This window comes from Mytilus trossulus, chromosome 14 (assembly GCF_036588685.1).
Source record: "Mytilus trossulus isolate FHL-02 chromosome 14, PNRI_Mtr1.1.1.hap1, whole genome shotgun sequence".
In the NCBI taxonomy this organism is placed as follows: Eukaryota; Metazoa; Mollusca; class Bivalvia; order Mytilida; family Mytilidae; genus Mytilus; species Mytilus trossulus.
Genome location: NC_086386.1, coordinates 12,822,950 through 12,946,410, shown reverse-complemented (window position 1 = coordinate 12,946,410; position 123,461 = coordinate 12,822,950). Strand labels below are relative to the sequence as shown.

Below are 123,461 nucleotides of genomic sequence, written 5' to 3'. Positions count from 1 at the left end.
TTAACACCTATAGGTCACCGTACGGCCTTCAACAATGAACAGGCCCATACCGCATAGTCAGCTATAAAAGGCTCAGAAATGACAATGTAAAACAATATAGTTCATTCTTTTCTGTGTTACATTGTCGTTTGGTTTTTTGTTTCACTTTAGTTTTTCTTTTGTTTCGTATTTGTTTGCTCTTATATTTGATGTGTTTCCCACAGTTTTAGTCTGTGACCCGGATTTGGTTTCTCTCAATCGATTTATGACTTTCGAACAGCGGTATACTACTGTTGCCTTTATTTATTCAGCATATCACTAGAAATTGTCCTAAAAAAATGCATCACAGTGTTATCAATTAAATCAACCTGATGTTATTACAAACAATGTTTCATCTTCGAACAATTTTAAAGAAAGAATGATATAAAATAAGAATATTTACGGTGAACATACAATTGCAATCTTAAAAATTTAAATTTTGATAAGTTCATAACTTACACCACTTCAAGCGTCAAACCGCGTACATTTGTGATTTCCTAACTCTAATAACAATTCTAATGTGGACAATTTATAAGCAATTTGTCTAAAATATTCAAAAAATATAATTTAATTTGGTAAAAGTTGGGTTTCTGTTGATCTATTTCCAACATTTTTTTAATAAACCTTCAAGTCAATGATAAATATATAAAAAAATCGAATGTAATTAACCTAAATTTCATAGTTGATTAACCCCAAAATTACTTTAAAGCACATTCCATAATATGAAGCAATACTGACATAATTAGAATGTTCCAATATATTTTCTCATGTCATCTCTATACCTACCTACCTACCTACCTACCTACCTAGTCCTTATTATGCCCGGGGGCACATAGGGCAAGGACTAGTTCTTTCCACTCATCTCTGTTCTGTGCTTTCTTTTCTATTACACCCCAGCTGATTCCATGTTCTTTCATTTTAGCTTCAACTGTTCTTCTCCAAGTTGTTTTGGGACGCCCTTTCTTCCTTTTCCCCTCAGGTGTCCATCTTAGAGCTACTCTGGTCAAGTCCTCTGCTGGTCTTCTAAGAACATGGCCAATCCATCTCCATCTTTTCTCATCTCTATAAATTGTATTTATTAATCGACAGCTGGTATATTGTTAAACAGCAATTAAATCATTTGTCATCTACATTTCGTTTTACTAAAGGATTTCTACTAACAATGAGTGTCGTACAGCCTTCATGATATACATGATATATATACGATATGTTTATAGTATGCTTTCTTAATTTAAGATATCTTCTTTTTTTTCTTTTTTTTTGGTAAAGTTTTCTAGCTCTTTGAAATGAAGACTGATACCAATTATTAAAATTTATAATGCTTTTACTTTAATAATTAAATTGATTTATTGCATTAAAATACATTGAGGCTGTGTTCACATTGACCTAAACTCGGTGTTGTGTTAGTGTAACTCACACATAAACTAAACATAATTACGTTCCCATCGATAAAACTCAATAGTTTAAATCATGTTTTGTCTACATGCAGTCGATAGTCGATGTGGGCCTTGTGTAGGTGCAGTGTACACAAAACTAGACATTTTGAACTGTAACTTTCCATTTATATGTAAAAAAGAAACGATTATATAAAATTGATACAATTTACTGTTCAAGCAACACAGTTGAAAGTCTTATTGATCTATTAATTTAAGTGAAGAATATTTGATTAAAGGACAGTAATCGTACATATACTCTCCGATACGAAATAATGAAACTCATAGTAACTCAAACCGATTGGACCCATAGAGGGGACGTGTAAATATATGAAATATATTAAAGTTGTGTTATCTCAATCCATTTACCAAACGCTAATTTCGCAATGAAATGAATGGAATATTTGCCACTGAACGTTTAACACCAAACAATCAATCAACCAATTGCAAACTAGATGTGTTGCATTTTTTTAATCAAGGACATTATAAAAAAAATCTTTTTGAATTGACAAGGGAGATAAATCGAACGCATATATACGACATGTCAACAAACGGAACTCAACGTAAGAAATCGAAACAGTCAACAACAGAAAATAAATTGGAACACGGATGTTTAATGACAACAATAAAATGCAAGGTTGCAAAAAATGATATTAAGTTGTTAACTGTTGTCTTTCAAACACACTGCAGTATCGGTAGACATTTATTATGGATTTTATTATAACAAAATTACTGCTCCATAATGATACGTTCGTAGAGTTCCGTCCGTTCGTAAGATGTTGAGAAACATCTAGTAGAGGTAACCGGTGAGATCACGAACCGACGAATAATGACGAACGAACGTATTGGGAGCAGTGATTTTCATATTTGGTAAAGCTCAGTATATTCGAATAATCGACTTAAATACCCCTTGACACCTCACAAAGTTTCTTTTATAAGAAAACAATGATAAAATACGAGCTTTCAAGTATAAGGATGGATATAAGACTATGCATTGTTAACTTGTATACCGGAAGTGCCTTAAACGGATTAAAACGAAACAGTACGTATAAATGAATACCTGTGGTTTTAAAGTGACGGGAAATGATAGCATGACTTAATCATGGAGACAATCTTTTAATTACCACGGTGCATGTGTTTGATAGAAAAAACAAAGATATTGAATATACATTAAATTCAAAAATAAACATTTAAACGAGGAGAGACCGACCGATTAACTTTTTTTAAAAGTTTTTTTATCCTGCACGACAATTTTTTTTCAAATTTAACAATATTTTTTGTGGTAATTATCCAAGATAAGATTTGTTCTACCTTATCTGGCCAGGTTAATCGTTTTCTCAAATTTCAGAATCAACTTTATTATTTCTGAAAAAAATACATGCCCCCTCTTCATGTTAAATGGTCAATCCGGGACAAATGATTTTTTTTAATTACTTGTTGCACATTTCTTGCAAGGGACATCAAGGAATTGCCCCTAACAACAAATTTGCAACAAATATTAAAAGAAAAATATCATTTGTTTTGTTTTTTATTTAGATCATTCTAAACAATGATCCGGATGAATTAAAAAAATCAGTCAATTCTTTCTTAAGCTTTGCATGTATACACCCAAGGAGGGGTCACTTCCCATACACAAGTATATTTATAGACGTCCCGCTAGAATTGGTCATTTTTCAACTTGTTAAATACATGACTATCATTTCCGAAAGAAATATGGCCCCTCTTCATGTTAAATGGTTGGTCAGGGACAAATGATTTTTATTTATTATATGTTGCAAATTTCTTGCAAGGGACTGTCAAAAAATCAATTGACCCCCCCCCCCCCCCCCTTCCGCCCTTTCCCATTTTTCACATCCTTTTCCTAAATATTATTTTGATATCTCAGTTATAGCGGGTATCGATCATCTATCTTTGAGAAGGGTATAAGGAGGCAACCATTTCTGAAGGGGCCGGCATGGCAGATTTGGTCATTCAGATTATTTATTTTAGAAAAAAAAACTGTTACACGCAGAAGGCTGTTCCCTACTCTTGGTGCTGGCCCGAATTCTTATTTTACCAAAATCAAAATAAAATTTGTTTTTCTGAAAATGTAAGCCAGCCCCCCTTTCAAAACCCATCAGAAAATGCTGTGTGACTGACGACGATATACAAAATAAAAGAATAAAACAGACAGTAGCGAGATATTCCTGAACACATGCATGAGACATCCTAACTTGAAATTAATGATCCCGCTTCGTGTCATACGGCAAATAAGGCGATACGTTCGTGATTCGTACGTGATTCGTGATCTCACCGGTTACCTCTATTAAGACTCATCCATCATCATTGCCGAACACATAATTCATTAGAAAAGGCCTTCCCTAATCTACTGGACGTACACACTGACAGAAATATTTGCCACTGGTCTTTACTAAAAACAACGATTCACTCATAAATGCATTACTAAAAAAAGGTGAGATTGATTGTTTGTTTGTGTAGTATCTCAGATCCGTTAAAATACAATTAGAAATAAAAAAAATATCACCCTCTCTTTTGCCAAAAAAACTTAACTTGTAGAAACAATACCATTTGAAACAAACAGAAAAGATAGAAATTCTTAACATCGCAATTCTTTTTCTTTGTCTATAAGCATGGTGATGCAGCCTACATTTTTAAGGCGTAGACGAAACATCTTTAAACTACTGCAAATCATCCAAAGTGAATTTCTTAAAGGAGCAACTACTTTATTTAAAAAAAAAGGTGAGGGGGTCTGAGTCCGAATTTTTTTCAGCAACAGTTAATATTCATTCATTTTTTCGATGGCAAATTGTGGAAAAATCCATTCCCCCATTTTTTTAAGTCAACTGGTCGTTCCCTTACTGCTAGAAAAGTTGTTCGAAAATTTGAGTTCGGTTCTACGTAATGAACATTTAAATGACATATAGTTTACAAGTGTGAAAAAATCTTATGTACAGGTAACTAAACAAGGTGTATAGATGTGAACAAATCTTATGTGAAACTAGTGTAGATAACATTAAACCAAATGTAAACATGTTCACTGTACACGGCGTTTGGTGTGAACACGGCCTCAGTTGTGTATTGTGTTTCAAATGTACGTCAGTCAATTATTCACGTTTTGTCATTAAATAATTACAACCATATATTTAAACATACAAAAGAAAATGCTTTGAAGCGCCTGGTTGACTTTGGTCATATATAAACACGTGATCCCGCTAATTTTTTATTCCACGAGTATTTGTCAATAAGATTGCACAACCCACCCTCCCTCCCTTTAAAAAACACAATTGCTGCTGTTTTTAATTCATTTTTCAGATAACATGGTGAACAGATCCAAATGTATTGAATGTTCCAATTAGATTATCATGAATCATCAAAGTGTCAGAGGTTTCAATATTCATCGGCAGATCAAATGAAACCTGGATATTCAAGAAATTTGCTGGGCTAATAAAAAAAAAAGAGTGTCTATCGTCATGCCATTCAGTTTAATATGGAACGTGCGTTGAATGTAATCATCAACATGATTCAACTGGCAGTGATTTATTCAAATATCGTTCATTAAGCTGTAATGGATCTGCCCAGCAGCTATAAATGGTTATGCATTTACTGTTGGTTTCCCTTCATTGACCATTTGTCATCAAGTTTTAACTTGTTGGCCAGTTTGTTGGTGTTGTTTGTTTGTTTGTTTATATTGTTGAATTGTTAAATAAATGCCATGAAAACAAATCTGCAGTTGCATATTCATTAGGCACATTGCATATGCCATAACCACGTGTATATCATTTTGTTTTTTTATAGTTTTCAAAAATGTAGAATACTATTTCAACTAAACGATCACCCGACTGTCTATATCACTCTGCTCAACTCTAAACAAAATTGCTTATCACGACTTTTGACGTCAAATTCGTTGACCCGGTCTTAACAGCGTTAACCCGGAAATATCAGCTACGTCATAATGTTTGAACCGACGTTGATAAGTTTGAAAAGTGGCATCTCGACGCACTAATTCAGCCCTTGGGACTATTCTTGCTGATTGACGTCCGTTTGTCTGTGTATGTGGGATGTATATATATAAATACATAGCCAAGTCTATATTTGTATAGGATGACCACATCAGATACAGAACATTAACCGTAATTTAACGATGTCTGGACTCTTAACAGTCGATGTTCAATTATTCCGCCACGATGCGTTGTCAATGGTTATCTAAAAAGAAAGATATTCAGTAAATATTTTCATATATATAATGTTGTGTCTAAACAAAGCAACACTCAATGTTCAACCTATCTAGACGTGAATCGGTTGGAAGTAAACAGATAGCGTTAGTTACATAGTGTGTAATTGACCTAATATGATATATACAGGGTCAGTAAATTCCATATGGGGCGAGAGCGAAGCTCGAACCCATATGGAATTAACTTACCCTGCATATATTATATTAGGTCACTAGCACACTATGTAACAAATTTATCTTACCGAATATCTTTATTTGTTAAATTTAGACTAAAGTAGTCTTTTTTGCTATCATAACACATATTCTTACTTCTGTATTAAAGTGTTCAAGTGTTCAATTTTAAGAACCTTCTTCAATTGGTCTGCACTATACAACTAATATTTACGATTGATATTTATTATCAACAACCTTGATATCAACAATATTACACAGAACTTTAATACTTTTAAATAATCAAACAGTGTCCAAGTCGTTAATCCACAACTAATTGTGTACTGAAATAAGCCAGCCTCCCTACTAACCTAATTTTGAATATACACGGTCTCCACGAGTTCGCTTTTAACCAATCATGTTCTTAGAAATGTATAGGAGGTAAGATAAAGTTTCTATATTAAATTATGTAAAAAGATATCTGAAGAAAAAATTATATGAGTGCAAATGAGACAACTCTCCATCCAGATCACAGTTTACAAAGGTAAACCATTATAGGTCAATGTAAGCTCTTCGACATGGAGCCTTGGCGCACAACAAACAGCATACAGGCCCCCAAACTAGTGTAAAACCATTCAAATGGGGATACCAACGGTCTAATTTATATAAAAATCGAGAAACGAGAAACACCTATGAACCACATCAACAAACGACAACTATTGAACACAGATTCCTGAATTAAGACATGTGCAAACAAATGCATCCGGTTTGAATGCCAAAGTACGCTGATAATTGTTATACGAATAGTATAATTGTTGTATTTGATATATGAATATAATAATTCGCTGACAAAATTTAATTAGCCCCATCATTATTTTTGCAATTAAGACTGACCCAAATATAACTAAATTTTTTTTTGGTCTTGAGTCAAAAAAATTTACTAGTACAAATGATATTTTAAAAGAAATAAAAGAATTTTATGAAACACTATATAAAAATAGGGATTGTAGTTTAAATGGCTGTAAATTTGAACAGTTAGAAAATGATTTAAAAAATATAAATTTTGAAAAATTGACAGAGGATGAAAAAAATAATTTAGAAGGGAAGATAACTATAGCTGAGGCAGGTTTAACATTACATAAAATGAAAAATAATAAATCTCCTGGATCTGATGGTTTTTCGACTGAGTTTTTTTAAATTTTAAGGGAAAGATTTAAAATATTTTATTGTAGAATCTCTAAATTATGGATTTCACATTGGATCATTATCAATCACTCAAAAGCAAGGTATTATCACATGTTTGCCAAAGGATAACAAGCCACGCCATTTTCTGAAGAACTGGCGCCCCATTTCTTTATAAAATACAGTTTATAAAATTGGGTCAGGGGTGATCGCAAATAGTTCAAAAAAAGTTTTAGATAAACTTATCAATTTAGATCAAACTGGCTTTATCAGTGGGCGTTATGGGAGATAATATCCGACTTATATATGATATTTTGAAGTATAATGAAGAAACAGATATACCTGGTTTATTACTGTTGATAGACTTTGAAAAAGCTTTTGATACAGTATCCTGGGATTTTCTTTTAGCAGTTCTGACTTTTTTCAACTTTGGGAATTCCATAATCAACTGGATAAAAGTACTTTACACTAATATTAGCTCTGCAGTCATTCAAGATGGAAATTTATCAGAGTTCTTTAGTATTGGACGAGGATGTAGACAGGGGGACACATTATCACCATACCTTTTCATATTATGTGCAGAGATTTTGGCAATAAAAGTAAGAGGTAATACGAAAACACAAGGTATAGAAATTTCTCAAGTTGAACATAAACTATCTCAGTTTGCAGATGACACTTCACGGATTTTAGATGGAAGTGAAGAATCTATGGAAGAAGCTTTATTAGAGCTAGATTGGTATGCGAAACTTTCTGGACTAAGGATAATTTTTTCAAAAACTCAAGTAGTATGGATTGGGAGTAAAAAATACAGTAGAGAAATGTTATACCAGAACAGAGATTTATCATGGGGGTCAACTTCTTTTAGGCTGTTAGGGATAAACTTTGATATTGATCTTGATAAAATTTTAAACTGAAATTACACTGATAGGTATCTTCAGATAAAAAAAATTGATAAATACATGGTCTAAAAGAAACTTAACAGTTATTGGTAAAATATCTGGGGTTAAAACTCTTATTCTTCCAATACTTAATCATCTCTTTTTAACATTACCCAACCCAAATGCTGAGATGATTAAGAAAATTAATGATGCTATTTATTATTCACCAGTATATAGAGTTAAAAAAGAAGTGTTACACATGGATTATAAGAATGGTGGTTGAAAGATGATAAATATTCATCTATTTATGATAGCTTTAAAATGTACATGGATAAGAAAATTGTTTAGTAAACGGTTAAATATTTAATTTACAAATATAAATAAAGAAAAATTGTTCAAACTAGGAAATAGTTACACAACAAATACTATTTCAAATGTCAAAAACAAATTTTGGATTGATGTATTTAAAGCATGGCAATATTTTGTAGATAAAGATATAAATTCTACATGGGAATATTTTCTTGCTAGTCCATTATGGATGAATAAGAATATAAATATCAACAATAAACATGTATTTTATAGAAGTTGGTATAATAAAGGTATTGTTTTTGTAAATGATGTGATTAGTAATAGTGGAAAGTTTCTCTCCTATGGGGAAATAAAAGACAAATTCAGCATTAAATAAGACAAAGAAGCTGTATTCAAGGGGAGATAATAAGCTCACAGAACTTTTCATACCCTCTTTTGTACAAACCATTTTAAAAAGAAAAAAGGGAACTAAAGATATATACTAGTCAACAAAAGAAACGATACACGAATTTGATATAAAATTTATCAAAAAGTATTCAATATAAAACAAAATGAGATACACTATCTGAAAAAGCTTTCATTTGCAATGTATGCACATGTGATTATGAAAATCAAAACTTGTCGGAAAGTATCTAAATTCCGTGTAAATGATCAAAGGGGGCAAATTAGTTTTGCGGAAAGTTGAAAAAGAATCGACACATAATTTTCTAAGCACTAAATTGAATTTAGAATTTGTTTTAAAATATTCAATATGATAATCGAGTTATGTGTTTTGTTCATGATGTAAATAATGGGTTGAAATATCGAATTTTCAATTTTTTGGTAAAAAAGTGTTTTTTGAAATCTCAAAAAATGCAAAAAAATATTTTTTTTATTATTGTCTCAAATCAATGCTTTAGATATGAAAACAACACACAGTAAATTTGGAATATTTTGGATCAGTTTTAAAATTGCGACCGCTTTTTCAATATCACTTTACGCATTCTGTCTATGGTAAATCAGTCGATAATGTATACATTTTAACGATTTCTCGTGGGACCGAACTTTGCTCAACGAATAAACGAAGAAACTGTATGATTTTTTAAAAATAAATTGATGGCAAACACTGTCTTTACCTTTAAATGAGAGGTTGGCATCATTAGTTGGAACTTCTGTTTTTAAAATTGTTGTTTTATGTAAATTTTGTAAAAAAAAAAAAATCGCGAAAAAACGTCACAAAAGCAAAAGACTTTTTTTTTAACGGATTTATATTTCCATAATTATTAAGTATTACTACCTTCAATAGTGGTCCAATAAACGGAAAACTTTATCTTAAATTTGAAAAAAAATCTTGTATCGTTTCTTTTGTTGACTAGTACATATTGCATGTTAATACCTAAAGTGGTTCCTAATGGGGAGAAAAAGTGGAATGAAATTTTGGAACTTAATGAATTGGAATGGAGAGAAATTTTCAAACTTCCTTTTGCAGTTACTAATAACACAAAATTACAATGGTTACAGTTTAGAGTAAATCATAGAATATTAGCTACAAACAAATTGTTGTGTAAAACTAATGTCATAAATAGTCAGCTATGTAATTTTTGTAAGGAAGAAATAGAAACTATAGAACATGTTCTACGGAATTGTGAACATGTCCAGAATTTATTAGAAGAAATAGATATATGGTTTTTATCTAATGGTATAAGTATTTCATTCACCAAAAAAAAAAATTTTTTGGTGATGTCTCACATGTATACAAGGGTGAAATTTCAAACCTGATTTTTCTGTGTCTTAAACAATATATTTATAATACAAGATATTTCCAGAAAGTTTCATCATTTCATGCTGTGAAGAAAGTACTAAAAGATCTATATAATTTAGAGAAAAGTATAGCAGTAAGAAACAATAAACTTGAGAGTTTTAAAAAATTGTGGATTCAATTTACTCATTTGTTCGATTGTAATTTAAATCCTATTATAATTCATATGTGAAAAACATGATAGAATGTTAATTTTTGAACTATCAGTAAAGTTACATCAAAAATATTCATCAGACCATTATATTTATATTTATTTTATTTTTTCTTTGTATTAATGTTTTCTTATTTTAAATTTTGATTAATTTAACTTACTTATCCTCAAATTTTCCATTCTTAAAAATAAATATAAAAAACTTTAATATCTGTATGTTTGTTAAAATTATTATTTTAATATGATAAATACATGTATCTGTGGTCCTTATTTTTGAACTTTTATTATGTTATTTTGTTTATTGCAAATGAAAAATGTGGTATTATATTGTAACTACAGCTGATATATTTTTTGAAAAATGAACTAACAAATACTAACACATATATATTTACATGATCTATTGCTAACATTAACGAGGCCGGGATAAGGTACCGGTATTCGATGTTTTCATTACTAACAAATGTACAGATTTCAATAAAAAATGAAAATTAAAAAAAAAAAAAACTGACCCAAATATAGTGTAAATAAATATAACACATGAACATTTCAACCTTTTGCTGATCAATAATCTACATATAAATAAAAGTAGAAAGTGCGTCTTCAAAGTGTTTGACAAATTCAAAATTAATTGATAAATAAGTAATGAGTAATACAAACAAATATCGTTCATCAGTTTGAATGAACTGTCTATAATTGTGGAATGGTGTCTTTTTTCTGTTTTCTGTAAACCAGGAATTATTCCACTTAAACCTATGAATATATTGAACTTAGTGGCAACCATAACAGATTTTCTTTTGATATTCTTGTTTATTGTTTCGTCATAAATCGGTTGGCCTGTTTTCTTGTTTATATTGTTTCACATAGTGTATCGTCTGAGACTTTTTTTTTTAATTTGACTACATGGTATTGGTTCGTTGCTGAATGTCGTTATTTTGTGCGGTTCGAGTTGCTCAGGTTTTTACGTTTTTTTTTGTGTATTGTTATTTGTCTGTTGGTCTTTTTTTTCAGCCATGACGTAGTGCATTTATTTTTGACATATGAGTTTGAATGTCCGTTTGGTATCTTTTGAACATTTGATCAGAAAAAGGAAGAGAGAAATACAAGAGAATTTCTATCAACACTAAGCATTTCATTCAAACCTTGTCTTGTAAAGCTTATGTCTCTTAGTTGAACAGTACAAATTTTAAAGCACTCTAGATCTGTTAAACACTTAAAAGAAAATTGGCAAATGTGGGATTTTGTTTCTAAGAAGACAAACAAGTAACTAATGAGTCACAATTAAGTTGCTTGCATATTTGATGTGAACTTTGAATAATAGAAGTCTCATATTGGTAATCTTGATTTTTTAATTACAATACAAACGTTGTCTAACATTCGGCACAAAACGTCTACCTGCATATTAAAACTATCTCAACCCTAAAACAATAATGATAGAATACATTATCAAATACGAGGATTACTTATGATACTTAGATTTGTAAGTTTTCTGAAATGATATCAGCATTACAAGAATCATCAAATTGTATTACAATATATATCAGCAAATTATTTCAAAATAAAAGAAATAAAATATTTTAAACAAAAATTCAAAGAGCGATGCTCTAGTTTCATCATTTTAATATATATGATACCCATGAATTCCATCGATATACCAACAATAACCGAAGGACATAGTAACGTTTTTGTGTTGACTTTAATGCGACCTTCAATACATATATACTTGAATTGTTGGTATAATGAAGTAATTTTCCGTTTCAATAGTTATTTACAGCTGGGTGATAAATGATTGGTAATGCAAGTGACACAAGTGTCATTGTTAACTGTAATTCCAAATTAAATTATAGTACGAATGTGCTATAGGGAATATGTTGTTCACGTGTAGTGTATTAGCTCTATTCAAAAATAAAGTAAGGATTAAAAACAGGCTTTTTAATTTGTCTTGCTATGATAATCAGTATGGTTTCAAGTTTCTTGTCAAGAAGGCAAGGTTACAGGCGGTGATTTAAAATGTTGCATAATTTGTCTAACTGAAGCCCCGATCGTACAAGGGTTGTATAGCCAGTTAAGGTCGTTAAACATTTTATTTGTTGTTGTACCTGAAGCCTGCATCTTATAAGGGTATTCACATTGTTGTGCGTAAAGGAGGAAGTAAAATGATTATGCTCAACATAACTTAACCTCATTTGGTCGCTCATAGACAATTGTCTAGTTGTTAATCAAACCATAAACCATTTTTTTAAATTTTGTTTTGATCACACAATCGGTCTCCTGTCTTCTTCTTTTTAAACATTTTCTCATAACACAAATTACATCCCAAAAATATCATCATTATATAATTATTTAGTAATATTAAATAATATTCAGATTGATTAATAAATAAAGGCAACAGCAGTATACGGGTTTTCAAAAGTTATTAATCGATTGAGAGAAAACAAATCTGGGTTACAATCTAAAACCGAGGAAAAATCTTCACTATAAGAGGAAAACAAAGGACCAAAAGGAACACTGAAGTGCGACAAAAACAAAGACCAATAAACATATACATGGAAACAGACAATGACATTAATGTTATGGAATGGCAATTTTATAAACTTTTGGACTACAAACGATAAGAAATAACAGATTATTCAGCCGAAACCATAACAGAAACATGATAAATAAATAGATGAATGGTGGATGTGCAGAACAATGAGACACGTCGTATAGCATTGCAAATGCACATTTGATATAACAGTCATAATCGGAGATATGACAATGATGGTACTGAAAGGCATTTTTTTTTATTAGTTAGACAAAAAACACGATAAGACATAAAACATTAATCAACCGAAACGGTAACCGAAACTTGAAATAGAGTCTTTCAAATAGTCAAATAGCAAACATAACGAACTAAAGTAAACTTAAAATGGAAAGTCCTTTATCAAATGGCAAAATCAAGAGCTCAAACACATCAAATAATGGACAATATACATGGTTCAGCGTCGATATTCAGCCATTTCATATTAAAATATGCAACTTGATATTGCACAATGTAATCCTAATCTTAGACAGTTCTTCGCTACTGATATGATAAACCATTTTTTGTAAGATCTCCATTGTTAATTTAACAAATAATAAGAAAATAAGGTTCCAAATCGCTCAGTCATACTTGATCTTGGTTATTTGACTTTGACGTCCCTGTTTTATATTGTTCATAACTTTGCTACATATTTATACAACCATGCGAATATCTGGCTTTCAAATGTTTTGGTTGAAGCGTTTCTAATGAAGATAAACAAGTGGAGGATCGGTCTAACAGTGTTTTTAAATACATAGTATTTTTTTCATTTGATCTTAAATGAAATTGACTGTTCTCTTAGGTCTGTTTTTTTGCTGTCATATAGCTCATAACGTTGCTACGTATATAAATTTATTGATCCCTGGTTTTCAAATGTTTGGGTTTCATTGTTTTCTGATAAGGTAAATTTAAAAAAAAACGAAGTTGATGAATTGATCCTTCCGCACTAATATGATCATTCATTTAAAAGTAATCCATTTTTTAAAGTATATATTAGTATGTATATGGTGTGTCTGCCGGTCACAAATATACAAATTTAACCATGCCTATTCTTATAAGTACGAGAATCAGCGGTCACATCTGTTCAAAACAACAAATCAATTTACATTTTGATGTTTAAAATGGAACTAAGTACGTGACAAAAAAAATGTTTCTGATATTGACTAACAATTATATATCCATTTCAAACAAATCATATATTTGTCCTGTAATCATTTTGTTCTTATGATCTGTATTTAATATCTTAATTTAGTGTTTGATACTTGTTTGTTTTGTGAATGAGCAATTGATTGTTGGTGTTCGAGGGTGTTTTAGTCCGCTATTTCGCAGCGAAAGTTATTTTAAGAAATTGAGTCTTGTATACACTAAGCTCGTCTTTATATAAGTTGTGGGTGTGCGTTGTGTAATCTAATGACACAATCCATTTCCAGCTGATCTAACATTGTGTTATCTCCGGTTAGGGTGACAAGCGCGTTCAGTCCCGTCTCTTTGTTCAGATACCTATCTATAGACAGAAGCCGAAAATTCAGTAACTTTCGTGTTTTGTCTGACCTATTTGCATTTCGCTAAAATGTTTGGTTATAGATAAAGCCGTTCGTTATTAGGTTATATAATACATGTAGTAGATATTTAGAAGAAAATATGAAATAAGTTTGAAGAGGAAAAACGGATACGGTACACATTTAACGTAAAATAATTACAGCTGATAAAAAAGTGAGATGTACTATAATTGCGCATGAGATATCTGCTAGCCCGATACCAAAAACACCATGGCAGGTAGCTTTTGTGCCATTCGAAGAAATCACAGTGATTGCGAGGAAGACCGAAGCGCTGTACATTTGCTTCCTTTGCAAAGGATATATAATAAGTTATATGGTTCGCTATTGACCCCTACGGATCCAAAGAGGGTTATTAAAATCCATAGGAGGTGCTGCCGGAGGCCGAGTCCCCTTTGGATTTTATTCACCCTCTATGGATCCATAGGTTGTCAGTAGTTAACCGTATAACGAATTTATCGAACACTAGACTTTTTCTGCTGCGTTTTGTTAAAAAATAAACAATGAATCACAACAACATAAATAGATGACGTCACCATTATCGCGTCATGAACCTCCTTTGAAATTTACTAACCCCCTACGGTCTCGTAAGGGGTCACCACGTGACGGCGTTAAACCAATCACAACGTGATAATTTACCCGCGGTGCGCTAAAATGTAATAGTGCTGTACATTGTGTTTTCTCCCATTTTTTGTTTGCATCAGGCATAATTTCTAAACGTACAAAAAGATTTTCAATAAGTGGTCGTACAAGATTAACGCTGATGTTGATAATTCACAATGAGTCATAGGGCCATTAAGAAACCTGTCCCTGTAATAGTAGTAGTGTGATTACTCTTTGTAATTTTAAACACTTCATATTGATCGAATGCGTGGGCGATTGTCAAAAGTAAATCACACAACATATCCATGGCATCAAAAACAATAATTGTTTTCAAATTTCATGTCTAAAAAAAAGATTTGTTCAATTATAGAAAATACACCTTAATAATAACATTGTAGTCGATTCATTAATTTCATTCATAGTTATAACCATCACTAGATCTGTATGTCTTATAGCAGTCTATAATCAATCAAAAATTAAAATTACCAAAATAAACAAAACTATAACTAGATTATGTTGAACTGTTTTGTTTCCTTCTGAGCTATGAATTGATATAATTGACTCGTTTAAAAGTGAACGAGGTTTATAAATTGATGTCAATCGCATGAAAAATAAAGGAAGTGTATAACTTTGGTCTAGTAAATTTGATTTGTATTTTCTTTAATTAAATGTTTTATTACAATTACTGCCGTTTTGACAAATCTTGCCGAAGAGTTTGGATCAATTAAGATGAAATTAATTTCTTCATGTTTCTGTTTTAAAAACTGTCAGCTTTATGTTAGTTTATGACCTTTAAACGCCTGGCTTTGAACTGATGTCTGCTCCAGAAACCTGCTTTGAATGCAGTCAATTGAAGATGTTCCTGTTTGATTTACAGAGATGAATAACGGAGCCAAGTGCTTCCTGGGCATTTAAGTCAACTCCCGGTTGTGAACGGAATTACATTTATACCATAGCTAACTTACTTCCGTTCCAGTGTTCTCATTTTAGAACCAAGAACCAATGACACAGAAAGTATAGTACATCGTCTGAATACTAGAAGCTTTGGTCGATAATTCAATGACCTTTCATATCATTTTACTGAGTTTGTAGGTAATAGTACCAAGTCACGTGTAGCATTGGAGTGTATTTGTGTGGATATGAGTTGAATCTTATGATGTTCTCTAGTTGTTTATCAAATATCTTTTTAAAAATAAACTCATCAAAGATACCCGGAATGAAATTTTATAAGACGTTGAAGAGCATTGAGGACAAAAAATTCCTAACATTTGTGAAAATACAGCAAAGGTAATCTAACCCTGATGTCGAAAAGCCTAAGTATTTAAAAATGCAATGTTTTGTTAACAGTAAATTTATAGTTATGGACATATTAAGGATAACACAAGTCAACACAGGAGTGCTGACTAGCGGATAATGGCCCTACAAAATGTACATATTCTCAAAACTATTCAAAAGTTTGTGGTTGCATACATTTTGAAGAAGCATTTAGATTTTATATCATGTGAAGATATAGAAAGATCAAAATAAGTTGTCTTTGCTTGTGATGTTGGTACTATAAAAGATAGTTCTGATAATTGATAATAGCAGTGCAGTAAAATTCTCATAAATAATAAATCTGTAATTATTAAGGGTCATTAGGTACGATATATTAGTTTGAAAAACATATATTATTACTAAGAGTAGAAATAATAAATACTAGTTTTGAGCAGCCAATTTATTTCAAATTTGTCCAATTTACCAAAGAAACATTGCTGATGAATTATTCACTTGCAAGTGAATACTTTTATTCATTAGCTAGAACCTGTTATAGTCGTATTTAGCCATTAAATGGTATCTAATGTCAACGTTGATGGTGAAAGAAAGGCGAACCATTTCGTTTACTGATTCAATCCACAAACATCATTCTTATACATAAAATACTAACATTTTTATTTATCCCGTAGTATGAAATCAAACAGACCAAGAAATTTCCGATTGCACGAGGTCGCTATTTTTTTTTTTATATTATAATTATTTATGACTATTGTATATGTGACCGTCAGCAGTCTTTGGAGGTCGTATTAATTGATTTGATTTGATTTTCAGTGCCCTACCGCAACTTTTAAGCACTGCATTCAAGCTGTTTCGTGACGGCTAGTTTTTATTGTTGTTCGGAGTGCCCGGATAAAACCACCGAACTTCGATAGCAAAACTACAATCCTAGTCATTGAAATCAGTCATACTAACTAGTTAATCAAATACTTATAGTCTAGACAAAAATACACACGAAATTCTGATATTTGTTTTTCGAGTACGTGCATTGCTATCTGCACCGAACCGTTACCAAATAATTTAGGTGTTACAAACTGGAATGGGATCTAAACGTCATTGAGACCACAACAGAGTAACGCTGAAAAACACCAAAAGATTACGCACCATACTAAACAGGAACACGTCTAAACCAGTTTTATAATCAGGCCCTTCATCGCATTGACAGTAGAACAGTTTTGACTCAAAAGAATATATTGAGTGTCTTTCATCAACAACACCATCATTAAAGCCCGAATAAAACACCATATATAACTAAAAACAATTATAGACTAGAATCAAGTTTCAGTAACAGTCAACATATGTTAGGCAGTAAAAATAATATATTGCTATATCAAACTATATTCAATCTAAATATGTGGGCTATCAAGAGAAACAAAAGGAAAGTGCAATACATAATACTTTCAATCTCTCCTCTGTAAAATGTATTCAAACAACAAAAAATCTGTATGAGATCAGAAATGATAAACAACAGTAGCAATTACGACTGGATAAAATACAATATCAACAGTTTCTATAAACTTCCTACAAAATATAAATGATGATAGCATGAAAATCATCATGATTTTAGTCCAAATTTTAATTGCAAAACATATGTTCTTATGAATTTTGCATATAACCAGTTTAAAATAACAATAAAACAAAAAACGTACAAACAATCGACTTAACAGACCGCGGCCGAATGATGGGTTTACTATTATTTTTTCTGAATAAGTGACTTTATACGTATTGCTTTGTTTCTATAATAGATATCGGCTTGCATTATTATATTCATATAAAAACGAGGACAATTTCTTATACTTTTTGTTGACACTCCAGAATAATATATCTTTCTCTTCCCATTGGCACTCACACCATATCTATCTATTAATAACTGATTAACTAATGTGCTATTATTTTAATATTGTAATAAGTAAACAAAGAAGGATAACTTAAATCAAAATCACTGGCGTCACCAGAACTTCAACTAGGTCCTATTGGTCTATTTTAAACCAGACTATCGGTTTGACGGGATTTTATTATTGTGACAAAATAATTGATATAAATTTATGCCTATATCTTCTGGGTATCCAAAGACCAACACATTCTGGTGTAGTATCGAGCTTGCTTTATCTGATGGTAGGTCAAAAGGTCTCATACAGTAATAAATTGGTTATAATTATGATAGTGCTAGTAAGTCTAAATTAGCTGGAGTTGCATGGAGTCGCATGTCCACGAATGGCGACTATTAGATATCTTTATTATCTGTTCAATGTCACTGATAAAAGGGCATACTCAAGAACAACTGTAACATTTTTCCCCTGGTATTTATAACTTTTTTAATGACAAGTTGTCTATGTTATGCCTAAGGTCCATTGGCAATTTATAATGCAGATTTGTGACATGTCCAAGCCAGGGAGTTTTAACTGCCACTGTAACACAACCTACACTTGTAAGTGTAGCCCTTTATAACTTGCTGTTTATTGTGAGCCAAGGCTTACAGGGGAGTCACAATATTCAATCGAAAAAATGGGACCAATTTTCTTTCCAAGGTGTGCTCCAAGCTGTACAAAATCATTATAGTTTACATGAGAGTTGCCACAAAAACGGTTACTAGTAATTCATTTAACACAATCATCAATGTACACATAAATGCGTAACAAATATAGATCATTATACAGAATTCGTACAAATACATTTATTATGTCGGTCAAATAAATAGGAACATCCTAATTGGATATAAACCGTTTTAGCACAATATTCATTTAATTCAGTATAGCATAATTACATTCCTTTGGCTAGTGAACAGAGACTTTTTATATATAGAAGTGGAATCTAAATAAGAAAAATTACTGAGGTCTTAACCATAATTTGAACTAGATTTTAAATAAAATTCTTCTGGTGATGCATGTTCAGAATCTATTCATTGTTGATTCGATGAGAATATGTTGACTGTACGTAGTATATATCAATTAGACATAAACTCAATTAAGATCAGTGTCTAGACCGATTGTATATTTATATTCATACTATGACAGCACAAGTCAATTTCAGAAATCATTTGTTATCCCATCACACATCATTATCGACTTCACATGATTTATTTCTGTGATTACATACACTTCTTTATATAATCAATTAAATGTATAAGTCTGTTATGTCTTGATAACTTGAGTAAGGGTAATGTATGCAAAGTAATATTTCTTGACCCTTGAATTTCTGAATTAAAGGTTTATACAAATTCTATCAAATAACCAATTCATTACAAAACTTTGAATTTTTCGAAAAACTAAGGATTTTCTTATCCCAGGCATAGATTACCTTAGCCGTATTTGGCACAACTTTTTGGGAATTTTGGATCATCAATGCTTTTCAACTTTGTACTTGTTTGGCTTTATAAATAATTTGATATGAGCGTCACTGATGAGTCTTATGTAAACGAAACGTGCATCTGGCGTTCACAATTATAATCCTGGTACCTTTGATAACTATTTATACCACTGGGTCGATGACACTGCTGATGGACGTTTCGTCCTCGAGGGTATCACCAGCCCAGTAGTCAACAATTCGATGTTGACATGAATATCATTAATGTGGTCATTTTAATAAATTTCCTGTTTACAAAACTTTGAAGTTTTCGAAAAACTGAGGATGTTCTTATCCCAGGCATATATTACCTTAGCCGTATTTGGCACAACTTTTTTGGAATTGTAAATCCTCAATGTTCTTCAACTTTGTATTTGTTTGGCTTTATGAATATTTTGACAAGTTTGGATTTAATTTGCCTATGCCTATGCCCTCATGCTTTAAGCATCAACGGGAAGTTCTAACTGACATATCCGCACAGACATTTCCTGATTGAATCATAATCATAAAAAATAAAACAATTTGCATAGGATAAGAAAAGGATTTTTGTTTGGCAATTTCAGAATCCAGAGTTTCCTCCTCCTTAACCATAAAATAACGCATTATTACAGTAAAAGAAAAGTTGATGTTATCCTGGAACCTTTGATAACTATTTATACCACTGGGTCGATGACACTGCTGATGGACGTTTCGTCCCCGAGGGTATCACCAGCCCAGTAGTCAACAATTCGATGATGACATGAATATCAATAATGTGGTCATTTTTATAAATTTCCTGTTTACCAAACTTTGAAGTTTTCGAAAAGCTAAGGATGTTCTTATCCCAGGCATATATTACCTTAGCCGTATTTGGCACAACTTGTTTTGGATTGTAAATCATCAATGTTCTTCAACTTTGTACTTGTTTGGCTTTATGAATATTTTGACAAGTTTGGTTTTAATTTGCCTATGCCAATGCCCTCATGCTTTAAGCATCAACGGGAAGTTCTAACTGACAAATACGCACAGACATTTTCTGATTGAATCATAATCATAAAGAATAACACAATTTGCATAGGATTAGAAAATGGTTTTTGTTTGGCAATTTCAGAATCAAGATATTTCTCCTCCTTAACCATAAAATAACGCATTATTACAGTAAAAGAAAAGTTAATGTAAAGCAAGAAGTTTCTGTTGATTTGAATTTATCTCCCCTTCAATGGATACAGCTACATGAATTATAGTACAATTCATTATATAACCTAAATATTGGCCAAAAAGGCCGATCTGTTTTGTCTCTAATTTTGTCAAGCTCTACATCTAACAGAGTAACACGAAATGTGATTATTAAGATTACCACAATATTAAAAATAACAAAAATTCCGGATTCGGGTTAAAAATTTATTGACTGGTTATTTATTTTCAAAGGGTATACAAAATGCGAGACGAGTAATGTGGTACATGTACTGGCATGCACATTCGGATATTTTTTTTCTATTTATTTGATGTTCGATATATTTGTAGATGTCTGACTGTATTTGCCTCAAGTAAATAGTTATCAAAAGTACCAGGATTATAATTTTAAACGCCAGACGCGCGTTTCGTCTACATAAGACTCATCAGTGACGCTCAGATCAAAATAGTTAAAAAGCCAAACAAATACAAAGTTGAAGAGCATTGAGGACTCAAAATTCCAAAAAGTTGTGCCAAATACGGCTAAGGTAATCTACTCCTGGGGTAAGAAAATCCTTAGTTTTTCGAATAATTCAAAGTTTTGTAAACAGAAAATTTATAAAAATGACCATATAATTGAAATTCATGTCAACACCAAAGTGCTGACTACTGGGCTGGTGATACCCTCGGGGACGAAACGTCCACCAGCAGTGGCATCGACCCAGTGGTGTAAATAGTTATCAAAAGTACCAGGATTATATTTTATACGCCAGACGCGCGTTTCGTCTACATAAGACTCATCAGTGACGCTCAGATCAAAATAGTTAAAAAGCCAAACAAATACAAAGTTGAAGAGCATTGAGGACTCAAAATTCCAAAAAGTTGTGCCAAATACGGCTAAGGTAATCTACTCCTGGGGTAAGAAAATCCTTAGTTTTTCGAATTATTCAAAGTTTTGTAAACAGGAAGTTTATAAAAATGACCATATAATTGATATTCATGTCAACACCAAAGTGCTGACTACTGGGCTGGTGATACCCTCGGGGACGAAACGTCCACCAGCAGTGGCATCGACCCAGTGGTGTAAATAGTTATCAAAAGTACCAGGATTATAATTTTATACGCCAGACGCGCGTTTCGTCTACATAAGACTCATCAGTGACGCTCAGATCAAAATAGTTAAAAAGCCAAACAAATACAAAGTTGAAGAGCATTGAGGACTCAAAATTCAAAAAAGTTGTGCCAAATACGGCTAAGGTAATCTACTCCTGGGGTAAGACAATGCTTAGGTTTTCGAATAATTCAAAGTTTTGTAAACAGAAAATTTATAAAAATGACCATATAATTGATATTCATGTCAACACCGAAGTGCTGACTACTGGGCTGGTGATACCCTCGGGTAAAGCGATTCCTTCTCAGGGTTAAATTTTCTTTCGGTCGTTTTCTGGATTACTTTTGAATTAGTTGTTGGACTAGCAAATATCTCGACATCGAGCATCACTGAAGGTACATATATTGTCAAATGGTCATCTTTTGAGGTAAAGTTGGTACCTTTAGATTCAATCAGTATACATGTATCTGACTTGGTTGTTTTTTTAGCCATCGCCATTATTTTTTAACCGACATATTAAAATATTATAAAGTTTGAATAAACAATTTATCAAGTCTAGATCTTCTTATTTTGTACAGAACAAAGAAAAACGATTCTGTCTTTAATGGAACACACACCAGTACAACCCGATATATCGATTATAAAAAAAAATATTTCTATTAAACTTTAGAATATCAGCTGCTTGACACAACATGGAGTCTATTTAAACCGGACAAAAAATATGATAATGTGACTTCTAACTGATATTTTCTAGTACCAATATGTAGAAAACTCAATAAACAATATACACATGTCATTATTAATTATTCGCTACTAGAATTTAAACCGGCATACATCATACTTACGTTAATATTTTGAGAAATATATAGTGTAAAGGAGATCAGCGGATCTTCCATTTCCGGAAAACCAAAATGTTTAAACTTTGACATTTGAAAGAAATGATTTAAAGACTATAACAGTTACGTTGCTTTCGTTAGAATAAGACCATGCATTCACATCTAATTGATATACAGATAAAGAAATATATATCTAGAAATCAATTTATTGCATTTATCTTCATTCCTGTGTATCAAATAATGTCGTTCAAGTAGTGTTTTGTATATGCATAAAAGGCATATTTATAAATAACGATTGTGGCATTTAGTGGTAATACTTTGCTTGCCTCTTTTGTCATGCGTTACTTGATTGCAGATTGCTGAATAAAGAAAAGCTTCAACAAAAGAATATCAATGGTAAAGTTGAAGTCATCACATTTCTTTTTTAACCATATGAAATCTATATCACACATGACCAAGTACTGTGTTTGATTTGTTGTAACGTTGATTTTGTCTTCTTTTGCCCTAGATACCGTCTATTAAATGTGAATTATTACTGGATGTTAACTTGCTATCAGCAACACAACAGATTCCACTGGGAGAATATTAAATGAATATGGTTTTTTTTGGGAGGACCTGCACCACAACTTTTAATTTGTTTCGTATCGCCCATTTTTGTTTTGTGTGCATTTTCTAAACTATTTTTTGTGTGTTTGTCCCTTGGTCATCACTTTGCCTGATTTACTTCGACTTCTTCTTTCATTTTTGCCCTTTGCGATATTTTCACTAGTTTTCCACTTTTTTCTGATATATAACGGTTAACGAATCAATATACAATAGGTTTATCTAATTATCGGTGTACAGCAATCGCAATGTACATCGAGTTTATATAAGATTGGTTGCTTATATTCATTGCGAGTCTAACCCATTATATATACAATAGATGGTATATTTACACTATCTGAGACACGCTCATATTTTATTAGATTGAAAAACAATATTACGGAATGTTTAACTAGAGAATAGGATTGATGCACATTATAGTATTTACATATCGGGTTTGTATTTATTATTACAAGAGTCAACGACTCCCAATGACCAGTCATTGCCTGATAATATAAATAACACTAATAATCTGTTAATATAGATAACACTCATTGTCTGTTTATCTAGATGATGAGAGTGCCATGAAAAAATCATGCAAGTTTAATTTGGTACATTTCTATCATTTTAAATTATTTTGGCGTTTGTATTTTTGCCCCATGTATGGGCATTATGTTTTCTGGTTTGCGTGTCCGTTTATTTGTTCGTTCGTTTGTCCGGTCGTCCGTTTGTTCGTGACGCTTCAGGTTAAATGTTTGGTCGATGTATTTTTTGATGAAGATGAAGTCCGATCAACTTGAAACATAGTACACATGTTTCTTATGATATGGTCTGTCTAATTTGATTACAAAATCAACAACCCTCATTGTTAATGTCTAGATGTTAGGCAAGATTTGTAGCAAAATGAAGTATATCTGTTGTATCCTTTATTTCAGGTTCGGTGAGATAGATGCGTTCTACGTAGTCATCTAACTTCGAATTGTTTAATGAGAGAACAGCATCTACAATGAAAATATTCATGTACGAGATAATTTGAGAAAGTGTGCATCTGTTATTTCATTGTCAAGGTTGGTGAACATCATTTTAGTACCCGCACTGTCAATTTATTTTATTGTGAGTTTTAACCCATTGTTTCTATATAGTCACAAAGGAAGATTTGTGTGAACTAAGAACTGACTAAACCACTAACGACATGCTGTAGATATACTTGCATCATTTTGTTTACATTCTTTTTTTTTCGGAAGAGTCGAATGTATGTTGCTTTATGGTATATGGCATAAAAGTAAGGATATATTTTGAAAACTGTTTAATCTTCATGATAGTGTCAGATATGACTATAGTTTTCCGAAAATACAATGAATAGCTAACGCGTCATTAATAAACGAAAATAGCGCCCATCTAATCGATTTCCGAAAATCTTCAAATACAAATAATATATATCCGAATAATAGATTAAATTGAACAACTTGGTAAAACTACAGCATTCAAAATCTTTGATATCTTGTTGCCTCTATATTTTTCTAGTAAAGCTACCTGTGACTTCAATGAAAGTTACTAATCATTAACACACATGTTACTTGTACAGATGTGAACTGTACATAGCTAACATAATTTTGTCATATTGCATCTCTGTTTCTCATTAAATTGGTGAAGATAAACAAAAAAGATACCAGTAAACAGACTTTATTTATCAATATACTTGTTACATTCTTTTCAATGAAAAATCTGTTATAAACTGTGTAAAATCCATGGCTGAAAAAAAGTTTATCGTTATATTCAGTGTTGTGAAGAGGTATAATGTGTTTTCCTATCCGTCTGTACACAGTCTCGACTTACTTAAGATGAACCATTACAACTCTGCACCTTATATCAAATGACTAATAAGACTTTAACAACTTTACCGTAAGGCTTTCAACAATGAGCAAAACCATACTGCATAGCAAACTATGAAATGCCCGGAAATAAATAATGTGAAACGATTCAGACATTGTCAAGCAAACAACGGTCTGACTAATGTACACAATTATAATTGAAAATAATATGATATACAGCAACAAACGGAAGTCTCTGATGAATTACGGGCACCTGACATGAACAAGCTCATGGAGAATGTGGCAGCCTTAATCATTTAAGCGGCCAATCATCAAGTTCAATTTCGATTTTTTTCCAGTTTGTCATTCTTATGTTATGGAGTTATGATATCTAATGCAATATTGATAGTTTCGTTTTACTAGGTAGAGATTTACCTATATTACTCTTTTTTTTTCTTTCTAATATCCACAATATAACTTAATTGCAAATTGACTTGATTTAAACTGTGACATATACATACATACTGATTAAAAGATATTGTTCATCGTCTATACAAAAAAAGTCTAATCAATTGAATGCCTTAGGCAATCTGATTTCTCTCCTCCCACGCAGAAAATTACCATACTAGTCAACATTAATGAATTATTCCTTTCACAATTATTGTTTTAAAGTAGCAAAATCTGACAGCGTTTACAAAATAAAAAAATATTAATGAAACCTTTAAATATCGCCGTTCAATTTTAAGAATAATTGTCATGTTACGCTGGATTCGTCACTGTACAGGTATATGTATTTGTAAAGATCTTGTAGTCACAAAAATGTGACGAGCACATGTTGGTATGGTGTAAAGCTATCTTTCACTGTGTTAATTTTACACTTTGGCCATCAATCTTGACTTATTAAGTTCTCATGCTGTATTTTAACAATAAATGTTCGCAATGAGTTTTCAGTTTAATATAATTCGGCCATGTTCCGATATACGACATTTAAGTTTAATTTGCAATATGATATTGGAATTTCAAACGGTAAATGTGCCTGATAGGGTCACACAAAAATGAACAGAAAAGTATAAAAGACATCAAAATCATTCAATTTGCATAGAAGAGATATCTAAAGGTTTTTATCTTTGGATATTCCATAATTTTTTACGCAAGGCAAGAACTATCACGGTATCAGGTGAGATACATTGGTGAAATATGTTTCTCTAATTGTTTTTGAAGAATTCATACATGAAGGCAATTTTTCTTTAAAATTATCAATAAAAAATATTGTTATTTCTGGTAAACAAAATTATACATACTGGAAAGATATACTGAGAAACATAATCATGCCACTTTATTTCGATGAGAAGCTAGATATAATTATTTTTAATTAATACTTGAAGATGCTTTAAGCTTGAGAAAATGCCAGTTGAACAGTGCTATACGATATATAATCTAAGTCAGCTGCTCGTTTCTCTTTATTAAGAATTGGTGTTTTACATTCCATAATTGAATGTGCTATATATAATTTATATAAGAAGCGGACAGAAATTAAAGACGATACCAGTGCTAAAACAATGACAAATAATAACAGCAGCTACTATAACTACAACTTGTTACAAACATTTATTTGGTATTGAGTCTCACACTCATCCGAAATATTAATGATAAAAATATTATGAACTTTTAATATATAAAGTACACAAATCTAACATGTCTATTAAGAATATTTTCTAAGCGAGAATGCAAACAAGATAACATAAACGAACACACGAACTCAAGGAGATACAGACGCATGCACGCCCGGAATCAATTTGATAAATCTCACACATCGCAGTGAGAGGGGGAGAACAAGCTGCAAAAACATGTTATACATACTGGAAAGGTATTACAAGAAAAAATCTGTGGGAAGTCAGAGCAAAAACCTGTCGACCCGCAGTAAGACAAAAATGTCCTTGTGAGGTGACATGTTTTCGTGCGGCCTGTTACCTTGTGAAATAGCACTTTAAAATCATAATCAGCTTTCCGGTCTATAGTAAAAAGCTGGGTTAAAATTCAAATAAGATTAGCATGCTATCGTCCTGATAATACATTTAATTAGCAGCTGGACGACAAACAGTCATCTAGTATCATCATCGCAGATTGTAGTTCATGCATTTTAAAGTTAAAATTAAGACAAACAGCCTTGAATGTCAATTTTATACTTTTCTAAAGAAAACAAGTCAAATATCATATTTACGCATATTAGCACTAGAAAGGCTTAGGTTTACTATTAAACATGTGCACATAAACTTTCGAGCATAAAAGAGAAAAGAGCAGTGTTCTCCTCACTTTCGCGCTTTGCGGTGGGCGAAGTTAAATAAGATAATTGCTGACGGAAAATATTGAATTAGTTATTGTATCGGAAGTCAATAATTTAATATCGGTACGTTTATGAAGTTTTTGACAATATCAAAGATTTTCTTTGAAAAAAAGTTCGCGTTCATTTCTTTTAGAACGAAACTTAGCCATTCAAGTAAATAAAAATGTTCAACATTTTTTAAAATTCGAAGTTTCATATTACTTTGACACTTATTTTGATACGTATTGATTTTTTAAATAATTTCTTTATAATAATTTTAAGAAACTCGTCTTAAATGACTTTAAATATTCTAAAAAAAACCTGAAGTTATGTTAAAAAAAGAAGAACACATCTTCAATTGATAATTAAAAAAACGATTTAATCAAAAGCGTGAAAACGAAAAGAAATAAATACATCCTGGTTTCTTATCCCTGTAGTATTTTGTTATTGGAATGTAATGCGTCTTGTCTAAATACATCTCCTCGCACGTGTCTTGATATTAAGTGATAAATATTAATCTCTACTTTAATAGTGCGTGATCTGTCAGAATCAATCTTCTATTATCATCTGTTGCAGTATATCTTCACATACTATTTATATAACATCTGTTTTAGCATTTCTTTGTTTTTGATTTCTTTTTTTCTTCTTTTTGCCAACAGAAACGATTCAATTAAAGTATCATTGATCAAGATGAATTAGATTAATGCAAACACAATTGGGATTTTGTAAATTGAAAAAAACCCAACAAAGACTTGTATTTATTTAATATTTTGAATAAAGAGAAAAAGTGTTAATATTACGTTGACGTGATCGCTTCTATTTCTCAGAAATATTTAATTCATTGATTTATAAAATAACGAAGAGTTTTTGCTATTTCTAATTTGATGATCTAGATTTGGTGATTGTGGAAATCAAATAACAGTTTATAGAACAATCTTAAGCTGAAAGCATTCAATTTGTATTTTATTTGTACATAGTTAGAAGGTTAACTGATATTTACATGAGAATCACATGGTTTTCATTGATGAGTGACTGTTTTAACTGTAGGCAATCCAAACCAATGATTAGTAAGCCAAAGGATAAACGACAAATGACATTGGAGTACTAATAAACCGCATATAATTTACATAAATACATTTAACAAATATATTTTCTGAATTGTATTGATGCGTTTTATTTAACAAAAATGAGTTTAACAACACAGAACGTGTCGAATTGTTCGAATAGGACTTTTGAAAGGGATTTATTTGATGCCGATGGGAATATTAGGATTCCATTTTATGCGATAATTTTCCTTCTTTCTGTAATGGGAAATTCTTTAGTTATACTAACACTATTCCAAAACCGTAGGATGAGGACAATAACCAACGTGTTCCTGTTAAACCTGTCAATCAGTGACCTGTTGTTAGCAGTATTCTGTATGCCTTTTACTCTCATCCCGTTACTATTGAGGAACTTTATATTTGGAGAATTTATGTGCGTTGCTATCCGATATCTTCAAGGTAAGTCAAATTTAAAAGTAATGAAATGACAATTTGTAAATGTGTTCAGACAGTTTATTTTTAACAAGCTTTTGAAAATAAACTTCGTTGTGTGTCTGTTGCTGCAGAAGCAATATTTATAAGCATTGTGGTAGGATGTTTTGTTCTCTTTTTTAAGTTGGGGTAGTTTCCTGTTGTAGAATTAACTTAGATATTGAATAGTCGTAATCAAAGTTATTGTATCATTCGAAATAAATGTTTCCTTTAAACTAACATTTCAAGTATACAGTGTCACCTGTGTAATCCGACACACTGGGGGACCAGATGTTGGATTAAGCAGGGTGTCGGAATAGTCAGGTTTATTCGACAAGGATAGGCATATTTTGGGACTATGAAAATGTGTCGGTTAAAGCAGGATGTTGTAATACTCAAGTGTCGGATTAGGCAGGTTACTCAATACTTAGTAAATCTCTTAATGCATAAATATGTATAACTCGTTGTATGTGTTTTACAATAACGTTGTCCTCGAACTGCAATTTTTAAATAAATAACTAACAATATACTACTAGTGCTCTGAAAAAGCTGCGTCAACTACCCTCAAACCAGTAGACAATTTTATATCATAGATATACGATGTTTTTTTTTAAATGAATAGATTGTTCACTTGGGGATTGTGTCAAAATCAAATAACATAATACAAAATATGTAAATAGCATTAGCTTGAAAAGTGTTGACTTGTGTTAAAGTACGACAAAGTTAACAACATTTTAATGTAAATGATATTAAATATCTTTAAGAAAATGAAGATAAAAAGAGAAATTATACAACTGTGAAATGATTCACTAAGGTAATAATGTCTCTTTTTCATTTCCGTACCGGGTTCGGGATTTATCATCGATCTATACGTCCTTTAGTTACATTTCGAGATCACAATCATTTCAAAATGCTTTCAAAGTTTACTTATAAATGCAAAATTATGGTAAGTTTTGCATCCCTTCAAAGGATATTTTCGATGTAAGGCCAACAAAGAAACATGTGTAAGATCATCATGTATATATTAATTTGATGAGGTGTTAGATTAATTAAATCTGTACAGATTATATCTGTTTTGGCTGAATTTGTTGGGTTTATATATAATAGCAGGTTGTAATAAAATTACATTTTTATGGAAGCCTTAATACTCAACAATTGAATCATTATACAACAGAAACCGTGCAAAATTTCAATGCACGCATTAAGAAAGTGTTGTTTGCGACGCCGCAATATTTTTAAGTCTTCAGTCAATTTATCTTTCTCTATTTAGTCATACTTGTTGACTTTTTTAATTTAAGGATTCTGTTTTTGTAATGTTTGAAATACAGACTCTGGTTTCCTCTGTCCTGAAATACTGGTGTATTTTGAAATAAATGTTTTGATTATTTTTGCTTTCATTGTTTAAATTCATTGGTATCGTTCGTTTAAATAATTTACAGATTACATTATCATAAGGGTTTCCAGAGGGAATAAACTATTACTTAACACATGCTTTTACCCATTGGTATACCATTCGTTACTTTAAATGTATATAAATGTATATATTTATACATCCTTATTTCTTATAAATTAGGATGTTTTTTATTCGTTTTTGACTTAATGTTAAGGCTACTCATCATTCAAAGAAACATATTTAGTTTAAATTTTATAAACCTAATTGTATTTGTTAATGCATACGTATATGTATGATAACAAAAGCGATGTCTTATTTTGATTCAGTCGGAACTTACGTCTTTATAGATTTTTAAACGAAATCACGAGCCAATGTACTATCCTTTTTAGCCCAAAGTGTTCTATGAATGATTTGTGTTCTTGTCTGTTCATCTGATATTATTAATATTGCTTTATGATATCAATACATATTTATTTGGAATAAATTTGTTATAACTATTGGAACAATATTAGTAACATTGAAATATTTCATATTAGCAAGTTGTATCAGTGCACATTCACTGATATATCAATTTAACAGTTATAGTCTATATAGTTTGGCTGAGCTTGACTCACAAGTTTTGGAAAGCCAAAGAGGTTTAAGGTAGTTCATGGGTATAGAAACAAAAAATGCTTTGCCAAAATTTAGATTTACTATTTTGCTTTTTAGAAAATGATAAAAAGAATTGGTCACCGCGCTTTTTGTCAAGGTACAAGTGGTTCAAAACTGCCTGAAATTGCTTTGTTCATGAAAAACACATTAATGTGCTTAAAAAGTAATTTACAAGACAGCATTTTTAGATAAAATATGAGAAGATAGGTTTTATAAAATATTTTAAGAAAACAAAGGGAAAAGATAGTGTCACCGAGCTTCTTTTCTTGCTTTTTCCCTTTATGTCGAGAATAAATTTTGTACAATATGAATTATCTCCCCTTAAACAGGTTATTTGAAAAATTATTCTAAAACACCAATATTTGGTATTTGTTAAACATTTTCAATAATGCAATTCATCACTTAGTTTTCTTTATAGATATAATAGTGTAACCAATACATTGTAAATTTGTCTCTAGATTTGCAGATTTGGGAAAAAAAAGTAGACCGATTATTTACTGTGATTGTACAATCCAAGATGGCGATCTATTCATGAACTACCTTGATTACACCAAAACGTAAGCTACATAACCAAGAAGGACCTTAACATAATTATCATAATCAACTGAGCTCAACTTTTCTTAAGGGAGTTTGAACCCTAGATTCTAAATTCTTTCGTCATCACTGCACGAGGAATTTTACATATAGATATAGGAAGATGTGATGTGAGTGCAAATGAAACAACTCTCCTTCCAAATAATAATTTAAGAAAAAGTAAACCTTTATAGGTCAATGTACGGCCTATGTTTGTTATAAATCATGTCATTGCCAAAGATCTGACTTAGAAGTAATGGAAGTAATGATAGCGAGTTTTATTTGTTATTCTCCATCTTTTACATTGGTGAAATTACAAAATTTATTCAGCTACACACGGTGTCATTTCTCCTCAAAGAACATGTTTCATTGTGCACATGTTGTAAACTTAAATATATCAAGCATAATTGATCGAATAATCGTGTTTCGTGTTTTATTTATCATCCTCATAATAAGATCTGATTCCGTAACGTAGACGTACAGGCACTATGGAATATGTCGGTCATTCATCACCTGTATTTAGTGCAAGACATTTTTAATAAATAGGTCCTCTTTAATTCACCATTTTCTACATAAAAAAATGCATTCACCAGAAATATGAGAGTTGTTATCTTTTCGTTTGATATTTTTGAGCTTTCGATTTTGCTATTTGATAACGTACTTTCCGTTATGAGTTTTCCTCGGAGTTCAGTATTTTTGTAATTTAAATCTTTGTTTGTAAATATAACAATGGCATTATTGTTGACGTAATGGGTTAATTGATACAAAAATAACAAGGAATTGTTATTTAAATCATCGAGGATATGTTTTGATTGATATCGTTCTATAAGGTGAACACAAACCTTTTCAGCAACAATGCCTTAAAACCCACACGGACCTGGGATAACACATTTAATTATTTTTCATTACGAATGACACTTTTGTTCTATAGTAGCTTTCAACTCTATCACATCCATGACTTGGGGGATTGCATTTTTTTTAATGTAAGTACTCTATTATATAACATTAAAATATAACTGACAAAACAGAGACAAAAGAATACAGAAATTTCAGTAAGATAAATTAAATAGCACATAGCTTTATATATATATATAGGTGAAATACTAAATAAACCGTTAAGTTTAACTACGTTTTTGTCAAACATTCTAATTGATCAGTTGTAATATAAATAGGTAAATTCAAGACCAATAGTTCTAGATCATATAGTAATACATTTGTATCTAAATTCCGTGTTGATAAAACAAAACAAAAAACTGCAATCAACAGGTTTTACCAAATGAGTACGAACAAAGGATACATGACTGGTTACTCAAAATCAGTTAAATTGTTATTACGACGCTGACTAAAAGAGTTAAAATGTAAAATTCCAAAGCACAACTAAAAACAAAAACAATTTAAAAAGGAACAATTATAAAAACAATTAACAAACTGAGAGAATCAGAATCTTTTACTATAAGGACATCTTTTTTAACCTAGATTAACAGATTGTCAATAAATATCCAGACTTCCATTATCAAACCAGAGAGATATAAAACGTTGACAAAATCAGCACTTAGTTGCATGTTTTCAACAATCATACTTTCCTAACGTCTAGTTTATAAAAATGATTCAATAGAGAATGTAAGACAATGTCACTTGTTTTGAATACTCAAGAACTCAAGGGTTAAAAGTATAATATATCTTTCAAATAAATGCATACGTTGTTCATAAAACTTGAGTCTGTCAGATATCCATATTTGTTTTACTTAATATATATTTTTTGTTAAACTTATGGTATTTTGTAAACAGAACATCAAACTTCTTGCTTTTGTAAAACTGCAAAACTATCTATTGAAAGTAGTTTATTTTTTCAAAGCTTGTCAATAAGCTTACCAAAACATATTTTGATAACTTTTGTTTCTTAAACAGTTCATGTGACAATTTTATCACGATAATGACATTAAAGAAAGCCATTTCTGGACTGAAGAATTCTATATCAGTCTGTTCATTTATCAACAAAACAAAATGTGTTTTAAGGCGTGACGAATATAATTATTTTACAAATTTGAGGATCCAAATAAAAAGTCTAGTAATAATACTGTAACTCCTCCGTTCATCAGGGGGCATCTTGGCAATGACGAACATATATTACATCAAAACAGACCGGTAATTACGCGTAACTGTATCAATGATTCATGTCTTTCATACATTTGTCGTTTCAAACTTTTTTATTTACATGGTTCTTATTTCTTAGTATCGGTCCTTTTAATACAAAGATAATATACTCTTTTAAGTTGATGCGGCAAATCGTCCACGAAATTTCCGCTTGGACGTAAGATTACAGCATTTTAAATAAAAACTGTCTAATAGCAGACAGTCTTAATGTACGTAAAAAGAAAATTAATTATAACGATGTTTTAGTTAGATTGTCTAGACTACTTCGTTTAAATTAGTTGTTATTCAAATTTCCATTTTTGCATTTCAACAAAAGACCTAGTCAGGTACATTATTATAATGAATGTGCGTGTGTTTTCATGTTGAGTTACAAAACATCTTTAAGTGTAATTTATTTATCATTCTAATCAAAATGACAAAATTTAATCTATTTAAATATTTTTCCACAAAATACATATTTCACTGAACAGAAGACGATTTTGAATTAATTTGTTTGCTTTGGTATATAGCATTACATTGAATAATTATTTTAAACTAATTCTTTTGCAATAATTGTAGACAAAAAAGATAAAATAGGATTGATATGGCTGTATAAGCAAATAATAGTTTTGCATAATATATATTTGACATGCAATAGTAAAAACGTTAGCTTTGCAACATAACCTTTGTATCTTGAACAAATAAATAAACAAAACGAATTCAAACTAAACATTCAAACTAAGGGAAAATAACTACTATTCCTGATTTTGTGCAGGCATTCCGAATTATTTTTTTGTTGGCAATTAGATGGATATGTTTAGTTCATTTTCTAGAAATATTATCAGAGTATTTACCTAAGAATGAGCAAATGAAATTAGAAGCACCAGTTAACGGATTATCAAATCTTAGAATTCACAAAGATGATCAAAACAAAATACTAAGTTCGTGAACTAGTTCCTAGGTATAAATGTCAATATAAAAATTTGGTTTTACTTTTGTTTTTCATACATAATAACAGACGATTATTAAAAGGAATCCTCATATTAAAAGAGAGGAAAATAATACCAGAGGACATTCAAACCCGGAAATAGACTGACAACGACATGGCTATAAAGGAAAAAGACAAGCAGACAAACAAGAGTAAACACAACACCCCTTAAAAATTAAAAGCAGAGCAAAAAACACGGAAACCACAAAAAAAACTGATGGTAATTGCAAATGCTCTTACCCGAGTATATTAACTCTATATAATAATTGAAGTCTCATATTAAAGATAACATAAAATAATGCTCGCGATCATCAATGAAACATACACCGTCTACAAACAGCTGATCTAGCTTTCGACTGCTAAATGTTCTTCAATGGCGTTGTAAGTTTCTTTTCTACTTATGTGCTTTGAATGTCCCATAGGTATTTACTAACTATTATTTACAATGTTAACTTGCGGATGATAAAAAAGATAACATTAGAATTAGAAGATGTGGGAGTAGCAAGTTAAACTTAATGTCAATTACAGTCATATAAATCATCATACATAACTAACGATCATATCAACCGTAGAAAGAAGCCAAAAAATAACAAAAACAAACGTCTTTTAGAAAAAGTTCCAAAATATAAATAATTCCACAATATATTCCAAAATTATAATGATAAATATGTTTTGAATCACAGTGTATTTAGATCAGAGTGATAATTTGATAAGCTTATACTAGAGCAGACGGATTGTAGACTTGATACTTTTTATCACGAACGATGTATAAATCATTCAATTTTCTACCATATTATATGTATCTTCTAAGATTGAAATGTTTACGTCATGTTGGCATATCAAGTGTTTACGGTCTTTGAAATTGTATTTAATTTAAACATTAGTCAGACTAAGATTGTAAACAATTTTAAAATGCTTATAAGCTGATGTTGAATAACTACATATCTTACTGTGTTGTCAATACTGTTAAAATTTTTCAATCATTTAGTATAAGGTTTAGTGTTCCGCATTGAGTCTTATTTATCGTGGAAGTAGTTAAAATTGATTTAATTTTGAATCCACAGTCAAGAACCTTAGTGTGTAATGTAATGAACATACCTAAATCGCAAGCATGCTTTTATTCACATCCGTTTAATCATATGATAAAACTAATAAAATGTTGGTTTGCTTGCTACACATTTTCAACAAATTTAAGTATTTATTTTATAAAAATTCATCAAACGAAAGGACAACTGTCATATTTCTGACTTGGTACTTGCATTTTCTAATGTAGAAAATGGTGGATTGAACCAGGCTTAATAGCGTTAATGCTCTCACTTGCATGACAGTCGCAACGAATATTCAAAACGGGGAATGTTATGATATTTACAAGAAATGGAGACGTCGATCTTGTGTTTTTGGTTAAGATGGCAAAGGGTAATCTACAACAAATTCAAATCATCAGATCAATTTCCTCTTAAATCTTTTCTTAAGTAATAATCATTAAACGAGTATACCAAAAACAATTGATCATATAGATCTTTTATAAATGAAGTTCTATGTAAAATAATTGAATTTTGTAACTAGGGTTTTCTGTAACCAATAAATTTGAAATCTATAACGTACGGTGGACTGAATTTTTATCCTTATATTTTAATTATTGCGATTTAAATTTAATCATGCTGAACTAAAAAACAAAACAAAAAAAAAACCAAACAAACAAACAACAATATAGCAGTTAGTTTGAAAAATAATGACTTTAAAGAATCACATTTTGACGACTGTTTATTAAAATATCTGTATTACATTCTAACCCAAGAATGTCTGTTAATGTGTTGTATTTACTTTAAACTAATAGTATAACTGAAAGTTCACATATTTAAGATAAATATTTCAGGGTTTTCGATCACACTTGTTGATATAGTTATCAAGGTACAATTGATGTATGCAGCATTCTAACGATATAATTTATTATCTCTACATTTTCCTTATACAATTAGTCAAATATTTCAACACTGATGAGTTGTAGTATCTAAATATATGATTTTAGAAGAAGATAAAACCCCGATTGTTTCAAATTGATTTTGATTTACGTATTTGTTTTATATAAACAAAGTACATTGACTGTTATAGGTTAAGATTTGTCAAAATGTAAATTTAAAGTCGTTAAAACTCCATTTTGTTCAAACGATGTTATAATGATTGTATCATTAGTATTAAAGTCTTCGTGTTATCATTAGTATTAAAGTCTTCGTGTTATCATTAGTATTAAAATCTTCGTGTTATCATTAGTATTAAAGTCTTCGTGTTATCATTAGTATTAAAGTCATCGTGTTATCATAAGTATTAAAGTCTTCGTGTTATCATTAGTATTAAAGTCTTCGTGTTATCATTAGTATTAAAGTCTTGGTGTTATCATCAGTATTAAAGCCCCCGGTTTGTCATTAAAATTGACATTTGCAGATTTCTTTAATGCATAACAATAAATCCTCATGGATTTGAACATGGATGATAATCGTAACTGAAATGCGTTTGTATAATTGTATAATCATAAGTCGTAATAGAGCATCTCCTAAGTGTCTGTTGATCTCAATACAATAGAATAACGAGATAAACCATTAAGATCCTCCAACCATTTTGAAGTTTTTTGTTATTTTTTTCTGTTATTCAAGTAATTTCCGTTCTAAGGTAATTAGCCTACATCATAACATGTCGTAAGAAGACAAATATAGAAACCAACATTTGTTATCACCATTTCTGTACAAGTTAATTTTTGTAACTAGCTAGAATGCTCATTAAACTCTTGTGCAATATATTAACTAACCATGTTACTACTTACTAGAGACGATATAGAACATCCTGAGTCAAACAATCAGAAACATGAAACAAGACTGTATTATTGCCGTTTTCATTTTATAGTCACTAATCAAATGCACATTCACTTTGATTAAACAGTAAGCAATACAGTACAAATTGAATTGAATTGATCCTAAAGTTATTTTAGCGACTGTTATTATGCATTGTAAATTATTAGGATGAACGGGGTGTTGGTGTTTAACATCAATTATTTTACTGATGGGTTATGTCCCTTATTCTAGAAGAATGAATTTGGTTTTTTTTTACTTTCTTATTCATAAGCTCAATTATATGCACCTCGTTATTGTAACTAAAAAACAATATGTATAAGCTAAGCAGCATGTTGAAAAAAATAATAACCACAATTCAAATAAACAACATGCCCAAGGAACAGTTTCTCATCGGCAATTTGTATTCCAATTTGTACTAACAAGGGAACGTAGCAATATGTTGTTATTGTTTTGTTTTTAGTTTGGATTGTAAAACGGAGAAATATATTTAATTCTTACATTATCGATTGTATATCAGACAATTGATTTATTATTAAAAGTTTGACAAATCAACGTGTAAATCTCTTACAATAACATATGCCTTCATAATTACTAGTAAAAATGAAACAATTCAAACAAATACCCTTCTTACACGGCTTTCGATCGCTTACAATTTGGTACTGCGGTTTCAGTACTGTTTGACTCATGTGCTTTGAATGTCCCAATGTATTTACGGAAGTTAACTTGCGTATGATACACGAGTAAACATTAGGATTAGATGTTGGAGTAGCAAGTAAAACTTATGTCGACCAAAGTCATATAAAGCCAACTTAATCTTCTAAGGAATCTTAGAATAAAGGTAAAAGTAACATTAAACCCCATATATTTTATTAATTGATTCAAAATATTTGTTATATACCATGCATACATCTATGAAGCATATATTTCATTCCGATAATGAAAGATATGTTTTGAATCAGTATGAATCTCGACCAGGGTGATAATTCATTTAGCCTGCACCAATTCCATGAAGGAGTGTTTGAAACTTAATACTTTTATCACAAACGATGTTAAAACCAGTCAATTATCTTCTATATCATATATCATATGTATCTTCTTAGATTGAAGTATTTTACGTCATGTTGGCATATTAAGTGTTTACGATCTTTACAAAATTATTCAATTTCAACATTAGTCATATTCAAATTAAAAACATATCGATTTTTGGGTCTTGTTTAACGTGGAGGTACTCCAATTGCGCCATTTTGTTTTGATTTTTTTGTTTTATAGTTTTTGACTTCTTTTATGCAAAGACCAGCTGCAGACAAACGTTTTCATTCTTAGAATATTGCGAAGATGTATGCTAGTTTACTTTATAATTTCATAAATTCTATTAAATAAAATAATCTAAGTTGTGTAATGAGAATATCTAAATTGCAAGCATGCTTTAATGCACATCAGTAAAATCAAAAACAAATGTTTGGTTTTATTTCAGAACAATTTATAAAAGAGTGTCTAAACTTTTTATTCATTTTGTAAGAAATTAAACCTGTGACGTATTCAAATTGATCATTTTGAAAAATAGGATTTTTTAAGGTTTCTGTAAATAAAAAGTATAACAACAATACCGAACTCAAAGCTTCATTCAAAAATATCATGTCACAATGTTTAAAAGGGGCACTAGCAGTCAAATTCATGTTCACTGATTTTAATCAAATACATGTATCTTGTAGCTAGTGTCCCTTTAAATAATAAAATGAATCACATCGATCATCAGATGGCAAAAGGTAAATTTACGGTAAATCATATTTTTTTAATAATGAGAGAAATGAAATCATCGAATTAATCTCTTCCATGGGAAGTAATTATAAATCGTAACTTGAGTTTTCCGCAAGTTAAATTGTCTTTAACAACAGGTTTACAATCCACGATGTACGGTGGCCTGAATTATAAACCCTGAACGAATTGACGAACACCAAACAATTATACGGGGTATATATCTCCCAATTGATACGATATTCCCGTGCTTGCATTTCCTATCATGATTTTCTTGATAGAGGGTTACTGCTCACAAGGAAACTATTAAACCAAGAGTTCCAAATGGTGAAGTTGAAATCATCCCTTCGTAAATTTTACGGACGCCATCACGAGTTGGTTGACCATTATGGAATAACCGTTTCACAAATAATATCGGATATGTTCCTTACGTCGTAACTACAATCTCCTTCCCTTTCATGAATTTGACCTACCGAATTAGACTGTTTACCGGATTTGTAATCACATAAGCAACACGACGGGTGCCGCATGTGGAGCAGGATCTGCTTACCCTTCCGGAGCACCTGAGATCACCCCTAGTTTTTGGTGGGGTTAGTGTTGTTTATTCTTTAGTTTTCTATGTTGTGTCATGTGTACTATTGTTTTTCTGTTTGTCTTTTTCATTTTTAGCCATGGCGTTGTCAGTTTGATTTAGATTTACGAGTTTGACTGTCCCTTTGGTATCTTTCGTCCCTCTTTTATAGCAATTCGTTGAAAAACAATGAATTTATGAAACACAGGTTTGACACCTTCTTATGTTGTTTTCATGGTTGAATATCTGGGTTTCATATGTACCCAAAGTATTCTCTTTAATAAACGAAATATAAGGTAAAGTTAAAATATTTGAGGTATATGACTTGAGTTTTCCGATCACACAAGTTGAAAGGAATATCAGAGTACAAATAACGTTTATGGCATTCTAACAAGCATATATCGGTATCTATAAAATTTCCCTATGAAATTATTCAAAGATTGCAACACTTATGATTTGTGTAGTAGTAAATATATATTTTATTATTCAAAGGCAAATAATTTCAAGTTAATTGTGATTTACGCATCGCATCTACTCTATATTATCTAAATTAAGTTATACGTCGTTAAAAATCTATTTCGTTCAAACGATGTTGTAATGTTTGTACCAGGTGATAAATGATATTATCTGTTTCTACCACCAAATCTTACAATCTTTATCCACTTTGAGAGCCTTTCTCTCACCCTTAATTTTTTTTACTTAGACTGTTTCGAATATCATCTTTGTAAGAAATCGTTGACCTACAATACACTGATCGAAATTGTTCTTTATATTCATTGACTATTATTCGGAATAAACAAAAAACAAATTCAAAAGTAAAATCACAAAAATACTGAACTCAGAGGAAAATCAATTTGGAAAGTCCATAATCACATGGCAAAATCAAAAAACAAAACGCATCAAAAACGAATGGACAAGAACTGTCATATTCCTGACTTGGTACAGGCATTTTCAAATGTAGAAAATGGTGGATTAAACCTGGTTCTATAGCGCTAACCCTCTCACTTTAATAACAGTCTCATCAAATTCCGTTACATTTACATGATGCGTAAAATAAACAGTCACAATCAATAAAATAGTCAAAATATGGGAACAACAACAACGAATAACCCATGCATCCGTATTTATAGACTATAACCCAAGACACCTATCTTTATTTTTCAAAAAATCATATATGGTGTTATAACCCAAAGGAGACGTTAATATTTTTTATATTCATAGTTGACACTAGTAATTTTGGGGCCATTTATAGCTTGTGGTTCGGTTTTATCCAAGGCCCCGTGTTTTATCACAAAACATACCTTGGCCTGGTGCATGCACTGTTATATATTCATGACCATATAACAGAGTCAATTCTTTCTCTTTTGAATCTCGATCGAAATTATTTTTAAACTAAGGTTTCAACTTCCTCAGTCAAAGTTGACCTTAGATGAATTTATCTATTTATTTTAGGTATTTTGACATATAACTCTTCAACGATTTTCGGTACATATCCATCTTAGGATTTCAAATGTTTGGCTTTGAGCGTTACTGATGAAGATAAATCCAGAAAAGCGCTCGGACGCATTGAATTATCAAGCGTGTTGTTTTCTATTTTTTTCATGACTTTCAACAAATAAAAATCAAGGGAAACACTTAAGTCAATAATAACATAAACACTTAGGCTATAATTCTTATATACATTTTTAAAAAGTATTAAGTATTAAGAAAACATACACAAACACTGTCTCAGTTAAAACTACAGTTACTTATATATAATCAATCTTAACGTACTTAGACTTACTTTCAAACGCTTAAGCGTTTCTGATATAAGTAAGCAATATAGTGTTGGACGAACGAAATTTCATTATTTCTATGTTGAATGGTTTCAGTTCTTAACATGTTTTATTTACCTTATTTTCAAAATGATTTGTTCAGTGATATATAATATAATACTAGTTCAAATGATGAATTTTACTACAATAGGCTCTTTCCGAGAAGATCATTTATTCACTTTAATATTAATTTTCTCAGAATTGATGTAGTGAATCTAATAAGATAACAGCGAAGGCCTACGTCAATTTAGGACCTCTCTATTTTAGAATTCGATGTTGAAAATTAAGAATTAAAGTGTTCTTAACTGAGGTTTAACATTAAAACAGTAATACATTTTCTTAAAACATAACTATAAATGAAAAGAAATAGTAATATTTTTTTAAGAATTATTTAACATAAACTGATTCTTTAAATCAATGATAAGCGGCCTTCACATACTAAATTAAAACAAAATATCAGAATTGTGTGACAAATGTCTTAGCACAATTTGTAGTTTACGTATATTTCTAATTCGTTTTTTTGTATCTTAATTACAAAAATGAATGCTATTGGTACTATGAAGTTATTTTTAAGCGCCATATATTACCAAGACAGTGATTACTCAACTTAATTAATTACGGTGTATGTACTTTTGACAGACTGATTCATGTTTGTTGTTGTTACAATATATCATTAAAAATTGAACTAGACAATGACAACAGATGGCACAACGTCCTACAGGGCACGCATGTTTTCATTTGCCTAACATAAAAAAAAATAGTATGAAGTTTTTTTGTTTTTTTTAAACACTCTAGTTGATTCTTTATTGCACATATTGCTGTTAATCAATTAAATTTAGTGTACAGCATTTCATCAAGTTTCCTTGTTAAATTACCACAGAATACCAAGGGATAATAGTCAGTAAAATTAACTAATAAGATATATTGTTTTAATTATCTGAACCCATTAAACTATTATTATAGTTGTAACAAATAGTCTTTACTACTTCTCAAAAAGAAGTTTCGGATATATTCATAAAAATATCTACACAATATTTTTCATACGGAAATTGATCATTCATCCGGAATGTTTTTGGGGTTTCTTGTATTATCTGATCAGAAACGAATTGTGGTCAGTGACCTCCCACGACTTTTCTGATCCCCGAGGTTGGACAATATTTTTTAAGTGTTTTTGGAATTCGGATTATTAATTTCGATGCGGTTCAATTGTATGTGGAGTAGTATGAAGAATATTTTTAACCTGATAAACCACTAGAAAATACCTGATGCATATTAACAACAGAAGAAAATACACAGTTATGTCTTTCTTTTCCGATATATTTTTTGTCAGTGTTTAATTTGAACACTAGTACACATCAGTTTTCAATTTTTCTCATAGCCATTAACGTATTTTTTCCCCTTTATAGACACTTGTCTGTTTATGTATTTCAATGAATTTTAACCTCTGCGACCGATTAGTCATTTTAGGACTGAAAGCCAACACCTCGCATTTACCTCGAAACGATATGTTATATAGAGAAAAGAAGCAACTAAAAAGTTATAGTTGATTTGAGTTACATGTTCTAGCTCAGCTGGCCCAAAGGACCAAGTAAGATTTTCTCATCACTTGGCGTTCGAAGTCGTTAACTTTTACAAAATCTTCTCTATAACTACTAAGCCAAATAAAACCAAACTTGGCCATAAGCATCTCCTCCTCTGAAATTCTGGGACACATTTAACTAAATTTGGTCATAATCATCATTGAAGTATCTAATTTTAAAATTTGTGGGGTGTCACAGCCATCAAAACAAAATGGCAGCCTTTGCTAAAAAAAGGACATAAGGGTAAACTGTAGATTTTGGTTTATTACTCTGAAACCAAAGCATTAAGAGCAAATCTGACTGAGCTAAATTGTTTATCAAGTCAAGATCTATCTGCCCTTAAATTTGAAGTTGAATCAGACAACTGGTTGTTGGATAACTTGCTATTTTTTTTTAGGAAATTGTACCGTTTTTGGTTATCATCTTAAATATTAGTATAGATAGAAAAATATGTAAACAGCAATAGTGTTCAGCAAAGCAAGTTCATCAAATAAGTCAGCATGACCAAAACTGTCAGTTGATCCCTTTAGAAGTTATTATCCTTTAATGTAAATTTTAACAATTTTCATAAATGTTGTAAATTTTTACAAAATTACTTTCTCTGTTACTACTTGGTCAAGTTCCTTATAGATATAATTAATTGTAAGTAGCAAGAACGTTCAGTTAAGTAAGAACTTCAAACACATCATCACCAAAACAGAATTTTGTCAAGAATCCATCTGTGTCCTTTAATGAATATAAGCACATAGACCAAGGTAGGCGACCGAGGGTCTAAAGAACCTCTATTTTTTTCAGTAATTTTTGTTTCATTTTTTGCATTGCTTTTTGTCGTCCAAAGGACTTTAACCGCCAGGTATAGACAAGGTGATTCCAGTACATTTTGTATGTCAAATAGTCTCCGTGTTATCTTAAGTATAAAAGTCTTCTTGTTATCATTAGTATAAAGGCCTCCATTTTATCATTTGCAGATTTGTTTAATGCACAACAATAACTCTTCATGGAATTGAACATGGATGATAATCGAATCTGAAATGCCTTTGTGTAATTTTAAGTCGTAATATCGCATCTTATAAGTGTCTAATGTTCTGAATACAATAGAATACCGGGATAAACAATTAAGGTCCTCCAAACAGTTGAAGCTTTTCTTTTTTATCTTTTTTTCTGTTATTCAAGTAATTTCCGTTCTGAGTTAATTAACCTGACTTAATCATAACTAGTCGTAAGTAGACAAATATAGAAACCAACATTTATTATCACGATTTCTGTGCAGGCTGACTTGTGTAACTTACTCTAATGCTCATTAAACTCTGGTGCAATATTTTAACTTTACATGTTACTCCTAAAATAAGGACATTATCTAACATCCTAAGTCAAAAATCAGAAACAAGAAAAACAAGTACTATAATTGCCGTTTTCATTTAAAAGTCACTTTCCAAAGGCACATTTCCTTTAAATACACGTTACCAATAAAATACAAATGGAATTAAATGAATTCGAAAGCTTTTTCTTCGATTATTATTTTGTATTGTAAATTAATGGGGTTAACCATCAATTAGCTTTGTCCGGTAGTAAACATTAGTTGAAGTTATTTTGGAGTTATTTCTTTTTTTCTAGAAGATCCAATCGATAATGACGATTACAAAAATTATTGTTTTTGCTTTTTGTTATACAAGCACAAGTATTTGCGCCTTACTATTGTTTTTAAAAAAAAAAAAATATTTCTTAACTGGCCTTCATGTAGAAAAGATATTACCAGAATTCAAAGAAACAACACGCCCAAGGAACATGTTCTAGTCTGTGTGCTGTTAGATCAAGTTCAACACACAGTGAAAACATATCTAAGGCAATTAAAATTGACAAATGTTAGATTTATACTAACAAGGCAACGTAAATAAATGTTGTCAATGTTTTGGTTTTTACTTGCATTGGTTAAAGAAGGACGATATTTATTATATTTCCGCGTCCGAAGATAACAGTTTCAGTTGTACATCAACTTCAAGGAAAGTTTAACTAGTACCTGCTAGCACGAAGATAGAATGAGAATGTACCCCCAATCCAAAGACCATTTAACCACGGATTTCAGTATTTTTGTGATTTTTACTTTTTAATACATGTGTATAACCCAAAGCAAACACACTTCAGCTGTAATTTTTAAATGCTATGTTATATGAGAAATAAACGATACTACCAACTAATCGTTTTATAATGAAACATGGATTTATTTTGGTTTTGTTTTTGCAACGCATGTATGGTCCCGTAACACATTAACTGTAAACGGTTAATCTGCAGGATGATTACAGAACATGTTGTATGTCTATACGGAATAAGATTTAAGTCCGCATTATTTTTGAAGTTGTCCTGTTAACATTAGTATCAACGTCTTCAATTCATCATTATAATTAATATTTGCAGATTTGTTTAATGCACAACAATAAGTCTTCATGGAATTGAATATGGATGATAATCGAATCTGAAATGCGTTTGTATAATTCTTTGTAGTAATACAGCATCTTCTAAGTGTCTGGTATACTCAGAAAAGCAATTACAGATCTGAAACATTTTGAACTTTTTTCTGTGAATTCGTTTCCGTTCTTATGAAATTAGCCTTCATCATGAAAACCATAACATGTCGTAAAAAGTAGACCTCAGAAATACTGAACTCCGAGGAAAATTTAAAACGGAAAGTTCCATATTAAATAGCAAAAGTGGACAAATATAGAAATCAACATTTGTTATTGCAATTTTTGTACATTATAGTTTTTGTAACTTGCTCGAATTCTCATTAATCTTTTGTGCAATCATTATCACTAATAATAGAGACGTTATATAACATAATATGTCACAACATCAGAAATCAGAAAGAAATACTTAATATCGGTTTTCATTTAAAAGTCACATTTTAAAGGCATATTTACTTTGATTACACATTACCAATAAGATACAAATGGTATTACATGGATTTAAAAGCTTTTTATGCGATTGTAACATTATATATTGTATTCTGAATAAGTAGAAGCTCCAATCTATAGTAAAGATCGAAATTTTCTGTGATTTGTTCTTATGTTGTACGTTTACACTACTGTCCTATGTTAGGGGAGGGGTTGGATCTCGCTTTAACCCCGCCATATTCTGTTTGTATGAGCCTGTCCCTAGTCAGCCTGTAATTTAGTCGTTTGTTGATGTGTTACATATTTGTGTTTTGTTCATTTTTGTTCATAAATTAAACCTTTATTTTTCTCGATTGAATTGTTTTAAATTTTTCATTTCGATGTCTTTTAAAGCAGACGATGTGGTATGGGTTTTGTTCATTGTTGGAGGCCGTACGATGACCTATAGTTGTTACTTTCAGTGTCATGTAGTTACTTGTAGAAAGTTGTCTCATTAACAATCATACCACATCTCCTCGGCAGTCTGCAGGCCGCAGTCGTCCAAAGCTCTATGAGCAACACATAGCATAAAAGGCATCAAAGTTATTCGAAAAAGGCAACCTAGGAATATGTTGTCAATGTTTGTTTTTTGCTTGGATTATTTAACAAAGGAAGATTTATAAAATACTTCCAAGTCTGACGCTTTCATTTTGAATTGTCTGTAAACTTGAGTAAAGAAAGAAAATGGCTTTTTAATAGCTGACGAATGTTAAAGATTCTTGACATCAACATGTGCTTTCACAAATACTAGTATGCATTCGAGTATGGATGTCAGTTAGCTATGCAGTATAAAAATATAATTCAAGCTTCAGCTTATAGAAAACATTGTATATATGACCGATACCGAAAAATATGTTTTAAATCACAATAAATCTATCAGGGTGATAATCTAATAAGCCTGCACCAATGAAGGCGGGTTTTGGACTTTATACTTTTTATCACGAACGTTTTTTAAATCAGTCAATTATCTACTATATCATACATCATATGTATCTCCTTAGACTGAAGTTTTTTACGTCATGTTGGCATATTAAGTGTTTACGATCTTAGATATTATTCAATTTCAACATTAGTCAGGCTAAACAACTTGTAAACAACTAATGCTTTAAACAGGCGTTGAATTGATATTGTATATCTTACAGTATCGTCAATTATGTTCATTATTTCAAATCAGGTGGTTTAAGATTAAGTGTTTCGCGTTGAGTCTTCTTTAACGCGTAGGTACTTGTTAAAAGGCTAATTTCAATATCATTTATGTAATACAACAGAATTTAATTTGAATCCACAGTATCATAGACTAAGATTTTCCTTGTATGAGAATACATTAATTGCAAGCACGCTTTCATCCACATCCATTTATTCCAATAAAACAATTTTGATTTTATTTCTTCACATTTTAGAGCAACCTAAAACCAGTCTATGCTTATTATGCATTTTCTAATAAATGTACGTGTGTGACAAATTCGAAATATTTATAAATAAAGTCGACTTGTTGAGTCAGACATAGAATGCCTCGTTTGATAAAAAAAAAGTATTTAGAAATACCGAACTTCAAGATGTATTCAAAAAGGCGAAGATTTCAAAGAGTATACTACGGAATTATACCTAAACAATAGATTGAATAATTGCATATCGTAATTAGAGTTTTGTGTAAGAAAAATCTGAATGAATATTAAACCCCTGACTTAACACGATGTAAACCGATCATGCAGGTTTAAACAAAAACAATGATTAACTGTTTGCAATAGCATTAATTGTTCTAAACACAATGAAATAATAAGGATGTTCTTATCCCAAGCATAAACACTTAGCAGTTTTTGACACAACCTTTTTTCAACTTTTGATCTTCAGTGCTGTACAACTCTGTCCTTTTTTTTCACTTTCGATCTTTTATAATGAACTTGGTCCAGTAGTCACTCCTGAGTCTTGTGTGGACGAGGCGCGTTTTTGGCGTATTGAATTTTAAACTTGATGCTTTTTGTTATTTATTAATGATGTGTTTCTTTGTCTAATACGTTCTCCTATTTATTTGTATTGTAGTCCTGTAATATTATGTTGTCATTTTAATGTTATATTTAACATTGCCATTAACGTGCGAGGTTTTGCATGCCACAAAACCAGGTTCAACCCACTATTTTTTCCTTTAAAAATGTCCTGTGCGAAGTTAGAACTATGGCCATTGTTATATTTTTGTTCGTTTCTGTGTGTACATTTCAACGTTGCGTCGTTTGTTTTCTCTTATTTTTGAGTGTAAATTCAAATTGCGATAAGACGTATCACGGTACTTGTCTATCCCAAATTCATGTATTTCGTTTGATGTTATATTTGTTATTCTCGTGGGATTTTGTCTGTTGCTTGATCCGTTTATGTGTGTGTTACATTTCAGTGTTGTGTCGTTGTTCTCCTCTTATATTTAATGCGTTTATCTCGGTTTTAGTTTGTTACCCCGATTTTGTTTTTTGTCCATGGATTTATGAGTTTTGAACAGCGGTATACATTGTACTACTGTTGCCTTTATTTATATAGCAATTCCTTGAAAACATACTGACTTTATGAAACACAGATTTGACACATGTCTTGTTATTCTATTTTCATGATTAGATATCTGGATTACATTCTTATTGTCGGTGTGTTCTTTTTACCATATTGTGCAGAAAAAATATAACGTAAACAATACTTAACAAAAGACTCGATCACACAAGTTCAAATAGTTATTAAAGTTATTACTGTTTGTAGCATCCTTACATACATTGTCTTTATATAATTAGTTAAATATTGAAAACCCTTATGGGACATAGTATCTAAGACATCTGATTTACAAAAAAATAATAGTGTTAAGTTAATTATGGATTTGAGCAACCTCTTTATACTGTTTAAGTCAATTGACAGTTATAGGTTAAGATTTAATTATCAATCGTTAAAAATCCGTTTCGTTCAAACGATGTTGTAAAGATATATGAGTACATATGGTCCGTATAAACTGATAAAACTTCATTGCAAAACATTTCAATTAGAGGTGTTAAATGTCATCTTATATACCTGTTCTACCAGATATAACTGATAACTTATGTGTTATGTGAATGACTATGATAACACAGCAAATATATAACTATGCAGTAACATGAAATCCGCTGAAACAAAATTCCATATGAGTATTGATGAGATAGTGCGAGACAGAGAGGGAAATATATCAGATGATTTTGATTTCGATTCTAGCTGAAAAGACAGAATACGTTGTATATAGATTACAACATGCATTCAAACTAACCAGAGTATTTCTTATATCATTTTGGATCAAAATCACATATTTATTTAAATTTACGCATTATTCGGAATAAACAAAAATAACGTGTATATTTTGTCGTGGACGTATGACCCATTCAAGACATCTATTTGTATTTGTTGACGTATGAACAAACACCAAATATGTTTTTATAACCTAAACGAGACGTTTTTCTTCCAACATGTCACAGTTTTTTTTATATTCACATAAGTCGATTGATGAGTAATTCGAATTGAAAGAAGCAAAGCAGCGTATCTGATGCCTCGTGTAAAAAAAGTGACGCGATTTCTGCACCTTTAATTACCCATGAATCAGCTCCTCCATACACGTTATAGCTTGCTGTTTGATGTGTTCCAACGTTCCGTGTTGAAGGCTGTACTTTGATCTATAGTGGTTTACTTTTTACAAATTGTGACTTGGTAAGTTATCTCATTGACACTCATACCATATTTTCTTATGTCTACCTACATGAAGTTGGTTGGTTGCAAGTTAAAACTATGCATGATATCCGCTTTTCTAAGTGGTAGTCTAATTTCGCCATTCTTCATCCCGATCGAACTACATTTTTAGTGCCTACCTATAAATTTATTGTTATTTAAGAGGGGCCTCATTATGCACGAAAAATATGTTATTGAAATCATTCGACATTAGAAATGTCTTCCATCAATCAAACAACAGTTATGTCAACCAGTCGAAGGACAATATTACCAAATCAAAGATGGGTACTGTACATTAAACGTAAGCTGCATGATATTTGCAATATTATATTAAAAATTGAAACATTAGCTGACGCGCCAAAAAATCAATATGGTATGTTCTCAAATACTTATACTTTTAATTCTACTCCCGTTGGCTATATGATTTCCTATATCAGTAGCTTTGAAACTTTTTATCGATAGAATGAGTACTAATTCAGAGGAGAAAATTTACAAGAAATAATAACTATACCATAAGGAGATGTAATTCTAGCATGAAAGTAGAACATGATAAAACTAGGAACCAGAAATGAGGCAACGTTGTTATTATCAAACTGTAAATACCCACGAGGGTTAGAAATGTTAAACCTGTCGTCATTACTATTAGTTATGTAATGAAAATATTATTCTGTGTCTCAACATATTCTGCGTTTGAATTTTCTAATTATTTGAAAAAAAACTCTAACGGCAGAATTTACATCAACTTGTGTTATGTAATTTCTGTTCAGCAATTGACAAATGCCTTTCCGTTGAAGATAAGAGACACGATAAGTATGATGAATTGAGATATGTTTCTACTTAAGATACATTTGTGAATCTTAATGTGTTTATTTGTTGTATATTAAGTAACATTCCTCTTAAACCACATCGAAAACTTGTTTATAAATAGGAATAAAAGAAAAAAGGAATATCCGTCGAACGACATTTATAATAAAAGACAATCGATCCATTTCGCAAAGGGAGTACATAATTTGAACAGCCTTCCCATTAACACTATATATTTATTAAATTTATTTGATTTTTGACATATGTACCTAGTTCAAAAGAACAGGTTATGTTTTCAAGAAAATCATTCAATCACGTGCACTAAGCTATTAATATTCTCAGAATTGATGTAGTGAATGATTTATTAAGAGAACAGCAAAGGAATACATTTTTCGAAGCGACACTTAATAAACAAAATATATACTGTTGACATCAAGTTCAGGAAAAGAACGTGATGACTAATTTGATAACAAGTCTTTATCAATTACTTATATCAACGTCATTTCAGCTCCTTTTGTAAATCATACCACATCTTCTTGTTTGGATTTTTATAAAATAACTTGACTGTTTTCTATTCATTTAAAGTAATTGAGCTTTTGGTATATCATACTGATCAATGTCTTTCTTTTTGAATTTTTGTTCGGTATTTTTGCTTATTTAGAGTATCAAGCTGTATTGTGATTGCTCATCACAGTAGGCCATAGGGTGACCTATAGTTGTTAACATTATGTGGAGTATTGTCTCATTAAAAACCAAACAACATCTTCTTATTTTTTATTTAGTTTTCTATATTCTGTTTTAATTTGTTGTTTGTCATTGTGTTATTTCCGAATTTAGCCAAGGGGTTGTCTGTTTGTTTTTGACCAAAGGACTAGGTTCAGTAAGACCCCTTTTTGGCCCAAAATATAGCAGTTTTAGAAAATTGTGAAAATGTTATCTTTAAGGTATATTTTGGAAAGCAAAATGCTTCTGCTTCATAAATATGACCTGTTTTTGACAATACAATTCACAAATATCGCGTTCTAGCATCATTGAGTCACGCTTAATTACTGAAATCTTCAAATTTAATAATTTTGGTTAATTTCTAGTCGGTTTTCGTCTAAACCGAAAGTGACCGCATTCGTGTTCATTCATAATATTGAAATGTAAGTTGTATTTGATGATAATTATAGATTATCGTTGGTTATCTCAACGAGATTGATTTTCTCGCTTGAGCCGGCCACGGCGAAAGCGAGAAATGCAATCGAGTTGAGATGACCAATGATAATCTGTTTATCGCTATTTTACCTATGACAACGTTGTCAATTTCATGTCAATTTCTAAGCAACGGACACGTGGCTCCTTAGTTTTTAGCGATAATTTTCCATCTCAAGCGAGTAGCATGATATGAAAATTATCACAAAAAAAGATCAAAGGAAAAATCCACAAAAAAGCGATAATACAAAACATATATAAGAGTTGAGGATGAACACTGATCATGTGGCCACTTTCAATTTTTGACAAAAACCATCTGAAAAGTGACGTTTCAAGGCATATTTGATAGATTGTTCATATTTAAGCTTCAATCAGAGCTTTTTTAATGACTAAATCATTTTAAATTTTTCACATAAAATACTCAAATCCATTTAAAAGACACTTGGGTGTTAAAGAAGGGTCCAATAACTTTCGTTAGATAAACCTGAAATGTGAGGCCAAAATCGGCCTTAATCGGACCAACTCCTTTGACCAAAGAAGTGCATTTATTTCTTTCAACAGCAGATAATTTTGCAAAAATATCCAGCAGGGGAATTTAGAAACAAAGGACAGCATTAGAAATTTGTAACTACACTGTATTCATTTGTGAACATAATAAGTTTAAACAAATTGTATGAAAGTCGTTTAACTTCAAAATTCAAATGAAGTGCTTGTGATAATTGATTTAAAAAAAATAGTATAGCTAACATGGAATTATTTCTTTCAATTCGAACTAGTTGTATGTCCAACATGTTTTACTCTTAAATCGTGAATATCAAGCGCCAAATTTTATCAAGTCAGTGATTACTCAACTAATTTAAAATTACGGTGTATGTACATTGTATGTTTGACAGGGATAGATTCATGTTTGTTGTTGTAACAATATATCATTAAAAATCGAATTAGACATTGACAGCTGGCACCACAATGTTCTACAGGGTACTCGTGATAACATTTATCTAACATAATACAATGTTAATACAAAAACAAATCTCTTTTTGTTTCAATATTTAATTTGAAACCCCTAGTAATCTGGCTAGTTTTCTATCTTTTCCTAGCAAGACGGAAACACTATTTCATTATTAACACAGTTTATATTCCCTTTTTATGAATGAAATGAACCGTTTGACCCGATGTCAATGAACAATCGACTCTGATGCTAATTTTTGTAGTTCAAAATTGCTTTGGCATAGTTGGACCACCTATTATTGACGAGGCTTAGGGTTTTCTTTAATCATTAAAGAAGTCTTTTTGCAAAAACAAAGTTGAATTTATATGCTGCATTTAAGGTTCATTACATTGTAAATGAATATAAAAAAGAAAATGTGGTATGATTGCCCATGAGACAACTATCCACAAAGGACCAAAATGACATAGACATTAACAACTATAGGTCACCGTACGGCCTTCAACAATGAGCGAAGCACATACCGCATAGTCAGCTATAAAAGGCCCCGATAGGACAATGTAAAACAATTCAAACGACAAAACTAACGGCCTTATTTATGTAAAAAAATAAACGAAAAACAAATCTGTAACACATAAACCAGCGACAACCAACGAATCCTTTTTAGTTATGTTCACTTACTTTAAGCTCCTGTTATTACCTGCACGCGTAGGTCGATTGATGAGACTATACCCCCAAACCACGAAATATAAGCCTACTAATACGCATATTTATGATTCAAAGCCAGAACATCTAAGCTGTTTCTCTTAAGTAATGTGCGATATGAGAAAAAGACGTAACTACAAAGTTAAACTTTGGGGAAACTTTTTTTGTGTATCTTTCAGCGATGCTTATTATGGTGACATTATCAGACAGACATAGTCAGGGTGATTCAGTTCATGGTGTATGTCAGTAAGTTATTAGTATAAAAATTTCCATGTAAGCATCAGTAATAAAGTCTCCATTTTATCATTAGAATTTACATTTGCAGATTAGTGTAATGCACAACAATAAGTCAACATTGAATTGAACACGAATGATAATCAGTAATTTCCGTTCTAAGTTAATAAGTCTACAACATAAGATGTCGTAAGTAGACAAATATAGAAACCAACATTTGTTATCACGATTTCTGAACAGAAATCGTTTGTGTAACGAACTTTAATGCTCATTAAATTGCTTAGTCAAACAATCAGAAACAATAAAAACACTAATATAGCCGTTTTCATTTTATGGTCACTTTTAAGATGCACATTCACTTTGATTACATAGTAAGCAATAAAGTACAAATGGTATTTGATGGATCCTAAGCTTTTTTCGTGATTATTATTTTGTAATGCAAATAATAAGGAGAATCCGGGTGTTGGGGTTAAACATCAATTAGTTTATTAATGGGTTGTTTCCCTTATCCTAGAAGATTCAATCGATCATGACGTATGGAATTGATTTTACCTTTTTTATTCATTAGCTCAATTATTTGCCTCAAATAATTGTTACTGAAACAATTTGTATAAGCTAAGCATCATGTACAAAATACATAACCACATTTCAAATAAACAAACACTCAAAGAAAAATGTCATTTGTTATATCCAATTCGTACTAACAAGGCAACGTAGAAATACTTTTTTAAATTTTTGTCGTGCCTGCTACTTTAGTTGCAGAATACTCGACATAGGGATAGTGATCCGGCGGCGGCGGCGTTAACTCACTTTTCAAAAGCTTTATATTTTAGAAAATGGAAGACCTGGATGTTGCATACTTTGTAAACGGATGCTTTATGTTACGAAGTTTCCGTCAGTCACATGTCCAATGCCTTGACCTCATTTTAATGGTTCAGTGACTACCTGAAAAAAAAGTTAATATTTTTGGTAATGTTTTATTCTCTCTTATTATAAGTAATATGATAACTATACTTGGTATGCGCGTATCTTGCCTGTCAGACAGTTTTCACTTGACCTCGACGACCTCATTTCATGGATCAGTGAACAATGTTAAGTTTTTGTTGTCAAGTCCATATCTCAGTTACTATAATCAATATTTCTACTTTATTTGGGGTATGGAATGATTGTAAGGTGAATATGTCTAGCTGGCAAGTGTCATCTGACCTTGACATCATTTTCATAATTCAGTGGTTATAGTTAAAGTTTTTGTGTTTTGGTCTGTTTTTCTATACTGTATGCAATAGTTCTACTATATTTGGTGTATGGAATTATTGTAAGGGGAACATTTCTAGCTGGCAGGTGTCATCTGACCATGACCTCATTTTCATGGTTCAGTGGTCAAAGTTAAGTTCTTGAGTGTTTTGTTTTAAAACTTTATGCAAAAGGTCAACTTCATTTAGTGTATCGAAATATTTTCTGATCTATATGTCAGTCGCGCAGGTTTTATTTGACCATGACATCATTTTCCTGGTTCATTGATCAGTGTAAAGTTTTTGTGTTTTGGTCTTGAACTATAAAAAAAGGTAATCTATATTTGTTGTTTTGAAGAATTCTCAACTTGTACGATTCGCTCGTGTTTGTAACAATATTTAAGATTTAAACGAGAGAAATTTATGTATTACTGAAAAATTATTACACCAGGGTTTTCGATATCACAGACTAGTCAAAATATTTACTAAATTTTATCATCGGTATACATACATCATTCGTAAATATAGCTCAACATGCAGACTTTTTATACGTTCAGGTATTTCACACATCCAATTTTTGATGGAAATATTCTTTATAAAGCACAAAGGTGTCAGTTTTCACCTCAGAGAAACCTTTAAATAGACTGATTAAGAAGGGATATAATTACGATACTGTTGTCAAGTCATTAAAGATTGCATATTTTGGCGTTAATATTGAGTCACTGATAAGGTATTTGCGTCGGAACTAAACACATTTATTCTAAAAACAGTTGTTGGCATGACACGGGTTATGTTTTTCTCATATATGTTATGATGGTATGATACTAAACCCTTAACGGGAAGGATTGTGCCTGATGTTCATATGATGAAATCATAATCTTTCAGTCAGTTTAATTGAAGTCTGGAGCTGGCATGTCAGTTAACTGCTAGTAGTCTGTTGTTATTTATTTATTATTGTCATTTTTTTATTTTCTTTGGTTACATCTTTTGACATCAGACTCGGACTTCTCTTGAACTGAATTTTAATGTGCGTATTGTTATGCGTTTATTTTTCTACATTGGTTAAAGGTATAGGGGGAGGGTTGAGATCTCACAAACATGTTTAACCCCGCCGCATTTTTGGGCCTGTCCCAAGTCAGGAGCCTCTGGCCTTTGTTAGTCTTGTATTATTTTAATTTTAGTTTCTTGTGTACAATTTGGAAATTAGTATGGCGTTCATTATCACTGAACTATTATATATATTTGTTTAGGGGTCAGCTGAAGGACGCCTCCGGGTGCGGGAATTTCTCGCTACATTGAAGACCTGTTGGTGACCTTCCGCTGTTGTTTTTTTTATTTGGTCGGGTTGTTGTCTCTTTGACACATTCCCCATTTCCATTCTCAATTTTATTAGCTGTATATGTCTGCATGCCATGGTTCATCTGACCTTGACCTCATTTTCATGTTTTTTTTTGTGGTCGTTGTAATAAAGCTTTATACTTAGGACTATCAAGTAATTTTGTACGTGGTATCATTGGCTCATAAAGCCATCGTTCTACCAAACTAAAATGACAAAAGAAATTTAATAAAACACTATCAATGATTAGAAAAGAAGGCGAGAAATTTCAATGTGTGCACTCTTGTTAGCTTTTAGATTTTGATTATTTAACGAAGAAAGATATTTGAATCTTAAACCATCGATTTGTTATCAGCATCAGGAAAGAAAAAAATGGTTTATTATAAATAGTTTCACAAATGTACGTGTTAACCCTCAAAACAGCAGGTGCCTTCACAATGAATAGTAAATGTGAAAAAAACTGACCTGATGTTAAATTTATTCGTCATGTCATGAGTATCCTCGTCGTATGTAAATGTGATAACTGTGGCTTTACTTTCGTTTTAAAAACATAATATTCCACATGTGAGTGAATATAGCAAGCCTCAAAATAAACTATGGATGGGTTTTTGAAATCTCATAATATTTATATAAGCCACGATCATCAATGAAAGAAAGACCCTTCTTAAACGGCTTTAGATGGATTACATTTTGCTTTTTCGGTGTCAGTTTAGTTTTTCGACTTATGACTTTTATATGTATCAATCGTACTTATTGATTCTCTTTACATTGCTTACTAACATAAAATAAACAAGAGATAACATATGGATTAAAAGATGTGGTAGCAGTAATGCCATTCAAATCAAGAAACACGATGAGAAAAAGCCATAACATAACAAAAACAACCATCTGTTTGAAATTGTTTTGAAATATTTGTTTTGTAGCAAACATATATCCAACATGATTACAGGAAATATGTTTCCAAACACATTCAATTCCGAGGAGAATTTTAGAGTAAATACTTTTTATCACGAACTTCTTATAAATCAGTCAATTATCTACTTTATCATATATGATATGAATTTTCTAAGATTGGAGTTAACGTCATTTTGGCATATTTAGTGTTTTCGATTTAAGACATGTATTCATTTTCAACATTAGTCAGGCTTAGATTATTGTAACATTAAATGCTTTTAAACGAATGATGTTTTTTTAATTAAATATCTTACAATATTGTCAAAAATGTTCAATATTTCTATTCATGTAGTATGATAGTTAGGGTGTCGCATTGTTTCTTGTTCACGGTGAAGGTACTTAAAAGTTTCGTCAATATAACAGGTTTTCGACTCCTGTGATTTATGGAATAGACAAAAGTGTATAGTCTAAGTTAATGTTGAAGGTGTATACTCATTTACTGTCTTGTTTCATATGAATCCACAAAGTCAAAGACAACCATACATCAAAACAAATTAAGATTGTTACCGTAATTACCATACCTGAATTACAAGCATGCTGTAAAATTAAATAAATATTGTTACGTTATATTTCTACAAATTTACCTATAATTACTATGCATTATATAAGAATTGTTAACCTGTGACTCATTTTCAAAAGTCGACTTTAGACGGATATAGCATTCAAGGTTTCTGTGTAAAGTTTTACAAAATAACGAGTTCCAAGGTTTATTCAAAAAGAAGAAAGTTAAGATATTTATTAATAGTGAGACATATCGATCTTGTTTTTTACTTCTTCATATGGCAAAAAATTAACTTACGGTAAAATATCAGTTTGATCCATTATAGAAATGAAATCATCAGGTCCCTTTAAATCTTTTTATATGTTAAAAAGCTTTAAAGAGTTAACCCAAAACAACAATCGTATACACGTTTTATTTAAACTCAATTTTATGCAAAATAATTGCATATCGCAGCTAACGTTTTCTGTAAACAACAATCTTATAACCAAACAGATATGAAATCAATGATGTAAAGCGGACTGAATTTTAAAGTTTAACATAAACCTATCATATTGAATAAAAAAAAAACGCAATTATAGCAATTCTTTGAAAAAAAAACCAAGGAATTCATGAATCACAGATTGTGACACCTGACAAGTGTTTATTTCCTTATCATGATTAAACATGTTAGATATCTGTATTACATCTTTCCCAAAAGATGTCTGGCAATGTGTTCTCTTCACTTTAAATTAGAAACATAAGGCAAATATCACAATATTAAAGGGAAGAATTGGTGTTTTCGATCACACAAGTTGAAATAGCTATCAAACTACAATTAATGTTTGTAGCAACCCAACAAACATAATTTGAGTGTTATACATTTGTTTAATGGGTTAATTGAATTATTAACAAAAAAACCAAACACGTATGTGTTATAGTATCTGAAAATTAGAGTTGTAAATTGATTGTGGTTAACGCATATTCTGTATAGTATCTAAGTACATAGACAAACAGTGAGAGATTAACGTAAAAAAAAAGGAAGGTCGTTAAAAAGACATTTTGTTCAAACACTGGTGTACATGTAATGGTTGTATCAGTATATACAATACATGGATAGTCACAAAAAAGCATTTCAGTTTGAGGTGTAAAATGTAATAATAAACCTGTTCTATCTCATTAAACTGCTAATTATGTTTAATTTCAATGAATATGATAACATAACGTAAGTAGTAAAATAAATCACATGAAGTCTACTGAAAACTTAAAATTCAATGGAGCTTCTTTATGACAAAAGAGAGATAGAGAATGATAAAGAACGGGGCGGGCTGCATTTGAAACCGATCTAAGTTATAAGACAGACTTTCTTAAATATAGGTTTCCACCAACAAATTGAGCAAGTCATATTAACCTCATATACATTTAAATTAACCATATTATTTCTTGGTTTAAACTCCTTGACCTTCAATCAATTGATTGCATTTATTTTAAATACATTGGCGTATTATACGGAATAAACAACACGTTTATCATTAATCATGAACGAATAACCCTGAATAAATATCATGCAACTTTATTAGCGGACATATCACCCATAAAAGACATCTATCTTATTTGTTGACGTATATTCAAAAACCAAATATGTTTCTTCTAACCCAAACGAGAAGCATTTTTTTCCAAATGTCACAGTTTTTGTATTCACATATCATCATAAGTCGATTGATGAATACTTCGCATCGAAAACCGCAACTCAAAACTTATATTACTATACCATTAACGATCACTTGAAGAATTAATCTTAATAAAGTTTTTTTCGTACGTCATAAATTCCTCCTCCGTTGTGTATTTATTCTAACGAGAAGTATAATCTAGGGTCTTAATGCCAATCAAAATCTATTATTATCAGAATGTCATTATCATAACTATATGATATTTATCATTTGAACGACTAGTTATAACGCTTAATTTATTCGTCTGTAAATTAAAGCTAATTTGCATATACTCACCTGCTGTATAGACTTAAGATTAGAAACAAAAATATTATACTATGTTTATGTAATAATACATTGAGAAAGAGGTATATATGTAAACGAGACTACATCATACCAACCGACCAACGTTTACGAAAAACGAATATGTACATGTAGATAAATACGATCCAACAGTATATGGTCACTGTAGTCGGGTTTCCGTTGGATGTGCAAAAGGTGGACATCCAATTCCGGTTAAATTTGGGAATGTATATTCAACAGTGGAAACAGTACTATTCACTTGGCACGTTCAATTTCCTTTGCAACCACTTATTTGTGTATGTCAAAATTTAGTCTAAATGTCCATATCTTATCCCGATCGAACAACTCAAAAGAGTCTACGTATGAGATTTATTGTTAGTTTGTTTTCCCCCTTGAACATGCATAATATATTTACCACTTAAAGTTAAGCAATTGCTAATAGATTAACCAAACATTCAATCAATCTGAGCTATCAAAAGTACAAATACATTGTTATGAAACCTAGTATGATAATCGTATAATGAATTCATCCGTATAATATCTGCAAACTTAAGAGTCTGGATACTTATTATCCGTTTTTCTTTATGTTATAAGGATATTACTGTCATTTTTTTCCTTTTTAAATCCCAGTGTGCATGCATATTCATGAATTGTTATATAGGCTACAAAATCTGATGAAATTGGCATGTTAGAGGTCAACTATCCGTGACTTGTCACTTGTTTTCGAATCCATGTATTGTATTAATGCACATATTTATTTATCTGTTTCTTAATAAAACAGATAACTATCCGTGATTTAATTTTTTCTCAGTGGTAATCTGAATTCGGCATCCTTCACCCCAAAAGAACAACCTTTACAGAGCCTACATGGATTTAAGTACACGACGACATTAGCTTTAAACGTTTTAACATTCGACATAAGAAGTTTCTTTTATCAATCAATCAGAACAATTTTTTACAAGTCGAAAGATAATATTCTTCAACCACGAATAGTAACTGTCGACTAAAAATAACAGCATTATATCCAAAATATTACACGACAAATAAAAACATTAAATGATCAGATTCTCTGTTAAACAAGTGAAATGTGAAATATGGTTTGTTCTTAGATACTTACATATGTAATTCCTCTACCGTTTTCTATATATTTAGTTATTATAAAACTGATTATCCATGGAAAGGAAATTAATTCTGAGGGGACAATTCACAAGAACTTATTGCTAAACCATAATAAGATGTAATATAAGCATGAAAGTAGAAAATGATAAAACCAGGAAGCAAAAATGAGACGGCATTGTAATTATTAAACTTGAAATACACACGAGGGTTAGAAGTGTTTAACATGTCGTCATCACTATGAATTATGTAATGAAAAAATACTCTGTGTCTCAACATACATGTTCTGCGTTTCTATTTTCTTTTTATTTGAAAATAAACTCTAACGGCAGAAATCAACATGTATTATGTAATTTCTGTTCATCAGTTGACAAATGTCTTTAGTTGAAGAGAAGAGAAACGATAAGTATGATGCACGGAGAAATAACTCCATTAAAGATGCGTTTGTGTAACTTACATGTTTTATTTGTATTGTATCATGTCAAATTAGTTTAAACATATTTATCTATAGTGAATTGGAAAACAAGCTTTGCAACTTACATTAATCCCTTTCAACTTGCTGCCTTGAAGCGGCATTAGCCTGCTCTTTTTTTCAAAATCTACAAGGGTGTCGTTAACATGCAAGAGATATGGCTCTCTTTTAAGATGGGTCAGTCATTTAGCGTCCCCTTCAGCGGGACTATCATCGTTTTCTCAAGACCATACTCGCAAATTGTTTCAAGGGAGACTTGCAAAATTCAGTTCCTGAAATTTTCATCCCAGAATAGGAATCGAACCAGGAACTTTGTGTTAGTTGTCCGATGCACTAACCACTACACCACAGCTCTCATCATGTCACATTAAACTCAAACTAAAACGAAAACATGTTTTTAATTAAATTGGAATAAAAGGGAAAAAAAGGGTATCCGTCGATTGACATTTTCAATAAAGGCAGTCAATCAATTTTTCAAAAGGTTGTAAATGATTTTAACAGAGATTTCCCATCAGAACAAAACTTTACAAAAAATGTGTATGAATGAAAAAGACACACAAAGTATAGCATAAACAAAAATGGTGCGTTTTTAGTTTAGTTTTGTTTGTCATAAATCAGGACGTTGGGTTTCTCGTATCATAAACTCTATTCATTTCATATATAGGACCTTGTATGTTATACAGCTTCTTGTGTTGCTACGTATACATTCCCTGCTTTCGAATGTTGAATGATTTTAGTTTTTGACATGTTTTAAATAAATTCACATATTTTAAAAAATTTAGGTGTTTTTTTATATACGTAGTTCAATATATGAGTTATACTAGAACATACACTTTCCAACTTGGTCATTCAATAACTAAGCTATTAATCTTCTCAGAATTGATGTAGTGAATGATTTGATAAGAGAACAGCAAAGGAATACATTTTGTGAAGCGAAACTTAATAAAAAGAAAAATCACAAAAATACTGAACTCAGAGGAAAATCAATTTGGAAAGTCCATAATCACATGGCAAAATCAAAAAACAAAACGCATCAAAAACGAATGGACAAGAACTGTCATATTCCTGACTTGGTACAGGCATTTTCAAATGTAGAAAATGGTGGATTAAACCTGGTTCTATAGCGCTAACTCCTCACTTTCATAACAGTCTCATCAAATTCCGCTACATTTACATGATGCGTTAAATAAACAGTCACAATTTATAAAATAGTCAAAATATGGGTACATATACTTGGAACATCGAATACAAAAAAAACGTGCTGACTAATTAGATAACAAGTCTTTATAAATTGCTTACATCAACGTCATTTGAACTGTGTTTGTCAATCATACCTCGTCTTCTTATTTTTATGTTCATAACGTTCACTTTCATTTACTTGGAGTTTGGTATTTTTGTTTTTTTTCTTATTGCATTTAGAGATTGATATTTTAAAATAGCTATAATATTGTTTTGGCCCAGGTTTGTGGTTGAGTTCGTATTGTGCAGTCTTAAGGCTAAGATACTTGATGTTTTCTTATTTTTTTTTATTGGCGTTTAACTAGCTGTTGATATCGGCGAGCACCCTCAGATTTGGGCGATGTGTCGTGTTTTTTGTTGGGTGTTATACACTCCACTCACTGATCCCGCTAATATATGTTTTTCTACGTCTATTTTCTTTTTGCATCGATCTGATGAGTGGTACCCTTTTCGAGTGTTTTTATAGTCTTTCTTTTTATGTTAAACTGTTACAAAACTGTCCCATGTTGGGGGACGAGTTTGACGCCAGCAAACATGTTATACCACGCCACATATTGTCTGTTCATGTCCTCAGGACTCTGTTATGTACTGGTTGCCTTAGTTGTTGTAAATAATATTTGTATTTTGGATTGTTTGTTGTTATTTTACATAAATCAGGCTGTATACTTTCTCATTTGAATTGTTTTACATTTGTTATTTTATGGAGAAGAGCTTTTATAGTTGACCAAGCGATCTTATTATTGCTCATTTTTAAGGGCCATATAATGACCTACAGTTGTTTACTAGTACGTGGAAAGTTTTCTCCTTAGAAACCACACATCATCTTTTAATTGTTATTAAGTTTTTTATGTTGTATTTTAATTTGTTTTTTGTCATTGGTCTGTTTCCGTTTTTGCAAAGGGGTTGTCAGTTTGTTTTTCACATACAACTTTAAATTTCTTTGATATCTTAGCCTCTATTTGGCTTGCATTTCATGAAATTACAGTACTTTATTTAATTGAAAACGCCCTAGAAAGTTTACACTCCCAGCTTTTATATTTTAAATATTATAAAATCTATATCTGAAAATATTTTAATTTCCTAGATTGAAATACTGGCTTTTATAAGGTACAAATTACAAAATAGCATATAATTGCTGGTGTGTCAGTTTTTTGTACACAATATGTACATCCGAAACGTTATTTGAAATTAATTGAAACATTTCAAAAACATACTTCAAAGTACTAACTCAATTTGAAATGCTCTTAGATATATAGGAGTCCATGAAAATCATATTCAACAAACTGAATTTGACCAAAAAGGTTCATCCATTTCTTTCAACATAAGACTAAAATGTATTTAGATACATATATCCATTGTAGGAATTCAGAAACGAAAGAACAAAATTAGAAATATGAGAATACTACAAATTGTACTCTAAAATTGTGTCAACATAATTGTAACAACTAGTTTAAATAAATAGTATGAAAGTTTTTGAACACAAGTTCAAATAATGTGCTTGTGATTATTACTTAAAAACAGTTGGACTTATTTATTTCTATTCGGATGTTTTGAATGTAGAATATGTTTTACTCTTAAATACCTAACTTCAAATTTAATAAACATGGAAAGGTATGTCCTTAATTGGCAACTGAAGTATAACGGATCTTGAGACAAGGATTGTTGAAGACTCTCAAAAGCGTAACTGAACTTAATACTATGTCATGGTATTCATACTATGGAGAGAGTCTGAAGAGCCAAATATTATCACGACAGTGAATTCTCAACTTAAATAATTACGGTGTTTGTACTTTTGACAGGAAGTGATTCAAGTTTGTTGTTGTTACAAAACATCATTAAAATCAAATTAGACATTGACGACATCTGCCATTTTGTTTTACAGGACATCGTTTTATCATTTTTCTAACAAAATACAAAAATATTATTATATTTACCAGATGACCCACAAGTTAACAGCTTTAATATTGATGCAGATGTTTTACAACAAAAAAGTCTTCCATTTCTATTTGTTTCAGTATTTTGAAAATTGAACACATAGTAATTTAAGTTTTCTATTGTTTCCTAGGCATAATGATTTTTTTCCATTAATAACATATTTCTAATTCCTTTGCATGAATTAAATGCACCGTTCGAACCGATGACAATGAACAATCGACTCCGAGACCAAATATAGTTTAAAGTTGCTATGGAATGGTTGATCCACAGATTATCGATGATGCTTAGTATTTTCTTTGACTGTATGTAAAATGCAATATACGTACAACATTTGAACTGAATAAAAATGCTGCTTGTTAGGTTTTTGACATTATAAATGAATTCTTCTACAAGGTAAAATCTTAAATATCAGAGGGTTATGAACACTTGATTTAAGCTTCGTTTAGTAACTGCGTTAGTAGGTTGCTAGAATAAGAAGATACCCGCCACCACGTATTAGCCTACTGCTACGCATGTTTATGACTCACGAAAACCACCGATTAACGATGTGTGATATAGGAAAAAGGCGCAACTTGTTAATTGTTGTTTCCTTTTATTGATTATGTATTGGCTTTGACAATGATTTGTATAGAGCCATTACACACCAACTGTCCGGCATCTACAAGATGATTACAGTACATTTTGTATGTCAATACGTAATTAGTATTATTGTCTCCATTTTATCATTTGTATTAAAGACTCCATGTACCATTGGAGTTAACATTTGTAGATTTGTTTAATGCACTATAACGAGTCCACATGGAATTTAACATGGATGATAATCGAAACTGAAATGCGTTTTGGTAATTCTAAATCGTAATAGCGCATCTTCTAAGTGTCTGATGTTCGAAATACAATATAAAAACGAGAAAAACAATAGAGATCATTAAAACATTTAGTCGCTATTTGTTATCTTTTGTCTGTTATTGAAGTAATTCCCTTTCTAAATTGAATAGCGTGCAAACATTTGTAACCACGATTTCTATATAGCTGATGTGTGACTAACTCTAATGATCATTAAACACTGGTGCAATATGTAAACGTAACATGTTCATCTTAAAAAAAAAGGCGGTATTTACATCCGGCGTCAAAAATTCAGAAACAAGAAAAAAAACTAGTATAGCCGCTTTCATTTTATATCCAAATACAAATTGACTTTGCTTACATATCTATGAATGTTATTACATAAAGCTATTTTTGGAGTATATAAATCAGGATAAGTGGTATGGTTGTAAATGGCACAATCACATTTCACTATACGGCATTCAGCATTGAGCATAAGTTTGAAAACACTATCGGCCGGATTAATGCTAAAATAACATACGAGAAACAGACATTATTGACAGCAGACAACCACAACCAATGCAGAATGAGTGTACTAGATTCAAAACCTTCAATATCTTTTTCCCTCAGAAACTAGGGTGACTCCATTTCGTTCAAAGAATTGGCATAATCTGTCGCCGCCTAGTCTGATTGGTGGCGTGTTTAATCTTGACATTCAAAGCTTTGCTAATATTACTGCTATTTGTACATGTCTTTGTTGATACATATGGTGTATTTTTGCTATCTGTTAGCAAAATTGAGAATAATTAGAATTGAAGAGACTCTCACAGTAGTGGAAGGTTTCACTATAAAACCTTGTTTAAAACATAGCATTATATAGTTCAAGTTTTCTGAATAATCAGGTAAGTAAACAGCAACATGTGTTTTTGAGTTTTGAAACGTTAAACTTTAATTAGAAGCTCGTAATACTTCCTTATACATTTGAACATGCCTGTTCCAAGTAAGGAATATGACAGTTCTTGTCTATTCGTTTTTAATATGTTTTGTAATTTGATTTTGCCATGTGATTATGGACTTTCCGATTAGATTTTCCTGTAAGTTTTGTGATTTTACTTTCCATATAAGTTTCGATTTTATAGGAGTGCATTCATTATTGTCACTGACTGTTTCAACGGTTGAATGACGTTTATGATTTTAAAGATATGAACAGTCGAATTGGAAACTGATGATTCTACAATGAGCTTAATTCACTATTAATTACTAATCAATTGTATCATCTTTATGTAATTGTCTGACGTATAAGAACTGTCATCACATTACTGCCAAACTATAACAGCTGGTGCTACATACAGGTCATATCAAATTCAATATGTATAAAGGGAATGCATCATTCATTTCTCATGACACAATAGAGATATAGAGATTATGCGGCTTACTGTTTGTCAATAAGAGAGCAATTTAAAAAAAGTAAAATCATAAAAATACTGAGCTCCGTGAAAAACTCAAAACGGAAAGTCTCTAATAAAATGGCAAAATCAAAAGGTCAAACATATCAAACGCTAAACCTCTCACTTGAAGCAAGAAAGTGTATCACCCATGCATGGTCCAATTGCTTTCTATATTAAATCCCTCAGTTTCGAGTAGTCGCAGCTCTTTTGCCTTAAGTTCCAATAAAATGACAATCAATTTAATATCAGTAGTATATGGGGACTTCGTTCACAAAATAGAGTTAAAAATAATTGCCGTTGGAACGCTCTTTAACATTTGAATAATACCTATACAAACAAAAAATTAACTACTCAGTTATGATTGTTTTCGAAGCTATAATATATTGCTGATGGTTTTCTCTGAAATTTCATCTAAAGTAATCGGAAGGAAATGTTATAGTAGACAAACACATGAAACACATGTTTATATGGAATAAACAGTCGTTTTTACTCTCTATTACATTTTAAATAATACTTGCCATAAACAAAATAGTTCGTATTTTATAAATTTCTGTGCTTTTGTGTCAATTTCAGATAGTTTATGGATTCTTTAAAAATAATATCTTTAGAAATGGAAAGGATAGGAAGTAGTGTATATATGTTATAAACTGTGGGTCAATTAACATCAAGATCTAAGGCACCAAGTTGTATTCTAAATTATCATCTAAAAATAAATAATCATTTAGAAATCAAGACTCGACGTGTAAATAACAGTTAAAAGACCAGCTTGGATTTGCTTATGACGCCAAGTATTAAATCATTTAGTGTTTTTGTTTATTGAAAGCAAATTAAGCAATACGACTTTGTAAACAAAAGATTTTAGAAAATCATTTTTTTGTTCATTCTAGTCTTTCCACTTTACAGACCTGAATGAATTATTGTGATATTTTCTGAATACGCATGAATGTTTAAATACAGGACATTGCACAAACAACAATCATTCATTACGAGTTACCTAACAAGTTTATTGATTATCTCGACATTTACATCCTAGTGATGTAGTATTTGTCATATTTGTGATAATCTGCGTAGTCGTGTTTAATTCTAAGAATTCTGGCTTTTGTTTTATTTGAGTTTTTTGTGTCGATACTGTGTCTCTTTTGTTTGTTAAGGGCATACGATACAGTTTTGATCCTGTATTTACAAGTTCGTGAAAATTTGCATATAGGCTATATTTTACCTGATTAAATCAAATATGTAATAAAAAATATACCTTCATGAGGAAATTACGTCATTTTTTTGCTGAATGTTTATTTAAATTTTAAAAATCCTCTATTTACAGATATATAAAATTTGGGCCACATAATCTACCTGCAAAATGAAACAAATTGCTGCTTTGAAAAATGGGGGTCAATGAACTCGTTTTCAAATTAAATTAGTTTGAATGATAAAAATCAGTCAAAAAATGCATATTTTCCCGATATGTCACAGTTTGACGTCGCGAAAATAACATTTGACGTTAGCAACGGCATGGCCTCCCCTGTAACTGTATCGTATGCCCTTAAATCACATACTTACAAGACTCTCAAGATTTTTGTATTGAAAATCTTTGGTTTTTGGATTATTTGTTTTTGTTTTATTTGGTGTGTTTTTTTGGGGGGCAAGGACAAGGATTGTAATAGACACTTGGTTGTTTATTCTTCGAAAATATTAGATGTATTTTATTTTCTTAGAAAACATATTGCTAGTGGACTATCAGTCCTCGGGGGTATCATCAGCACAGTATTACTTTGATACTGACATTATTTTACATACTTGTCTAAAATTTTCCGTTTATAAATTTGGAAATTATTAAGAAACTTAGGTTCAGGGTCCCTCAGACAAAGTTGACTTAGATGAATTTGGCTATCAATTTTAGGAATTTTTTTCATTGCAAATGTTTGGCTTTGGACGTTCCTGATAACGATAAATCCAGAAAAGCGTTTCGGGCTTATAAAACTATTGAACGAGTTGTTTTAAATTTTTTTAACTCATTTTTTAAATACCATTTCGGGTATAAGTTCCAATGATGATAAACATATTCAATAATCGGAATTCTTAAATTTTGCATAGCTCACAATGTTTGTATCAAGATACGAAGCATTGAAACAATGTGTCTTTAGTTTCGTTTGAGTACTCATTTTGAATAGTTCTCTGCTATTTATTTTATATTTCGTTTTAGTTTAAAATGGCTGATGTAATTCATTTTCTTTATACTTGAAAAACTTAAATCATTATTGTCACAGATTGCATACCCACAAAGAGTGTTAAATGAATATCAAATCAACCAATACACGACTCGCTTAATCAAAAACAAGCAGTACAAAAAATCTTTTTATTTGGAAGAAAGAGACAGATTATATTTTACTGTGCCAACAAATCCAGTGTTACGTACATAAGTAACATAAAAGGTTAATTAGAAGCAATGTTTTCTGTTTGCTGTAATTTGTGTTTACTTTTCTGCAATGTCAGCAATTCTGGTTATTTGTAACATAGATCTACAATTGGTATGCATATGTAGGACAATCTCTTTATACATATTGTATTATATAGCTCATCTTAACCTCATTTATTATCTAAAAAGAAAACTGTTCATTTTTTTCTTCGTATTATCTAAAAGGTAACATGACAAAAATACTGAACTTAGAGGAAAATCAATTCGGAAAGTCCATAATCACATGGCAAAATCAAATAACGAAACGCATGGACAAGAACTGTCATATTCTAACTTGGTACAGGCATTTTCAAATGTAGAAAATGGTGGATTAAACCTGGTTGTATAGCGCTTACCCTCTTACTTTAATGACAGTCTCATCAAAATCCTTTGTATTTACATTGATGCGTTAAATAAACGGACACAATAAATAATATAGTCAAAATATGGGTACATCAGTCATCATCGTATAACAATTTTAAAAGGAACAATTTAACAGAACACAACAACATCTACTATCTACGAACACATTCATTGATTTAAATGTCTGGCGTCAGAAAATGTTATACGTCACGTAAATTTTTCGTTCAATGTGCAAACAAACAATTTTAAAATTTACATACTAGACAATGTTAGCATATACATGTAGGGTAAAAAAATCAAAAGTATGTAAGAATGAATTTCAGAAAAAGACCGAGATTTAAACTAGTCCAAAAGTTATAATTATAATTTATAAGAATCCACAAATAGATAATTACAGTACGCGATTAAATGATTTTGACGTTTCTGGTTCAACATATATGAAAATCTGGTTCAACATATATTTTAATTCATAATAGAAATATATCATAATGACATATAATAGAACAATATCATACTAACGGGATCTTTAAAAGTACAGAGTCACGTTATAAGAACAAAAGAAATACAAAAAGTCGCATATACAAAACAAACCACCAAAAAATGAAAGCCAATACAAACACATTGACGAGATGTTTAAGTACCGATCCACGTCAAACGGATATCACATAAAACCATTCAACAGTACTAGTAAAAGTAATATCAATAAAATAACAAAGACAAATGAAAGAACTATAAAACACGTTGTTAAGATGATACACAACATCAGTACGCAGAATATATACATCAAGACCATCGTGTATTATTTGAGAAGTTGATGCGGAATATTTATCAACAAGGTCTTGGTACCTTCCGATGATCTTTTTTAGAAAAACATACGAGACGGTTCTTTGACATACCCCTGGTTCATTAGCAATCGACAATAAACAGCATAAACAATCCTTTAGAGATAAATCTGTTGAAACCGGTTTGATTTCATTAAAAGAATGTGATAGATTAATGCCAAAACCAGCGGCATAGACTGTTAATTTTTTTTATAACATTTATTTCCTTTCGAGAAAGCTCAGACAACATTGTTTGGATTAAACCTAAGTGTTTTATTGTTGATCTTTCAAGTAAATCAATATTTATGTTACAAATTATTTGCATCTAATTGATTTGGATGAATTTTAGATTATAGCAATGCAACAAGTATATTACGATATTTCTCCAAATAAAAAAAGCCTTTATGTTGCGTCGAGCAGCTGCTATTTTACAAGTTCGTTCTTCTTATGTTGAACTGTTACACCACTGTCCCTGGTAACGATGAGGATTGGAATATCGCTAACATGGTTAATCCTGGTACATTCTGCATATATGTGCCTGTCCCAAGTCAAGAGACGGTTGTTGATGTGTGGTAACCTATAGTTGTTCATTTCTATGTCATTTGGTTTCTTGTGGAGAGTTGTTTGATTGGCAATCGTGCCATATCTCTATTTTTAAATCTCTCTCCTTCGATAACTATATTATCGGTCAGATTTTGAATTAAAACAAAAACAAAACTCGTTCTATCTGATTGCAGGCATTTGTATTGCAGGTGTTTACCGTTTTTTTTTCGCTACATGCAACACTTTAATCTCCATTTTGAAAATTGAAGCAGACTGCACAGTTTGTTGTTTGAACAAATCCAGTAATTAAATGTCTATTATTATCTTGTATAATTAAAGTCATCAGTCATCCAGAGTATCTAATCATTTATGTAATTTGAAAACCTTTTCATCTTTCTAAAATACACATCATAAAGTGGCAAGTGAATAATTTCATTGTTTCATTTTTTTTCTCGAAAAGACCGATTGTGTTTGAATATGTTTTTCTATTGTTTGCAGCAGTTTATATTTATAAAAATAAAAGACAAACTTACATGCGTGCATTGAAATGATTGTTTAATCACTCAAAGTTACCATTATGTAATAATATTGTTTTATATCATAACATATTGATGTGGTTGAGAATAGAAGCTTAATTAATCGAGTTTAAATGTAAGGGGACAATGTTCTTTGAATTAAACCTAAACGAGGCAAAGGAAGATGCGCCCCAGTCAAAATTACTTTTCAGCAATCAACAAAAGAACGCCAGACGTACATTTCTTCTACATAAGACTTATCAGTGGTGCTTGAAACAATACATTAGGAAAGCTAAATCTTTATAATAAAAAATGAAGAGCATTTCTAATAAAAATGTTTTTTTTTTCAATCACCATAAAGCAGCTACGTTAGATGCATGCACATAGAACGACTTTGTTTAACATCTGTGCGTATATAGAACCAAACCAAAAATGCATTCATCAAGACAGAACAACAAGTTCAAATTAAAACGAAGCAAGTACAGAAATAGATAACAAAGCAAACTTAGACCTCTGAGGGAGCGCTGTGTATAGAATTGATGACCAAATTAATAGAAATCAAACAATTTGCTAATATATAATTTACTCATTCAAAAAAAGAACATCATGGAGCGTAATTTCAAATGACTTCTTTTAGATAATATCTTGTTTTCCCTGAGACCTTTGGGTAAATTCAACTTTAATCGAGTACAAGTCATTAATGAAAAAATATGTCAAAAGTGCAGGGTAGCATTTCATTTTATTTAAAAGATCTAGGATTATGAAACAATCTTTCTCGATTTTCATTTGAATCATTAAAGATTATTCCCTGAAATATCAATATCTAAAATCTGTGTTCTTAGAACATGTGTAGGCTCTAGAAAAAGCCACGGGGTGTACAATTTTGTTGACAGTCTTTACCTAATTGTTAAGAATTGAAGCATAGCAAAGTATAGCTTTTAAAAGATTTCAAGACTAAAATGTCATACAACAGATCTTGCAAAACCAATACATTTGATCTTGTCTGAACTGTGCATCAGACGATATTCGATATTACGATGTTAATTAGATACTGTTGTAATATAATGAGTCCAAGTTATGTGTTCTTGTTGTGAACAGACATTGGCAATTCTAGTATCTAGTAGAGAGATGACACCGCGTTGTTTTTGATCAGATGCAGTGATATCATTATCCTTTGTTAACATTCGTGTTTCAAAATGCACTAGTTCTCTTTACGATCATGTTATTTATTAGACAAATGAGTCTTTAAATATCTTAATGGCTCTTTTGGAATTTTATACTATTTTAGAAAGGTTATAACAGCACTGTTGTTATTGCCATTCAGAGGGCTTGCCGTCAGTTCACATATGTATAGTTTTGTTGGCATTTCAGTTTTTTTACAGAATGTTTTCTTCTAACTGTCCATAATATTTGATACTATCTTCTGTGCTGTTTGAATTGGTTTTTGATTTTATTTCAAAGCATAGCTACCAGTAAAACGGATGAAATAATTTAATAACAGTAGATAGTTCTTAGTATATATAATCATCTTTTTAAACAGTTTTGCTTATTACTGCTTTGTTTATGTAACTGTCTTTGTTATATTTCGTATAGTATACACAAAGTTAAGTGTTTTCTTCTATCTGTGTTTATTTTTTGTTCGTTTAAAAACATTTTGGTGTCCATTGAATTAAATTGACAATAATATGCCGTTTAAATTGTCTCATCTTTTAATTGAAATAATTTCACTCCTCATGAAGAAAATGAAGTGTTTTCTTTGAATACTATATTGATTTTCAAATAGAGCAGGAACACATACTAATAAAGAAAAGCTATTATATCGCGGCTGATTTTGTCGTATGTAAATAAAACAAACTACCATCTACAGCTTACTATACATACAGAGACATTTGTTTTTCAACATCTACATTTGGTCTCTCTCTGAAAGTTGTCTCATTTGACAACCTTACCACTTCTTAATCCATTCTTTAATTATGATGGCTGCATTTTTGTTTTTGTTCTATATACGCTGATATGTTATACGCGATATGCGTGTTTCTGAAATATCTACAAAATGCCAGCAAGCATCTCAATATCAGGAAGCTAAACGCATCAAATGTTCATATGCTTTAACATTAAACTTACTTAAAGGAATTTTTTTATTATTATAATCTAATTTATGTTTTGATTTATTTGTATCGCATGTCTTTGTCCAACAATATAAACTAAACGTAGACAATCTTCGTTATACGAAGTTTAGAAAGAATAAAGACCAACAAACTAGACATCATGGAATGTTGTAGTAATAAATAAGGTTTGCTCTTACACTGAAAGATTATTTCGAACATACTTTAATTTTTGATCATTAAATATTATATGTATGACACTTTATATAGTTCTAACTGGTATAACCATGTAAGGTAAACTATTGTAAAACTAAATAAATATGCTTCATTGAACTTAATTAGTAAACCAATGATTCTTAATTCTATTATCAGAAGCTACTAGTTACTTAATAATTTCCCCTGATAAACACTGCAATCAAATTATAATTATTATTGACATCTGATTTATTCCTGTAGGACAAGGAAGCAAATTGGCCACCACCCTAAATGTGCAACATTTGAAATGGAAAGAGCACTTCAAATAAAATATCGCCGAAAAATATTATGTCATAATATCACTTTAAGTTGTTTTAAGTGAACCTGTTTTAACACGCTTTTATTTCTATTTTGAATATAATTCTTAAGGGATTTATATTTGAAAAAGGAAAGTACATTCAAAGTCTTTTGTAGAGTACTATTAAGTCGGGACTGTTGCTTTTACATTAGTTGGAGCAGGGTTGTGATTTCATATCGATATATTGAGTTAACCAATAAGAACTGATTTCTAGTGTTTCTTTTAATGTTTTACTGTTTCACCACTGCCCCAGGTTTAGGGGAAGATGGATTACTCAAAAACATGTTAAACCTCGGTATATCTTTTAGGTGCCTGTTACAAGTCAGAAACCAGTAAATCAGTGGTTTGTCTCGGATAATTTTTTGTTTCTAGGTAATTTTATCATTATAAATTATACCGTGTGTTATTTGAAATTCTTTTCTTCATATTTGAAGTAAAGTACCCATATATTAATAAAAAAAAACACACATTGCATTGCTTTTTTTTTTATATGTTGACTTTCATTTTCTTCGAATTACAATTTCTATTAATAATGCCATATATGAAATGTAATTATATTCAGCTATTAACATCCAAATACCCGTGTTTAATCTAACTCGCGATGACATATATTGTTATGAAAACAACATATTTATTTTATCGTGGCATGATTCTATATTGCTGAAACGTCCGTTGTTATGTAATTTCTACAACTTTGTAATAAATAAAATAAGAAGTGTTTGTTGGATTTACAAATGCTTTGACTAAACGATCATTAGGTCTCTGGTGGATGCAAGTCTCTTTCATAATTATACCATATTTCCATGGTTTTATATTAATATCATTCACGAGAGGGACTACTCAGAAAGTAATGCATCTTAACTCTAAAAGTACATTTTTTAAATGATTCGTACGGTTAGTTGAAGTTACATCTCCTTGTTTGGGTTATTTTTCATAGTTGTCTCATACCACATCCATCTCCTTGTTTAAAACAGAAGTCAAAATATAAACCTGTGGTAACCATGAGACCATCTTTTAATTTCTACTTAGTCATCTATTTCAAATGTGTCGATTGGTTGGTGTACATGGAAACTAAGGTAACAATAAAGAAAAGCCCAGATTCTACCTTATTTCTTGTTAATGCATCTTAAAGATCGATATGTATAGACGAAGTTATTTGTTTATAAAATTGTGCGGAATCTTATACAGATGTAGGCTTCTCAACTTGTTCTAACACGATAGGACAATAGTTCCGTTTAATTCTGATCTGATGTGAAATGTCGAGATGGCGTAGTTCATACAAATATTTGATGAGATCTTGGTTGTTATTACGATAATGGTTAAAAGTGATTGAAACGAACAGAAAATGTGTATCAATTTTACACGTTTGTATTACGCTTAACGTATCAGTGAAATACTTCACAAATACAAAAAAAAACACGAATCATTGTTTTATTTTAATTTTTTTCTATTTTTATAAGCAGTTGTTAAACCTGATAACAGAATATCATCAAACCTGAAAAAATCAGCAGCCAAATAAATATATCTATATATTTAACGTCGACTGGTATTCATAGGTTCACGCCTTATGGTGTTACTAAAGGAAATGAAGAAAGATTAAACACTTCTACCAAATGAATGGAATAGCAGAGATAAATCTCACGTGGGCTAGTGTTACATTAGTTTCCTTCCATTAATGCATAGTAATGAAATCTTGATATGAATTACGGACCTCGGTCGTGACCAATTATAAAAACAAATTGTATGGATTACTTGAGGATAATAGATTCCAATACATTTGTTCTGAATTTTTCATCATTGTCTAAGTCTTAATATCTTTTTATATGTTTGTATGGAGGCACAAGCGAAGTTCTTGAAGATCAAGTGTAGATAATGAATAGATAAATAAACCGTGTTTAAAGTCTGCATGGCATACAAAACAAGAACAAAACATAAGCTTTATTAGTTTACCTTGTAACCGACATATAAGGAGGCATAAGAATACAGTCCCGCTAACATGTTGAAACACGCCATATTCTGTATGTAAATGCGTGTTCCAAGTTAAGAGCCTGTAATTAAGTGGTTGTCGTTTGTTTCTGTGTTTCATATATGTTTTTCAATCATTTGTTTGTACATAAATTAGGCCTTTAGTTTTCTCGTTTGAATTGTTTATATTTGTCATTTTGGTGTCTTTTATATCTTAGAATGCAGTATGGATTTTGTTCATTACTGACGACCGTACGGTGACCTATAATTGTTAATTTCTGTGACATTTGGTCTCTTGTGAAGAATTGTCTCATTGGTAATCACACCATAACTTTTTTTTATATAAAATATGTCAGAAGTTGCATTATAAACTATAACTACACATGGTAAAAATTTGAATTTAATACTCATGATAAGCTATATAAAGAAGTATGTGTTCTATCTAAATGATAAATTAAATGATCGATGTAAAAAAGATAGTCCTTGTAATATGGAACAAATACTCATCTACAAGACTTTGAACTTCGACAAAGTAACAACTTCAATTAAAAACAATAACGATGTAGATATGAACAAAGGTTGGAACATATTCAGTTGATTAATACCAGAACTTAAATTTAGCCCTTCCGTTTAAGATAGATCATCATAATATACACCTCTGTGTCAATTGTATATTGATAGCAGATTTTAAATAGTGTCTTGTATCTTCATTCACCTTTTCTACACAAAGAAGAATTTGAAAACGCATTGTATGAAAACATGTGTCTGATGTTAATCCTAACTTTATAACAAAAGGGGAGAATGTATGAATTCAAAACGAGTTCTCTTCACGCAGATGATAAACGTCATCGATGAAACAGCGCAATAACTGCTATAATTATTGATTTCGGAGACACATCGAGTTATTCTCCATTCGTTTTGTGTGTTTGAGCTATTTTACAATGGACTTTTCGATTTGAATTTTCCTTGGAGTTCAGTGTTTTTGCTTTTTGTGGTTTGCTTACATTCTATATCCAGCAGCTATATATGTTATATATATTTGCCAGCTAAATAACGTCTTAGAACCTACTTTGTTGATCGCCTTTGTCAATTTTTTTTTTGTATTAGTTTACAGTTTAACAACTATAATTATATTTAAAGAATCAATGCCAGAACTATCCAGTACAGTTAAAAAAAACTATGTAACTTATTGTATAAGTTATAAGCAGTCATTGAAAAAATCATTTTATGTTCAGCGATCTAACTGCCAAAGAATGGACGGATATTGTGTCTATTCATTAAACCGCTATTAGTACATTATGTCAACTTCATCTCTACAAGGTTATAAAACGTTTCCGAATCGATGCCGCAAAGGAAGTTAATTAGCCAGTTTGTTATTATTAACTTTTTTTGCTATCTTCATTAAAGCTAATTTTTCAGAGATTTCAAGATTTCAGCTTAGTTGAATCATCAATTGCGGAACAGAGTCTTTGGTCATTTATACTATGTTGTTTTCAATGTTGTTGTTGTTGTTGTTGTTGTTGTTGGTTTTGGTAGGCGACTTACTCAATTTACTGTTTTCAATGTTTTATTATGTAATTACATTACATCTAAGGAATTCTATACTCATTAACAAGTTCATAGATATATGAACAATGAACAAAACTCTGGTACTACATAAAAGGGGCACTAGTTAGTAGCTACAGAATTGCGTGCAAAATAAAATTGTATTAACGAAAGAATAATCATGAAAGTTTAGTCAATCAAAATTTTTAAAAAAGCTAAATAATTGATCGTAAATCAATGTCCTTCTTTTTTTGTATTTTTTTGTATTTTAACTGTGTGATTTCTTTCTCTTAATTCTCATGATTGCTCGGATAATTAGTCTTCAGCATTCAAATGGAAATGGGATTTATGAAGATACGCGGGAAAAACAAAAAGGAAGAGCATTAAAAATAAGCAATTATACATCAATTAGAAATATCCATCAGTATAAAACTTTTTGAAAAATCAGATAACATTGAAAACATTAGGTTTAGAAAAAAAAGATAGATGGAAAATGTTCATCTATAAAGTGTTTAGATATTCTACTTCAAACGTGGGAATTTACAGAACAATAGAATAAACAAACATGTTGAGTACACACACGTCAACCCACCAAAACAAAAACAAAAAAACTTCAAAGAAACTGAGAAAATAGTAAAAGATGATATAAACGGCCTTTACGACTTTACACATATTTTAGATGAATTTGGAAAAAGAATAAAAATCAATGTTTTTTTTTCCATTTAAACCGACCTAATGCGACTTTTGAAACGACCATAGTACCTACAAATGTACGTACATTTAGCGTGCGTGAAGGAAAAGATGTTTCAACCGATTGGAATTGATTGTTTTGCCTTTACTAATTTACTTCAGTTGCAACAAAAATATTCTAAATGATGACAGTAAATCTTTTTTTATATATGATATTGTATTTGTATAACTTTAAGATGGATTTTTTAGATAAATATATTTTTGATTTTGATTTCTCAGATCAGTCTGTACGAATGGTTGATTCACAATGGAAACTCTATTGTACTATCAATATTATTCTATGCCATTTTGAAAAGATTTCCAGGGAATCATATGGTCACTTATCAATTAATAATATAATACTGACGACAGGAACCATTTTAACATGGTGTTATTTTATAGGATGTCCTAGGTAGTTGATTAAGCAATATTTGGCGTTTATCTGTCAACTATATTACTGATAACCATCGCTTTTCCTGTATGTTTCATGTTTCGCTTCTGACATTTAGTTTACTGGGAATAAAAAGTCTCAACAAAATCCGTACATGCTGATTTTTTGTCACGTTTTGTCACAGGGAAAAAATTCTAAAAAATATTTTAACTCGATATCTAAGCATGGTATGAGTTTACTGCTTGAGACAAATTTACATCCAGATTTTTCCAATGTAATTTCTACAACTATGTAATAAATAAAATAAGAAGTGTTTGATGGATTTATAAATGCTTCGACTAAACGATCATTAGGTCTCTGGTGAATGCAAGTTTCGTTCATAATTATACCAAATTTCCATGGTTTTATATTAATATCATTCACGACAGGGACTACTCAGAAAGTAATGCATCTTAACTCTAAAAGTACATTTTTTAAATGATTCGTACGGTTAGTTGAAGTTACATCTCCTTGTTTGGGTTATTTTTCATAGTTGTCTCATACCACATTTATCTCCTTTTTTAAAACAGAAGTCAAAATATAAACCTGTGGTAACCATGAGACCATCTTTTAATTTCTACTTAGTCATCAATTTCAAATGTGTCGATTGGTTGGTGTACATGGAAACTAAGGTAACAATAAAGAAAAGCCCAGATTCTACCTTATTTCTTGTTAATGCATCTTAAAGATCGATATGTAAAGACGAAGTTATTTGTTTATAAAATTGTGCGGAATCTTATACAGATGTAGGCTTCTCAACTTGTTCTTACACGATACGCCAATAGTTCCGTTTAATTTTGATCTGAAGTGAAATGTCGATATGGCGTAGTTCATACAAATATTTGATGAGATCTCGATTGTTATTACGATAATGGCTATAAGTGATTGAAACGAACAGAAAATGTGTATCAATTTTACACGTTTGTATTACACCTAACGTATCAGTGAATTACTTCACAAATACAAAAAAACACGAATCATTGTTTTATTTTAATTTTTATCTTTTTTTATAAGCAGTTGCTAAACCTGATAACATAATATCATCAAACCTGAAAAAATCAGCAGCCAAATAAATATATCTTGATATCTAACGGCGACTGGTATTCATAGGTTCACGCCTTATGATGTAACTAAAGGAAATGAAGAAAGATTAAACACTTCTACCAAATGAATGGAATAGCAGAGATAAATCCCACGTGGGCTAGCGTTACAATAGTTTCCTTCCATTAATGCATAGTAATGAAAACTTGATATGAATTACGGACCTCGGTCATGACCAATTATAAAAACAAATTGTATGGATTACTTGATGATAATAGATTCTAATACATTTGCTCTGAATTTTGTCATCATTGCCAAAGTCTTAATATTTTTTTATATGTTTGTATGGAGGCACAAGCGAAGTTCTTGAAGATCAAGTGAGGACAATGAATAAATAAAAACGTTTAAAGTCTGCATGGCATACAAAACAAGAACAAAACATAAGCTTTATTAGTTTACCTTATAACCGACATATCAGGAGGCATAAGAATACAGTCCCGCTAACATGTTGAAACACGCCACATTCTGTATGTAAATGCGTGTTCCAAGTTAAGAGCCTGTAATTAAGTGGTTGTCGTTTGTTTCTGTGTTTCATAGTATATGTTTTTCAATCATTTGTTTGTACATAAATTAGGCCTTTAGTTTTCTCGTTTGAATTGTTTATATTTGTCATTTTGGTGTCTTTTATATCTTTGAATGCAGTATGGATTTTGTTCATTGTTGACGACCGTACGGTGACCTATAGTTGTTAATTTCTGTGTCATTTGGTCTCTTGTGAAGAATTGTCTCATTGCTAATCACACCATAACTATTTTTTTATATAAAATATGTCAGAAGTTGCATTATAAACTATAACTACACATGGTAAAAATTTGAATTTAATACTCGTGATAAGCTATATATAGTAGTATGTGTTAAATCTAAATGATACATGATCGATGTAAAAAAAGATAATACTTGTAATATGGAACAAATACTCATCTACAAGACTTTGAACTTCGACAAAGTAACAAATTCAATTGAAAATAACAACGATGTAGATATGAACAAAGGTTGGAACATATTCAGTTGATTAATACCAGAACTTAAATTTAGCCCTCCCGTTTAAGATGGATCATCATAATATACACCGCTGTGTCAATTGTATATTGATAGCAGATTTTTAATAGTGTCTTGTATCTTCATTCACCTTTTCTACAAAAAGAAGAATTTGAAAACGCGTTGTATGAAAACATGTGTCTGATGTTGATCCTAACTTTATAACAAAAGGGGAGAATGTATGAATTCAAAACGAGTTCTCTACACGCAGATGATAAACGTCATCGGTGAAACAGCGCCATAACTACTATAATTATTGATTTCGGAGACACATGGGGTTGTTCTCCATTCGTTTTGTGTGTTTGAGCTATTTTACAATGGACTCTTCGATTTGAATTTTCCTTGGAGTTCAGTGTTTTTGATTTTTGTGGTTTGCTTACATTCTATATCCAGCAGCTATATATGTTATATATATTTGCCAGCTAAATAACGTCTTAGAACCTACTTTGTTGATCGCCTTTGTCAATTTTTTGTTGTTGTATTAGTTTACAGTTTAACAACTATAATTATATTTAAGGAATCAATGCCAGAACTACCTAGTACAGTTAAAAAAAACTATGTAACTTATTGTATAAGGTGACAAAGCTCTGATTCCTTTCACGAATTTGGCTATACTTTTTGGACCTTTTGGATTATAGCTCTTCACCTTTTATATAAGCTTTGGATTTCAAATATTTTGGCCACGAGCATCACTGAAGAGACATGTATTGTCGAAATGCGCATCTGGTGCAACAAAATTGGTACCGTTGATTTTATTGTAAGCAGTCATTGAAAAATTCATTTTATGTTCAGCGATCTAACTGCCAAAGAATGGACGGATAGTGTGTCTATTCATTAAACCGCTATTAGTACATTATGTCAACTTCATCTCTACAAGGTTATAAAACGTTTCCGAATCGATGCCGCAAAGGAAGTTAATTAGCCAGTTTGTTATCTTTAACTTTTTTTGCTATCTTCATTAAAGCTAATTTTTCAGGGATTTCAAGATTTCAGTTTAGTTGCATCATCAATTGCGGAACAGAGTCTTTGGTCATTTATACTATGTTGTTTTCAATGTTGTTGTTGTTGTTATTGGTTTTGGTAGGCGACTTACTCAATTTACTGTTTTCAATGTTTTATTATGTAATTACATTACATCTACGGAATTATATATTCATTAAAAGGTTCATAGATATATGAACAATGAACAAAACTCTGGTACTACTTAAAAGGGGCACTAGTTAGTAGCTACAGAATTGCGTGCAAAATAAAATTGTATTAACGAAAGAATAATCATTAAAGTTTAGTCAAATCAAAATTTACAAAAAAGCTAAATAATTGATCGTAAATCAATGTCCTTCTTTTTTTGTATTTTTTTTTATTTTAACTGTGTGATTTCTTTCTCTAAATTCTCATGATTGCTCGGATAATTAGTCTTCAGCATTCAAATGAAAATGGGATTTATGAAGGTACGCGGGAAAATCAAAAAGGAAGAGCATTAAAAAAAAGCAATTATACATCAATTAGAAATATCCATCAGTATAAAACTTTTTGAAAAATCAGATAACATTGAAAACATTAGTTTTAGAAAAAATAGATAGATGGAAAATGTTCATCTATAAAGTGTTTAGATATTCTACTTCAAACATGGGAATTTACAGAACAATAGAATAAACAAACATGTTGAGTACACACACGTTAACCCACCAAAACAAAAAACAAAAAAATTTCAAAGAAACTGAGAAAATAGTAAAAGATGATATAAACGGCCTTTACGACTTTACACATATTTTAGATGAATTTGGAAAAAGAATAAAAATCAATGTTTTTCTTCCATTAAAACCGACCTAATGCGACTTTTGAAACGACCATAGTACCTACAAATGTACGTACATTTAGCGTGCGTGAAGGAAGAGATGTTTCAACCGATTGGAATTGATTGTTTTGTCTTTACTAATTTACCTCAGTTGCAACAAAAATATTCTAAATGATGACAGTAAATCTTTTTTTTATATACAGTGGAGATCACTTCTTACCTCTCATTAAATCTGTCAGAATCTGTCAGGAGAACTGTTCTAGGACAGTACGTAGAACTGTCAGCCTGACACCTTTTAGTCAGTTCTAGGTTAGAACTGTTCTAGCTAGAACTGATTTGGTCAGTTCTAACTAGAACTGATTTGGACAGTTCTACCTAGAACTGATCCTGACAGTTCTACCCTAGAACTGATCCTGACAGTTCTACCCTAGAACTGATTTGGACAGTTCTACCTAGAACTGATCCTGACAGTTCTACTCTAGAACAGTTTTAGTCAGTTCTACTTCTAGAACAGTTCTGATTATAAATTCTACGGCTAGAATAGATTTATAAATTCTACGGCTAGAATTGATTTATAAATTCTACGGCTAGAATTGATTTTTAAATCCGACGGCTAAAATTGATTTATAAATTCTACGTCTAGAATTGATTTATAAGTTTGAAGAACTCTTTGTCTAAATATAAAGGCTTCGGCAAAATAGCGATTAATATTATAAAGAGTTTTGCTATTTTGCCGGTTTTATTTCAAATTTTTCGTCGACAAGAGAACATGTTTAACCCCGTCATATTCTGCATGTATGTGGCTGTTCCAAGTCTGGAGCCTGTTATTCAGTGATTTTCTTTTGTTGATGTGTTACATAAATTATTTGTTTTTCTTTCATTTTTGAACATAGATTAAGCCGTTAATATTGGGAAAAAGGGGGGGGGGCATTTTTATTTCAATTGTTTTACATTTGTCATTTGGGAAGTCAGGATAGCTCATTTTACATAAAAAAATTATCTGACCTTAATCTTTGTGTAATATGTTATTCTGGCCCAAACCACCAGGGACGGATCCAGCAGTTTTAAAGGGGGGTCCAACTAAATGCTGAAAACTGCAGGAATCCAGTTTATCTTTAGGCAAGGATACCAATTATATTGGAAAACATTAATGATTTCAAAATTGTATTTGCACTCAATTTATAGTACCTAAGCATGTCCTCTTTTTATTTAAAATATTGAATTGTAAACAAATGTGATATCTTTTTACAAGTAGTTTTCATACCTCGGACGGACCTGTTATACAAAAATCTTTTGACCGCATCAATCTAAACTGACCTTATTTGCTCTTTCTTCCTGCAAATCTATATAGCTGCTTAGTAATTCAGTTATAAATTTAGGTCAAGCGGGACTGTAATATACAAGTTACAGCAATATTGGAAAACAATGACCTCAAAATTTTGTTCACATGAATTTAAAGTGCTAGCATGACCTCTTTTTATTCAAAGTATTGAATCGTAAACAAATATCAGTAGTTTTCATACTTCAGACTGAGTTGTGTAATAAAATATTTTGACAGCACCAATCTTAACTGACCTTATTTGCTCTTTCTTTCTACAAATCTGCTTAGTATATAGCTGCACAGTAATTCAGTTATAATTTTAGGTCAAGAGGGACTATAATATACAAGTTACAGCAATATTGGAAAACAATGACTTCAAAATTTTGTTTGCATGAATTTATAGTGCCAGCATATCCTCTTTTTATTCAAAGTATTTAATCGTAAACAAATATCAGTAGTTTTCATACTTCAGACTGAGTTGTGTAATAAATTCGTTTGACCGCATCAACCAAAAATGACCATATTTTCTTTTTTTTTATGCAAGTCTATATAGTTGGACAGTACATCAGTTAGAATTTTAGGTCAAGAGGGACTGCAGTTCATAAATAACTGCAATATTGGAAATCAACAACCACAAAAAAAAAATCGCATTGATTGAGAGTGCCATCATTTCCTATGAAAATTTCCTATTTGCTCTTTAGGAAAAGAGCGTTTGAAACCAGGTTTAAACCAGGTTTAATCCACCATTTTCTACATTTGAAAATGCCTGTACCAAGTCAGGAATATGACAGTTCTTGTCCATTCGTTTTGGATGCGTTTTGTTTTTTTGATTTTGCCATGTGATTATGGACTTTCGAAATTGATTTTCCTCTGAGTTCGGTATTTTTGTGATTTTACTTTTTCCTACTTTTATTCAAAATATCGCATCAGAAACAAACATCAGCTAGTTTTCATACCTCAGACTGACTCATGGAACAAAAGTATGTGTCTGGGCAACAACAACCCAACCATAGAGCAGACAACAACCGATCACGATGGATTGTATAATTCAAATGACAGCGTGTCCTCTTTTTATTCAAAATATTGAATTGTTAACAAATTTCAGAAGTTTCGATATATCAGACTGAGTCATTTTAACAAAAATTTAATAACAAAATTATTTAACCGCATCAACCAAAACTGAACATATGGGACCTTTTATAGCTTGTTGTTCGGTGTGAGTCAAGGCTCAGTGTTGAAGGGCGTACATTGATCTATAATGGTTTACTTATTTTTAAATTGTTATTTGGATGGAGAGTTGTCTCATTGGCACTAACACCACATCTTCATGATCTTCCTATATCTATATATTCTTTATCATGTAAATATATATGGCTTCATTGTAAACCAATAATATTTCTAAGTCAGGACAGATATTGTATGATAAAGAGGACACCAAATTTTATCCACATCAGAGCGCCATTATTTCCTCTCTGTATCGATAATATTACTATTTAAGGAATGACTGTAATATTTTTTTTGTCTATGAAGAAAAAACATAAAAAATTTGGTGCACACTGAAAAATGCGCGTAGAGGGTTTTTTACGTTTTATATATACATGTATAATACAATAGACAGAAAAAAATATTACAGTCATTTCTTATAATTTAATTCTAAATTTCATTTTAACAAAATGTTTAAACCTTGGCAAAACATAAAAAAACGTTGATGATGTTACGTTCACATGACTAACTTATGTCTATGGGTGTTGATAACAAAATAACGTCAGAAGACCCGTTACATCCAAACTTAAATTATTATATATTGAACCGTCACAAAAGTGACTTTTAAGTCAGTAGTTCATGATGTTTTTTTTTAAACAAAACTATTTAACGGCATAATCCAACACTCACATGACTGATTCATATACTTTATTTTAAAATGAAAAGTACATGTCTGAGAAGTTCTCTTCTTAGACTTGGAATAGTATACTGACTATACTGTTAATATATAATTTGAAGAAGGACAAATGATTGGTTTTGTTTGTAGCCTAACGTCCAGTGGCAAATATTTCATTTATGTTCAATCGAGTATATTTTTCAGACTTTCAGGACTTCAGTTTTTTTTACGTTTAACAACACTGATTTCATTAATCCCATAATCCATCCACTGTACAATTTTCGTTTGAACATTTGTCAAAACAGAATCCTAAGTCATGAATGTAAACCAAGGCAAACAAAGTAAATTAAGATTAAATTTCCATGAATTAAATGCAGAGTTATATTTATGAAGAGACTGTTAAACACGGGGAACGAAGAAATGTAAACAATGATGTTTCATTTGCAATCTTATAAAAATATTTCTCCGATGAGTTGGATAACCTCCTATCCACTTCGATATTTGTACATGTAAATTTTGATCAGTAAAAATATAGAAAAATCCGCTATTATATATAGTAAAGTAGTTTGAACTGATTTTTTCTTCTAAATTCTAAAGTGCCCTTTCTGCAGTGACGTCATTTAGAACTGTTTTTCAGTCCTGACTGATTTTGTCAGTCCTGCTGACAGTTCTACAGTTAGAACTGATTTGGTCAGTTCTACCTAGAACAGTTTTAGACAGTTCTACCCTAGAACTGATCCTGACAGTTCTACCTAGAACTGATTTAGTCAGTTCTACCTAGAACTGATCCTGACAGTTCTACCTAGAACAGTTCTAGGGTAGAACTGTTCTAGTACAGGTTAGAACAGTTCTATGACAGATTAGTCTGACAGTTCTAATGAGAGGTTAGAACTGATCTCCACTGTATGATATTGTATTTGTATAACTTCAAGATGGATTTTTTAGATAATTATATTTTTGATTTTGATTTCTCGGATCAGTCTGTACGAATGGTTGACTTTACAATGGAAACTCTATTGTACTATCAATATTATTCTATGCCATTTTGAAAAGATTTCCAGGGAATCATATGGTCACTTATCAATTTATAATATAATAATGACGACAGGAACCATTTTAACATGGTGTTATTTTATTGGATGTCCTAGGTAGTTGATTAAGTAATATTTGGCGTTTATCTGTCAACTATATTACTGATAACCATCGCTTTTCCTGTATGTTTCCTGTTTCGCTTCTGACATTTAGTCCACTGGGAATAAAAAGTCTCAACAAAATCCGTTCATGCTGATTTTTTGTCACGTTTTGTCACAGGGAAAAAATTCTAATTTTTTTTTTTAACTCGATATCTAAGCATGGTATGAGTTTTCTGCTTGAGACAAATTTACATCCCGATTTTTCCAATGTAATTTCTACAACTTTGTAATAAATAAAATAAGTAGTGTTTGATGGATTTATAAATGCTTCGACTAAACGAGCATTAGGTCTCTGGTGGATGCAAGTCTCTTTCATAATTATACCATATTTCCATGGTTTTATATTAATATCATTCACGAGAGGGACAAATCAGAAAGTAATGCATCTTAACTCTAAAAGTACATTTTTTAAATGATTCGTACGGTTAGTTGAAGTTACATCTCCTTGTTTGGGTTATTTTTCATAGTTGTTTCATACCACATCCATCTCCTTGTTTAAAACAGAAGGCAAAATATAAACCTGTGGTAACCATGAGACCATCTTTTAATTTCTACTTAGTCATCAATTTCAAATGTGTCGATTGGTTGGTGTTCATGGAAACTAAGGTAACAATAGAGAAAAACCCAGATTTTACCTTATTTCTTGTTAATGCATCTTAAAGATCGATATGTAAAAACGAAGTTATTTGTTTATAACATTGTGCGGAATATTATACAGATGAAGGCTTCTCAACTTGTTCTTACACGATAGGCCAATAGTTCCGTTTAATTCTGATCTGAAGTGAAATGTCGAGATGGCGTAGTTCATACAAATATTTGATGAGATCTTGGTTGTTATTACGATAATGGCTAAAAGTGATTGAAACGAACAGAAAATGTGTATCAATTTTACACGTTTGTATTACACCTAACGTATCAGTGAAATACTTCACAAATACAAAAAACACGAATCATTGTTTTATTTTAATTTTTATCTATTTTTATAAGCAGTTGCTAAACCTGATAACAGAATATCATCAAACCTGAAAAAATCAGCAGCCAAATAAATATATCTTGATATCTAACGGCGACTGGTATTCATAGGTACACTCCTTATGGTGTTACTAAAGGAAATGAAGAAAGATTAAACACTTCTACCAAATGAATGGAAAAGCAGAGATAAATCTCACGTGGGCTAGTGTTACATTAGTTTGCTTCCATTAATGCATAGTAATGAAATCTTGATATGAATTACGGACCTCGGTCGTGACCAATTATAAAAACAAATTGTATGGATTACTTGAGGATAATAGATTCCAATACATTTGATCTGAATTTTGTCATCATTGCCTAAGTCTTAATATCTTTTTATATGTTTGTATGGAGGCACAAGCGAAGTTCTTGAAGATCAAGTGTAGATAATGAATAAATAAATAAACCGTGTTTAAAGTCTGCATGGCAAACAAAACAAGAACAAAACATAAGCTTTATTAGTTTACCTTGTAACCGACATATAAGTAGGCATAGAATACAGTCCCGATAACATTTTGAAACACGCCACATTCTGTATGTAAATGCGTGTTCCAAGTTAAGAGCCTGTAATTAAGTGGTTGTCGTTTGTTTCTGTGTTTCATATATGTTTTTCAATCATTTGTTTGTACATAAATTAGGCCTTTAGTTTTCTCGTTTGAATTGTTTATATTTGTCAGTTTGGTGTCTTTTATATCTTAGAATGCAGTATGAATTTTGTTCATTGTTGACGACCGTACGGTGACCTATAGTTGTTAATTTCTGTGTCATTTGGTCTCTTGTGAAGAATTGTCTCATTGCTAATCACACCATAACTATTTTTTTTATATAAAATATGTCAGAAGTTGCATTATAAACTATAACTACACATGGTAAAAATTTGAATTTAATACTCATGATAAGCTATATAAAGTAGTACATGTGTTCAATCTAAATGATATATGATCGATGTAAAAAAAGAAAGTACTTGTAATATGGAACAAATACTCATCTACAAGACTTTGAACTTCGACAAAGTAACAAATTCAATTGAAAACAACAACGATGTAGATATGAACAAAGGTTGGAACATATTCAGTTGATTAATACCAGAACTTAAATTTAGCCCTTCCGTTTTAGATAGATCATCATAATATACACCGCTGTGTCAATTGTTTATTGATAGCAGATTTTAAATAGTGTCTTGTATCTTCATTCACCTTTTCTACACAAAGAAGAATTTGAAAACGCATTGTATGAAAACATGTGTCTGATGTTGATCCTAACTTTATAACAAAAGGGGAGAATGTATGAATTAAAAACGAGTTCTCTACACGCAGATGATGAACGTCATCGGTGAAACAGCGCCATAACTGCTATTATAATTGATTTCGGAGACACATCGAGTTGTTCTCCATTCGTTTTGTGTGTTTGAGCTATTTTACAATGGACTTTTCAATTTGAATTTTCCCTGGAGTTCAGTGTTTTTGCTTTTTGTGGTTTGCTTACATTCTATATCCAGCAGCTATGGATGTTATATATATTTGCCAGCCAAATAACGTCTTAGAACCAACTTTGTTGATCGCCTTTGTCAATTTTTTTTTGTATTAGTTTACAGTTCAACAACTATAATTATATTTAAAGAATCAATGCCAGAATTATCCAGTACAGTTAAACAACTATGTAACTTATTGTATAAATTGTAAGCAGTCATTGAAAAATTCATTTTATGTTCAGCGATCTAATTGCCAAAGAATGGACGGATATTGTGTCTATTCATTAAACCACTACTAGTACATTATGTCAACTTCATCTCTACAAGGTTATAAAACGTTTCCGAATCGATGCCGCAAAGGAAGTTAATTAGCCAGTTTGTTATCTTTAACTTTTTTTGCTATCTTCATTAAAGCTAATTTTTCAGGGATTTCAAGATTTCAGTTTAGTTTCATCATCAATTGTGGAACAGAGACTTTGATCATTTATACTATGTTGTTTTCAATGTTGTTGTTGTTGTTGTTATTGGTTTTGGTAGGCGACTTACTCAATTTATTGTTTTCAATGTTTTATTATGTATTTACATTACATCTAAGGAATTATATACTCATTAAAAGGTTCATAGATATATGAACAATGAACAAAACTCGGGTACTACTTAAAAGGGGCACTAATTATTAGCTGCAGAATTGCGTGCAAAAAAATTGTATTAACGAATGAATAAACATGACAGTTTAGTCAATCAAAATTTACAAAAAAATTAAATAATTGATCGTAAATCAATGTCCTTCTTTTTTGTAATTTTTTTTATTTTAACTGTGTGATTTCTTTCTCTAAATTCTCATTATTGCTCGGATAATTAGTCTTCAGCATTCAAATGGAAATGGGATTTATGAAGGTACGCGGGGAAAAAAAAGAAGAACATTAAAAATAAGCAAGTATACATCAATTAGAAATATCCATCAGTATAAAACTATTTGAAAAATCAGATAACATTGAAAACATTAGGTTTAGAAAAAATAAACAGATGGAAAGTGTTCATCTATAAAGTGTTTAGATATTTTACTTCAAACGTGGGAATTTACAGAAAAATAGAATAAACAAACATGTTGAGTACACACACGTCAACCCACCAAAACAAAAAACAAAAAAACTTCAAAGAAACTGAGAAAATAGTAAAAGATGATATACACGACCTTTACGACTTTACACATATTGTAGATGAATTTGGAAAAAGAATAGAAATCAATGTTTTTTTTTTTCATTTAAACCGACCTAATGCGACTTTTGAAACGACCATAGTACATACAAATGTACGTACATTTAGCGTGCGTAAAGGAAAAGATGTTTCAACCGATTGGAATTGATTGTTTTTCCTGTACTAATTTACTTCAGTTGCAACAAAAATATTCTAAATGATGACAGTAAATCTTTTTTTTATATTTGATATTGTATTTGTATAAATTCAAGATGGATTTTTTCGATAAATATATCTTTGATTTTGATTTCTCAGATCAGTCTGTACGAATGGTTGACTTTACAATGGAAACTCTATTGTACTATCAATATTATTCTATGTCATTTTGAAAAGATTTCCAGGGAATCATATGGTCAATTATCAATTGATAATATAATAATGACGACAGGAACCATTTTAACATGGTGTTATTTTATAGGATGTCCTAGATAGTTGATTAAGTAATACTTGGCGTTTATCAGTCAACTATATTACTGATAACCATCGCTTTTCCTGTATGTTTCATGTTTCGCTTCTGACATTTAGTCCACTGGGAATAAAACGTCTCAACAAAATCCGTTCATGCTGATTTTTTGTCACGTTTTGTCACAGAGAAAAAATTCTAAAAAATATTTTAACTCGATATCTAAGCATGGTATGAGTTTACTGCTTGAGACAAATTTACACCAGATTTCTCCACATCATGTTTGTGTAAAGTAATGACTTAGCGTTTTACTGCACAAATGCACTCGAAACCGCAGATGCAACATTTAACGCAAACAGCTTAGATATCTTAAATTTTATGAATATTATCTGATAAAACCTTTGCATTATGGTCGAGTTTGTATTTCTTTTATATACCGTTTTGAACTGTGAATTGTTTTGTTCGATGTATTACGGTTTTTGAATACCACTTTGGTATATCTTTTGTTTTTATTATACATAATTAGGAATTGTTGATATACTTTAATTATACTACGATCTTCATACACAACCAGCCAAAGCTTCTTCGCTTGCTTTGCAAAAACACTAAATTTATCTTTGATGACCGACATATTACTTACTTTAGATTATGTACAAATTTCTTAGAGTTTCTTTCTTTTTCAGCTGTCTCAGTATGTGTGAGCTGTTTCACGTTAGTTGCAATATCTGCAGAGCGATATTTTGCAATATGCCGGCCACTTCGTTCAAGGACATGGCAAACATTATCACACGCCTACAAAACAATCATCGCCATCTGGATGTGCGCACTCTTACTAATGATCCCGATTGCTGCTGCACAGGAAATTCATCCACTTCAAACTGGCAAAAAGGCATGCCGAGAAATATGGGGAGATGATTTACGAACATTACAAGTCATATACAGCATCTTCTTAGTAATTCTTTTGTTAATAATTCCTCTGTGTGTCATGAGCATGGCATACGGAGCAATGTCTTATAAACTATGGTTTACTATGAAACAACAAATGCAGGAGCAATCAGGTATTTTGTTTGTTGAGTTTATTTACTATAGTATTTATTTCATCGTACTGCCTCATATTTTATATAACATAAAACAATGTCAACATAAACAGTAAACAAAAGTGGAATTAGGACAGAAATTGATATGGAAATGTGTGTTGATTGTAGAAATTAGATATGACATTTTTTTTATTGATCAGAAAGTATCTCAACAAAATAGCTAAAAATAGATCTTAAAACAAAAAAGGGTTCCATCATTGCTTTGAAAGTTGACGACAGGCAATATGGAAGGCCGTATGGTGACATATAGTGGTTAATCTCTGTGTCATTTTGGTCTCCTCTTGTGGACAGTTGTCTCATTGGTAATCATACCACATCTTCTTTTTCATAACATATAAAATGCAAATATCTATAAAACATATTCATACATTTTGACACTGCTGACCTAACATGCCATGGATAAGCCTATGCACAACACGCATTATTACTGTCTTATATTCTTGTATCTTGCATTTCCTTCACCAAACATGTACAGGTCTTTACTCATATTGGATTCATACCTACTACCATTGATATTTAAGAGCGAACTTTATCTTTTTTTCAGATTCAAACGAAACATTTTTGTCATCTAACAACGAAATAAACATGGCAAGCATGAAGAAAAGACATTACGAAGGAATAGCCAATGTCAGCTTGCGACAAACAAATGTTAGGTCTAGTAACCTTAACCGGAAACGTGTCATCAAAATGTTATTTGTTGTTGTATTTGAATATTTTGTGTGTTGCTCACCAATGTATATACTTAACACATGGAAAATCGTAGACTATAAAGATATACATCCGAGACTATCTGACGCAGCTTGGTCACTTATTCTACTTCTTTTCTATGCGTCGTCGTTTATCCATCCAATAACATACTGTTTTATGAATAAAAACTTCAGGAAGGCTTTTTTATGCGTTTTCCGGTGTTTCATCAGCAAAACCAAACCACTCGGAAGGAGTTGTACCGAGATGAGCACGATGAACACGTCATCTCTTCCGAAGAGGAGTAATAAGATGAACAAACAGTCGTCTCAGGATTTGGCGTAGTAACTTTATAATTGTGCATTTCATGTCAAGAACAGGGTTCAATCTAATATTTGGTTTTACTAATTCTAAGGGTAAGTTAGTATGTTGTTTGAAACACAAAAAAAAATAGATAGAAACTGAATGCTCTGAATTCGAAATAAATACTATAGAAACATTATGTTCTTGATGTATTTCTGTTGAGTATGGTTTATATTTTTACCCCAAAAACAAATCGTTCTTTGGTCTATGTTTAAACCAGGCCAAAGTGTAAGTAGAGCTTATTAAGACATACCTAATAAATCATCGAGAAGCAAATATTTTACAAGTTCCATTAATAGATACAGGTACAGGATCTTCAGTGACCTATAAACAAGATTTATTTTTAATATTCCATTTCTATTTACATTGCCATACCTGTTTTAATTATCGAAGGTTCGTTTGATAGATCTTGATAAATTAATATAACTGTTAAATGTCGATTTATAAAATGAATCTATTGATAGGTTCGTAGCAGCAATTTGGGTTTCTTGATGTATTCAGACATCTTTATTATTAAAATGTTGATAAAAAAAATGCAAACAACACGTTGTTTTATTGCAAGCCTCCGAAGCACTTTTCTTGATTTACTTTCATCAAGAAAGTTCAAAGCAAAATCCATGAAAGCCGAGAATGTATAAGTGCGTAAACAGTACAACATAATTAAAAAAGTATGGCCTTTACCTCTGATCTCCACTCAGATAATATTTCGTCAATAAGACTTTCGAGTACATGCACCTTTTCATGTGACTGATATGTCACCTTTTGTATAAATGAGTAAGCCTCCTTCGGCATTATTACGATCTTTACGGAATATATTTAGTGAAAATGAATCTAACATTAATTCATTACTATTTATGTTTGGATCCAGTGTGTTACAGTGACTGTAACAATATGAAACTCTTCTGCAAAATTTTTAATGAACTCAATCTTATTTCGTTAAATACGAGTGTTTATATTGCATACTGATATGGAGATATCAGTTTCATGTTCATTTGGACCGGGATGTTGTTCAACGCTTCCCATTATAAGGATAAAGTTAACACACATGGAAGGAAAAACAAATTTATATTTTGATCAAGGCTTTGAAGAAGCGATAAGGAGACGACGAGAAATTAACAACGACAATTCGTAAGTAGAATTTCCAATAATGGTTCCCCAATGAAACAAAAATTATCTGATCCGGAAAAATGAAATTTACATGAATTAAGTAACCCTATGGCTACCCCATGTTGTGCAATACAATTACCTATTATGTAAAAGAACAGCACACAACAACAATATTTAAGACAGGTTGCCATTCACATTACTCCCAAAAAGGAAGACAACACACAGCATCACCCACAGTCATACAGGTAATACACAGAAACAAACAATGTAAATAAAGAACATTGTAGAACAAATTAAATTGAAGGAAATCTTTCTTACATAGTTACAATACTTGATAGCAATATATTTTTATACAGGTATATGTCATTTGAGACAATTATATTTTCGTTGTTTATTTAAATGTATGTATTGTTACTACAATGGTTTACGGATGCACATATTATCTATTCGAGTTTTCTGAAATTTTATCTACTTTTTTTTTCTTTGAAATTAGTAGAACATAAACAAATATTTAAAACAAAGTCGAAATAAGGAACAAATGTATAAATGTAAAAAAGAAATTAAAAAAAGTATAACGTGATTTTTCCTATTGTGATATGAGTTAATGAATTAATTGAGATGTTTTTATTGTTTAAAACTTTTTGATACAATCAAATTATACCAGATTTATTTGCTAGCAATATTGATAACAAATGAAGCAATTTTTAATGTACATTAGAGATATTTAAAGAAACAAGTAACAAATGTCAAAGACACATATATTTACACTATAATAATAATTTATGTTTTTGCAATCTAATGGGTCATTGTTGTGGTTTTTATCACTGTTCTGATTGGTGGTACCTTGAGATGGATTTGGTATTTGTGCCGATTGTCACCGTCTGTGGTTGTCTCAAGAGCTGTTATGTCGTCATAAGTTGTTTTGACAAATATGCGAAAACTTTATGGTTGTACTTGAGGTCAGCTTGATTTTGTGTAAGATCAGTTCTATATTGTGGGTTAAGTTCTCTATTATGAATATGCAGTCTGCATCCCCTTAATTTTTTGTTGTTGGAATAAACCCTGATTTTGTACGAAATGACGAAAAATAATTACCTGTGATTTACCGTTCTTTTCCATTTCCAATAACAGGACTTCGCCCAATATCGATTAAAGTTTGATCCGGGCCTAGTTTGAAATTGCGGACCCGTTATATCAAAACATCAGTGTTAACATGGTGAGAATGTTAAGGTTACGGTGGTCGATTGGCACGCTGATGGTATGATAACGCAAAGTTGTGTTTGGCGTGATAACTGTTCTTGGTTTTCTAATCTAGTGTTCAGTTCTACAATAGCCAACTTCTGTATCAAGTTAATTAACTATGGTGGTGTTACTTTTTACATCATCGATAACTTTTTCGACATTAAAATGCAGTCTACTAAACCGTATGTTGTCAGTGTCAAGCCTTTTACCATAATGTTGACTAATTCAGCTATTGATTTTACTTGCTGATCAACTCATTCGTCACCTCCTCCTCAATCATTGAGGAAAAGGATTCGCATATTTTTTTCAGCAAGAATGGGTACAATTTTATTAATTACATCAGGTCAAGACAAGGCCTCTAGCACTTTATCTGCAATGATTTTCCTGGGAACAGGTACTTTTTTGTTTAACTCTTCACCAGCTAAGTTTCGACACCTGATTTGTTGTGTTGTTTGTTTTTGTGTTCTTGAGGAAAGCCCCGGACCTTTCACTTGTTTGATGGTTTAGTGAATTACAAACCATTTGTTCAGAATTAAGTTCTTTGTTTTGGTCCGTGGGGCAGCCATGTTGTTTGTCCTTTGTCATTGAATGTTGAAGGAAGAATGTATCAATAAAGTTAAACAAATAATTATAATTTGGCTGTAGGTGTTTTGTTTAAATGATGCAATATTTACTGTGTTGTTAGTAAATTCAGTTTGACCCGTTATATTTAAGTTATCCATCGTATTTTCCCATACAACAAGAGAAATCTTTTACATGTTCATTTGTATGAACGTATGTCCAACAACTCAAAGTTCAACAATTTTTATTATTGTATTCAATAGAAGTAAATAAACTAGTAAATGCTAAGCTCGACTTACTGTTGTGAAAGACAAGGACTCTTAAATACATCCAAAAGCTTCATTACCAAGCCTTAAAACACCTTACAAAATTGCCATGGTCAACTAAGGTATATCTTGCCTGAAAGAGTTTACACCCTAGTTTCTGATTATTTCGTAATTAATGTAAGACGAATTTTAAATATGTTTGTTATAAATCATGTCAGTGCCAACGATATGACTTACAAGTTATGAGAGCGATTGTTATTTGTAATCCGCCCACCGTCAAATAGCGGCAATCACAAACTTTATTCCGTACACAGGGTCTGATATACTTCTCAAAGAACGTATGCCATTGTGCACATTTTGAAACTAAATTATATCATGGCAGAATCGATCGAAAAATGTGTTCAACGTTTTCATTATCAACACCCTACCCCCCCCCCCCCCCCGGCCCCTAAATAATAATTCGGTCATTCATATTATGTATTTAGAGCGGAAACTTTTTACTTGCTTTGTTTTGTTGTGAATACTGCATAGTCCTAATTTGTGTTGTAATTAGTTGATTGGTCAAACATAACTGGGGCATGTTTAATAAAACCAACGAGAATATATTTTGATTGATATCACTTCTGAGGGGAAAACTTATTCTTAGTAACAATACCTCCATACCCATATGGACCTGTGCTAATTTATTTGACTATATACTTCATTATAAAATGACAATATGTTTTCGACGGTAAATTCTAAAGCTATCTCATCCATAAATCAGGGGGAAGCAATGTTAATGTTAGAACTCTATTGTATTGCATTCAAATCAAAACTGACAAAAATAGAGGAAAACAATACCGAATATTCAGTGAAATAAAATAAATAGCACATAGCTATATATATATAGGTGATATATAAAAATTTTACCATCAATAAAACGTTAACCTCGATTACGTTTTTTTATGTTGTGCAGGTTGTCAAACTATTAGGTTAATCATGTGTAACAATAATTGGTACAACACCTAATTCCGTGTAAAAAATAAATCCAAGTACGAAAAAGGGTACATGTCAGACAATTATTGTATATCTATCAACTAACATTCAACCGATGTTCACAATACTTGAGTCTGTCATATATTATATAGTATCTCTAGGACTTCTATCTTGTTATTGTGTGTTCATTCGTAACTGAGTAAGGCTTTAAACTTTTTGCGTTTGAAACAATGCAAAAACTTTCACAACGGCCCAGAGCTTGTCAACAATATTTATTTATAACTAGAGTCTTACGAAAAAAGAGTTTTATGAAGGTAAAATTGAATCTTAAACAATTCATTTAAAATTTTAATATGTTAAAGACATCAAAAAGGAAATGTGTTTGTTTGTTTGACTAATATCATTAGTCACGTGCATTTGACCAATGAATGTGCATATGTTTTTCATGTTTAGTGACCAAACACGACTTGCAATTTATTTATCTTTCTCTTCAAAAAGATAAAATTTAATCTATTTCGATATTCTTCCATAAAATACATATTCCACTGAACGAAAGACGATTTGTCTAGTTCCTAGATATTTATGTAAATATAAAAATTTGGTTTTACTTATGTATTCAAACATAAGGACATATGTATAGATTATAACCTTTTTATGCCCTTTTCCATATAAGCCCTGGTATCATCCTGAGACTCCAATATTGGCATCGAGGCTTGGAAGAGGGCATGTTATAATCTTTTTAGCACATAATAACGTTTTGCAGGAGAGAAAAACAAAACAGGTAAATCTGGCCAGATACTTATTCATGGCTTAATGGAATATCCTCTGGATTGCGTAATTCACCGACACTTTTGAACCATTCTTTTAGAATTGTAATGTCACTTTCTGTTGGGGTTTTTTCGAAATGGCGTTTTCATGTGTTTAAAAAATTCTTACGTATCCCCTTCCTCAACTGCGACGAAACGAGCACCGTCATTGTTCGCCATAGTAGTTAAGGAAACAATGACGTCACGTTATTTGGAATCAGGGCACAATATCAATATACCCTTTCTTGCCCCGTGCAATTTTGAGGTTATTGCATATGCTAAACTCAAGGTATACATAACAAATATGTGATAAGATTACGTAAAGCAATCCTCATATTAAAAGGGAGGCAAATGAAACCAGAGGTTCATTACAGCCTGGTAGTCGATAATAGACTGGCTACAAAGGAAACAGACTAGCAGACACACAAGAGTTAATACAACATAACATAATTTAATTTTGGATGTAACACGTCTTCTGGTTGGCTGCCGTTATTTTGTTATGATCCCATAGACATAATTTAGGCATGTGACCGTTACTTCATCAATGTTTTCTCATGGTTTTCTACGGTTTAAAATGGAATTTAAAATTAAATTATTAGAAATGACTGTAATATTTTTTTCTGACTATTCGAAATAACATAACAAATGTGGTGCGCACTGTTGAATAATACGCTACTCGCGTTATTCATTGTGCAACAAATGTTGTATGTTATTGCTTCATAGACAGAAAATATATTACAGTCATTCCTTAAATAGAAAACTACAAGCTGAGCAACAAACACGGACACTAAAAAAAAACTGGTTGTATTATCGTGTGCTCCAGGAGGGTAAATAAGATTCTGCTCAACATGTGACACCCGCTGTGTTGCTCATGTTAGTATAAACCAGAGCCTATATACTCTGTATTATAATGAAAATCTCGTATTAATGATGATGTGGTGCCGCTAGTGTGTGTAGGAAGAACCAGTCCACATTCTACTGCATGCTACCCTCTGCAGCTGAGTGACGTCACAGAGAGACTTCCCTTCTACTTCCGCTTACTATATTGAACACATGTATTATTGTATTATTGCTGTCTGCTGACTTATATATTCACCAGATTACAGAGATCAACAGATATTAAAGGTATTCTGTTTATCACACATACACTTTACTTATTTGTACCATATCGGCACAACATTGGCGTCGTACGACAAAGAACGAATTATTTTTTGCAAGTGAGGCGGACTCCACGAGGGCGCCTTTACAGATTTGAAAACTTTTGATGCTTCATTTTTTGTAAATTTATTACGTAAGCATTACCATAAATTTACTACAGATTGATAGTAGATTAAATTGCATCAAATTTTTACAGTTTATCACGTATGAAATCTTCATATTTGATATTTTTCATCAGATAAGGTTAGGAACTTCCGGTTATCGCCATTAGGTCCTTCTTCACGGAAGTCATTTGTCTGCAATACTCCATTGCGCAGACGCAAACCGGAAACAGTCTCGATTTCAGTAACTTAGTTTCGTACATTATTTTTATACTGAATTTAGACTGATATTTTATATTAAAGAGGGTATATACTCATAAATATTTTATGAGTAACATATTATACACCGTATAATAAAGTACAGTGTGTCAACTGAGTCTCTGTTCCAGTTCTATCCTATTTTGTTGCCTGCATTTTTGAAATTGTAAAAGTAGTAGATTTTATAAAAAAGCTGCATTGTTTATGTCTTGAGTCGCACATAAAAGTTGTGATTTTGAGATTTATTTGCCTTGAGTAATTACTCAGTGCAAATTATAATATTGTTTTGAGTTGCATAATATTGTAATTTGAAATATTTAAGAATATTGTAATTTGAAATAAAGACAACATGGCAGGAATTGGGGATGAGAATGAACTGAAGGAAAACATTGAAACAGAGGAGTTGATACAAGATGACATATTCACAAAAGAAAATATAGCTGATACTACTTTGACAGAACCAGCTGAAAATACCAAAATGTCATTGGAACAGCTATACCAAGAGTTTCAGGCGGATAGAAAAGCAAATGCAATAAGAGCTGTTGAGACTGAAAGCAGGGTGAAACAAAGTGAGGATCGCATTGAACAGATTTTCCATGGTTTGTTAAATATTCAATCTGAACAAAAAGAAGCAACAAAAATCAGTACAGAAAACATCGTGGCAATATCCCAACAAGTGCAACGGTCAGAACAGAGAATTGACAAGAAGATTGATGCTAACGGAAAACGTTTAGAAGAGTTAACATCGGATAAGGTTAATGCCTTGGGAAGGCGGCTAGACAAAATGGCTGCTGCTAATGATGAGGCAAGTACCGTGCAATTCAAGAGTGCATTTGAACACCCAGGTTCATTTCAGCAGATGGCATCAAGTGTTAGCGATTTGATTAACAAGAGAAATAAGGAAGTCAAGCTCCCTTCTATGGATACTCCTGTTAAACAGAAATCTGAAGCTAGTCCATATATTGCCAGTACTCCATTACTGCAAAATAAGCCTCCAGCATTTAGTCTCTCGCCAATTATGTCAATTGATGAGACTACACAGCCTGAATCTAAGGCAGGTACAACTCCAGTATCGAGTGACAAAGGTAATGTGTTAGGGCCCCCGGCTCTGCACAATACATTGTTGTTTCAACAGATTCAGGGCAAAGGCATGCCAGAAAGTGTTGGTAGTGACCAGGAGATCTATCATATGCAAAGTTCGTTGCCACTTCTGAGTGACAAGGGAAGCGTGCCAGGGCCCTCGGCTCTGCACGGGACAAACTCAGGTATGGTAACACAGCATCCATTCAAAGGCATAGAGGGAGTATCCACTGAATACAAACCCCAACCTAACACAACTCCAGCAACGGCTACTTTTGCACCGTCCTATGTTGGTACACCATATGCATCTCAGGGTATCAATGTTAGTACACCTTTACACGTTGCACCAGCTACAAGTAGCGAATCATATGCAGCGTCCTTAGTACAGAGTAGACCAGCTCTGTACCCTCATATAGGATCAATGATACAACAGCCTCCGCCTGCGTTTATGACCCCTGTGATGACAACAGTAGCATCCACAGGCCCGTCACCAATGCAAATTGACACTAGCAGGTCTTCAAGATCACGCACTAAAAAGAAAAAGGAAAGAAGCCACAGCTCTTCGTCAGACTCCTCTCTTGATAGGGAGTGCTCTAGGTGGCAGGAAAACTCTGGGGCGAGAGACAGGAGTAGAAGTCCCCAGCTTCCTAAAATGCAAGTTTTCACAGGAAGAGGTTTTCTTACGTGGGAAGCCTTTATCTATCAGTTTGAAAGAACAGCAGAAAGGAGACAATGGGAAAATAGGAAGAAAGTTTGCCGACTATTGGACTGTCTAGCTGATGTGGCTTTAGAATATGCAAGAAAGGTCAACATCGATGATGACTATAAGACTTTAAGGAAAGCACTGAAACAGCGTTTCAGCAAAAAGGACGAACCTGTATCAGCAAGACGCCAGTTGCAGTATGTGAGGCAGCAAGACAGTGAAACACTGGAGGAGTTTGCTGAACGGGTCCATTTTGTTGCAATGGATGGGTATGATAAATGTGACAATTCTGTCATTGATCAAATTGGCACAGAGGCATTCCTCAGAGGTTGCAAGGACAAAGAGGCTGCCCGTCACGTGATTGAAAGGAACCCAGAGTCCATCAATAAGGCGTTGAAAATCATGAAAACGTCCATAGCGAATCAGAAGGCTATTTATGGATCTAGAAGTCCAAATTTTGCTCACAGACAGGTCTCATTTGCTGATAGCTCTGGTAAATCACAGGACACAGAAAGTGCTAGAACTGTTAATAGTCCATTGGAAAAGGAAGTAAGGAACTTGACTCAACTTGTGACCAAATTGACAGAGGTGATGCTTTCTTCTGATCAACATACACGTGGAAGGTCTCCCGAAAGATATACACCACCTAAGTACAATGCGTATCGATCACCTACACCACCTCCTAATCAAAGTTCATATAGTCCTCAACAAAGGTCATATAGTCCCCAACAGAGGTCATTTAGTCCTCAACGTCAACGTTCGCCATCACCACGACCAAATTCTAGAAATCAAGGCTACTTTAAACAACGGTCCCCTTCACCTGGCGACAGAGCTTATCCAAACTCTACTCCAACAACTGAGTCTTTAAATGCCAACGGGTCGAGCCGGTAGGCCAACACTCGACTCTAAAATCACATGGCCAAGGGAAAATACCACCCGACAAATCAGAACCGAGGCCCACGGCTTCGTCTGATATTGTTATAAGACGTACAATTGGAAAAAGTTTGGCAGTACGGGGAACAGTATTTCAACAAAATGCAAGTATGATTGTTGATACAGCAGCTATGATTACACTCGTCAACGAGAAATTAATACCGGAGAATATAGAATGTTCCGAAACAGTGACGCTACGTGGTTTGGGCGAGCAACTGGTCATTGGCAAGATTATTAGGAACACACTCCTGAATATAGATGGATTAGAAATAAGATGGGACGTGTGTAGGGCACCACTTACAGATGATGTCATTCTAGGTCTAGATATTCTGGATACGCTTGGTGCAGTCATCAATCTCAGCACTCCATCACTTACAGTTAACAACAGAGTTATACCTGCCTCATTCGTTACTGGATCTGATGATAGTGCTTCTCAACAAGTCTGCATTAAACGTACAATTACAGTCCCGCCAAATTCAACGATGATCTTCAGCATAGATACACACAGAGGATCCGAACAAGAGTTTATTTTGGAACCATGCTCTCTTGCCAGTGGAGTTTTAGTTTCGCATGTTGTCGGAAAAGGCAAATCTTGCCCTGTAACTATTTTGAATGATGGGAATCGTTACATACGTATTAAAAAGGGAACACCGATAGGTCATTTAGAAGAGATTGACAGTATAATGGAGGAGACTTCGGAAGAAAGTGAAAATCGAACTCCAGATGTCCGTCGTGGCATCGTAGAAACACAAACCCAGGTGCCCACGGCACCAGGTTTAAGCCAAGAAGAATTGTTTACGTTGCCATCCCATTTAACAGACCTGTATGAACGTTCTATAAAGCATGTAATTAGTCAAGATGATAAGTTAAAACTCAAGAAGTTATTAATCGAATACCAGGATGAATTTGCACAGCACGACCTAGATCTCGGATGCCTTACAGCTGTCCGGCATAAAATAGATACCAAAGACCACGCTCCAGTTAAACACCGGATGCGAAGAACACCTCTTGGATTCCAAGATCTCGAACAGCAGCACCTTGACAAGATGTTACAAGCAGGTGTCATTGAGCCATCATCTTCTGAATGGGCCTCAGCTCCAGTGCTGGTAAGAAAGAAAGATGGAACCGTGCGCTGGTGCATTGACTACAGAGCTTTAAATGACAGAACAATAAAAGATTGCTTCCCTATTCCTATTATTGAGGATTGCTTGGACTCACTCCAAGGCACCACCACGTTCTGTACATTGGACCTTGCCAGTGGCTATTATCAGATTGAGTTTGAGCCAGAAGACCGAAAGAAAACGGCGTTCATTACAAGATATGGGTTGTTCGAGCACACCAGAATGGGAATGGGCCTTTGTAACGCCCCAGCAACATTTCAGCGGGCCATGCAACTCGTTTTGAGAGGACTTACTTGGACACAGGTGTTAGTTTATCTTGATGATGTCGTGGTTCTCGGTCGCAACTTCGAGGATGGTCTCGTTAATTTGAGGGCTGCATTTGAAAGATTTAGACAGTATACCCTGAAGCTGAAACCGAAGAAGTGTCAACTGTTTCAGCCTGAAGTTGAGTTTTTAGGAAAACTGGTGAGTGCTAATGGCATCTCCGTTTCTCCATCTAAGATAGAAGCAGTGAAAAAGTGGCCAACTCCCAAGTCAAAGAAAGAACTCATGTCATACCTAGGGTTTGTCAATTACCACCGGGATCACCTGCACAACTATGCAGAAATGACTGCATGTCTATAGACCTTGCTCACCAGACAGGAGAAGCTGAATGGCAACAGTGTCACGAAAAGGCGTTCCAACAGTCAAAAACGGCGTTAATAAGTGCACCTTGCTTGACGTATCCTAATCCCAATGACCAGTTCATATTAGACACCGATGCGTCCGATACAACTATAGGCGCGGTGTTATCGCAAATACAAGATGGTAAAGAACGGGTTATATGTTATGCCAGCCATGTTCTGATGAAGCCTCAGCGTCGTTACTGCACCACCAGGAAAGAGTTATTAGCTGTGGTAAAATTTTGTCGGCATTTCCGCCATTATTTGCTTGGTAGGCGCTTCATTCTCCGCACGGATCACAATAGTTTAGTATGGTTGATGCGGTTCAAGCACATTGAAGGGCAGCTTGCACGATGGCTAGAAGAGCTGTCATCTTTTGATATGGAGATAATACATCGACCAGGAAAGAAACATCTAAACGCTGATGGCCTAAGCCGCATCCGAGACGATGTTACTGAATGTGATTGCTATCAGGCAGGACTTGATCCTACAACACTGCCATGCCACGGCTGCCGATATTGCATGCGAGCTCATGACCAATGGAGCAGGTTTGGTAACGATGTAGATGATGTGATTCCACTGGCAACAAAGTCTCTTATGGCAGCAGTACGTACTGTTTCTGTTGTCCCTGAAAATGAAAAGGACAAATCCCCTGACCAAGAGCCCCCGGCTCTGGCAGTGGATTGCGAAGCGCACCCATCATCAAGTCTAGACGACACTTTACCGTATGCTGATGGAAATCCGTGTAGTAATTGGGCACCTGAGTACCCCCCGGAACAGTTAAAGATATTTCAGCAAGAAGATCCCGATTTAGCTCCAATATTGACTTGGATGCAACAAGATGCTGATCCTACACAAGCTGAACTCCGTTTGCGAGGAAAGGCTACCAGATCTCTATGGTTATGTAGACCTTGTCTCCTTATGTTTAACGATGTACTCTACTACCAATTTATAGGTTGTCCAGAGCGCCAAGGACTTTGTTTAGTTGTACCAACAGCATTGAAAGAAGAGGTGCTGCGAAACTGTCATGACACTAAAGTTTCGGGACACTTGGGTCAGAAAAAAACACTTGAAAAATTAAAACAGTCATTCTTGTGGTACAATATGCGAAAGGATTGTGAGGACTTTGTTAGTACTTGTGCCATGTGTAACCAGGATAAAAAGGCTCATGTTAACCCAAGAGCTCCGCTGGGACAGTTCCATGCTGGCTATCCGATGGAGAGAGTCCATATTGACATACTTGGACCATTTAACACCAGTAAGAGCGGTAACAACTATGTTCTAATGATGGTGGACCAGTTTACTAAATGGGTCGAAATGGCGTCTTTACCTGAGCAAACAGCCAAGATGGTCGCTGAGAAGTTTAATGTACATTTTATTGTCACGTTTGGGTGTCCATTAGAGGTCCACACAGACCAAGGACGGAATTTCGACAGTGATCTGTTTAAGACGTTATGCGAGGCATTGGAAATTGCAAAAACGAGGACAACCCCGTATCACCCTTCATCGAATGGGCAAGTGGAAAGGTACAACACAATTGTTTTAGCAATGATAAGGTGTTTTATCGAGAAAAAATGTCGACACTGGGATAGAGATTTACCCTTTCTGGCGATGGCAATGCACTCGATGGTCAATAGACAAACTGGATTTACCCCGAATCAGATGATGTTAGGGAGAGAGACCATTCAACCAATTCAACTTCTCCTCGGAATACCTCAATATGGCCAGAACAAGATGACTCCTAGCACCTATGTACAAAAGTTAGTAAGTCGGATGCAGAAAACACATGAATTTGCAAGACATAATCTCCGTGCTTCGCAGCTGCGGCAAAAGAGGGATTATGACCTCAGAGTAGTCGAACATAAATACAACCCCGGTGATTTAGTCTATAAGGCAGACTCCACCACTAAAGTCGGACAGAGTCGAAAGCTGAAATCGCCATGGTGTGGACCTTTTCTGGTCATATCAAGCAGACCTCCATTGTATACTATCAGGGGAGGTAAACGAGATTCGACGGTACATCATAACAAACTGAAGCGTTGCAATGATAGGGATATTCCCACCTGAATCAAGAGACTAAGACATGCAATGCTCAGGGAAGAAGGCGATTTCGATGAGAGCTGGGATAATCTTGACGATACCATTCCCTATGGTGTGGACTTTAATGTCCAAAGCATGTTTGAATCGGATACCCAATTGATTGACAATGATACAGCACTTCAGTCTTTAGGTGACCCTTCTTTTGCCCATATCCCAATCACATCAGAACTGGAACAGGGGCCCGATTTAGACCTTGGGGAAAATTCAAGTCTGGGTAACGATGCCAATGAGGACAATGTTGATACTGGAGTCAGTGGCACAGATGGAGAGACGAGGCCCTCGGCCTCTCTGTCCTCAGTGCAAACATCCAGATACGGTAGACCAATCAGATGCCCAACACGGTACCAAACAAAATAGGTATTGTGTGGGAGCTTCACGACTGTATATATGTATATATCTCTTGTATATTTCAATTAGTGCTGATAACATTATTTCTAAAATATATGTATGTTTTTAATAATCATGATATGTTTTCATTTCTTCTTGTTCCAGAATGGAAGAAGGGTCTCGTTCAGACCAAGATGTTTTATCGCTTAGTCCGCACAGTGAGTGGCATGATACCCGGTCCGACTGTACAGATCTTGATGTGGCGGACTTGATGGTAATTGATGAAGTGGGTCCTGATGACAGTGATGCAGGTGCTGGTACTTCTCCTGGGGCCCTAGGCCATGTTGAAGCACACAGTAGCATGACAGGTATGTCACAGATGAGTTTTTCTAGTCAGCCTTGTCAGGAGGGAGAATCAGGTGAGACAAATGAAAGCCAATCAGACGGAAGAGTAGTAGTGCCTTCCAAAAATAGACTACGGAAGTGCCCTGTCTGTGGAATAATGTCCAGGGAAAAGACACGTCGTCACATGATGAAGACACACCTGCCATGGTTTTGGTCTGGGTCCACTGCCTGTTGGGAGTGTAGTCGACAAGAGGTACAGGCGTCCTCCTTAGCGCTACGGCACACAGAAGAGCACAGACTTGGATGTTTCTTTGATGAGGAACATCTTCACCTATGGTGTCAACTGGTGACCGGCTGCCTCCATCGTATAAAATCTTGGTTCGGTTGTGCCAATCTCGAAGATCTACTGCAGTACGTCATTGACAGACAGTTGTATGAAGGTGTTAATAGCGGTTTCAATGATCAGGAACAGCAACTCTTGGTGTACTATGCACAGAACTATAGTCCTGACTGTCTGGTACATATCACCGCCAACCCTCCAAATCACGTCATTAGCCTTACAAATTGGGAGATCATGGCAAGCTTACTACGACGAGTGGGCTCAGCGCAACAGCAGTCTCTGATGTCACCTGTGGAGATTCTCACATACGAGGGCAGCCCCATATTGGACATTGTGCCATCACTGCCAGAGCCGTTCGTTTTTGTGGATAGCCATTTTCACTTGGATTTGGTTCTGAAACGACTTCATTTTAGGACTTTCCTGCATATGAAGTCAGCAATATCTCCAAAGGAACACAACAACTCATTTTACTATGGGATTGCCAATTATGTGTTCCCTGACCATTGGAATGATTGGGCTCTACAGGTAGGACCTGCACAAGCTGTATATGTTTCATTTGGGATTCATCCACATGTTGCAGCAAAGGGGGTCACCCAAAAGCAGCTGGAAGAACTAGAGTTCCTGCTTGGTAATCACAAATGTGTTGCTGTTGGTGAGATTGGCCTAGATTTCACAACACGCTGTGACTGCAAGAGGTGCAGAACTCAACAACAGTGCAGGCAGCGGATGAGCGAATGCCAGGAGCAGGCATTCATGCAGATGCTGGAGATGGCACAACGGATGAAACTGCCTGTCATATTACACTGCCGTGATGAGGGCACTGGAGAAGCAGCAGCCCGTGTGCTGAAATTGATAACTGAAAATTTCCCTGACCTATGTTACCATCGCCATTGTTTTGCTGGGAATGTGGAGGAGTTGAGGCAGTGGCAAAGCCTGCCTCGCGTAGTATTTGGCATCACTGGCAAGTTTATTAAAGATGCAAGCAATGCTTGCAACACAGATGCCATATCCAGAATCTTGCCACACCAGCTGGTCCTTGAGACAGACTCCCCATTTCTGACGCAATGGTCGTGCTGTGCTGTCAACCATCCATGGAACTTACGGGAAGTGGCGGTAGCTGTTAGTGAGAGACGCAACGTCCCACTTACTATCCTAAACTGGACGACAAATGGCAATGCCCTAAAATTCTATGGCATCCCAAAGCTGCGACAAGATTCAGCTAGCTGGGGCCCTAGGCCCTGTTAGCTCGTGAAACTTAACATTGTTTATTGAATTAGTAATGTAAATATTTGTTATCACCAAGGATGTGTTGATAACTGCATAAGTGTATATATATGTATAGTTTTATTAATGTTTTGTATTACCCTTATTTTATCTTGCATTTGAGTTTCTTTTATAGTTTGAGAAGTGCCTGGTTCTACAAGAATGGGGCGGATGTGGTGCCGCTAGTGTGTGTAGGAAGAACCAGTCCACATTCTACTGCATGCTACCCTCTGCAGCTGAGTGACGTCACAGAGAGACTTCCCTTCTACTTCCGCTTACTATATTGAACACATGTATTATTGTATTATTGCTGTCTGCTGACTTATATATTCACCAGATTACAGAGATCAACAGATATTAAAGGTATTCTGTTTATCACACATACACTTTACTTATTTGTACCATATCGGCACAACAATAACATAAAAGACATGATAATCAATGAAACATACATCCTTCTATAAACGGCTTAACTAGCTTTCAATAGCTAAATGTTTTACATGGTGTTGTAAGTTTTCTTTTAGACTTATGTGCTTTGAATGTCCTATTGGTATTTATTAACTATTATTTACATTGTTAACTTGCGTATGCTACAAAAGATAACATTAGAAAAAGAAGATGTGGGAGTAGCAAGTTAAATCTAATGTCAATTACAGTCATATAAATCATCATACATAATTAATGATCTGACCAACCTTAGAATAAAGGCAAAATAACTTCCTCAGAGTAACAACTGAACATCTTTTATAAAATGTATCAAAATATAGCAACCATATATTCCAAACTGATAACGAGAAATATGTTTAAAATCACAATGACATATGATTTTGTTTCTTACTTAACTTGGCAAAAGGTGAATTTACGGGGAAATATAATTTTGACCCAATATAGGAATAAAATCATATGATAAATTTTCACTTTAAATGAAAATGATTTAAAGAGTGTTACCAAAACAATACATCATATACATGTTTTATGTATCTAAAATTAAATTCCATGCGAAATGATTGTATATCGTTGCTTATGTTTTCTGTGAGTAATAATCCGCTCCTACTGGTTTGAAATTCATAAAGTTAAGCGGACTGAATTTCAAACCTTGATATAAAACGATGTTAAAGTATCATATTGAATTTTTTTAAAAACATAATTATAGCAAAAGGTTGAAATACAATGCCTCTATGAATCACAGATTTTGACACCTGTTTATTTCATTATCATGATTTAACATGTTAGATATCTGTATTACATCCTTTCCAAAAGATGTCTGGAAATGTGTTCTCTTCACTTTAAATTAGAAACATAAGGCAAAGTTCAAAATATTAAAGGTAAGAATTGGTGTTTTCGGTCACACAAGTAGAAATATTTATCAAAGTACAATAATGTTTGCAGCATCCTAACAAATATAATTCATGTCCATACACTTCTCAATGGTAGTAGTCAAAGATGTAAAACCAGTTCTGTTATAGCATCTACAAATCTGAGTCTACACAAAATAAAAGCTTCAAATGGATTGTGATTTACGCATCTTTATTATATTATCTAAGTCAATTGACAGTTATAGGTTAACATTAGCAAAAAGTTAAATTATAAGTCGTTAAAAATCCATTTTGTTCAAGCGATGTTGTAATGATTGTATCAGTTGATATAGTACGTATATACTGATAAAAATGTACTGAAAAAAAACAATTCAATTAGAGGTGTAAAATAAATATAAACATATACCTGTTTTACCTGATACTACTGATAACTTATGTTTCATTTGAATGAATTTGATAACAACACAAATTCATATTATATTAAGATACAATCACATTGAATCTACTGAAGACTAAAATTTCACGATGTTTTATCAAGAGAAATAGAGAGAGAGAGAGAGAGAGAGAGAGAGAGAGAGAGAGAGAGAGAGAGAGAGAGAGAGCGATCGGGGCGGGATGCTTTTGATTTCAATCTAAAGAGATAAGACAGGATATGTTAGATATAAGTTTCCACCAAAAACATAGAACAAGTCATATAAACCTCACATGCCTTAAGGTTTTAATTAGTATTTCTTGTATGATTTTGGTTCAAACTCCACTGCCGACAATAAATTCACTGACTTTATTCTTTATATACATTGAAGAATAATGCGGAATAAAACATTTAAAAACTTCATTCATGTTCGAATAACCCGAAACCAAACACATGTCACATAATCCATACCAGCCATCTACTAGTACCTTAATTTGTTGACGTATAATTAAAACAAACACATTATTATAACCCAAACGAGACGTATTTCTTTCATCATAATAAAAAATATTTATGATTTGAAAGACTAGTTGTAACGCCTGAGTTATTCGTCTGTGAATTATAGCTAAACTGCATTTATTTTGCCCACTGTATAGGCTCTACATTATAAACAAAAGATGTTATACTATGTATACGTTATATTACAATGTAGAAGAGGTGTAGGGTATACATGTAAACGAGACTTTAGCAAACCAACCGACCTTCGTTTACGAAAAGTGAATATGTAGATGTAGATTAACACGATCTAACAGGTCACCCACTCCCTAAAACAACCCTCAAAGATATCAGGAAGGTAAAGATGTATGGTAACCTTGTATTCTCTCAGTCAGAAGTACATTTTTTACTGAAGTTCATTTTCCGTGAATTGTGCAAAAGGGTGAATATCTACGTCCGATTAAAATTTGGGGATGCGTATCCGACCTCATGTGGGAATAGTACCATTCACCTGGCACGTTTAATGTCCCTTGTAACCACTTATCCGTATGTGTAGATGGCCTTTCGTATGTCCAAATTTTTTCCACATTTATCCTTCTAAAACTACTCAAGAGTGTCTGTCTATGAAAATTATTGTTAATTCTTTTCGTCTGGAACATGCATAACATATTTGCCTTAAAAGTTTAAGTAAATAGCAATAAATTGATAACACACTTAATCAATATTAATTCCAAATAAAAGTCCAAATAAATTCTTATCAAACCTAGCATGATCACCGTAAAAGAAAATCATTTGTACCATATCTGCAAACTCAAGAGTCTCATTGTCCATCAAAATCTGGATACTTCTTATTCGTTTTTCCTATCTTATATGGAAACGACTACAATTTATTCCTTTTTAAATGGCAGCTTGACTGCCTATACATGACTTTATATATAGACTTTTCAATCTGATGAATAAATAAGTCATAGTGCTAACGATAACGAATCTATTATTTGTGTAATTTATACTGTCCAACAAACTGTAACATACCAACTTCAATTTATGAAAAAACAAATTTGTTGATTCACACGATTGTATAGTATATTTCATCTCTAAAGTCAAGAGTTGAGAGGAATAGCAAGATATATTCACTTGGAATTCTCCAATCCGGATGAACATTTTGTTAAACTTATGTGAGATGTCCTTAAGGCTGGTCGTATCCAATTCCTCGTGTAGACAGTGAAACGATTTCTGTACATTTTATAACTCTTTCAGTATTCCCTCCATACACTTAAATGAAGTTGACCTGTTGCAGTTCAAATATTCGTGAAATCGTCTTTTCTTAGTGGTTGTCTTAACTCGGCATCCTTCAATCCGTTCGTACTTCATTCACAACCTACGTACCTATGGAATATTTTTTATTATGTAATCTTTAATATGCACAAAGACATTGGCTTTGACAGTTTTAATATTCAAGTTTAGAATATCAAGCAATCAAAACAAAGATCCACCAGTCGGAAGACAATACTATTAAACCCAAATTGTTAACTGTAGAGTAAAAGAGTAAAAACGACAGCCTGATATACGTAATATCACATGAGAAACAGAAACACTAACTGATCAGGTTATCTGTAAAACAAATGAATATGGTTTCTTCTATGATAGTGCGATACTTACATATGTTATTCTTCTTCTGTTGGCTAGATCGGTAGTTATAAAATTGATTATCGATAGAAAACAATTAATTCAGAAGGGGACAATTTACACAAAATGATAACTATACTATAAAGAGATGTAATATAAACACGAAAGTAGAACTTGATAAAACCAGGAATCAGAAATGAGACAACGTTGTTATTATCAAACTGGAAATACACACGAGCTTTAGAAGTGTGAAACCTGTCGTCATAACTTTTAGTTATGTAATGACAACAATTCTGCGTCTCAATATTCATGTTATGCGTTTATAATTTTTAGTTATTTGAAAATAATAATATGTCCATAGTTCACGGGTATCCCAATCACACTATCATCCTTTATGTTTAGTGGACTGTGAAAATGAGATCTTCTAATTTGTCATTAAATAAGAAAGATCATATCATTAGAAACATGCATGTATACTAAGTTTCAAAATGATTGGACTTCAACTTCATGAAAAACTACCTCAACCAAAAACGTTGACCTAAAACGGGACAGACAAACGAACAAATAAATGGACGAACGATCAGACAAATGGACGAACAGATATAAACACATAATGCTAATCAACGGGGCATAGAAACTCTAACGGCAGAATTTAAATCAACTTGTGCTATGTAAATTCTGGCTTTTTTTCAGTTGATAAATGTCTTTAGTTGAAGATAAGAGACACGATAATGATGATCAATTGAGAAATGTCTCCACTTAAGATGCATTTGTGAATCCTAACATGTTTATTTGTTTTGTATTTAGTCAAATTACTCTTAGACCACATCGAAAACACGTTTCATAAATAGAAATAAAAGTAAACGAGGGGTGTCCGTCGAACGATATTTTCAATAAAAGACAATCGATGCATTTTACTCCAGGTAGAACAATATTCTAACAGCCTTCCCATCAACACTAACTTTTAAGAATTACATAAACACATAACACAATATAAATAATGTCGGGGTGTATGCACTGTTGATCTACCATGAGCATATGACAGAGTCAACCCTTCCTCTTTTTTTCGATCTATCATGAATTACAACAACAAATATTCAAGGAAAACAACGAAGTCTATAATAATAAAAAAACACTTCATTTTATTCTTATATACATTTTTGTAAAAATTGCAAAGTACGGGGAAAACATATACAATGCATCAATTAAAGCTGCGGTTACTTATTTATAATCAATCTCAACGTACAAAAACATTTTCTTGCCAGATACCAGAATAAATATGTACAGTATTGCAAGTGTTTATTTGCTGTTTTGGTGTTTATTTTATTGGTTTTAATAAAATTAAAGAAACATCTTGCAACACTGATATACAGAATAAATTGATATCAACCTTCCAAATCATCAGATGTAAGTAATTGAAAGCCAAAGGTACAAAGTTATAAATATTTTTTTAAGCCTAACTTATCTTTTTTTTTCATTGGTTACTCATATATCACCGTTGGGTTTTTCTTTCTATTAAGTCTATTTATTTCATACATTAGACCTTCTATTCATACAGCTTCTAACGTTGCTTCATTCCTGACTTTCAAATGTTGAATGTTTTCAGCTTTTGAAATGTTTTAGATTACGTAACATTTCTTTTAAGTTAAGTTGATTTTTGAAATATTTCTCTAGTCCAATATATGAATTATACTTTCCAATAACATAATTCAATTACTATGATATTAGTCTTCACAAAATTGATGTAGCGAAGGGTTTGATAAGAAAACAGTTAACCTTGCAGTTCATAGAGCGAAGCATTATAAAAAGATACATACTAGGGACATCGTATTCTAGAAAAGAAGGTGATGAATAATTAGATTTCAAGTGTTTATAAATTGCTTACATCAACATCATTTGAATTCTCTTTGCCAATCATACCACCTCTTCTTATTTTCCTGTTCATAACGTTCACTTGCTTGTTTTCTTTATTCCTTGAATGTAATTGAGTTTTTGATTGTGTCATGTGATAAAAGGGTTTCCGTTTTTAAATTTGCCCTGGAGTTCAGTATTGTACTTATTGCATTGCAATATTGATATTTTGTATTATTTACAATATTGTTTTGACCCCGGTTTGTTGCTCAATCTTTAGGATAAGATACTCGATGTTTTTATCAGTTGTTATTGCTTTTGAAATAGATGTCACTATAACTGCGATAACTCACAGACTTCGCGTCGGTTTTTTGTTGGATGTACAAGTCCTCGGTCACGAGCATAACTTTTTCTGTTTTTATCGATCTTATAAGAAGTGTCCTTTCAATTGCTTTTTATAGTTTCTTTCTTCTGTTGTACTGTTATATTACTATCCCAGGTTAGATTGAGGATGCGGCGCCACCAAACACGTTGAACCCCGCCACAGTTTGTCTGTCCCTGTCCAAAGTCAGGACACTATAATTAAATGTAAGTTGGGAGGGGAAACCAACGATCTAACCTGTATGAAAATATAGATTCAAAGAATGTGCCTTCGATAATAAGTTTTGAAAAAATGTAATAACGAAATTGGAACTGTTTATTTCAATTCGAATGTGTGGTGAGGATTATTGAAGACTCAAAAAGATAGCAAGTACCTTTGAAACAAATTTACGAAACCGAACATACTGCTATATGATACTATTGCGATAACTATAATATGAACATGAAGTGTCAACTATTACCGAAAAAGTGATAACTTAATTAATTACAGTATATGCACTTTTGACAGGATTGAATTTATCATTTATCTAACAAAATACAAAAATAGAATTATATGTACCAGATGAACCACACGCAAACAGCTTCAAATGTAATGCAGATGTTTTACCAAAAGAAAAATCTTCCCTTGTCTATTTGTTTCAGTATTTGTTTTGAACACCTAGTGATGAAGATTTCCATTGTTTCCTAGGCATATTGAATCTGTATTCCATTTATAACATGTTTCTTATACTTTTGTATGAATTAAATACACCGTGCGAACCAATGTCATAGAACAATCGACTCTAGACCGATAATTATAGTGTAAAGTTGCTTCGGAATGGTTGAGCCACAGATTATCGATGATGCTTATTGTTTTCGTTGACTGTATTAATGCAATCTACTTTCAACAGTTGAGCTGATTAAATATTCTGCTTGTAAGATTTTTTACGTTTTAAATACAATCTACTACAAAATACTGTCTTAAACATCAGAGGGTGGCGTACAATTAGTTAAAGCTTCATCTAAAAACTGAAGTAGTAGGTTGTTAGGATAAAAATATATCCTCATCCCAAAGACATATTAGCTTATTGCTACGCATGCATATGACTCAAGGCAAGCACCTCTTATATATTTCTTTTAAGATCTTAATAATATATGGGATAAAGCAGCAACTATCAAGTAAACTTTTCTTTGTTTTCATTTTTTATTTTTGTTTTTTGCAATGCTTTTTAAAAAGCAATCACACATTAACTATCGAGCATCTACAAGATGATTACAGCACATTTTGTATGTCAATAAGTAATAAGTATTATCATGATTATTGTCTCCATTTTATCATTTGTATTAAAAATTGCAGACTTTTTTAATGCTCAATAATAAGTCCACATTCAATTGGACATGGATCATAATCGAATCTGAAATGAGTATATGTAATTCTAAGTCGTAATATGGCATCTTCTAAGTGTCAATCATGTCTGATGTTCTGAATACAATAGTATAACGAGGAAAACAATTAGAGATCATCAAAACCTTTTGAGCCATTTTTTATCCTTTGTTTGTTATTCAAGAAATTACCGTTCTAAGTTGATTAGCCAACATCATAACATGTCGTAAGTAAACAAATATAGACAACAACAGTTGTTATCATGATTTCTGTACAGTTTGATTTGTGTAACTAAATCATTAAACTCTCGTGCAATATATAAACTTACATGTTATTCCTTAATAGAGACGTTATCTAACATCCTAAGTCAAAAATCAGAATCAAGAAAGGAAACTATTATAGCCGATCATTTTATATCCAAATACACATTGACTTTGCTTACAAGAAATGCCATTACATAAATATAATTTTGGATTATATAAAAAGAATAAGGAGTATGGTTGTCAATGGCACAGTTACATGTCACCGTCCGGCTTTCAATATGGAGGACAACACTAACGGCCTGGTGTATGCTAAAGTAATTAGCAAATTCAAGAAACTCTTACAGCCTGGTGTATGCTTAAACAAAATACGAAAAACAGATATTATTGACAGGAACCTATGATTGTACCAGATTCAGAACTAATAATATTCAGTGTCTTGCTCAGAACGATGGCGACCTCATTTGTCTTCAGTTGTCATTACCGGTCACCGCAAATCCTGAGTTGGGGCGTGTTTTGATACTTGAATTTAATGTTTTGCTCATATTACTGCTTATTGAACATGTCAACGTTGATACATGGGATATGTTTTTGCTCTCTGTTAGCAAAATTGAGAGTAATTGCAGTTGAAGAGACTGTCACAGTAGTGAAAGGTTTCACAAAATGTAGAACCTTGTTTAAAGTATAGCACATAATATTTCGTGTTTTCAAAAAAAAAAATCGGGGTCTTTTATAGCTGACTATGCGGTATGGGCTTTGTTTATTGTTGATATTTTGGTCTCTTGTGGAGAGTTGTCTCCTTGCCAATCATACCACATCTTCTTTTTTTATATTTAATTATTAATCACATCTTCCTTTTTTTTATATTTAATTTGCTATCCTGTATCAATAAACAAATCAACGGACTGGTATTTGCATAGTGTCGGAAGGAGAAACGATATGTTTATAGAGTTAATAAGATGGCAACCTAAAGTGACACCTTATTTTTTGACAAACGGTCTTTTGTAATTATATTGTGTTATCATCACTATGAATAATATGTCAGGCCCTTAAACGTTTCGATAGGTTTATTATAGGAATGTTTTGTAAGCAACTAATTTAACATCAATAGTATATGGGGACTTCGTACAAAAAAATAAAGCTAGTAAAATAACTGTCGTTTAAACGCTCTTTAACAGTTAAATAATACGCAGATGTGTTTGTTTTTCAAAGCTATGATATATTGTTAATGATTTTCTCTGAAATCAAATCTTTAGTAATCAGAAGGAAAGGATATAGTATACATACACATAAAACACATGTATAAATGAAATAAACAGTCGTTTTTTCACGTCATTACATTTTGAATAATGTGTTTGTGGCAATTTTATATAGCATATTGTTACTTGTAAATAACAACAAAAGAATTAGAAAGGCTAAGATTTAGGTATATGTAATAAACTGTGGGTCAATTACCATCAAGACCTAAGGCACCAAGTTGTATTCCAAATAATTATCTAAAGATAAATTATCAAAAGACAAATATTTATTTGGAAATCATGACTCGACTTGTCAATAACAGTTAAAAGACCAGATCGGATTTGCTTATGACGCCAAGTATTAAATCATTTGTTTTATTTTTAATTGAAAGCGTAATAAGCACTACAATTTTGAAACAAAAAGTTTCTGCAAATCAAATTTTTCAAACAAAAACATTAAATTAATCATTCGAATACGTTAACATTTGATTTTTTGTTGACATCATAGATGGGAAATAACGCCAGTTTACCTGTGTTAACAGTCTATATGACATTGCTTTTAACCTATACATTAAACTAGTACAAAGGCTTGCTCATAAGATCAAGTTATGATAACTGAACTGTTCATAATTATTAATTGTTGTTTATTGTAATGAACACACTGTTTTAAAGGGTTGGCTTAGGTAAAATATATATGGAAATCGCTGGGTTTTCTGAATTCAGTAGTAAAATCCGTGCCAAAAAGGCGTCTTTATAGGTTGCATTCATAAAGCATCCACCAGGACGTCAGGGAAGATTTAGAATACTTAACTCAGATATTTCTTGATGGGATAGTGCCACTTTCAAACAAACCCTTGCATAAGATCAGTAAGAATGTCCATAGGTAGCTATATTCTGCTAGTAGGTAAATGCCTGAAATCATTGAAATTCGAAATTCTAATATTCCAGTCGCTATCGAAACTTCCATCCTTCATCAAGGTCAATCCACTTTGCAGACCCGACTGAACTATTGTTATTTGTTTCCGAATACGCATGAATGATTTACCACTGGACATAGAACAGACAACAATCATTACGGTGTAGCTTTAACAAATCTACCACATTGTCCAATTTTCACCAAATCATCTTGACATTTTCGTCCTAGTGATGCATTATTTGTCATATTGGTGATCAAGTACGTAGTGGTGTTTAATTCTAAGAAGACTTGCTTTGTTTTCATTTGAGTTTTTATGTCGATATTGTGTCTCTTTTGCCTTCGGTGTTTTTGAAACACCTCCTTACAAAACTTACAATATTTTTGTATTGAAGATCTTTTAGTGTTTGGTTATTGTTTTATTTGTTTATTTGCTCACAATGTTTGTATAAAAATACGAAGCATTAAAACAATGTGTCTTTGATTTCGTTGGTGCACTCATGTTGAATAGCTTTTTCTCTTTTCTTTTAATTTTCATTTAGTTTTAGATATAATTCATTTTTTCTATACTTGAAAAACTTAAATCATTATTGTCAGAGACTACATTTAAAGAGTGTTAAATCAATATCAAATCAACCATTTAAACACTCGTTCAATCAAAAGCAAGCATTAAAAAAATCTTCACAATTGGAAGGAATAGAAAGATTACATTTTACTGGGCCAACAAATCCTATGTCACCTACATAAGTAACATTAAAGGTTAATTAGAAACATTGCTGTTTGTATGCTGTAATTTGTGTTTACTTTTCTGCAATGTCAGCAACTTTGGTTATTTGAAGCATAGATCTACAATTGATATTAATATGTAGGGCAATCTCTATTATACATATTGTATCATACAGCTCATCTTAACCTAATTTTCTATCTTAAAAAGAAAACTGTTCAATCTTTCTTCGTATGATCTAAGATCGAATATAAACAACATAAACCATTCCTTAGAGAGAAATCTGACAAAACCTGTTTGATTTCATTAAAAGAATGTGATAGATTAATGAAAAACAGCAGCACACACCGTTAGAATTTTCTTTATAACATTCATGTCCATACTACTGAAAAGGGCAGGAAGCTATTGTGCGTATTAAAAGTGTTTTATTTTTTATCTGTCAAGTAAAACAATATTTTGGAACAAATTATTTGCATAAAATTGATTCAGAAGAAAGAATGTTGATGTTCAAAACGCTTTTTAGGGGAAAACCAGTATGTGTCCCATAAACCTATTATAGACAACAAAAAAAAAAGAATAAGAATTTACATTAAATATTTATTAAAAAACATAATATCTTAACCTCTATCAGAAACAAAATGGTCATAATTCAAACTTTTACTTCACGTTCTTGCTACACGGTAAATGTTTTACTCATTTGTGAAATGTATTTTTGTTATTTGTAAATTTGTCATTTGAATTATGTCAACTGGCTATACGAGTGCTTTGAACGCAACAAATTACAAAGAGCGTATTTTCAATTGCAAAGGTATGATATGCCACGTATGTCCTTGGATCAAACTGGGGTTGATTGTGAAAAATGACATATAAATACAATGCGCTTGGTCCATGCCATGAACAGAATAGAAATGTAAAAATAAAACAAACGTAACAATGAACAAGAAAAACCTTAAACACAGAATATAAATTACATATATACAACTCGTCTAAACATCAACCCAACAATGTTAGATCTGTAAATTTGCTTTCGCAAATTTTTGGTTCTTCCCTCGCCGGGATTCGAACCCATGCTACTGTGATATCGTGACACCAAATCGCCTGCACTGCAGCCGTCCCGCTAGACCACACGACCACCTGGGCTCTCAAAAAAAGAGCTTTCGGTGGGCATGTGTTACCTTTCCACGTCAGTTTTAATCTAGCGGCGTACTACAGTACATGATATATAAGGCATGAAGATGTTATTGTTACAGATCAGCTAAATTATCTATAGTAAGGGATCCTACAAATTAATGTAAGATACAGTCACAGAAAATAATTATATTCATTAATTCATATATATATACTTCGCAGATATACCATACAGTTTAAAGCAACTGAAGTTTTCGAGATGTCGTTCGTTGTTGTTTGGCTTGTTTCATGCTCTTTTATAAATCTTAGGAAAAAGCTTGTCGTTAGTTTTTTCTGTCGAGTTTTTTTTGGGGAGAGACGAAAGATGCCAGAGAGACAGTCAAGTTCATAGATTAAATTTATTATGTTGTCATGCACATGCCATTTATATCTTACTGTCGATTTTTTGATTGTTGAAGAACGGTTAAATCCACTTCATTGTCATTTGATTGTTGTCTAACTGACGTCTCTTTTAATTAAAACTACAGTTTTAGTTAGCATAGCAGTTAGGTGGTACAATTTACATATTGTATATAAACTATTCAGATAACTGTCTTTTTAACAATACTGTGTATTTTCTCCTGTATATCATCTCAGTTAGATATTGAATTTGGTCTTAAATTTCCATTTTACAATTTACAACGTTATTCTATTATAACAAAGCTTACGCGTTTTGTCTGATTGCAGATTTTTATATTCAATTAACCTGAGGTGTGTTCCGTTTACCATAGGTGTTTTCCGTATACTGTAGGTGTTTTCGTTTATCGTAAGTGTTTACCGTTTACTGTAGGTGTTTCCGTTTATCGTAGGTGTTTTCAGTTTACCGTAGGTGTTTGCATACATGCAACACACCAATTACAATTTTGTAAAGGGCAGTAGACAACACAGTTGTTTGTTTGTTTAAACAAGTCCAAAAATCAAATACCTTCAATCTATTATCTTTTATAATTACAGTCATCAGTCATTCAGAGTATCTAATCATTTATATAATGTGAAAACCTTTTCATTTTTCTAAAATAAACATAATTCATTGCAAAGCTAATGTTTTCATTGTTTCAATTTTGTTCACTCGAAATGATCGATTGTATCTGAAGATGTTTATCTATTGTTTGCAGCAGTTTCTACTTACTACAATACAAGACAAACTTATATGCGTGCATTACAATTATAATTTAATTACTCAAGAATGCAAATCTGTAATTGCAAAGTTTAATTGCATCACATATTGTTCTTGTTGAGAACCATTCTGTATCTTAAGTAGTTGAGTTAAAATCTAGGAGACATGGTATATTCTAGATTTCAATTAGATCACTGAAAAGCATATATACATGTACTCCCCAAAACACTTTATAAATCAATGTCTGTATCAAACTGTCTGTTAAATCATTATTATAGAAAAGACAACAAGCACAAATTAAAATGTTTTGAATAGATTAATCCTCTGGGGAAGCATTGTATATAGAATTAAGAATAACTACTTTAATCATTTATTTATAGTAGGAACACCATGGAAAGTATTTTCGAACGATGTCTTTACGTTAATAACCTATTTCACTAAAACCTTTATATAAATTTGGCTTAAGTCAAGTACAAACAATAATTGGAAAGAAAAGGGTGTAGTGTAGCGTAGTATCTTCTTTGATTTTTATCTGAATCACCGAAGTTCGTTTCCTGAAATATCTAAAATTTATTTTCCTTAGGAAATGTATGTAATCTCTTTCTATTTGTTGTAGAAAAAGCAACGGGGTGTACACTTGTCTTGACAATCATTGTTTAATCGTTATAGATTGAACAACAAATAGAGGACGTTAACTATCAAGAACTTAGATTTCATACAAGAAATTTTGCAAAATCAAACTAGGCTTTCATTTGACAAACAAATATCTAAAATGTACTTCCGAAGTTAAAAGATATTATTATTTAAATAGTGTTATATTCAGTCATGTGTTTAGTTTTTGAACAGTTTTTGTTTTTAGTAAATAAAAGGTACCACATTGTATTGATTCAGTTTTTAAGATATACTCTCTTTGATACATTCCCCATTTCCAATCTCAATTTTATTTCGTTACAATAGCATTTATTTTCCAAACGGCAAGCGTTGTTATGAGCGTATAATTATACCGTTTTATAGATATGTGTTATTAAACATGCATCTATGTACGGGTATGTTATTGATTAAACACATGAGTCTTCAAATGGTTCTTCTGGATTCAAATCTATTTCAGGGAGGTTATAATTACACGGCTGTTATTGACATTCAGAGGTCTAAACGTCAGGTGGTTTATTTATAGTTTTGATGATGTTCCCTATCCTGTTTCAAAATAACAAGCTTTTTAAAAGACCGTTTGGATTTTTTAGTATACACATAAAGGAACAGAAAAAGCAGAAAAAAAATAAGGGTCCAGGTGATCGTAAAATCATATGTTGAAGAAATTACAAGGATTTCTACCCTTTTAAAATACAGCTGTTTAAACTGTGTGTATTAGAATTATGAAAAGAAAAATATAGGTTAGTGGGGAATTTTTTTGTTAATGGCACTACATGGATAAAATTAATTGTGCATGCATTTGCATTATCTACTTTACTCGAAATGATGTACTGTTTGTTTAGAAAGTCATACAAAGTAAAGCTACTAATAAAACTGTTGTAAAATGACATAATTTAATATAAATAGGTAGGTCTCAGTAAATTCAATCATCCTTTAAAATAGTATTGCTTATTATTGCTTTGTTTGTGTATCTGACTTTGTTATATATAGTATAGTCTATATAGAGATAAGTGCTCTTCCTCTTATGGTGTGTATTCTATGTTCGTTTAAAAAAATTTGGTAGTCCATTGGGCGAAATCGACAATAATCTTTGTTTAAATTGTCTCAACTTCAAATTTTCTCCTCAAGAACAAAATGAAGTGTTTTCTTTTAATACGATATTGATCGAAGCCTTTTAAATGAAACACTTACAGAAACCAATTTAGTGAATGAGTTGGGCGTTTGTAAATAACACAAACC

At 32.0% G+C, this 123,461-nt stretch overlaps 1 protein-coding gene across 1 annotated transcript; it reads left to right on the top strand.

The window, feature by feature from the left end:
* Positions 1–28,151: 28,151 nt before the first annotated feature.
* On the top strand, positions 28,152–93,497 carry LOC134696525 (cholecystokinin receptor type A-like). Its single transcript, XM_063558363.1, has 3 exons — positions 28,152–28,836; positions 91,900–92,274; positions 92,858–93,497. The coding sequence occupies exons 1-3, from the start codon at positions 28,521–28,523 to the stop codon at positions 93,340–93,342; spliced, it is 1,176 nt and encodes a 391-aa protein (XP_063414433.1). The 5' UTR covers positions 28,152–28,520; the 3' UTR covers positions 93,343–93,497.
* Positions 93,498–123,461: the final 29,964 nt, after the last annotated feature.

What these genes read in the sequence shown, in the direction of transcription:
- LOC134696525 (XM_063558363.1), top strand. Translation starts at nt 28,521, where the DNA reads ATGAGTTTAACAACACAGAACGTGTCGAATTGTTCGAATAGGACTTTT. An exon ending in TGCTATCCGATATCTTCAAG is followed by an intron (nt 28,837 to 91,899) that starts GTAAGTCAAATT and finishes TTTCTTTTTCAG; the next exon opens with CTGTCTCAGTATGTGTGAGC. An exon ending in ACAAATGCAGGAGCAATCAG is followed by an intron (nt 92,275 to 92,857) that starts GTATTTTGTTTG and finishes TCTTTTTTTCAG; the next exon opens with ATTCAAACGAAACATTTTTG.